General features: G+C 39.3%; 5 protein-coding genes across 7 annotated transcripts; 4 read left to right on the forward strand and 1 right to left on the reverse strand.

The window, feature by feature from the left end:
- The first annotated feature begins 2773 nt into the window (after positions 1–2773).
- pacsin3 (protein kinase C and casein kinase substrate in neurons 3) lies at positions 2774–27419 on the forward strand. Of its 3 annotated transcripts, none has more exons than XM_088295323.1 (11): positions 2774–3206; positions 6566–6647; positions 12663–12763; positions 13145–13301; positions 14078–14313; positions 14400–14555; positions 15468–15643; positions 17498–17618; positions 21666–21808; positions 24240–24412; positions 26075–27419. In XM_088295323.1, the coding sequence occupies exons 3-11, from the start codon at positions 12710–12712 to the stop codon at positions 26188–26190; spliced, it is 1332 nt and encodes a 443-aa protein (XP_088151449.1). In that variant the 5' UTR covers positions 2774–3206; positions 6566–6647; positions 12663–12709; the 3' UTR covers positions 26191–27419. The 3 variants fall into 3 exon arrangements, with proteins under 3 accessions (XP_088151449.1, XP_088151450.1, XP_088151448.1); XM_088295324.1 differs by having other exon boundaries at positions 6592–6647; XM_088295322.1 differs by lacking the exon at positions 6566–6647.
- A 3422-nt stretch (positions 27420–30841) lies between these two features.
- LOC148336790 (Golgi apparatus protein 1-like) lies at positions 30842–46873 on the reverse strand. Its single transcript, XM_088295321.1, has 26 exons — positions 46508–46873; positions 42728–42757; positions 40850–40936; positions 40494–40709; positions 40182–40385; positions 39253–39324; positions 38984–39170; positions 38314–38531; positions 37773–37894; positions 37553–37654; positions 37119–37272; positions 36342–36479; positions 35217–35303; positions 35064–35126; positions 34785–34898; positions 34347–34435; positions 34051–34168; positions 33877–33969; positions 33663–33800; positions 33215–33338; positions 32997–33139; positions 32806–32907; positions 32625–32732; positions 32371–32491; positions 32174–32280; positions 30842–31289 (listed from the first exon to the last, which is right to left on the reverse strand). The coding sequence occupies exons 1-26, from the start codon at positions 46847–46849 to the stop codon at positions 31122–31124; spliced, it is 3447 nt and encodes a 1148-aa protein (XP_088151447.1). The 5' UTR covers positions 46850–46873; the 3' UTR covers positions 30842–31121.
- A 4267-nt stretch (positions 46874–51140) lies between these two features.
- On the forward strand, positions 51141–53469 carry LOC148336791 (troponin I, fast skeletal muscle-like). Its single transcript, XM_088295772.1, has 6 exons — positions 51141–51206; positions 51287–51323; positions 51906–52034; positions 52799–52888; positions 52998–53174; positions 53325–53469. The coding sequence occupies exons 1-6, from the start codon at positions 51199–51201 to the stop codon at positions 53409–53411; spliced, it is 528 nt and encodes a 175-aa protein (XP_088151898.1). The 5' UTR covers positions 51141–51198; the 3' UTR covers positions 53412–53469.
- Positions 53470–55323: 1854 nt separating this feature from the next.
- On the forward strand, positions 55324–64276 carry aph1b (aph-1B gamma-secretase subunit). The gene is made up of 6 exons (XM_088297166.1): positions 55324–55620; positions 57857–58027; positions 59695–59768; positions 60079–60201; positions 61754–61881; positions 62469–64276. The coding sequence occupies exons 1-6, from the start codon at positions 55508–55510 to the stop codon at positions 62634–62636; spliced, it is 777 nt and encodes a 258-aa protein (XP_088153292.1). The 5' UTR covers positions 55324–55507; the 3' UTR covers positions 62637–64276.
- Positions 64277–68075: 3799 nt separating this feature from the next.
- otog (otogelin) lies at positions 68076–120584 on the forward strand. The gene is made up of 56 exons (XM_088297016.1): positions 68076–68494; positions 68643–68700; positions 69070–69124; positions 70946–71702; positions 72460–72558; positions 72830–72987; positions 73955–74076; positions 74295–74503; positions 74782–74912; positions 76042–76148; positions 76329–76438; positions 76683–76808; positions 76879–76987; positions 77127–77173; positions 77615–77760; positions 78874–79006; positions 79285–79462; positions 81051–81175; positions 81407–81619; positions 81897–82062; positions 83962–84036; positions 84283–84326; positions 84603–84768; positions 88243–88350; positions 88821–88959; positions 89824–89958; positions 90499–90645; positions 94685–94804; positions 94915–95031; positions 95600–95756; positions 95875–95901; positions 96319–96489; positions 96943–97221; positions 98543–98660; positions 99143–99222; positions 99456–101932; positions 102140–102317; positions 102455–102606; positions 102684–102773; positions 102886–103078; positions 104202–104422; positions 104621–104759; positions 106297–106485; positions 106558–106767; positions 106859–106957; positions 109015–109119; positions 109241–109342; positions 110158–110256; positions 110393–110433; positions 111426–111501; positions 111753–111937; positions 113289–113393; positions 113469–113588; positions 113885–113930; positions 118478–118557; positions 119381–120584. Exons 1-56 carry the CDS (start codon positions 68419–68421, stop codon positions 119579–119581), a joined length of 10116 nt encoding a protein of 3371 aa, XP_088153142.1. The 5' UTR covers positions 68076–68418; the 3' UTR covers positions 119582–120584.
- Positions 120585–130805: the final 10221 nt, after the last annotated feature.

Here is a 130805-nt window from a genome sequence, read left to right on the forward strand (position 1 = left end):
CATCACAAAATCCAACTGTTTCTTAGCCATCTTAGCAGGTGGCCATTTGACTTTATTTTGTTTTTTGATATCACTATTGGTGTACCCATTATCTAGTAAAGACTGCCAGTCTGAGCTAAATCCTTTTGTTCTGTAGATATGTGCTTTGTTCCATATGTGGCATAAGTAGCTGGTTCTGTGCACAAATATTTTGCTTTCTACAGCAATGTGTGCTCTTTTTGCATTTTAAGAATCCTATTCTTGATATCATTCCACTCTACACCGCAAGACCACATCCTCAGTTTAGCCGCGTATCTCAGCATTTCTCTAAGGGCCAATTTAAGATATACAGGGCTCCAGACCAACTTATTTTACCAGGAGCACTGACTGTGGCCCTTAATCCTAAATTTTGGTTGTGCATTAGACAATTTAGGGGTGAATATTGTAAGTCTACTTTCAAAATAAATATGTACTCAACTCATTTTCATTATACTGCTGAGCAATTGACTGAAGTGTGGAGCAGAAGTTTAACTTAATTAAAGTCATGATTTATTTATTCAGGAAATGTATTGGTCGCGCAGGTCCAAGAAAGTATGAAAACATTTTAGGTGCAGTCTCAGATATTAAATAAGACCATTAAGAGGCACCCTGGAGTTTGTTTTGTCATCTGTAACTCTATATCTTACTTGTGGTTACTGTCGAATTGATTTATGAATTTTATTGTGTATGTTAAACTAGAGGGCGTCACTGTGGATGACTTGGTTGCCATGATGGCTTCACAGTTCCAGTTCTGGGTTCGATTCCTGCTGCGGCGTTCCTGTGAGGAGTTTGCATATTCTCCGCCTGCGTGCGTGGGTTTCCTCCGGGTTTCCTCCCACATTTCCAAAAAAATGCATGGCAGGTTGATTGGACACTGAATTGCCCATATGAGTGTGAGCATGGATAATTGTTTGTCTGTGTGTGCCCTGTGATTGTCTGGCTACCAGTTCAGGGTGTACTCCCCAAAGATAGCTGGGATAGGCTCCAGCACACCCACGGCCCTTGTAAGGATAAGCGGCTGGATGGATGTTAAACTAGAAAAAAAGCAAAGGAACACAAAGTGCATTTGATCATTTACCATCATTCATCGCTTGAAAAATATAGGCATGTGGTCGCAAGCCTTTGGAGTTTCATGGATATTTGCATAAACTGCGGTCACATGTCATCATCCACACCGCTTGTCCAGTGGAGAGACACAAAGGGTACACAAAGACACCGTCACTGAGTGGCAACTGATCCCGCGCTACCTGCACACAAGTCAGGCGAGTGCACCACTATACCATCAGTGGCATAAACTGGTCATACTGTATAAATATATCCAATCTTCAGATACAGTAGGCCACAAGACAAACTGCATGCTTAAACTATTATCACATAAACAATTATACTTTTGCTTTTTTGATTGAGCACACCATGGAAACATTCATGCCGTGGAAAAAGTGGCTGTATGTGTAGCCCAAGGCTAATCACTTCTCTGAGAGCAAATCAGTCAGAAGTACTACTTCCTTAAGTCCAATCAACGTGAAGGTGGAGCTTCACTGCCCTTTTAAAAACAGTACACACACGTTTTGTGTTTGCTAACCTCAACAAGCATTGACTGATGAGAACCATGGCTTGCACATAAGATTTCACATGACCTGTAATTATGGCGTTTTAAAGTGCATGAAGCTGGACAGGGTTACGATCATGTAAAGAATCCCAGTGCTTACTGAAAACTAACAGAATATTTCTGGCACATGCTAACGTATGTTAACTAATCTACTATAAACAAAACATTAAACAAAAAATTATGTCAGTGCAGGATCCCACAAAGAACTCAAAAAACTTTGGTTTGATATTCACAAAATAGCACCTAAAATGTTTGACAGCGCTACAGGCAAACTGATGATGGTGATGGTGATGCAAATATATGATGACCAAAAAGTACAAAATAAAATTCAATAAAAATGTTTGCTGCACTTGGCCTCAACCCAATGTAGACGTTGTGGTTTGACCTCAAGAGTGTGATTTACAACAGCCGGTCCAAAAATACTGCAGAACTGAAAACAGTTCTGTAAAAATGAATAGTCCAAAATTCCTCCTGACAGTTGTGTAGGTCTCCTCGGCAATTATAGGACACATATACACATGCCTTTTACACCTGCACTGTGATGTTTCCATTCAGGTTATTATCAGTAAAACCATGGGAATACATAAGAGTTTGTGTCATGTTAGGTAAAGAAAACTGTCTTTGTCTATTGCCATCACTTAAACAGACATTAGATCAGATTTTATAAACCCTGCAGCAATTCAGGAAACTCACATGGTTTTCAAACTTTTTTTACAACTACATGCTTTTGTACCGACGCCGCAAAAGCCTGTCAGTATTATTTGTGCATCAATGTTGAATGTGAGATTGGATTTAATTCAAACTGAGATGGATTGTTAAATGCCACCCAAAACGGGGTGTGCAGCACAACTTTAATGAACTTCATTTTGCTACGTAACATTTTCTGCAGTTGCATCTTGAAATCAATAGGTGGCTGTAAAGCTACGTAAAATGCATAGACATGTAAATCAACTGAACTAACTGAAAGTATTGTGGAGGAATAAAGTATCTATCTATCTGACCATACGCCCATCCATATCTATTATTTTATGAATGCAAACTAAACACGAAGTAAAGTATTAGGTGACGTGCGTTCGGGGTGAAGTTTCTTTTTTCCCGACGGTATTTGAAGGTAGCACAGTGGCGCGAAGTCAGCGAAGGGTTAACTTGTAATAGGATGAATGGATATTGTGGCGTGCAGCATCTGATTACGGACGCCAGTCAGGATCGTGGAAGGAGGACGCTTCGCTATCTAGTCGCTCAAAACCAATTCTATAAACTTTTAGCGATACGCACAGCTCACGCGTTTCGGTGAAAACGCCATTGGGTGTATCAACCGAAGAGAAGACACCGAGCCTGGGAATATCTTTAAGTCGCGCATTGAAGTGGTAAACATGGCCGAATGTGGACCTGTGGAGTAAAACTCGAGACGATGTCTCACTTGATGAATGTTTACAAGTGAAGACACCACAAGGTTGGACAACGATCGACGTTGGGACATCTGACTTTTGAAGCGTCCACTTAAATTAGGAGGGGAGCAACTGCTCGGTCCCAGGTGGATTTTCCTTCTGGTTTGTTCCTCTAGCTCGGAGGGAAGCAGGTAAGCGACTTCACCTGTTGACTGAGCGCAACACTAACAAATTAAACGTGTTTGGAATCAAACCCTCTGAATCAAATGCTGACATATGGTCCTTGATGACGCGTCTTCGACAAAGACTCCTGTGATCTAGTTATGTAGTCATTGGTCATTATTTCTCTTTGGAATTAATAATAGGTACCATTAGAACAGATTGAAGTCGACAGACGATAGATTTAACGTGTGCGTTCATGTTAAATTCTTACTTTTTGTAACAAAACTAACATTAAATAAGATAACAAGCATGATAATCATGCAGGTAGCATATTTAATCGATCACGAGCTGCCCTGGCATATTAACATATTAAGTTGCTGCAGTGCAGTGTGACTTTTTCATTTATTTTTTTTCACATTTTGACTTTAGCCCTAACAACCTGTTGGAAAAGTACAAGTGGGACCCCACTCCAGGTATCACTGAAAAACGGCTTTTGTTTTGTTTGTTGTTGCTTCCGTATGGCTAAGATAGTAAGCATCTTATCCCAAGCACTTTATTGTAAGAACGTTATTGTGCAGTGTATCAACGTGGCTAGTGGCAGCATCACCTCCTCCTTCTCCTTGCTAGCAATTGTTGCAGAAAGTCCTGTGGAAATGGAGCCAACTTGATGCAAATCATCTTTTCATATGTTTGGCTACTATACATAGTGTTGATGCAGAATTACAGGGCTACTTGTTTGATTTCAGGTTTTAAACGTATTTCCAATACTTACAACAAAAGGTTACAAAGAACATTGCGGCGAGATGTCAATGACATACAGTGGTAGTCGAAGTAACTGCTGGTGAAGTGGGTGTGGCACAAAGAAACCTGGACCCGTGTGTGTATAATGGTGTTTATTAACTACATGACCTCTAAAACTCTGCCCAGAAAAGTCATCAGTCAGTGTCATAGGTTTGGAGTCCTCAAAACATGTACTAGATAGCCAGTGATATCAAGAAGAATGCAAAGATTGCTAGACATGTCAGACAAATGTGCAAGGACACAAGCTCCTATTAAATTTCAACAGATTTCACCAGCTTGGCCTTTTTTTGAGCCAGTGGTCTGTCTGATTGGAATCCATGTGGGGGAGATTGGGAAGCCCTGACAAGCCTTAATATAAAAGTTGGATCTGTACGAGAGGGTTAGGTAAAATCCTCTTCCAGCTTCAAGCCAGTGGAATTTTGTGGAAACCTAAAACATGTCACTGCTTGATGTTTATTCCCGCCCAGTTAGTTAAGCCTCTGATTGGCTCAGTTAGTCGGCATGTCAAGCATGATATCTTCCCAAATAAGTCCCACTTACGCAGTGCATAAAAAGAACCCAAAAAAAAAGCAACAAGAAGTGTTTGCCAATGTTGTACACAGAAGTGCTAAGTGCTTTCTTGGGTGAACAGCAGGACAATCAGATTCTGGGTTAATCTTTGGCAGTGTTGCATGCGACATGTAGCGGATTATGCCAAGCCACCCTCAGCCAGCGTCCTTCTGACTGGATGGCGCGGAGGCGGTCCTGGCCCAATCAATGTAGTGTTGATGGGATGAAATGTGCTGGGAGAACATCTGTATTTGTGGGAACGAGGCTGAGCTTTCCTTTTCTGTGACTCTGCTGCTGCATTTGCCACTCTCTGCTGGCGCTTACTTTCTATATTCAGCTGTGATACCGAACTGTGACATGCTTTTTTTTTTGTGTGTCAGACAGTTACTGGGCCTCAGCCTGATATCAGTGCAAACAACTACATGACTCTGTAATATTGACTTTTTTTCTCTGGGTTAAAATCGATTGCAACCACATACCAAACACAATTCGGCACAAAATCAATTAAAACCGTCTATCAAACACAATTAGTCACAAAACTCTAAAATAATGTTGCATCATAATTTTGTGCCTTTTGTTGGCTGTGACCTAGCTACATATGATCCCTAGTTCTCTTTGTATAAGTACTACTACTACTACTACAATCTGCTGGATTATGAGGGTCTCTCCTATTTATAGCCTTCCTTGTGCCTGAATGATTAAAAAAAATGGATTTAGGTCAGGGCTCAGGCTGGGTCTATAATTTGAAAGCATTTATCTTGTGCGACAATCCCTATGTTGATTTTGATGCTGCTCAGTAAAGTACAAAACGGCTATGGCCGCTGAGGATTTTTTTAGGCTGATCCCATCCATCTATCCATTAGATGGGGTGGCTGATCCCAATTTTTGGGAATTTCTTATTTTTTTACAGATTACTCGGCTGATTAAAATAATATAAATTGCATAAAATGACATTTGTTTCCCCCAATGTATTTCAACGGGTGTCAATTGTATGCAGATTTTGCTAAAAATCATCGATGCATTACATATAGCTGCCTGTGATTATACACCTGGCCAGCAGGTGGTTTCATGTGCACTTGAAACTTGAAGAAATGAAACTTTTTCTCGAAGGCTATGGTAAAGACTTATGTGTAATTATAATTATTAATAAGACCAGCGTTACTTTTGTACAACTGCTGTAAATTGTCCAAAGAGTACAACAATCGTCAAACATCGGCCATTTGGCCTATTATTTTGGACGATGTTTAAAGGGCCATAATTACAAAGACCTCAAATTTCACCAGCAATCACCTCAAATTTCACTAGGTGTCTTTAGACTGACATGCATCCCCTTGTTTGTACCTTTGCAAGTCTTTTATTCTTCGAAAGACCTTTCTGTTGTTCTGTCTCGTGATCGTTCACTAATTTGTCAAACAGCTGCTGTGCAGCACCAACTACTGGCGAGGAAGACTTATTCAATGTCAGATTTATTTATTTTTTTTACCTTAAGTATTGGTGTCTGGTATCGGCATCCTTCATGAGGACCCAATACCTTGAGGAAACCGATGCCTGGTGTCTTACTCGCCCATCCCTAATTATTACAATACATTTTAAAATAACAATAAAGACAACCCCTGAGATTAGGTTAGTGTCTGAGACATCTACTAAATGATGTGAAACATTTTTTCTTTTTTACATGATTAAACTGCAATGAAAGTATACAGTAAATTACCATTTGAGAATGCTTGTTGTGGTCCATTTACAAGGCCTTGCCAAAGCAGGTTATTTAGCAGCTTTGACCTCCTTCCTACCAGGGCTAGGGCGTGCGTCCCTTGCTCTTTCATTAGCCTCGGCCAACGAGAGCTGTGTGTGTGGCATTTCACTGTGACTCCCAAAATGTGCCACCTTCTAACCTCTTCCGAGCTTTATGATGGGCTGCAGCAGCCTTGGGCGTAACAATTGTCATTCTGCCAAGGCATCCTTCTAACTGCATGCTGCTACTCTGCTGTTAAACCATTTTTCATCTTCCTCTCTGCTGTGTCATCTTTTGCCTGTGCAGGCTTTATTTTCTCCTCTGTCTCCCAGGCCTGAGGAGACATCCCTTGGGACATCTGTCCATCTCTCTTTTCATCTCTGGTAAGGTAAGTTCTGCCACCTCACTGACCTAATGCTGCTCTAATTTTGTTCTTTTCATCCTGATCTTGTTGCCTGCTTTGCTATTTGCATCTTTTCATTTTTTTAAAATGGGAATTATTTTGAATTGAGTGTGATGGCAGACATTGTGGCTGGTGTTTGTGAACACTTATGGCCGAATGTTGTCCAGTCAGATCAAAAGAAAGGTTGATGTTGATACCGCGTTGATGAGTGTGCTACCTTTCTTCATTCAGATACCGCTTAAGTTTTATCAGATTGCATTGAGCCACATGGTTTGCAGGTGGTTAGCTTTACTTAGCACTGGACTCCTTGGGTCACTAAACGGTGCAAACTGGTAGAGGTTCTTCAAGTAATTCTTCACATTTTTTTTTTTCTTATTCCCCAATTCATTTTTGCTCAATGGTCAACTGATCCGTTGTAATTACAGTCAAATTACAGAATGATACTTTTTCCTGTACTTGCTGTTCCAAGCTAAGCTTGGCTTGAAGTCATTGAGCTAACACAGACAGTTGAATTAAATGCTTGACCCGAAAACCTCTCATTTTGCAAAATACTGTTTAAAAATATTTTTGGGGCTCGTACATGTCGAAACTAGTGTAGTGTTAGTGGAGAATCCCGTAGTGTCCTCATATACAATTTGGGGTTTAAGCTATATATAGTCAATAAGCACGACATAAAACATGACTATATATTTTTCCAAGATCATCTTGAAAGCTACTTTCTCTCAAGTTTCTCACAGTAATTTGTAAACACTTTTCTGTCTTGTAAAATGTAATTTGGGTAAGATGATATTGAAACCATTGGTGAACAAAACTTGTTCTTGAGCTCTGGTGCAGAGATAGATGTGGGCAGACTTAAAGCAACTGAAGCAAAAAAAAAAAAGTCTCAAAGTGCTTCTGTTTATAGAATTTTGGAAGACTCCAGCCCATAATGGGCACGTTAGAAACCGTTCTTAATGTTGCTGGAATGCAGAAAGAAAGCTTACAAAATATGCCAGTAGAGCCATGCTCGTACATGCGCTGTGTTGAAGTATATAGTAAAGGAGTAGAATAATCAGATTAATGACAGCGAGGTTACCACTGGGGGCTTATAAGGTCTGGACTGGCCTCTCTCGTCATCCCTCCCTCCCTCCTGACCCACTTTAGTGTAAACCAACAGTCATAGTCTACTTTTCTTTTTTTTTGGAGCAGCAGCAGAAGCAGCAATGGGAAAACAGTTTGGATTGTGTTTTGAATTATATAATTTCCGTCAATTCTGAGCCACAATGTTGGTATTAACAGGGTTCGAAGTTAACTTTAAAAAGTGCTTGCCCATAGGGCAAGTGCCACTAAAATTTGCCTTGCCTGAGTGGCCGAATTACTTGCCCAACTTGGGCAAGTGACAATTTAAATTAGATTAAATTACCTTGCCCTGAGTGACTTTTTGTATGACAAAGTGTCTAATTACAAATTGCATGAATTTTTTGTTCGGACAGTTCCTGCCTAGAAAGAATTAAAAATACGTTACAATCATAAGGGTTGCTTTTATAAAAATGTATCATGTATTAACACATTAATTAGGTGTCTGCTGACCCAGGATTATGTTATTCCTTCATGAGTTCTATGTTGCAGGCATTAAGAAACAGTCAATGAAGCATATGTCCGTAAGGAGCTGGCAGCTGGCAGGTAGAACTGGTCCTGTGAAAGCTAGACTAAGAATAAAATGTTTATGGTTGTAAAATGTGTGTCACAAATGTAAATAAACATATAATCTGATAAGCATAAATTAATCTCGTTTTCATCATCAACCATGAAACCCTACTCACAACAGCATGTATCATCCTGTGCAGTTATTGAAAATGTTAATTGTAGTTTTAATAATTAACAAATCTGCATGTTAAATTGGGAAAATGATATTACAGCAATCCAGATGATCAATTTTAAATCCAGGAGAGCGTATTAATTGAGTAATCACATGAGTAAATTATGAGTGTGGGAAATTTGTGTATTCCTTTAAGACCAGTGCCTGTGGTGCTGCCTCCATAAGTTTCATAGCATAAACAGAACACAGTCCCTGACACTATGCCAGGTCACATCATGGAGCTAATGAATTAACAGCCAATAATCAAATATTACTCCCTTCCTTACTCACAACTGAATTGTCTACTTAAAAATATTCGAGCTATTTTAGTCATGTCAGAGGAATCCGAAATGTTCGGATTTGAACAAACTCGTCGCCACTTGTAAACATGCGCAGAAGGTAAGAAAACTTCCGGCTGTCAATTTTCGGCCGAAATATCGTAGGTTTTTGTTGTGTTTTTCAAATTTCAAATGAGGATGCAACTACAGCGAGTTCCAATACTGCGGGATTTATTGACGTTCACTTTAACTCGACATTTACTGAACTAACTGATCCCTGTAGCGCCCGCCCATTGCCCCCGATAAGGCCAATGGACCATACCACAACATAAGGGGGTGTCTGGGTTAAACCATCACCATACAGTGCATACAAACAGATCACGCCACAGTTTTCGTCGAAATTAAAGATATTTGGCTGCTTCAAAAAATGCTTGCCCGGTCGGGTAAGTTGCCCATAATTTTACCTTGCCCGTGGCCAAATTTCACTTGCCCAGGGCATTCGGGAAGCGGTTAACCGCGAACCCTGATTAATAAAACTATTACTAGTGATGAAACTTGAGAAAGCTTAAAAATAGTCAAAAGCTGGCAAAGTTTTGTTTGATACAATGCAGACCTTTTTAATTTATTTTTTTTTCACTGGCATTTAAGTGTCAGTCAATATAAAGGAAAGTGTTTGCACCATGCTATGCAAAAGTGCACCTAATATTTAGGACTAATTATGCCTGTGAATATTCTAATATATGAAAACGTGCTATTTCACCAGGGTAAAGTTGAACGTAACTTTCTATATGCGCATTCATGGGTGGGACAGGAGCTGCAACATCTCTTCCTAGTTCTGCCGTTTCCAATTAGAGGCAAGCAGGAAAGTTCAGAGGCACAGGCATCCGAACTGCCAGCGAAAAGTGGGCGTCATCCTCTGGTGTGGTCATGCTTGCAAACGGCTGCTTACGGAGTGTGCAGTAAAATCATCTTTCCTTGAGGGTAAACCCTGAAACTATCTTGTCTCCACACTGTTTTAATTGAAGTCCATGGTTGGGGACCAGCGTTCAAGTATGCATGAATATATTCCTGTTAATTTTTACAACTTAAAAAAAGGACACATGCTGATAGAGTAGAAAGTAAATCATCATTCCAACTTAATATCGCGAGTTATCGATTGATCGTCTTCATCCGGACAGTTCATTATAGATGTACCTGTGAGGTTATTTACACATTCCGTAGTGTCACTTGCACGTTTGTCCACCTCCAGTTGGAGGACTTGAACCTATTTTCAGAAAGCCACACCCTGACGTTGACATATGCTTTTATAGGAACCTGTCACTGCTGGTTCAACCTTCCTTAACCAGGGCAACAAAATATTTCAACACAAAACGTTTAAAATTGTGTGGACACACGTGTTGTCCTGTCGGACGCACATGCCGCAATTAGCAGCCCTCAGTAAAGTCAGGTTTCTCATCAACACGCATGTTCTAGCATGCTGCTGGCAGATTCCTCTGCTGTTCACATGCCTTCCATTCACCTGTGTGACACACACACACACACACACCTAACCCTACACACGCGCGCCTCCCCCCTCCCCACACATCATCTTTCAGTGCCTGTGTAAATTAGCTGTTGAAACAGGATTCGCTTGCATCTGAGAGGGAAAACGTGTCTCTTCAAATCTTTGGAACGTTACTCATCTACACACTAGCTTACAAAGGGAGTTACAGTTTCAGCTTGTATTTAAAAATTAATATTTTATATAGGCCAAGCTTTATTTCCTCTTTCTTTTTAACATTAGGGCAGTACAAATTTCATAATCCGCTTGAAATATTTGGAGAACAGAAGTCTTGTGTTATTTATTTATTTATTTTGCTTTATTTTGCAGTTCCCATTTTACAGGCTTTGTAGGCTTTTAAATGTGTACTCTAACAAAATAATATTAGTATAGTAACTTGGTTAAAACAAGAGATAAACGTTTTTTTTCAGGGCTGATACAATGTCAATTTATTAATATTTGATAATTTATAAAAAACTGATATTTGGAGCTAATGTTCATTTTCAGTAAAACGGGAAATATTAACATAAAAATTTTTAAGTGTACAAACTCCAACTTTTGATATGTCCTTCATACATTTTGTTGAACAACTTTTCAGATTTGCAAAATGTTATTTTATTTATATTAGACAACAGACAAACAAAAAGTTCAGGGAGCTCCAAGGTCATCTGCATGTCTTAAAAAGTGAAATAACAACTTAAATTCTAAATACCTCCCTTAATTTTCTACAGTTAATAGTTTTTCATTTTCTAAAATAACTTAAAGGTAAACTTTCTCTTACGTTTATTTTGATTTCAAACAAAAACAACAGGTGCAGAGTATTCCCGGGGTCAGCATGCGTTATTAAATTAACTGCAAATTTAAATAAATAGTTCCCTTAAGTTAGCATAGTTTTAAATTATTCACTTATCGGCTGTCAGATTTTTAAAAAAGGCTGATGCGAGTGATGAGAATAATTAGCGCTTAGTTTAAACCAAACCAAACTTAATGAAATGTATTTTGCAGTTGGTTTGATTATGCTTTCTATCTATGGTCTTTGTTGTATTCTTTTGGATTGAATCGTGACACAAAAAGAAAACCAACCAAAAAATGCCAGATATTATATGTTTTCTCAAAAATATATTTAAGGTATTTAAGGCTTTACTGCATGTTTCTCAATGTCAACCCTTAACATCCGTTCAAACTACATGCATTACTTATGCAAGCGGTAGACTGTGTACAGCTCATCCAGCTGCGTTATATTTTCTAATAAATACTGCACATGAACCGAAATTCCATTTATCCACAAAGCCCAAGCGAGATAATAAATTCGAGGCTCGGGGAGCCTTGAGCAATGGTTGTTTTCATCTCAGTTTGTTGTGTCTGCTGCAGGAAGTTGTCTAGCCTTGAAAGACGGTTCTGTCCAATGACCAAGCAGCAGGAAGTTGATGTATAGAGAAGTCAGGTCATGATGAACTCTGGGCGCAGTTCACCATGCCAGTGCTTCACATCTAAAACATGTTTTTGAATTGTTAACTCACAACCTGGTTTGAAATCATTTCATGGTTTACCGATGGTCACATAGATGTTTCTGTGTTGCTATCATTACAAATCTCAGATTGAGTTGAGGTTTTACTGCATTAAATGAATTTGCTTGTACCAGTACAAATATGTGGGGCTCATCTCTACGATTACCCCGGTCAGCAGAAAATTTTAATCAGATGTCTTTTTCTGTCCTTAAATGAAATTTCAACGCTGATTAAAACTTCTCTTTTTATGCAGCACATCAAGTTTTTGAGATATTTTCATTTGTTTTGTTTTTAAGTTTGATTTATAAAAGCTTGCACAATATGCAATTTTGCCATGCATTGTAATTTATAGCTGACGTTTTGGAAAATAAATTCACCTTTATCTAAAGCTAACCCTTAATTGATAAATATTACTAAATATATTAACTGTCATTATTTATTATTCTCACCAAACATGATGTGATTGAGAAAAAAATTAGAGGACATTGAAATCAACCCAAAAAAATAATTTTTAAAGGTTTTTGCATCTCTGATTAGAAACCTTTCTTGTTTTGTTAGTGAGTGACTTTGTATTTAATTTGTATTAATTAGTATTTTTGTTGGGGCACATTCAACTTGCTCAACGCATATCTTGTCTCAGCTCTCATGCATCAAGTCAATGTAAATTTATTATTTTTGAAAAACTTATCAATCGGTCTGGATTCGAGAAATGCATTTTAAACGTACAAATCCGCTAATATTCGAGAATATTCTCCACTTATCAAAATATTTTACTTTATTTCATTCTTTTTTGTATTATGTGTCAATCTAAATGATATCTTAATCTATTTGTCACAGTTTGTTCTCCAGCTGCCATCATTCTGTGCTGTGGGGCTGACTGCAAAATGTCTTCCAATGGAGACCTCAGTGACCTCGGTAGCTGCGATAGCTTCTGGGAGGTACGCTAACTACAAGACACAAGATTTGCTTTTCCAACAAAAGCCCATGAGCCAGTTGTACCAGTGCGTACGTCTCGACTCATTGTGGTCTCTGCACAGTTCACCACTGTGGATGTTTAAATAGATGTGGTGATAGCAAAGGCCAAAACACATGATGCATTTTTAGACTTTACATTGTAGAACTTTCATTTGGAACAGTTTTAAAAGGCGTACCATGCATGTAAATGACACATTTACAGCTAAGCTGCATTAAAGTTCCACCCACCAAAACTCAGAGTAATAATGTCTGTGAGGACCATGACCTGAATCGATCAGTCAACAATAATTTGGAGTGTCATTTTATCGTGTGCTTAATATGATTTGCTTTTTGTCCCCATAAAGCCGGGAAACTACAAGAGGACGGTGAGGCGGGTAGACGACGGCCATCGACTGTGTAATGAGTTGGTCAGCTGTTTCCAGGAGCGGGCTAAAATCGAGAAGAGCTATGCCGTTCAGCTCAGTGATTGGGCCAAGAGGTGGAGAGGTGTGGTCGAGAAAGGTTAGTTGGATCAGACCGGGCGCATCCGGATGCACTGTTAAGGCCACAAGAACCATCCAAATACATTTTAGGAGCTTCAGAACTAATGGTAAAGCTTTTAGTTGTCATGTGATTAAACAAATCTTCCCTAGAAAATATCTGAGTTGCTGACAAGCTCTGATCATCTTTGTCATTATTATTAATGATTACCGATATGCTTTTTTCAGGGCCGATACTGATACAGATTATTAGTGGTCGTGGAGGCCGATAACCGATATTTGAAGCCCATGTTCATTTGTTGAAAAAAAAAAAGAGTTAAAATTGTCAAAATTTTGAAAACAAAAATCCAAAACTTGACTTAGTTTAAATGCCTTTAAGCACATATTTGTTAAACAACTTGGGTGTTTTACAACTTATTAAAGCTTTTTTGGATGTTAGAAAATAGACAACTTGGTTTTAAAAGTCAAACAAAAAGTGCACGGAGGTCTCAGAAGGGAGAGGGAGATGGGGAAGGGGAGGGGCAGGGAGGGGGGGGGAGAGGGCTGATGCCGATAATCTGCTGAATGCCAAATATCCGCTCCGATAATCGGTCTATCACTAATTATTATAGCCATGAATGGTGTTTCATACAAATATTGAACATTGGGAGGTTAAAATTGGCATACAATGAAACCGACTTTGCTGAATACATTGTGGCATTCTAAATTACCACTCTACTTATACTTATTGTTTTTCATTGATTGTTTTATATTTGTGGCCTAGAAGTTGTTTTAATAAAACTTTACTTATCAACTCAGGGCCTCAGTATGGTACACTGGAGAAGGCGTGGCACGGGTTTATGCAAGCAGCCGATCAGCTCAGTGAGCTCCATCAGGAGCTCCGTGACCGGCTAGCAGCAGAAGACGGCGAGAAGGTACGAAATTGGCAGAAAGAAGCCTTCCACAAGCAGATGATGGGAGGTTTCAGGGAGACAAAGGAGGCTGACGATGGATTCCGCAAAGCTCAGAAACCCTGGGTGCGCAAATTAAAAGAGGTTTGCTCCAATTTTTATACCCTTCTCAGGATGACTTTTTACATCCTACTCGAAAGGCAGTAATGTGCATTTGTTTTTGTGTCTAGTTGGATTCAAGTAAGAAGAGCTACCATCAGGCCAGGAAGGAGGAGTGGTCAGCCGTTAACAGGGAAACGCATGCTAAGGCCGACCCATCCAAGTCTCAAGAGGAAGTCCGCAAATATTCTGCCCGTGTTGAACGCTGCAATCAAGAGGCTGAAAAAGTATGGCGCTTACATTTACCCCCCACACACACTTGAGTTGATTATCTGGACCTCAACCTTCAGCTACTGTATGTCTTACTGTGTGTCTTTTTTTTTTCTGTTGGCTATTTGAATGGATGACATCTGCATCCCAACTCACATGCACACATATGTGTGTCGCCCTCGCTTCAATCTGTCAGGGAGTCGACGTGTGTTTCGTGGCTTTAAAACCTGACCAGACTTGTTTCCTGTGTTTTCTACTCTGCAATGGCAGAAAGCTGCAGGTCATGAAGAGGGAAATGATCAGCCAAACAGAGGGAAGTCCTCTGACAAATTCTAGATCAGTCAGTTCGCAGAATGTGAGCCAGCCGAGAAGTTTTTAAAAAGGAACCTGCATGATGATTCCACGAAGAGTGAGATAACATCAACATGGTGGAAAATAGTCTATATTTAATACTCTTCATAGTCAGAGTGCAGGATAACAATCCGTGTCTAGTATGACATCATTAAACTGGTGTTGTACTTAGAATTCCTGCAACAGCTCCTTGCTGATATATTATTTAAATAATACTAAACAAAAGCTGCGCTAAATTAATAGTATTAGGAATTGCCAAATTATTTGACAGTTTTTGTAATGGTACACCCGTATGAAAGCTCTTTAACTGATATTGTGTTTTAATGCATTTGTTATCTTACTAAATAACATCACACACACATTTTTGCCTGATTAAGATATTTATAGTAAATTTACTTGCCTTCATGAACCGCCGCTAAAAATTAACTTTTTTCTTTGAAAGTTCTGAATTCCGGACAGAGAAACCCAGTGAGCCAGCTCACTACTTTGGATATAAATGAGTAATTTCAGTTTGAAATTCTACATTCCTATTGGGAGTGGTGGTCGAGAACTCGCCGCAGTAATGTCGTGTTTTTCAGGCTAAAGAGCGTTATGAAAAGGCCTTGGAGGAGCTGAACCGCTGTAACCCCCGCTACATGGAGGACATGGAGCAAGTGTTTGACCTCACTCAGGAAGCTGAGCGCAAGAGGCTGGGCTTCTTTAAAGAGGTTCTGCTGGATATCCACACACACCTCGACCTGTCCAGCAGAGAAGGGTAGGGCACAGACACATAAAAGGAAGTAAGATGGGAAAAAAATATACGGTGTGTACTCTACGGTGGATGTAATTCTTGATCCTTGGGGGACTTCGACAAAAGCATGCCACATTCATTCATTTTGAAAAACATTGCAGAATACGTGTCAGTCCCTCGTTAGCATACTCCTGGATTTAGGTCTAGGCTCTGGCTGGGCTGCTCCAAGATGTTTATCTTTTCCTGAAACCATTGCTTGTTGATTCTTAACATATGCTTTGAGTTGCTGTCGAGTTTAAATATAAAATTCTTCTTTTTTTTTTTTTGCACCAAAAACAATCCTGAAATTATGTCCAGAAACTTCATAGTTGGTCTCATCAATTTAATGTGAATTTGAGAGATTGATGGCAAATGTTGATTGTTTTCAATTCCTGAAGGTTTTTTTTTTCCCTTGCAATTTGTCCTCTTCTGGCCTTACTTATTGTTTTTTGTGTCATCTGTTTTCAAGGACATTCAGTCCTTTTCAACCATTTAATTTTTATTCTGATCACAGCCACAATATATGAAGGTGCGGTGCGACGGTCCGTTCTCCTGCCATGCTTGGGTTTTGTTTAGTTTGTTTCTATAGTGTACACATTTATCTCATGCCCTGAATTTAAAGTACATTTATTTATGATTCATCACTCAAATTAAAGGAATGCAGGTATGCATGTCCTGTGTGTGTATGTGCCAAGTTTGTGTACACTGAAGTTAATGGAAAACTTTTGCTGTTGTCCATTAACTATTGGTCTCACATTCTGCTTGAACAGTCCACCTTTACTGTAACAACCCTGGTTTGCAATACCCAATGAGTTCTGAACACCAAATGCATTCTTTTAATTGAGTCCTTATTAGGGAGATTCTACGGCAGATGTGGTCAAACAATTAGCAGTTTGCTTTTCATGTTTGGGTCAAATCAAAGTTAATTTGATGGCTGTGGAGAGCTTTGACTGTGCCTTTTGAGATCACTGGGGGGCAAACAGACTAACGACTCTTTGTATGATCAAAAGTTATCCACCAGCACTTGCAATTCCATTGCTTACCCCGTCGTTTGGTGCTGCTGAGGCTCTTCCAAATGTTCCACGCTGAAAAGCATCAACTAGAACTAGCATACAACCCTCTTGAGCGATCTCCACCAACTCTTGCCAACAGCTTGCACAATCTTTTAGTGAACTTGCTATTCGGAATCTTAGCAAATCAGATTTTAAGTGCTATGATCTGGACAAGAGTAGCAAACTACAAGTGTGAACACATCCTAAGAAGTATGACAAATTAACAGGCTTCCACCCTTGCATTGTATATTGGGTGCTGTCGCATTTGCAAAAATGTGCCATTGTGCTGGCATGAAAAATCAACACCACACGTTAGGCCTTGCAAATCAGCGGTGTACATGGAAAATATCTTCAGCCTTTTCAACTTAAGCCGCTGCAGCAGCATGTTCCCTAAGAGGTTTGACCCTGCTGCCTGTTGCCTCATGTGACCAAGAAGAAGTCATTTGTAAGGTTCAGATGTAGCTCCGACTTGTTGCCGCAAGATTTCTCGTGGGCATTGCAGTGGCTTTGTTTCCTCAATGCCAAGTTTGCATCCAAAACTTTGCAACTAAACTAAACCTGTGGGAGCTGCACATTGCAAATGTTAGCATTCCCGTTTTTATAGAGACACCACACCAAAACTTTTTTTTTTTCCCAATTAATGCGCCACTAGCTCTGTACTAATCAAACATGCTATCTTATTTAGTGGTTGTGATGTAAAATCTCTTTCAGTTGAATGGAAAAGGAAGGCTAATGAAATAGTGTCATCACTGCAAGTCATCCATTAACCTCTCACCGTCTCTGGCAGGTTCCGAGAGCTGTACCGAGACTTGGGGCAGACCATTCGAGCAGCTAATGAGACGGAAGATCTGCGATGGTGGAGAAACACCCACGGGCCAGGCATGAGCATGAACTGGCCGCAGTATGAGGTGGGGATGCACAAAATGCTCCGCTTGAATAGGAAACGTGAACAATTTTAATATTCAGTTAATGAAATTTTCAAATTTAGGAACTGGATAAGATCATGTATTGTCAAAACACTTATTCGTCTTTAACCTTGCCGTTTGTACTTGCCAGTCAATAGTACTCTGTGGTGTGTGTTCACTCGAGACAAACTGAATACTAAATAGGGTTTTTGTCAAAGCCCTGTTGTGTTACCGAGTCCTGAGTGGGTGAGTGGAATGTTGCCACACACACAGACTAACACAAACGCAAACAGCTCTCCTCAAAAGTTTCAGTGGAAAGCTCCTGCAATTGCTGCTGTGAATTTGGACTGGTCTTGTAATGGCACAAAGATTTACATAACCTTTAAAAAAATATTTTGTAAGATAAAAGGCAAAGGAAAATTGCAGGCTTGTCCAGTTAAGGATTCAATTGACGGCATTCAATCTATGACGATAAAGCCTCTTGTCCTATTTTTTCCCATCATGCCAGAAGAACTTAACAAATCATATAATATAACATTAAGCCTCCATCAGATGTGCTAATGTAAACTGAATTGATTGTGCTTTCATATAAAGCCTCTTCTTATGATTCGAGGTGGCACATGAATACCATTCAGTTGAAGAAAAACGTTGCCTTATCGTTGTTATGCAGTTGTAATAAACTCATGCTCCCTAAGCAGCATGAGTGAGCAATTGCTCACTGCTCTCACCTTCTCAGCGTGCACCACGCACACACATTACATTTATGCACTCGTAGCTTCATCAGTTTAATCCACCCAAAGGATACCACACCATGGCCACTTAACTTACAGTTTCAGTTCTGGAGCCGAGGGCGCACACTCAGTTGTTCAACTTTTAGTTTGAGGCTTACATTGACACACATGCACTCACACTCACCACTGGCGAGATGTTGCAGGTGGCACACACACCAACTGCTCCATTCAGGAAGTCCAAACATGGCCGTAGTTTATGAGCCCTTTAAAGTTACGCTCTTTTTCATGTTTCAGAGGTGAGGTGACTCAAATTTTTGCTGTATTGTTAGATGACACGTTTTCCATGATGAGTGGACAATGTGGGACCATAGTTTGCGATTTAATTATGCTTAAAATGACCTGTGTGCTAATTTTATTTATGTCACAAACCTCTGTTCAATGCAATGTCCTATTTTGATATAAAGGTGGTTTGAATTCTTTTGTAACATACCCGTCCGTTTCCGGTCACTTATTACGATCTCCGGTTTTGGACAGGCCTGATAGATATTAGGCCGCCGTGTGAACGTCTGATATTGCTTACCGTGGTCCAAGGGATGCTCAGATACATGGAAATAGTTGTTGCAACTGTTTTTATTTTAAGTGAAGATCAAATTACTGTAGCACAAACGAGCTCAAAAGGCAAATCGATGATTGCATTTAAGTTAGGTGAGGTGCGGCTGCAGGATTTCCGACCTACAGTTTCATCCCGAAAGTCGCCACACCAGTTCACTTTTTCCGCATTTGTTTGCTTCATCCCAAAATGGAATACATTCATTGTTTCCCTCAAGATATTACACATGACACCCCATGTCATCATGGGGTGTCATGTGTAAAATTAAGTATACATAGCCTTTGCCATGAAGCTCAAAATTGAGCTCAGGTGCATCATGGTTCCATTGAGCATCCTTGAGAGTTTCATAAAGCTTAATTGGAGTCCACCAGTGGGAAATTCAGTTCATTGGATATGATTTGAAAAGGCACACACCTGACTGGATAAATTCCCACAGGTGATAGTGCGCATCAGAGCATAAACAAAGCATGAAGTGGGGATGTTTATCAGAGATTGGAACTGGGGGACTCATCAGGATTTAGGCAAAGATGAATGCAGCAATGTAAAGACATTGCGGATGAAAACCTGCTTCAGAGTGCTCCGGTCCTCAGACACTGAAGGTTCACTTTCCAATAAGTAAACGACACTTAAAGTGTATGGAACATGGAAAAAAAAAGTTACCCCAAAAACTTTGAGGAGTATAGCAACAAATAATCTGTGAATGTCCTTTAGTGGCACAGCTAAAGCCCACTTGAATCAGATCGAACATCTTTGGAAGGATCCGAAAAAGGCTGCGCACCAACTCTCCCAATTGAACCTGATGGAACTTGAGAGGTGCTGCAAAGAGGAATGAGCAACACTGCCCGGAGATAAGGTGCACCATGGCGTCATATGCAAAAAAAAAAATAAATAAAAAAAATCAGGCTGGAATTACTGCGAAAGGTGCAGCAAAAAAGTATTGCAAAAAGGATGTTAATACTTCTGCGTAAGTGATGAATTATTGTTTCTTTCATTCTTGATTGAATTGGAAAAAAAAAAGAAAAAGGTCACGTTATTATGGGATGTTTATTCCATTTTGGGATGAGGCTATAGCATAAAATGTGGAAAAAGTGAAACGCTGTGAATTCTTGGCACCAGGGGCATAGCTATGTGGTGGCCACCATCCTGGCTAATCCTACACCTTGGTGATCTGTGAGCAGTATTCTTGGACTCCTATTTCTACTCTGCCATTTATTTATATTAACTTTATAGTTAAATAATAAATATACAATTGATCTGATTGCAAATTGTAAAAAATAATCTGTCTTGTAATGAATGTGTAAGTATTAGTCAATTTTCATCACAATCAATACTTTGACACCATAGCAAGCAGCCAACATAGCTGAGAAATTGTTCATCATACCATGCACAGTCATGGTTTTATTTATTTTTGCGTCATTGAGTTTTTTAGGTATGATTTGAATGAATGAGCCATTAATCACAGTATGCAAAATGCCTTTGGGCGTCAATAACAATGAGATAGAAGTTGACTGAGCTTATGAGGTACAGCAAAGCAATGAAAGAAACAAACATTGTCTTGTAAATTTGCTTTTTACTTAAATTTGTTCTTATGAGTTTGTTGGGCATGGTTGAGGATATTTATCAATTTGACTTCATGAAACCCTGAACGTGGATGTGATGATAAAGAATGCCACACGCATGCACGGCCATTCCTCACTAAGGTATTGTCACTTAGGCCACCCACTGAAAGATTTTGGACTCAGGACCTCTTTAGGCTGTAGCATGTCCCATTTGTATTTCTGTATTTTTCTGTACTTCAAGTATACAACATATAACGTGCAAACTCTTTATTTTTCAGTTTATTTTGCTGTTCCACCTAGTGACATTTTTTGGGGGGGGCAAAATAAATAGTGGGGTTGCTTTGTATTGTAGGCTACATCCCAGGAAAAGTTGATCATTCTCATAATGTATGAAGTGTTTTTTATTTTATTTACCGTCAACCAGCAATGTTGAAAATATTTATTTATTTAATCAGATAAAACTTGACAACTGAATTAAAATTCTAATTGACAACAATGTGCAGCTGCTAAAATTGCTCAGATATTAGTTTTCCCAAATGTTCAGAGCAGTAGCATTTTTTCCCCCAAAGGCTGATTTGGAAAAATTGGCATAAACCTGCCGTGACGACTGGCTGCTTGAATGACAAATTAGTATTTGACTACATGCCTCAGGATATCAAGCTGAGCCGGAACAAGTCAAACACACTATAAGGAAATGGAAAAAAACAGCAATGCTTGGGTCTTGTGCTTGTGAGAGAATTGCATTCTTACGGTGGCAACCCGAATTTGTATTTTTTTTTTAGTTGTAACACACCATCGGCTATCTCTAATCTACCCAAATGCAGTATTAAAGTCATAATGATTAATTATGCAAAGCATTTGTTTGAAAAAAGAATTGCCCCGTCTGATAATGCGACAGCGGTGCTAACCTTCAGCTTTTGTTTTACAGAGGTTTATGTCTATATTTTGATGAAAATCCTATAATAGGGTACATTTGAACAGCATCAAACCACATACAGACTCGCTAAATGGCGAGCAAACCTATGAAAATATTTAGCAAAACGGACTTGGATTTGGAAAAGAGAAAATCACAAATAGTCCAGGTTTCTTAAATGTGATTTATTTTTATGTTAATTGTAGAAATGACTTAGTTCCATGTGTGCACACACAGGAATGGACTCCAGAAACAAATCGGACCATCAGCAGGAAGGAGCGAGGTATACACTCTGACGACAGCGTAGTTACCCTCACCAACATCGTCTCCTCGGGGGGAAATGACATCCCACCTAGTCCCATCACCCAGAATGCAATCAGGTACCAGACAGTCTTCATCTTCAGTATTGAAAATGTTGGTTGGGGCAATGACCTTCAAAATAAAATGGGTAGTACACACCACTGTGTTCGCATAGAAAGGCGCTTGTTCGATTCAAGCAGTGTCCCAATTTGGGTCTTCGAGTCATTCGAGGACCTCAATTAAAACAAAACTAAATAAAATAGTTGAGGCATTTTTTCTGCCTCGGGTATTCTCTTATTTTCGTGTCCACTGCTGTTGTGTTTTTCAAACTTCAAATGAGGATGCAACTACAGCGAGTTCCAATACTGCAGGATTTATTGACGTTCACTTTAACTCGACAGTCACTGAACTAACTGATCCCCGTAGCGCCCGCCCATTGCCCCGGATAAGGCCAATGGACCATACCACAACATAAGGGGGTGTCTGGGTTAAACCATCACCATACAGTGCATACAAACAGATCACACCACAACTGCCAAGAAAAGTCAAGCTGACAAAATCAACAATTGCTTGTGGTATGCGTGACAGTCACCAATGCAGTAAGAAGGGCAACTTCAAAATAAAACTAACCTGACCAAATTTTATATGGATATAAATGCCTAGGAATGCTTTTATTTTGAAATTGTTCCAGAGAACATGTCACGGTGTAACGGCTGGACATGCCTAGAACACTTAACCAGGAGGCGTCCTGGAGGCATCCTAATCAGATGCCCGAGTCAGCTCCTCTGGCTCCTCTCAACGAGGAGAAGCAGCGGCTCCGCTCTGAGTCCCTCTCGGGTGACCGAGCTTTTGACCCTATCTCTAAGGGAGAGCCCGGACACCCTGCGAACGAAACTCATTTCGGCCACTTGTATCCGGGATCTCGTTTTTTCGGTCACGACACACAGCTCATCACCATAGGAGAGGGTAGGAACCTCAATCGACCGGTAAATTGAGAGCTTCGCCGATGCGGAGTCCGCATCACAGCAGATGTTGCACCGATACGCCTGGCGATCTCACGCTACATCCTCCCCTCACTCGTGAACATGACCCAACTCCTCCACTTGCCGCAGGATTTAATCCGCAATTTATTGAGGACCATGGTCTTAGATTTGGAGGTAGTGATTTTCATCCCAACCTCTTCACACTCGACTGCAAAACTGGTGCAATGACTGACTGTGAATGATTGAGTTTTATATTTAATTCATAAATGAAACATTTAACTAATTACACTTTTATCTTATTATTTAATGGTGCATTTATGTATCTGATTTATTTATCTCCATATTTAATGAATGAATGAAACAATTAGCTGCAATTTTAATTAAACAGTTGATGGTGTATTTATTTATTTAATGTTGGCACTTTCAGTCCTCCATACTAATGGACGCCCGGTACGCTTGGAGTTGAATAAATATATTTGTACAAATGGTATCTAAAGGCAGGAAACAGCTCGGTTTTGAGGCACAGAATAGAATGCAATTCTGTTTTCACCTCATACGCAACGGAATTGTTAATATTGGTCCTTCCCCGAACAAGTTAACATTGTCTGTTTAACTCTCTTGTCAGTTGAAAAATGTGTGAGTGCTTGTGTAAGAGAGGACATTATTAGCCTCTGCTCACCCTCCCCTTTGAGTTTGTCCTCCAGCAAAAATATTTGACTTGAAACAAGTCAAACATGGCACATCCTTCCCTCGGCTGAAGACAGGTCTGGTGCCACGTAAAAAAGGGGTTCAGCACCAGACAGACACTTGTGCCATTGTGTTCCTTTGATGCTTTGCAGCTTCCTAGATTTGGATGGAAATAAGCAGCTTGTGGATTCCTGGGAGCCTTCATTACTCGGCTACGACACAAATGCTATTCTGATGTTTGTCTGCTGCTGTTTGTTATTTCATTCCAAGTGATCTTATCAGCGGTGAAAGTAAATATTGCATGGAAATTACTTTATCGTTACCAAGTAAAAACATGATTAAACACAAACGTATTTTGAAACTTGTTAAGCCACACTTAATAGACTAGAATAGAATAGAGCTCACTTTTAAACACATTGCAATTGTATTTGAACAAATTGCAAACATAAAATGTAAAGGAAAGTTCTTTTAATACTGTATGCAACGGCTGTGTGCAGTCGTGTCTTTCAGCGGAGGGGGCCTGCAGGGTTGCACGTGACGGCGAGTCTGCACGTGAGTGTCTGGGTGTGAACAGTGGCCCGAAGGACACAAATATCCCAAATTTTCCAAACCAGTTTGAAATGTGGACTCGTCAGACCATAGCACACTTTTCCACTTTGTGGCACTCCATCTCGGACTCAGAGCTCAGTCTCAAAGAAGCTGATGCTTTGTGGTGTTACTGGGAAATATTGAGAATATATATATATATATATATAATTGTATTTATTTATTTTACACAACATCCCAGCTTCAGGGCTTTGTATTAGTTTGTCATCACTGTCAATTTTTTCTGCTCATTCAGGGTTGTAAAAGACGATTCTTCCGACTGGTCAGACGAGGAGAACCCAAAGAAGTTGGCTTTGAACGGTGTTGGAGAAGCCGGTGACAAAGTGGAGCAGCAGGTAGAGGGTGTGCGAGTCCGAGCACTCTATGATTACTCGGGCCAGGAGGCTGACGAACTCAGCTTCAAAGCAGGTATTAACCCTCACTAATGCTTCAAGACGCGAGGCATCACAGAAGTCGCTCAGTTGGTTGCTTCCAACAAATTGTAAGACAAGCAATAAAGGACTAACATTTTAAGTCCTTCCTGGGTTCCACAGTCAAATACACCTGATCGATGCCTGACCACAATATGGAGTTGGCAACGGCAAACAAAAACAACTCAACTCTTCCTTTGATTGACCACGTTAAAATAGCAAGCTCTCCTTTCTAAATATGTGTCATTGAACGTCTCAAATAGTAATTTCACCTTAAAGTAAGCCGGAAACAGGTTTTTATTTCCTTCTGTGATGCCTCATCTGTGCACCTTTCACACACACTCATGTCAGACCTGAACTTTCCACATGAGTACTGTTGGTGAAACGTGTGTGACGCTATGGGACTCAAAGTGCTGTAAAAAGTTAGTTGCTGCCAAGTGGTTGGTAGTTTTCGTCTGCTGTGACGAAAACTGGATCATGTGTGTACATCTTGACAGGACGATGTGACCCTTTTTCTTTCCTGTGGGAATCCATATAACATGACATAATAACAACTCTTCCTAACGCTATGCAGACTTACGTTGAAGTGTAAAACATTGACATACGTTATACCTGGTTGAATATCAGGAATGCATGTCATGTACAGTTGTTCTGTTATTTGACAGAATCATGCGATGTGACTTGCTGCTCCATCATATTGGTTTGGTAAGGTTAACTTGACGTAAAACATTGTATTATTATTTTTAATACATATGGTGTATTTTGATCTAGTTTTTAATATACGCCCTGGTTCAAATTGACAGCGAGGGGGTAGCGTTCTGCTCTCTGGCTCAAGCCGTTTTTTTTTTTTTTTTGTGAAATATTTTTTTTGCTTTAATTATATACAACTAGAAAATATAACACATGTGTGTCGTGTTCTCTCTAAAAAGCAAAAATAATCATTTCTTTAAACAACCATTTTTTTTTGTTTTTTGCAACGTTTCAAGTAATGTTTTTTTCATGTGCTCCCTTTGTTTATACATTTTTCTTTTTCAAAACATAGTTTAATTTAACATGTCTGAGCCAGGTAAATTTGTCCTGCTACTGCGGATTGTGTTTGCTTTGGGTTAACACTTTGGGTTTGACTACATGACGTTTCCCGAATCTTCACTTTTACTGGTCTGCTCAAATTTATTCAGTTATCACTTTCAGCCTTTACTCCACCTGACCAGTAACAATCTTTTTCATTTGGCTAGCATGGTGAGTCATTGATAATTAAATTTTGTACAGTACACTGTTGCACACAAACACTATGAAACTACATGTCAGGAAAATTTATTTTAAATAAAAAAGTGATTTTCCGTGTAATCACTTAAAAACATTTTTATCAAAGGGCACCTGTGCAGGTTTGTCTCATTCTCTGCTAAATGGTGGAAGACAAGGCTGATGCGTATACCGTTTATTAAAAGAGCTTGAACGCTTCTCCAGAAAGTACATTCACTGTGAACAGCAGACACACATTACGCCGCAATATTAAAAAAAAGAAAAAAGTTTTGGTTAAGCCCGTCAGGACAAGCGGTAGGTTTCAAATGAGAGCGTTTTTGTACCTCGGTGTGAATGAGAATCAGTACATGGAAACAAACAGAGCTTGTAAAGTGAATGTTTGTATCTGTCTTTGCAGGTGACGAGCTGCTGAAGTTGGGCGAGGAAGATGAGCAGGGCTGGTGTAAAGGACAGCTGAGCAGTGGCCAGGTGGGCCTCTATCCCGCCAACTATGTCCAGCTGGACGCTTCCTGATGACCCGCCCTCACTGTTCACATGGCCAATGGTACAACTCCACTCGAGATGCCAGGACCAATCCTAAAACTAAAAGTGCTGTCATTGCGGCGCGTTTGGACTATTTCGAATTAACGTTGAAACTCTTCAGTGAGTTATTTTTCTTCTTTATTTTTCTGTTGAGCACAAAACGTGGAACGAATCACAGAGATTTCAAACCAGTTTGGTTCCTATCTGTGAAGCTCGGATTTACACGTCATCACGAGTTTTCGGTTTACATCTGCATTTCATTAAAGACGAAATCCCTCGTATAGAGGGAGCATCCACTTAACTTCATCATATGTTTATATATTGTCAAAATATATAGCCAGACATGTAGAAAACAATTGAGTGGGAAGCTACATGTTAGCTCGAATGCCATGACGTTGCAAAAAGCTAGCCAGGTTCTATGCTAAAATAAGCTAAGCTAACCTGTTGCAACATATGAGTGGCACCCCTTGATGAAATGCCACAAGAACTTTACAATCATAAGTTTCAACTCTAGAATTTAAAGAGATATTATAAACAGTTATATTTAAAAGTAAGCTATGTTTCAAACCAAAAGAGTATTTTAGTTGAACTTTATGAGTTATTCAATAGCTTCCTTTGCTGTGCTCAAGGCCTCCTGTCATTCCAGCAGAGATCTAAAAACATGAATTTGTTCCCAGTAGCAGTTTACGGAGGATGTTTGTGACATGAATTCAGTGAATCTGACTGGCACCCTCTCGTCCCCTCTTTAGCTTCACGTTTAATTCATCTGCAGCGTGTTTGTTGATTGTAACACTGCATTCACTTTACCTTCTGTCAGCTGCGAGTGACATTAGCTGGTTTGGGTTCTGAATGTGAGGCTGTTGTTATTTCTTTTTTTTTTTTTTTAATCAATTCTGGTTTCCTTGAATTTACTTATATTGGGGAATAGTCTTCATTTGATCTCTGCTGATTTTAAGTGTCAGTTTGGTGCGCAAGTAGCCGCGCAGATGACACAAAGCACGCTTCTTAATAAATGCTTCAATTCAAGACTTTGGCTTTAGGCCTTTTGCAAGTTTGACGTTTGTTTTAATTTCATTGCATTGACCAAATAACTACAACCTTACTAAAAACACTTTAAAGTGTCTGCTCTGCACTCTTTCTGGTGTCCTTTCCTCCCTTAATGTGTTAACTGTACAACGCATCAAGTTGTGAAAAGCAACAATAAAAATCTTTCTACACTATTTCCACTGGTGTTTGTAACTCAGGTTAGATTTTGTTCATAGATAAGTGCATCTCAATATTTTATTTTAAAACCACAATATTCGCCTCACCCCTCCCAAAAAAATCAACTCTCACAGTGTTGATCAAAATTGAGCATTGTGTTTTCTTAAAGAAAAAAAAAGCATACTGAAGCAAAGTTAGGAAAATGTGCAGACATTTTTATGAAACTGACTTATCTGTACAGCAAAATCAAATCTCACAATAATTGCTCCATCTTTATATTACTTGGTGTGATCTGAAAACAACATACACCTTGTATATTTGCATTCAAACATTTTTTTTAAGTATATGTCTTTATCTTGCAAACATACGGGGAAAATCACACGTTGATCCAAATTATCTGAAAAACTCAAATTTAAGCACGAGCAGTGAGAGTCCAGCTAATTTGAGTTCCTTCTTTTGTCCTTCAATTTGTCTTTATTTTCAACTTGAGTCTAAAATTTGTTCTGGATTGTTTTTTAAAAAAATATCCAGGGGGGGGCATACCCAGCAAAGTTTGGGTGTTGAACTCTTTCTCCAGGAAAAAAGTTGTCACCGCTTGTTGCTCTTTGTGCAACATTGGCAGAAAAACAAAACACTGCTCGATAAAATGGGAATATACAAATATTGCCATGTCTAAAAATGGTGCAGTTACATCACATCAAATACTCTTTTTTTCAAATGGAAATAATTGAATGAGAATAATTGACTCCATTGTGTCACTTAATTTCCCCATTATGGGACTAATAAAGGACATCTTTATCTTCTCTTCAAGATAACTTTTACTCAGGTTGTTCAAATGGGAATTGAACAAGATCATTGCTCTACGTGTTCTAAAGCGAGGTGGACAGATGCAGTCGGGCCTTATTTGAGCCTAATTTGCCTAGTCTTAATAAAGCCATCTTATTACTGGAAAAAAAAATGCTCAAACAGCATTTTTGGCAAACCTTGAGCATTTATTCGATATCTCTGAATGCTTCAGTGGTGCCTTGAGACGTGAGTGACCTGAATTTATACATTTCTCGAGATTGGAGCGTTTGGCCTGTTGTTCAACTAAACATAAATCAAAGAGAATGACACTGCACATTTTAAACAACCACATAACTTGCTTAATGCTAGCACCCTAGAAAGGTTAGCAAATATACCATCAATTTTGTGGTGTTAAAACCCTAGGAGCAAAATAATGTAATATTCAAAGGCATATATGCTTTATCCTGCAAAGAATGGCTACTAAGACGGCGGCTTACTGAGGACTCTATCTCTTCTGTATGTCTAAATTATCCCGCCTCCAGATGGCCATGGTGCACACTACAAAGAGCAGCACCTTCATTAAATTGAAGCAGAAAATGTGGCAAAACTTTATTTCTATTCAATTTAATTATGACATCACTAAATGTTATTACATTATAGGGTTATTTTTCTTAAACCAAAATCCAAGACATTTGTTTTTTTGGGGGGGGGGCGCTGCAACAGATTCTTGGCATTTCGATCAATCAGATGATTCGAGTTCACATATTATTTGAGTTGTGGTCATCGAAACAAATTAATCTCATATCTCAAGGCACCAATGTGTTTGTCTTTATTCGTGAAACAAGTTATCGCAGTGGTAGAATATTGAATATTTATTTGATACTCTACTAGTGCTCCAAATTACACTGGGAATTAAAACTTTAGCGGGATATTGAAATAAAATGCTGAAACAATTTTCCATGATAGTAACTGACTGTTGTTAAAGCAGAAGAGATTCCCCGTTGTGGGTTCCAATTCATTTCCAGGACTTTTTTGTCTCCTTCAGTATGAGTCAACTTATCACGACATAAACTAATAAACTCCACCCCCAAGCTTTGGAGAAGTGGTATTTTCAAAAATTGTAACTTGTAATTTTTAACCAGGTTGATTAAATGTTACCAAATACCACACCAAATTAGCTAAAAAAATGAAAGTCTCTCTCACAGCTGCAAATCAATTCTTATTGTCTTAACTCTTACACTCCTTCTTTGCAGGCCACATGTTGTCTCTTTCTCTAGGTCCAACACATTTGGCTTTTTTTTGTGTTATTTAGGCTCAGATTTACTTGCTTAATATCACACTCAATTTTTGTCACCGTCCCTCCCTCAGTTCTTTTTTTAAGCACCACTTGTGAGGTTGTGAGAGGCTTTAAACATTAACCGCTCACCCTTCCCGTCTTCAGTTGGATAAATGAATATTGAATAATGTTATTGTTGCGTTATCGCAATTGTTTAAAAAAAAGAGGATAATATATGACATAACATGTATCATTGGTGCCTGATTGTAGCTACATCCTTCATAAAGCCGTTCAAAAGTATGACTTGTTCGTAATCGTCACAACACTAAAATAAAATCTCACTTGGAAGTTGGCATCAAAATGACTTTCAATGATAAGTAAATCAAGATGATGGAATACAGCTGATTGCCTAACAAGCTGTTATTGATGGGTTGAAGCGAGGCACAGCCAGAACCAGGTTGACTAGTTCAGGGGCGGTAACATGAACTAAAAACTAGTTGAACTTTTCATGACAAGTCAGAGTCTGTGTTTCAATAGAACTGAATTCCGAAACAAGTTTTTGTCCCTCACATATTTTCTGTTTCCGCTGTCGGTAAATGGAGTAAGTTTGAAATACTAAAGGAAATGTGGCCTAGTAAGACTACCCGTTGTACGTTGCTATCGCAAAGCGGTTGTCATGGTCGCTGCGGCTCTACTGAAACCAAAGATGTACGGTATTTTTCATCATGCACAGCCAAAAGTGACGGCACGCCAACTACAGCTCTCTTTCAAACAGCAGTGCAGACAGAGAGAGGGAGAAAAACTTCACACTATGAAACAAGGCTCAATACCCCTGAACAATTTTGGCTTCCAGTCTTGTGATCACATATTAAAGACAGTTGATATTAAATACAGTAACCCCTACCTGCATTGCTGTCATGTAGACTATACGGCATTGTTTGGCTTCACAAATGCAAATCTCATCAAAAACAATCAACAATACAAAAAAAGGCATTGAAATAAAACCAAATATTAATTGGCATGATCACGGTGAGCAGTTTGACTGTGTGAGTGTTAGCCTCACGCGGCGAACCAAAGCAGATCCTGTACACGAGGAAAGAGGACGGGACTCGTCATCCGAAATTGCTTCAAAGCAACAGCAAAACGCCTGAAAGTTTGCCTCAACATCTCAAGCTGCTGTTTAACGTCTCTTCAAAAGAAAAGAGGCGCTGCATGCTCCAGTCTTCTTTTGACCAAAAACTAGGGGAAAGGGGTCCTAACCTCGGTGGTCCTCAGTCACGCCACTAGCAGTCCTCTTTTTCATTTCATGTCCAAGTCCCACCCCAAAAAATGTGTGTGTAGATGTGTGTGTATGCATATGTGCGTGGGCGTGTACGGGTGTGTGTGTGTGTGTGTGTGTGTATATATATCTATATATGGAAAGGTGGGGGAGAAGGGGGCGCTTGAGGATTGGACAGAGGAGCGCCACTGAAAAAAAAAATGCTTTGATTTGGTGAGATAATCTCTGCTCTGTTGGGCAATATTACAGTGAAGCTTCAAAAAGAGGATGGCCACATGTGAGCACTGATGTTGGCACTGGGCATGTTAGCTGGTGACAGACTGAGGAGGAAGAGGACAAGGACAAAGGTGTGAAGCAGGTGACGGAGCTCTCGGGCTTCTACCGGTCCTTCAGTTCCCTCGTCACACGCTTGGTGATTCGACCGCACAGCAGCCCCAACAGGAAGAGGACACACAGGCTCAGTGCGATCATGAGCAGGATGTAGTTCTTCGAGGGCGAGGTCATCACCTGCACGGCCAGATCTGATAAGCCCTCTGCTGGTGCCACCTACAAGACACATAAAAGCAGCAGTTCGAGTTACTCTCACTGTATAACCAGGTGTGCACATAAAAATGTTGGTATGCTCCTCAAATGAGGACCAGAGGTTGTTATTCGGTGCTCATTTTTCCCCCCGACCCACTGACCTCATGGATTAATTTAAAGACTTGTGGCACATCTGGGCAAGGTTTGTCCTTAATATGTTTAGATATGTCAATTAAATATAATTGTAACTTTTTTTTTTTACTGTTGAACTCTGTGCTCTCAAAAGAGGTTGAAAAAAATAAAGTAGACGTATTATTTCAGCTTGTGTTACATTTGCCAACTGCATAGCCAGTAGCCGGTTAGCATACGTCGTGTTGACAGCAGCTTGGTCCGCCTCCCCGATGGACCTACGCTGATGGACAGAATCTTGACGGAAGCACGCTCCTTCTGCTTGTTAGTACAACTGCCACCAGCACAACAAGTTCCCAAGCTGTTGTTCAATTCAATGATTATTGCACTTTTCAAATAAGCCGTTCCATAAAACGAAACCTACTGTAACAAATAACAAAATTCTCACCGGGAGTCTCGCACATCATGGTTTCCCCGAAAAAGCTCTCAGGAATAAGGTGAATAAGTGCATCTTATGTCTGAGTTTTCTTTGTTTTTTTTTAAATAGGCCCATTCATTGATAATGCCTAATAATAATACATTATTTTTAAAGTTTTTCAGCCCTATTTGACTTACTTTCCTATCCTACTGCTGAAACGGTCTTAATCAAGCTGCAAACTGGCTGGCGATCAACTCAGGGTGTGCCCCGCCTATTGCCCAAAGCCAGTTGGGATAGGCTGAGGCTGAAGTTATGCGATTAAAATGAGAGATGAAAAAATAGAGATGCTTGTCGTGGTTACCTTAGCCGCGTAGCTCCACATGTCGATGCGGTCCTGAAGTCTTTTCTTACACTCAGGCTGCAGCCGAACTCGCTTGTCCTGCAATGCCTCCATCAAACATGACATCTCTGCATGGTGAGAAGGACAAGAACACCACAGGTCCTTATCGCATACAGTTTTTAATGTTTCAGGTAAAACGATTGTGTGAAAGCACCCACGTCTTCCCCTTCCAGGCGTGATGGCAGCACAGTGATGTTTGAGGTCCAAGGCACAAGCTGTGTGAAGGACCGGGTCCACAAAGATGTCTGCTTTACTCTCCTTCAGCATGTTCAAAACCTCCTGCATGCAAGCACAACAAATGATAATCAAGTAGACCCGTAAATACCTTGCGAGTATGTAAATGAACATTTTTTTGGAGTGAGATGCCTATCAAATATTGCGATCCTTTTTTTTCAGCAAAACAGAAATGTACCTTTTTACAGGTCTCCTGTTTGATTTTGAGCAGGTTGACTTTCAGACACTCTTCCACCTGACCAGTCTGCTCCTGAGCAGCTGCCTCCTCTGCACACAGCCGGGAAATCTGGGGAAGGCAGCGAAATTTCAAAAAAGGAAACGTCTGAATGAGAAAGTCCAGGTTTTAATGACCAGTGTACCTCATCCGAGCAGTGCATCTGCAGCTGTGGGTCCAGCCTGTAGTCCAGCGCTGACTCCTGGAGAATAACTCGGATCTGGTCTTCGCAGTCAGGGGACAATCTCTAAACCAAAGCAGTACATGACCGGTGACAATAGCAAAGTCTGGCTTGGCTTTATATCGGGACCAGAGCTGTTTGATTATTGGACTGACCTGATCGGCGTATTTGAGCTTGAGGCAGGCGATCACCTGACCCTCCAGCTCGTTGTCTTCGCTCGCCTTGTTCAGGATGGTTTGGCAGAATTTGGGGATGTCAGCTCTGCAAGCTTTCCTTAACACTGGGTTCAACCTGTAGTCTGGAGGAGGGCGTTAATTCAGATTTGAGCTCGCTTCTTCAAAAGCTGCACTCAACACACGTGTGTGTTATTTACCCGTGTTCTGCGTGATCTGTCTCTTGGTGATCATCTGTTTACACTTTGGATCCATCAGCTCGCTGTTCTTGTTCTGTTTCAGACACTGGAGAACATTTCTGGCATCGGCTTCAGTGCAGAATCTCTGCAGAAGAGTTTGTAATATTCAGTGAGTAGAAGTAAAAAAAAACATGAAATAAAAAAAAATTCTCAAGTGGAAATTTCAGATAAGCACTTTATGTGAATTTATTCTGTATGCAGGGAATTGTTTTTCTTCTTTTTTTAAAGTTATTAAAACAAGTCACATATATGTTTACATTTCAGTAAAAAATATTTTTTTCCCTTTTACCAAGTTTGGAGTTTTTTCGTTTTACTCCAGTAAAAGGGGGTTGTGTCCTACTTTTATTGAGAATTGTGTCCATGTCCCGATATTTATGGAACTCACTGTATTTGTTGTGCTTCTACTCGCCTTGATCATTTGCTTACACACTCTCATAAGCTGGTAGTCAAGTTCTGGGTCAGTCATCTCGGCCTCCTGCAGCTTGAAGATCCGCTGGTGGCAGCGCTGACTGAGCTGCTTCTTCTGCTCCTTCAGACACTCAATCATCTGAGGAGGAAGGTGAAGAGCGAGTTGTTGGAAAGGGTTGAAGAATTTGTTGGTGATCTAACGTTTCTAATCTTACCTGAGCATTGCCAAAGGCCACGTTAGGACACAGACGACTGATGTCGGATTTGCAAGGATCATACAGCTCTGGTTCCAACCTTATATCCTCCGACTAGAAGAAGAGTTGTACATTTTAGCTGAAATGCGTATTTGGTTTAACAAGCAGAACTTATTTCATCCGAAACATATTAACCATTTCGAGCTCCTCCACACGCAGCTGTTTACGACATTTCAGGGAGACGCGCTGCTCTCTGGCCTCCTGCAGTGTGTCGTTCCTCACAGTGGTGCTGAGGCAGATGACTACATCCACTCTGAACGCCAGACAGAGGATCATTCATGATTTGCAATCAGATAAGATAAAACAATCCTATTTTGAGGGAATTTTCCAGATAAGCTATGATTAGTCAATTAAAGTGAGATAAAATGTGAAAATTAGACAGAGAGAGAGCAAGTAAGGCAGAAATGCAATGCAAATATTATTGTACATACTTCTTTTTGATGTTCGGACACAAGCGAAGTACATCTTCCTTACAAGCCATCTTGAATTTGTAAGAGAAGCGGAAATCTTTCATTTGAATCTATACAGGAAGACAAGAAGACTTTGAGTTTGTGAATCAGTGGTAACTTTCTCACTCAGTAAATGTAATTTATATAGTGCCAAATTTCAATTGCTTATTTCAGGGCACTTTTCTAACCGTGAGCTAAACCTGTGGTATATCCTTATCAATTTCCAAGTGGAAAATTGCCAATGAGTTGCCACAGTGAAAAAAATCCCCCTGTGTAAAAGGAACCAACCCCAAAAAATACTATTTTAAAAACCTTGTTTAATCCAACCCCCCAAAAACCAAAAGAAGTAACCCTTTTTACCCTCGCTGAGGTGAAAGCCGTTTACCATACATTTTACTTTGCAGGTTGTAAGAAACTAACCAGCTGGAAGTGCGTGACGCCAACTGAACACTTTTCATTCATCTCCTTTTGGTGTTTGTTCTGAACCAAACATTCCATAAGGTCACCGGTGTCAATTTGGTTGTCAGCCAAGTCCTAAGAACAAACACACACACACACACAGTCTAAGGTGTATTGCCTTCTCCTTTTCTATTTAAAAGTTCAGAGACTACCAGGTCAGCCCAAGTTTTACAAGACCTAACAGACTTTGTCATACATCTTAAGTCATGTGCAGGTTGTTAGTGGTAGAAATGTGCTCACATGGCAGTGGGCCTGGATCATGGGCTCGCAAGCTCTGATTAATAGTGCATCTATTTGGATATCCTGCGTGAGACAAAAATATGAAAAGGAAACAATTTCAGGGTTAAATTTATTCTCTCCACATACTACTACTTAAGCGATGGCATTGCTGACCTCTGATTCCAACTCGGTCAGGTTGCCTACGACATCCCTGCAGGCAGACACCAGGTCTTCCAAATGTTCCTGCAGACACTCAAGCTCCTGAGAAGCAACACAAACACACACACAAACGTTTAAAAATGACCAGATTATTCCCCTTTTTGAGGGTCACAGCATACTCAAAAAGACGCACAGGTTTAACCTGGTGGAAATATTTTCACTGTATGTCTGGCAACCCAAAAATAGCTCAGTAGTGCTGCCTGGAATTTTGTAAAAACATTTCCACAACACCAGTTTCATCAATTGAATTTGAATTTATAACAACAGGACACACAAAAAAAAAAGCCTCAAAGAATTTGAACAAGACTTTGACCATTTTGGTTTGAAGCCGCCATGGACAAATTCCAGGGCTCATACTTTGACCAAAACCTGTTAGAAAATTTATAGTTTTCAAGAAATGTATTGAAACCCAACATAACGTCAGCACTCACTCGTCAAGGCAAAATTTGCTGTCAACATTGGTGTTGTTGTACGGATGTACATTGCGAAAATCCATCCTTGAATTTAATCTTCTTTCTTAGATTCGCTGACAATTTTCAGCCAAAAATATAAACAAACGAGCTTATACGGGCCAAAATTCTAGGTGTGCACTAAGTGAGCTCCTTAAAATTTAAAATCTCATTTACCCTAAAAAAAACTAATTTTAAATGGTGTTAATTAAATATTATTCATGAGAAAAGCAGTTGGAAGTAGAATAAACCAAGTTATTTCGTAGATTTTAGAGTTGTTTGAAGTCCAAATTGCTTTTTTTTTTTCTTTAGAACATTCCAAAAGAATAGCAACTCAATTCCTTGTCAAATTAATCAAGAGAGAGATAATCAGGGTTACCATGGGAAATTATCCAATTCCATGTATATTGTCTGAAAATTATATAACATATATAACATGTAATATTTTGTGCAGTATAAAATATCAGCCATGGCTTGAAGAAAGGTTGGGAACCACTGATCAATAGCATGCAACTCAAAGGGGAAAGGGAAAAGAACAAACCAAATAAACCCCGCAAAGTAGGCTTACAGAATTAAAAAAGCCTACATAAAACCTGCATCATCATCAGCTTTAAACAGTCACTTGTCTGACCTGTCCAGTGTCGGTCTTCTCGCTGCACCACTTGCCAAGGTCCGTCATGCAGCGCTTCTGCAGCTCAGGGTCTAGTTTCACGTCGAGCGCCCTCTGGTGGAGAATTCGCTGAACCTCCACTTTACAGTCTCGCGATAACTGCACAACACACAAACGAGCACCATCATGACTATCCAAAAGATAATGGTACAAAAATATACACTCTCATTATAATGTGGAGCAAGCAGCCTCAAAATTATGACCATAATAAAAATCTTTTTAAAATAAAACCATTCTGTGTCAATCCAAAATGAGAACTATTACTTTTTGCAAATTAAGACATCATATTTTACACAGTGCTTATTGAATTTATTATTAGTAGTACTGGATTGAATATCATTATACTGAAAAAGTGGTCATAATGTTTTGGCTGGGTGGTGTTTATTAAACATAATGCCAACATGCTATCATCTCAACATTTTTTTAGTTGTAGTTTTTCTATCAAATCAAATCAAAGATTAAGTCCTGAAAACAGTACCACAGATAATATTGTCCATACAAATTAAAATGTCATTCCAACCCTTCCACAATCATTAGTCCCCTCCATTTCCTTAATCATTTGCATCTTTCACCAGAATATTGATTGACATAACTAGATGAATACTTACCTGATTGTCAGGGTTTACCTATTAAATTCAAAAACATGTAACAATTTTGTTTTTTTAATCGCAGGAACAAATTGGAATTCCTCCAATACAATGTCATATTCAGATTAGAGTTTCTGCTGTCACATCATACCCGACGGCCCTGCTCCTCAGTGCGGTAGGCATGGCGGTACAGGCAGGAGAAGACAGCGCCTGGCGGCATCAACTCACTGGTCTCATTCCAGCCATGCGTGTGACAAAGTCGAGCGGCATCGCCTTGGCATTTCTTGTACAATAGAGGGTCCAATCTGGGAAATGAAATAAGAGGACAGCATTTCATTTTTGTCACTAAACGTATCTTTGCAATGTGGTATGTAAACAGACTATGCATTTAAAAAAAACAATGTAAAAAAATGTAAAACTTTTACAGTCCAAAGAACAACAATGTTCAGCTATAAAAAGATTGTACGCAGGGAGTTACTAATTCCACTTGACAAATAAAAATAGAGCGAGGAGAGGGACACGCATCAGATATTGGGGAAATTGGCTTGTTGAGAAATCCTTCATCCTTTCAGTAAGCACACTCACTTCCAGTCCCTTGATATAAAATACTGGAGCTCCAACAGTCGATGCTCACAGTCCTCCACCATCTTTTCTGTGTACAGATGCTCCATCAGACAAGACAAGATCCTACACACACACACACACACGTACGCACGCGCAATGAGGGTTTACTCTCTGAAAGGAAGGTTCTTATTCATCTGATCTTTCACATATTTTGTGTGTGTGAATGTGTGTGTGTCCTCACATTGGGTCTCCATTGCGGATATGTTTGCAGGCCGTCTGGATGACGGACTCACAGGCCTCATTGAGTGCTCGGTCGATCCTGTAGTCAGCGCCAGGGTCGGCTGACTGGATCAGTGTCTGAAGCTGCAGTGGATGGATGGTAAATGGGAGAATAAAAAAGCAACAACTGGAAAAGAAAACGCTGCAGAATACAAGATGTGTGTTTTTTTTTTTTTACATCTACTGGAGCCAGAGCCAGAAAGCCGAGTGCAAATCTCAAATCTGTGGTCGTTTCGTATAATCTCTACAATTGTTTGCTGTTAACCTTTGCACCTTGGCACATTACAAGTTACTAACAAGCATTCCAAACTCAGAAGAGTTTGCTTTCAGAACCCTCCAAATCTCATTTGGTGTGCATACTAAAAAATCACAGTGTCATAATTTGACAGCAAAGCTGCTTTCTTTCTTAAAAAACAAAACAAAACAAAAAAAAAAACGTAAATGTGTAAGTAACCATTCCAATCATTGTTTCTGTATTCCCTTGCGTTACCGCCGTTACTTACAGCGGTTTGGCAAACACCGTCGACAGAAGCGCTACGGTCACCACGGCCGATCCTCATCAGGCAATGCAGAGTGCGGCCTTTGCGGTGAAGTCCGGAGCAGTGAGTCTCAATCTCAGCCCGGCAGTGCAGCACAATCTCGGGACTGAGAGAGAAGTCCTCCATCAGCATCCGCCGATAGTCCAGCATTTCACCCTGACACTCGCCGGTGACCGTGCGACCTACAGAGTACACAAAACAATATAGAAAAAAAAATTATTAAAAAAAAACAAACTGAGGAATGGATGATGATGACTTCATGATCATAACCTTGTACATCAAGATAACATGTCATTTCATGAACAACACTTTTCAGCAAGGATTCAGCAAATTGGTGGAAATATCTGCCTCTTTTGGTGCTAATACTGGGTCATGTTGCAGAGCATCAGTATATTAATAGGGACAGCATGTCCTGTCCAACATCATACAGAACTGGGACAGTCGGATGGAAATGTTAAATGGGCTGCACATGTATAAAGCTTTTGAAGCAAGTTAATGTTTTGAATACATTGCCACTGAAATTTATGTCAACCATGCAGTTATACAAATGTCATCAATCAGTGTTATTTTTTATTAGAGGGATGCAAGATCATTGATGATATTTGAAGACGAGGAAGCTAAGTTAAGAAGTCACCTCGGTGCACAGCGGCCTCTAGACACAGGAGCAGGTAGGAGAGACGGGCCTCGCGGGCACGCGGCATGTTGGTATCGAGGCTGCACCGATGTTTCCTCAGGTCAAGCTTACAGGCTTTAGCCAGAGAGTAACTGACCCTGAAGTCCTGAGAGATCAGTTTTTGCCGCGTTGTCAGTGCATCTCGGCACTATAAGGAAAGAGAAAGACCACATTTTGCTAAAACACAACCAAGTGAGCAAGTAGTGAACCAACAAACAAGCATCAAACACCTTTTCTGACATGGCCTCTTCGAACTTGTGGTTGAACAGGCACTTGTAGACTTTTCCCTCTCCTGCCTGTGTCTAGAATAAAGAGAATGAAAATGAGATCTGTTTTTCCTTAACAGAACAATACTTTTGAGGACATATTTAATTGAATGAAGAAGTTTAGCATATCATAAAATGCATTCAGTGTACAGTGTTTCCCCCTTCCTTCCATTTTCTACATCGCTTGTTCTCATTCGGGTCGCAGATGAGCCGCTGATTTTTCTGACTGGCTGGGGCAACAAAAATAAAACAAGCATTCACATTCTCCTAACCTAACCTAAAGAGCATGATGCCTGATTCAAACTGAGAACATTTGAACTGTGAGACAAAGCTAGGCACTTCTTATATCCAACCATCCATTATCCGCACGACATTTCATTGAAGAAAAAAAAAAAGCAACAATTTTACAGCAAAGTTTTGAATCTTTGCATTCTAAAAAATGCTTACAAATTAAAAAAATAACTAATAAAAAAATAAAAATACAATACAATTTTATTTATATAGCGCTTTTCATAACAGCTATAGCTGTAACAAAGCGCTTAACCTTTGAGTTTGGCCATTTTCATAAATATTTATATTGGAGGGCAGCAGTTTCGTCAGCTGCCTCGTGCATATTTTGTGGCATGTCATTTGACATAGGGTTCTATCTTTGATGCAAATCAATGACCCGTGAATATCTGAATACGACTGGTGGAAATTTATGGAAATTCAAGGTTCTGAAAAAAGCAAGTACCATTGTGGCATTTGACCTCAGTTACTAGCTATTTCTTCTTCTATTTCCATGTGAAGTTAGCAATTAGTGACTGACGTGGCAGGATATATGGATGGAAACTTTTAATACGCATGATAATTATATGAATAATTCAAAAAAGAGAAAAAAAGCGCATCCTTACATTCTGGCAGAATCTCTCGCGGTCGTCTCGACAGGAAAAGTAAAGGTGTCGATCAAGGTGAAAATCATCTGATGACAGTTCTGCAACGCGCAGGATAGCCTTCTGACATTCCTCTTTGATTGGACGAACTTGGTCTTGCTGCTCTGCCTCCCTAACAAGTGCCTTTTCCAGACAAGCGATGACTTCCCCTTGGCTGTGGATGTCCTGATGTGCAAAGGCAACAGCAACAAATACAAGAATCAAATCTAAAATCAAAGGCGCCACAGCTACATTGTAAACATTAATGAGGCATTCACTTTCATAAAACGTTACCTTGTGTCCGATGCTGATGCTCCCGCAGCGTAGATTGTTGATGTCTTCTTTACATTTGTCCATGAAGCCACAGATTAGCCGGTAGTCACTGAAGATAATACTGGTCATCTTGGTGATGTACTGATTGCATTGATACTCGCTGATGTTTCCACGGTGATCGACCAGACAAGATACGAGGTAGCCTCTCCCACGTTCCTCCTCGTTACACTCCTTAAGCTATGGTTATATAAGGAGATGAAAAAAAATGAAAGCGACTTCTGTGCATGGAAGTAAGGCGAGTGAACCACGACGCTAACAGTGACTGCCATAACCAATGTCTTTGCAGGTATAGTATATAACCTCAGCTGATTACAAACCTCAGAGATTGTGCTCTTGCAAACTTCTATGGCCACCGACTCAAACTTTGGATCTGTGGTCAGATTCAATTTGTAGTTCCACAGGAGCTGATGAAGAGAGTTATTCAGTGTGAGACATTCAGCGCTTGGTATTCATTTATTGTTCATATTTACCATATTTTACAGGCCATTTACCGTAACATTGGGTGCAGTATCGATGAACGGGTCTATTTTAAATTGAAAAACAAAAAACAAAACAAACAAACAAACGTACATAAGGCTCATGAAGCGCATTTTTTTTCGGGAAGCATTGTATGCTAAATAGTTTACTCTAATTGTACCAGATATTTATTCAATAAATTTAACGCTATTATGTTAGGTTCAGACCGGTCGAAAACTTCGGGTAGCGCCATGTGTCTCACTTGCTATTGTTCGCTCAGAGCAGAGGAAGGGATCATCCGACAGACAAAAAAAAAATGTTTGAACATTGCTAGTCAATCTGTTAACAAGTGGTTGTGTTATTACTTTGGCTATGGCTAAAGGTTATCAATTATTATTATTTTTTTTAAATGAAGGATTTTAGTCCGCCTTAAGGTTTGAAAAATAGGGTATTATGCTTCCATTACGGGGAGTTACTTAAAGCAATTTGCTGTGAACGAGCGAGAAATTTCAACAATCTAAGTACAATAACGCACAGTGACGATCGCGTGTATTGATGAGCGAAAACCTTTGGCTCTCGTCCAAATGAGAAAAATGTGAAAGGTTTGTTTGTTTGTAGCCACACTCTGAGTCAATCTAAGTCTTAAAAACAGATTACTGATGAAGGCCGTATCCCACTGAGCAACGAAGGGTTGCCGAGTTTCGTCATGGTTTGTTCGAGGTCGCAAACGGGTGCAAAGACATTCGTCAACAGTTTTAATGACCATACACAGTTTTTCTGTTCACCATGATAATTGGAAGATTTTGTGCCGAAAACAAAAACTGCATACTGTTGACAAACGATTGGCGAAAGTTTTTCTGACCATTAGTGAACTTGAACCTTGAACGAACCCTGACGTAAAATTGACATTCATGACATTCGCAAACACTTGCAAATCTTTGCTGCTCAAGGAGGGGTACAATCCATTCATTCGCTCCAACTGTCTACGCAGCTGCCGTAGCGATCATTAAAGATCAGGATTATTCTACAAAAGTGCATTTATTTCAAGAAACACTTTTATTCACCACTGAACTAAGCGTCAAATAAAGCATTTTAAGGTTGTGGGTACAGAGTTTGTCTTTATCGGAAATATGTCTGAGAACTGCAGTCAATCAAGATTTAAAACTGTCTGTCAATAAGTTGATTATAATTCACTGCCGTCTGAACCCAGTAATACTGAAAAGTGCTTATTTCCAGAGAATGTTTCTGGGGATTACAGAGCGCCTTTAGTGAGACGAGACCAAGGAAAAAGCATCGATACACTACATATTTAAATTCATGAAAAATGCTGTACTGCATATAGTAAAGGAAGTTACTTAACAAACCAAGGCCATGTTTATGGAAAATGTTTTCCTGAGCAACACAAGAAAGGCTGTTTTTGTGTGTCTTTGAGAGACACATTCTAATTGCACCAACCACTTTCTACTTGTGCAATAAATGTCCAAATTGTTGCCTAACCGTGGTGTGTCACTGAAGTCTGGAGGTTTGTTTTGCACACAGACCAGCGTTTGGATTTAATTGCTCCTAGAGAAGAGCTGCCATGTGGAAACTGTGGTGAGCAATGCACTTTTCACCGCAGGTAATTTATTTCGGAAAAAAAAAAGGATTATCCAAAGTTGACAAAAAAAAACCACTAAGACAACAATACAGACACAATGTACCTTGTACAAGGTAAGAATAAATTGTGTTCATGTACTTACATGGTTGCAATCAGGAGCCATTTCAGTTTCCTGCAGACACACAAAAGCAGATCATTGTATAAACCATTTGTATGACAAAAAAACACTTTAGTGGCAGTGATACACATTTAAATGCACATTTTCAATAGAAATATTGTATTTGGTGCAGCAAGTTGGCAATGTATCAAATACAAAAACTTCTTCAAGATGTAATTTATGCAACCTGTGTTTTGTAAATTATGTGCCCATTCAGAACAGAATGCAATGTATGCAAATGGTGTCTGCCACGCATAAATCATAATACTGCTCATTGGTCAACAGCAAATTTTTATCAGATACTATGTGCTCCTAAATGTAATTTCAACGCTTATTTCAAAAGTTTAAAAAAATATTCTAGCATATCTGTTATTAATAAGATTTTCACATTATTGTTTTTAAGTTTGACCTGTAAAAGCTCACACAAAATGGATTTTACCATACTTTGTAATTTATATTAAAAACTGCTCAGAAAAGAATCCTTCTGTTACTGAAACCCTTAATTCATTAATGTAACTAAATATATAACTAAATTTAAAAAATATATTATTATTGTTATTATTATGAAAACGTGATGTGCTTGAGTAAAAAAACAGGGCATAATCGGAATCAGCACCAAAAAAATACTAAGAAAGGTTTACTTGCATTGCTGATTAAAAAAAGACGTGTGAAAATTTGTTTGACGAGCGTAATCTTCTATTGTGATTGGTGTGGCAATGCTAATCCTAAAGCAGAAAGTGATGGGATTGACCGCAAACAGGAAGTCTCTGCGGGCTATGGAAAGATTCCTCCTTGCTAATCAGTGGTGCCACTTTTCTGACATAAGAATTGAGGCCTCAAAGCACCATAAATCAATCTTAAATGCTTTAACGCGACCTCTTGCTGCTTTGCAGGTTTTTTTGTGTGAGTGTGTATCTTCCTCTCCAGAGAGGAGGCAAATTTATAAGAGCCACTTTCCTCTTCTGGAGGCCACAGCTGTTACAAAACCTGAAGCAATGCAATTATCTCAGAATAGGGGCCTGAGGAGGAGCAGGACTGAGAGTGTGCTGTGTGTGTGTGTGTGTGTGTGTGTTGGACCGTCAGCATAGTGGTGAACAGCATTGTGCTGATGTACCAGAGACACAAATACACATTAGGTTAATCAACACACATGCATTCTTTCAGCATAAACAATACATATTTATGTTTTTTTTTAATCTTATGCTACACAAATGAGGTTGCTTATTGTGTGTCGCAAATCTAGTCTGGTCCACTGATATTGCAATACTTACACAATTCTCAACTTTTTGACTGTAAACACAATGAGTCTGAAATTAAACAAGAAACAGGTTCCCTTGCATTTATTGCTATTGTTACTGCTGACGAAAGCAACAAGATGAATTCTGAAATGTTTCAGGCAATATTATCACATTCAGCCTAATGCTGTAGAACGTTGATTGGCACTTCACAGTGCATATGGCGAATGACCCAAAGCATACCACAAAAGCAACCAAAGAGTTTTAAGGAAAAGAAGTGGAATGTTATGCAAGGGCCAAGTCAATCATATGGCCTGAATCCGATTGAACATGCATTTCACTTGTGAAGACAAAAAGGAAGGGGAAAAATGTCACACTATGCATTCCAGATTTCATAGTTGTAATTGACTGCAAAGCATTTGTAATCAATTACTAGAAGATTGATTTAAGATTGTTAATTTGTTCCATTATGGTCCCATAATCGTCGATGTCTCGTGAAAAACCAGAATGTTCAATTTTGTATTTTTTTTATTTTCACATTAATGGGATGTCTGTAATACGGAGACTCCATTAACATAAGAAATTAAAGGGGGAAAAAATTATATATATATATATATATATATATATATGCTATTAAAGCATCAACTCGGGATTCTTTTTTTTTTTTAAATCCATGCGATTAAATATTTTAACTAACACAGAACTCAGAAACCAAAACAATTTGCATATCTTGCAAAGCCAAATTCAAATATTGTTCTATATTAGCTGTACATCTTTAGCCCATCATCTTAATCACCCTGCTTAAATTATGACTGGGCCTTGAAAATCAACACTGTTGGAGTGTGGTGCTTATAACTAAATGTACTGTATACGTTTTGAGAATTGTTTCTAAAAAAAAAAACTTCCTGCAACGATGACTCCATTGAGATCGTATTCAAGGATTAAAGAAAGCTATCAGGACAGACTTTGATTTAAAATACATTTCATATTTGGTGATTTTACATTAATTATAAGATATTATTCCAGTAAATACTTGTTAAAAGCTACACAAAAATAGTAGTAGAAAAAATTTGATTAATCGAAATTAATAATTAATTATGTTTTAATTAATTATTAATTATGTGGACATAAGTGCTTTTCACAGGACAGTGACAATATATAAATGGTTGCACTTCTTACACCATTAATCTGATTGGAATGCAAAACCTCTCAAATTAAAGCTCAATGTCGGCGTTTAAAGACCCATCTTTCCCATTTTATTTCAAATCCAGTGTAGTGGTAAGAGCCAAAAGGATGAGACTTGTATCGATGTCCCAATATTTATGGAGCTGAATGTATAGTATAGTATAAGAGAATGCAACTACTTATTGTGCCATAAAATATTGTAAATATTTTGGAAAAATGTGTTTTAGCTATAAACAGTAATTTGTTCAGTATACACATTTGTACATGAAAAGAGGAAAACGATGCTATGGCTGTCTAAACTGGTTCCCGTCTCAATAAAAATATCCCTATGTGATGTTTATTTAATTTTATGTCACATTATCTAAATTGCATTGTATTGTATCATATAATTTCTGACAACACAGCCTGACAATGAATAAGTTGAGCTCCTTCAACAAATATAGTTCTTAATACTTTTTAAAATAAAATTTAAAAAAAACAACACAAGGAACTTTTGTCATGTCTGACTGCAATGTTTTGTTAATGATTGGCTAAAGTGTCTGCTGAGCTCATCCTTATGCTCAGTGGTAAACACTCTTGCCACAGCCAGTTTGAAAAAGTAACTTACGTAAAAGAGCTCTCAAACAAATTGCCACAATGAGGATTCATCTTTGTCAATGAATGTGTCAAAGAACACATCTGTCGCAAGTTCTCATCAATGTTATTAACAAGCTTCTGCCTTTGAGAGTAATCATATGAGATCATGTGAGATTACAGGGCGACATGACCTCCTTTTCTGTACTACCTGATAGGAGCCCACCCGAAGTTGACATACAAAATAAAATGTAACACCATCCACCCATTTTCGATACTGTATGATACTCTTCAGGTTCATGGGGTGAGCTTTAAGGAACGGCAAAAAAGACAACATGCAACTCCACTCATAAATGTGAGTTGGATGTGCAAACCACTCGGTTTTCGACCCGCCTATGTTGTAAAAGCAACAAATGAAAATTCACTTGGGTGTGTGTATCTGTGATTTACTTTTGCATTACCAACCAGTGTGCCGCAAAGATGAGCAGTGGCCCAAAATATATTTAGTATATTTTGAAAGCTAACTTGGGGGGGGGGGCAGTATGAGCCTGTGTAACAACCTCAAAATGCAGTATGGCACGGTCTTAAATAAATGGATTTGCATGTCGAATTTATTAGTGTACTTGAAGAAAATACACGTGAACCTACACGACGCCGTCCATCAGTCTACGAATGCATCTTCACCTCCACGTCCACCTCAATGCTGTGAAGCTGACAGCTGTGGCTCGAAATCACCGCGACACGGCCAGCATCATCAGCACCCAAAACTTACCTCTCGGCGGTCCTGTAGACACTCCAGCACTGACAGGTTATTGGCCCAGGTGTGTTTGGGACAGAGCCGGGTCAGGTCCTCTCTGCAGGCCTCCTCCTCGGACAGCTTCCAACCGGTCGCCCTTCGAGGCTGCGAGGCCCCGGCGGCGGCGGCGGCGGCGGCGGCGGCGACGGCGGCAGGTGCATCCTTGGCTTGTGACTCAGCGGCTCTGAGGACGACCTGGTTGTTCGCTGGTTCGGCAGGGCCGCTGGCGGCCTTGAGGCCCAAGACGGAACCGAAGCCACCGAGGCACACGCATGATGACAGCAGTAGCAGCAGCGGAGAGCGACTGTACGTCGCCATCTTCACACCACCGTAAAGCTCGGACTGCGAGAAGAACGACATTGCACTACTTCCGGTCAGTAAATTCACAATAAAAGAGTTGTGACGCAAAGAACAAATGTCGGTTTAACTATAATAAAGGCCTTACCATTTATTATAGAGAAATTCTTCGTCAGATCCACTTTTGATTACAACACATAATATACGGGAATTTTCATCCAATAATCTCATCCAATAATAGTGCAGCTGGGCCAGGGGTCATGATGGAGTACCCCAGGACCTGTTCTAAAGATAGAGAGCGCCAGTGAAGGGCAATTCTGATTTCCCAGGAATGCTGTAAGGGTTATCATTTTTGAGAAATCATTAACATGATCAGTTTATTCACATCAATGAATTGAATAAAATATTAGTACATAATAACATTCCGTTATTAAATGTAATTTAAAGATAATGATAAAGATATCCTTCATGAGTCCCACAATGGGGAAATTTTCTGTGTTACAGCAGCAAAGATACTGATGCGGCGGCGTTAATGTATTACATTAGCAGCAGACCTTCAGAAAAAACAAACCTGTGCGAATATACACAGTATATATGCATATACACAAATCCTCATGTATATACTCACTTACATGGGGGATTTTTGTACTATTTCAAAAATGTGTATTAAATGGACAGCCCTTCACATTAATCATACGCCTACCCAAGTGTGGTCGATGCTTTTGATGCTGAGGCCAGTTAAATATTTGTCGTAAATGGTTGACCACATGTAGGTTTTTGTTAACTGGAAATTTGCAAGGGTCCACCTTGCTTGAATGGCTCTTTATCTGAACCAAAATACTGTTAAAAAAATCAACATCTTAATTAGAAGGTGAAAAGTTATTAGCAACAGTTCCAATCACCCTAGCCTCTAATGTTTGTTTTTTAATGGAAAAAAGAAAAACTAAGCAACCCTTACATTTTTATTTATAAATTTAATCTCTAAAAAAATGGAAAAAGAAAAAGCAAGTATTTGAAGCAATCAGGCGAGCATCTTGGCGAGAGCCAAGAAAATTAGTGAGAGGCTAATAAAACGAGATATTACAAGCTGTCATTACAAAAAAATACTCTAATAAACTTTACACAAGAGGTTAGTAACAATTTCAAATTGGAACCACTCCTCAGCCCATAACATTCTAAAGTCAATAAGAAGAAAGCTGTCTTCATACCTGCATTATCTTCTCGTGTTTTCTCTTCTTTTCCTCAAATATTGTGCTCCTGATGGCTTTACCCTTTTCCTCCATGTTTACAGATAGTAGAAGTTGAATCTACCCACAATTCCCCATAGCTCAGCATTATTCTAAGTGAAGACATTTTTTTAAATTTGGGTGCAGATTTGAGCAAGAAACAAAAAGCAGACATGCACAGATGATTTGCTTAAGTGGGTCACGTAAATTGTTGTTGCGAGACATCTGGGCCCTTGGCCTTCATTTTGACACCTTAGTCTGTTTGTTTGTTTATAGAACATATAAACATGTAACATTATTATTCTAGTGGAAGGTAAACAATATATATCCAACCATGCATTTTCTAAGCCGCTTCTCCTCACTAGGGTTGCAGGGGGTGGTGGAGCCTATCCCAGCTTTCTCCGGGCAGTAGGCGGGTTACACCCTGAACTGGTTGCCAACTAATCGCGGGGCACATGTAGACGAACAACCATCCTCGCTCACTCTCATTCCTCGGGGCAATTTAGAGTGTCCAATCCACCTGCCATGCATGTTTTTTTGGAATGTGGGAGGAAACCAGACTACCCGGAGGAAACCCACGCAGGCACAGGGAGAACATGTAAAACTCCACACAGGAAGAACGGTGCTGGATTCGAGCCCTGCACCTCTGCACTGTGAGGTGGACATACTCGTGCCACCAGACACTCAATCTAATACATCCCAAAAATTCCATTTCTGCAACCGGATTCATTTATTATTTTTGTACAGCGTGAGTCGCACCATTTCAAATCTGTTCTAAAACTGTTTCATTCACAAATGAACACCTCTTACAGAACACACCTTAATTTATTCTTGTTTTGAATTTTTTTGTTGACACCTGTACCATAATTTTGCTACGGCATTTGGTTTGTCTAGTGCCAAAAACTATGAACTGTCAGCAGTACATTGAATTTGTTTCCAGTGTGGATTAGACCCCGCTATGGCTGCCCTTTGTCACCTATTCTGTTCATTACATTTATGGACAGAATTTCTCGGCTCAGCCAAAGTCTTGCGGGGGTCTGGTTTGGTGACCTCATTATTGGAGCTTTACTTTTTGCAGATGAGCTGCAATCTACGACTCACACTGGAGCGGGTCACGGCTGAGTGTGAAGCATTTGGGATGAAAATCAGCACCTCTAAATCTGAGAACAAGGTCCTTAATCAGAAAAGGGTGGGGTGCACTCTCAGGTTGATCTGCCCCAAGTGGAGGAGTTCCATGTTGGGGTCTTGGTCACGAATGAATGAAGATTGGAACGATAGCTCGCTAGCCGGCTTGGTGTAGCATCTGCAAAATGCAGACTCAGTATCGGTCTGTCGCGGTGAAGATGGCAGATGTGGCAGGGTGTGCTAATAAATAAATAAATAAATAAATAAATATTAGGCAGATGTGACATGGGGTGCTACTAAATAAATAAATAAATGAATAAATAAACAAATAAATAAAATTAGGCATTGTACAGTAAATACACACACACACTGACCTTCAACCACAACATTATGACAACTTGCACAATATAATAATGTACAAAACAAAACAAATTTGAAATATTCTCATTATTTACAAAGTAATTTTGGTTTTTATTGACACTGTCAGAGGTATTGCTGAACAATATGTCCTTGTGAGAAAAAGCGGTTTGAATAATGTCTGGATATGTGTATGTGTGTGTAATCATCGTGCTTATAGTATGCGGTGGCTCTGGATTATGTCAATTTCCTTTTTACTTAGTTTTATTGACTGAGACTTGTTTTTTTTCTTTAGTATCGTGTAACAAACTACAGTAATTATAGACAAATATAGTTCTCACTTTACACTGAACTCGAGGTGTATTTGTATTTTTGTGTGGGCAAAATTTAACGCCTGTCTACGACGGTGTTGGAGCAGCTGATTGGGAACCAGGGAGCACAATAAATCCTCCTAAATTTAGACCTGACAGCTGCCAGGAGACTTTTTTCGGCTCTTCATCAGGCATACCAATCCGTGCTCCTTTCGGAGTTAGTTACAACTTGCATTTCAAAGATGTATCATGCTGTTGAGATCCTTCATTCATTGAAGAAAAGCCCAATTAGGGCCCCTTAGACAACCTACACAATAAATTTTGTATAAATGAATTGCAAAGTTACATAACAGCGAAGCTTGTCATTTGTGATTTTGCTTCACAGTCAAGATGTTCTGTCTAAATTGCCTAAAGTGTGTTTTTTCCCACTTTATGAGCTCTCTGACTGACTGATGGCTGGCCTTGGGTGTATGGCGCCTTACTCTTAAAGCTTTAGCGACCATCCGCTGGTCCTCAAAACAAGTCATGGCAAACTACATTGCATTCCTATTCCGTCATCTCAACCAGGACCTTTTGCACACAAAACTGCAGTGTCAACAAGACAAGCTCTCTGGGAGGATCTTTTAGCACACAGAACTGGAGACATAGTGTTTTGCCACATTATTAGTTTCAAAGCACAATTCTTAAAGTCATAATATAGGTTTATGTTTGGTGTACATTTCTTCTGTTTTCTTCTCCGGTCTTCTTTTATGGTGTTTGCAGGATCTCCCAAAGCATGCGTTTTCTCTAGGTACTCCAGCTTCCTCCTACATTCTTAAAACACACATGTTAGGTAAGAGTCAGTCCAGCCCAGAGTTCCCAAAATGATCCTCAAAGATCCTATGAATTATAACTCAAATATTTTTTTATGCTTGAAACTCAGTGCATCTGCTCCACATATTTGAACTAACTTTCACGTCTTGATTTCTCTTACGGAAAAATCCTAAAATTATATAACCTGTAATATTTGCATATTCGGAGGGTGGACGGACCTTTCTTGATGGATATGCACCTGCTGTGCAACTTCAACATGTGCCTTAATCTATTGATATGTTTACAGCATTTTTGTGAACCATACAAAACATTATTGAGGTAATGTCTCACTGTCAGCTTCCAGAAGAGAAGTCCTGGAACATTTGTTGCTCAGCTGCCACTGTCAGCTCTTACATCCCACATTCTACCCACAGCTTCTGAAGACAACTGGTCGCGTGTGAACACACACACACACACACACACACTATAAAGAGATGAGTATTCACATTCATCTCACATCTTCCCTGCAGGCCACAGAGGAATCAGCCGTGGTGTAAAGATGGCAGAGTAAGTGCTCACCTAAACTCTCTCACATGTAACTTGTTCATCCACAAAACTCACAGAATGTCATAATTTTCTCTCTGAAGGAAAAAGATGACACTAAGCCGAAGGAATTACCTCAAGGTAAAGAACGAAGGTGGTCATGAATCGCTGTGATTGGAGAGCTGTATTGTCTTATTTGTTTAGGGTTGTCAATTTGATTACATGAACTGTTAAAATTAACATAGAGGTGGTGCTGAAAAATTACTGCTGAACAAAATGTTCGTTTTCCAGACTCAGCATGTCCAAAATCATGCAACCACATACAGACTTCAGATTTCTGCAGATAATTGGAATTTAGTGATTCGTCAGCCTTTTTACAATCGACTCAGCTTTGAAGATTAGGCTACGTTATCTTTTAAATGTGATTTATTCCTAATTATACTGATTATATGGAATTACTTCGCAATTTGGTGCTTTGACAAGGTAAACATGGAAAAATATATCAGCCACGTTTGTTCACAACAGTCACAATTATGCAAAATTAGCATTCAGATTGCTGATAAAAAAATTTCACTTGTCATTTTTACGCTGCAATATTTTTTTTAACCTCAGCAAGGCATTGCATAAGCATTTATTTAAATTAATCTGATTCAAATGCACAATTCTGTATAAAAATATAAAAATCTCTGTAGTGCTGAACTATCTGCTCCCCCTCCTCCTCAGAGCTTGCTGTTACAGATTGGTCAAACAATGTTGGATGAGGCGGCTGAACAGGCCCAAGAGGAGAAGACCAGATATATGGAGGACAACTGTCCTGCTCTCTCTCTCCCTAGCTGCATGCATGAGTTGCAGGTAAACGTCACATTATGACCATCAGCTATCAAAATTAGGAACATGCAAAAGCATCTATCCAATGTGAACTAAAACACCTCTTGAGGTTCACCTTTCTGGCGAAATGAGAATAAGAAGTGGCCCATGTTTTAATTCCCTGATATGAATTGCCATTGTGATGACATCTGACCAGACTTGGACCAGAAACTCACATGAGCTCAGTAAATGCAACAAAAAAAAAAGTCAATTTTTTCTTGTCTCAATTTCTGGTCCAAGTTCAGTTCACTTTGGTCCATTTTTCAACAACAAGCTCAATTTATGTATTTTATTTTTTCAGTTAAATCACATTAGCTTCCCATCTTTTCATTTTTTGTCTTTTCCTAGAAGTGAACAAACACATCCACATAGTGCCTCTGTGAGTCATGCCACAATTTGTGAATGGATTGTGGATGCATGAGCGAATGTGTCTGCTTGCACTATTGTTCGAGCTTTCGCAAAAGCCAGCATTATTTCTTCAACGAGACTCTGACAATGACGAGTCGGAACGTAGCGTGTTAAATAGTTCAATAAAATACAACAGAACCCTGTTTTCCTCCCATTGCCTTTTAAAAACATAGGCCAGCATGTATACTACCGTATGTATGAGTTAAATGCAGAAATAGCACCTGGAACTGATGCCTGTAACGGTTCGTCTTATTGTAATGAAAATACAGCATTGTACTCTCAGCAAATACATGCAACCCTTTCTTTTCAAATTCATCATTGTCTGTTTTACACATTGCCAGGAGATGTGTCGGAAACTTCATAAGCAGATTGATCTGGTAGATGATGAAAGGTACGACATGGATATGAAAGTGAAGAAGTCTGAAAAGGAGGTAAATACGCATCTTTTTGTTCTACATCAATAATTACATGGAAAATATTGCAGTTAAATTGACATCTAAAAGGGATATTTTTATTTTTTTAAAAATCGTTCCATATCAGATCAACGACCTGAAGTCAATGGTTCAGGATCTTAATGGAAAGTTTAAGAAGCCGGCCCTGAAAAAGGTACGGATGTCAGCTGATGCCATGTTAGCAGCCCTTCTGGGGTCCAAACACAAAGTGTCCATGGACCTGAGGGCCAACCTGAAGCAGGTTAAGAAGGAGGTGAAGGACGAGGTTGGTCAATTACACACAAGCACCTCATAGCAAATTGTTTTATATGTTTGCAGTTTTTTGCTGATCGAATTCTTCTAGCTCACTAAAACTGTAATATTTTAGAAGACATAAGCCCGGGCACAACTGAGCGATTGCATATGTCACACTCAGGAGAAACACACCAGTGACTGGAGAAAGAATGTTGAGGACAAAGCCGGGATGGACGGCAGGAAGAAAATGTTTGAGACAGAGGCATGACTCCAGTGTGCTCTTTTGGGCAGCAGCCTGATTTATTTTTTTTTATTTTATTTTTTTTAGTAAGAGACCATTACAGTAATTGTTCCTACTGGTAATACAAGCATGAACAAGTTTTTCTGTTGTCAATCAATCAACAATAATTTGACAAAGTAATTAAAAAAAAAGTGTTGTATTTCAGAGGGATCTAAATTTTTACAAATGCTGCTCAATTGAAGAATTTGGACTTAAGATCAACTTATTCAAAAGTAGGATATTTTCTTGCCTTGGAGATTTTAATTAAACAGAATGGCTACCCCTCCTCCTTTCTTATACATTTTGGTTTCACTCACGAAGTTTGGAGGGGTTGACTTGATAATAACTGCTACACTGTTAACTTGTCCTTACCAAGTTTGAGTTAATAACACAAAATCAAGCTTGGTAATAAAACCCTTGATTAAAAAGGATTGCCCTGCCAAAAACCTAAAACATTTAAACATAGAAAATACACGCTAATATTATTGTAATGATAAAAAAAAAATAAAATAAAATTGAGCTTGTTATTGAAAAACTGATCATTCTGGCTGAATGATCCCTTTTAATGAAATGATTTGTGGCAGTAGTTAACCTGTAATTAATAATCCATCCATTATCTGAACTGCTTCTCCTCACGAGGGTCGTGGGCATGCTGGAACCTATCCTAGCCGTCTCCGGGCAGTAGGCGGGGGACATCCTGAACTGGTTGCTTTAAAGCTTAGAGCACCTGGTATTCCCAGGCGGTCTCTCATCCAAGTATTCACCAGGCCCAAACCTGCTTTGCTTCCAAGTACGAACGAGATCGGGCTCGCTCAGGGTAGTATGGCTGTAAGTTTTTATGTTATTATATTATATTATATTATATTATATTAATTATATTATATTATATTATATTATATTATATTATATTATATTATATTATATTATATTATATTATATTATATTATATTATATTATATTATATTATATTATATTATATTATATTATATTATATTATATTATATTATATTATATTATATTATATCATATCATATTATATTATATTATATTATATTATATTATATTATATCATATTATATTATATTATATTATATTGTATGGCGGCACAGTGGCCCGACTGGTGAGCACGATGGCCTCACAGTGAGAGACAGCAGCGGTCGTGTGTTCGATCCCGGCTCCGGCCTGAATGTGTGGAGTTTGCATGTTCTCCCCGTGCCTGCGTGGGTTCCCTCCGGGTACTCCGGTTTCCTCCCACATTCCAAAAACATGCATGGCAGGTCGATTGAACACTCTAAAATTGCCCCTTGGTATGAGCGTGAGCGCGGAGGGTTGTTCGTCTATGTGTGCCCTGCAATTGGCTGGCAACCAGTTCAGGGGTGTCCTCGCCTACTGCCTGAAGAAAGCTGGGATAGGCTCCACCACCCCCTGCAACCCTAGTGAGGTACAGATAATGGATGGATATTATATTATATTATATTATATTATATTATATTATATTATATTATATTATATTATATTATATTATATTATATTATATTATATTATATTATATTATATTATATTATATTATATTATATTATATTATATTATATTATATTATATTATATTATATTATATTATATTATATTATATTGTATTATATTATTTTTTATTATATTATATTATATTAACGTAGGTGATTTATGTAATGTAATATAAAATAGGAGAGGAGAGACGATATTGCTGTACTGTTTGTTAATTGACTCAATAAAGTTAAAAGAAAAACAAATAATGAGCCTGGGAGGGGAAAAAGGAGTCATTCAAACCGTTGCAGAGGCAAATAAACATTTAGAGAACAATAATCTCTGTGGGAGGTTTGTCAATAAAGTTTTCCGAAGTGACGTAGTGTTTCCGGAGCTCATGTGACATCACGAGAGTCGCCCGAAACTGGTGGAAGTAGAGTAGAGGGAGTTCTTGCTTACTGCCAACAAGAACTGAATAGGCTGCTGTTTGTTTTTGAAAGTGTCCGATAAATTGCGTAGGAGTCTCGACTAAGCGCTCGGGGTCCCCCGGCATTCTACACATTGACCAAGAATCCCCCAAAAATGACGGCGGCGGTGTTCTTTGGTTGCACCTTCATTGCCTTCGGCCCTGCAATCGCGCTGTTCCTGTTTACCATCGCCCGGGAGCCTCTGAGGGTCATCTTTCTCATAGCCGGGTGAGTCGGAATGCTTCCCCGTGGGATATTGAGCGTATCTCTGTCACTGGGGGACGACAACGTTTATTTGATCATGTTCAGATCGATAAACGCGAGTCGTTGAGCGGCAAGCATGCTAGCCCAATTCGCTATTAGCTTTCTGTTTAGATTCACAAACAGCTTCCATTCCGTTACCTAGTGTTCATGTATCGAAGTCATTATCATCATTGTGTGAATGAAGTGACGTACAAAAAACAATGGCATAAAATAAAACATTACTGAGAACACACATTTTGGTGTTCAATATGTATATCATCAACTTTTGAGCTTAAAAAAAAAAAGAACCGAAAAACCGATGAAGAAGAAATAACTTTTTTTTGGGGGGGGGTGAAAGCATTTGGCACTGATTTTGTGGAATGGTCCACATAATAACACTGATTTTGTGGAATGGTCCACATAATAACACTCATTATCCGAACTGCTTCTCCTCACGAGGGTCGTGGGCATGCTGGAGTCTATCCCAGCCGTCTCCGGGCAGTAGGCGGGGTACACCCTGAACTGGTTGCCAGCCAATCGCTGGGCACACATAGACGAACAACCATCCACGCTCACAAACACACCCTAGGGGCAATTCAGGGTGTCTAATCAACCTACCATGCATGTTTTTTGAAATGTGGGACAAAACCGGAGTACCCGGAGGAAACCCACGCAGCCACGGGGAAAACATGCACACAGGAAGGCCGGAGCCGGAATGGAACCTTGCACCTTTGAACTGTGAGGTCATCGTGCTAACCAGTCGGCGACCGTGCCCACACGCATTGGTTAGGAAATGTGCTGCAGTCTCACTCCAAGACAGGGGGGTGTCGCTACAGCTGATACTGGCTAGGCCGCAACGGATGTAGTTTTGTCGGCATCTTCTGGTCTTTTATTTTGCGAAACAAGGAACAAAACGACAACAAACGCAGTTTACAAGCATTTGAAAATTGCAGAATTGGGACGTCATCGACTTGTGCCACAATGTTAGAAATAAATAGGTATTTGCCAGATGTCGTGATTTTCCCTCTATTCTGTTCAAGTCAGCAATGAATTGTGGGTAATGGGCTTTGGCTGAGTTTTCATCGATGCATATTCAACATAAGTGCGGAATAAGGGCGCAAAGGAGGCGGTTCGACAGCCCTTCGCCGATTTGGGACACCATAAAAACTCGCATCCTCAATGGGAACGTGTTGTAGAAGGGCAAAAGGGCACAAGTGTGTGTATTGGTATTGGACCTTAATCAATGTTGTCTGTTTTTTTTAAACATGGCCGTATTGTGAAACCTTCTCGGGAACCCTGATTACGTCATCTCAGCATGTGAAAAAACGGACCAATCGAGAGAGGCTGCGCCCTGCAATCTTAACAATACAATACAACTTTATATATTTAGCGCATTTCACAACAGTTGAAGCTGTAACAAAGTGCTTTGCGCAGCCACAATTTCTGACGCGTGCACGGCATGTGTTGCAGACATGTTGTGCAGCAGAACGCGTCACGTGATGCTATGCCACAGTTGTCGCCCGCGCCTCCGCGGGAGTATAAAACATCTTTAACTTCAACTCTTACCCATTCGACTCTTGCTGTGTGTGGGACGTCACATTTTTTCCTTGCGTCAACAAAAAATACTGTATATGCCTGCCTCGTTTCTGTGAGTCTTTTGAGCTGATGTGTGGAGCAAATTTACTGGTCGCACTTGGGCCAAAGAATGAAAAAAAATAAATACCCATCCTATCTCCTATTTTAAGTGCAAAATGTGACCATTTTGGGGCGATCTGGAGCCCTGTAGCATTGGTTTGCATGTCTGCCTCACAGACAGTTATTTAGACCAAATCTAGCATTCATCTTAATCCGCAAGTAGAGCAAAGTTATCAACAACAGTGTGCCTCATTGACCAAACACAAAATGCAGCATGGTAAATTGACAAAAGCATGCATGTTAGGTTAATTGTTAAAAGGTGCTCTACAAATGACTGGCAACCTGACCAGTCCAGGCCGTATTCCGCCTCTCACCCAATATCAACTTGAGTAGGCTCCAGTTAGTTTCTCTGAACTGAACTTCTGTGTGCATTCACTTTCAAAGCTGATTTTTCTTTCCACAAACGTTAAATTAAATAGTTCAGGAATATCTGAAAACACACAAAATTATCACTCCAGGATGTAAGTGCCATCGTGTTTTTGCATTCCTTCTTATAACTTGTCTTGTGGCTTTTTTTTTCTTCCAGAGCGTTTTTCTGGCTAGTTTCTCTCCTGCTGTCCTCTCTGGTTTGGTTCATCTCCGTTCAGATAAGTAATAAGGACAGTGCAGTTCAGCAGAAAGGCCTCCTCATCTTTGGCGTGGTGCTGTCTGTTCTGCTGCAGGAGACCTTTCGATTCGCTTACTACAAGCTGCTCAAGTAAGCTACATCCCACACAGTTTGGATGGTTTTACACAATGCTGCAACATTACAAATAGTAAAAACGGGAAAGCCAGGTCAATGATGTGTCATCACATATGTCCTTAAAATTGCACCTTGCATTAAAATTAACCAGGAGGATTACAGGCGCGCTGATTTGTTGAATACAAGGCACAAGGATGGGAACGCGAAATATTAATCTAACTTTACAATGTTTCTATTTTTACCAATTAAGACCTTGAAATGGGCTGGAGGAGGTACCCTTTAATAAGTGTCTCTCCTGAGCTAGGTTGGTGTTGGAGAACGACTTTACCATCCTTTCTGTCGATTGTGGGATGCACAGCTGTGGCGAAAAGTTTTGAGAATGACACAAGTATGGGTTTCACAAAGTGTGCTGCTTCAGTGTTTTTTAGATTTTATTTTGTCAGATTTTACCATGATTAACACAATATTGTGTTTTGTACATGATAACAGCATTTCCAAAGAAATAAGTTTTTGGTCATATGTTCCTATTGGCTCAGCAGCACAAAGTATCATGGTCTATGTCGTTCACAATGCTGTGTTCGGCTGAAGCGGGCAAAAAGTAATGTTTTTTGACAGAGATGTTGAAAGAAATGTTCTGGTGTTACTGATTAATGGGAACATAATTTTGTTCATGTAAACAATAATCAGACCAGGTTTTCTCTAACAATAGAGGCCAAAACATGCTTGATTTAAATTAAACGTTATTAATAAACTACCCACCAGAGGGTGCTGGAACTGCACAAGTGTTCGATATGGCATCGCAGCCATCTCGCCAAGATGTAACAAAAGCACGAATCACTGTTTCTAAGTGCTCTGGAGAAAGGAAGGGCCTCATCTTAACCAGCTGCCTAAAATTAAAGAAACTGGATCTATCAACAGCATCGATTTGCTGGTACTAATAAAATCACTGTCTCATTATAACCCAAGCTTGAGACTGTTGGCTTCAGATAAGATGCGAGGGGGCCCAGGTCAGTAGGGTAGAATGTCGAAGGGCCACTGTGACCAAACAGCGTAACTTCTGTTTGGCTATCGTTGAAATTGTTAAGAAATAATGTGATATCCAGGCTTAGATTTCCTCGAGACAGAACAAAAGTGGTCTTAAGGAGAAATTGTCTTTTTTGCTCAGCATTACATCGGGAGAGGGAACAAATCTGTGTTGGTCCCTCCATATACTCAGGAATGATATGCATATAATTTTTTTTCTTCTTTGTGTTGCATTTCAAAAATAGCTGCGTGTATAAAAAAAATCTGGTAAATTGTTCTGGAAGTGCATTTCTATAGGTTGGCAGCTCTGAAGCAATCTTTTATTTTGGAGAGCTGGAACGCTTTCTCTTCTGGTATAGCGCTTGTTTGTTGCTGCTTCGGCTAGTAGTATATATTATGTATCACTGTTAAAAAAAACTCAATTGGGATTTTAAAACAGTTATTGGTAATATAAGTATCATTCAGTGGGAATTAACCCTCTCTTGAAAGCTATTGGAACACTTTTGTTGATCTGCTGTTCCACCATTTTACTTTCCCTCTTTTCTAGTAATGGATCATTTTCACATCACATATCATCTTTCAGCAAGTGATGCACATATTGTCTATCAATGTCTATTGTTCACAATGGTGTTGTCTGACATGTGTATTTGTGTCTGCAGGAAAGCAAATGAAGGGCTCCTCACTCTCAGTCAGGAGGAAACTATGCCCATCTCCATACGACAACTGGCCTATGGTACACTCCTAAAAATAATAAGCTAACAAGTCTTTTGAGTGGTGTTGAACTTAATTCATTTTGTTCACCAGAAAGATTTAAGATATACCGTGTATACTTTTTTTTAAACTGACTTTCCAATCCATTCATTTAACCATTTGAACATTGCTAACACTATTTGGTTTTAAATTAAACACTGAAGTCGTTATTTATTTATTCAGTTTTAGAAATTCTGTTTTTGATTATCATTAGCCCAATACAAACTAATTCACCATGTCTGCATTGCTGTTCCCGTCATATTGATGCTCCTCTTGCTTGTGATCTGTTTCAGTGTCTGGCCTTGGTTTTGGATTCATGAGTGGTGCATTTTCTGTGGTGAACATTCTGGCTGACTCTGTTGGGCCGGGAACTATCGGGATCCATGGAGACTCGCAGCACTACTTTTTGTCTTCAGGTACTCCTTTATTCTCATAACTTTGACTTCGGGCCCTGACGTTTCCTGTGCCAAATGTCCCTCAGCCCATTCAGAAATTATGATTTATGTTGGCCTCTAATGTTTGTATTTAATAACTAAATCCAATCCACTTACAGTTTAAAAACTTAGAACATTAAACTTTCTCAACAAGAGAAGAGTACGCTTCATTCCTTAGATAAAACAAACTTAATTCAGGGCCATTCCTTTAGAGAGCCATTTGAACTTACTGTGATAGAGCAGCTGGACATGATCTGCCAACAGCAGACCGGGATTTCTGACATTGTGGAGTTGCAAAGAGAAAAATTGCCGCGAGCGAGTGCGCCATTGTCGCTCCCTTCCACAGCCGGTGTGGCCGCTCGGCAGCGAGACAGCTCTGCCTCGGAGCTAAACTACCTGGACTTGTAACCTTCCAAACCTTTGTATGACCGCAAGGACTCACCCTTGTAGTTCTCCCCATGTGCCGTAGTGATGGTTACCATGATATCTGACCTGTCCAGCTGGCATGTCATCTCATTATGTCCTTTTCATCAAAGTGAGATGTGAACTCACTTGGACGGAATGTTGATTTCGCTCATTATTTTATCACTGCCCGGCATTGTAAATCATTCACCTGCCGCTATTACTATCCTGCAAGTGGAAACAAATGCACACGGGAATCAGTCACGTCACGTCAGGATATCAATTTGTGGCGCGTAGGATGCAAACCTTTTTGAAAGAAGTACAAATTTCTCGCTTATATTGTCACTATGGTGACAATTTAAGGAACATTTATAATAAAATGTAGTATTTATGCATTAATTGCCAACAGCCAGGGGTGGCAAGTGGGGTTCAAGGCATTTTTGGTAATGGTGGCAGCTGCCTTTGCCACCCTGTTAAACTGTCTATACATGCGGATACCACAAGATGGTGGCAAAGTGCAACTTTTGTTGAACTCACTTGAATATAGTTCCTTAACACCAAGATTGTGCAAGATGCTGTCAAAGCAAATATTTTATCCCTTTGGCCTCAATACAAAACAAAACATGAAAAGGCGTTTTTTTTCGTTTTTTTTTAAGCATAACTGAATAGGTTTCAAAGCGTCATCTTGCAAATGGTGAGGATTATTACTTTTCCAGTGAAATTATACTGAAAAAAAATGTTGTTTTTGAGAGACAACAACACAACTTGACCAGGTGTGACTATTCCGGCGCTATATCCCGCTTTTTCTTCCAGTCATGTCTTTGTCCTTCTTCGATATCACCAGTTTTTCACCTCAACATAGTACCTCTATATCCTGCAGATCTGGTCACATTTTGAGCATGTCATGCCTATGACAAGCTGCTTTAAAACAAAGCTGACTTTTCTTCAGCCACATCTTGTGATTTAAATCATGGGACTATTTGCAAAATACCAAAAAAAAAATCTCTCCATTCTCGTGTTTTATGGCAGACTGGGGCGAAGTTTATAATAGTGATGATGTGGAAAAGTGAAATGCACGGTACATCCATGTTCACTCGACTGAAACATGTCCTTCTCTCGTTTCCCTTCCTAGCATTCATGACAATGGCCATTATCCTTCTCCATATGTTCTGGGGTGTGGTCTTCTTTGACGCCTGTGAGAAGCAGCAATGGTGGGCGGTTGCTGCCGTTGTCGTCAGCCACCTGGTCGTTTCCTGTTTGGTGAGTGATGTGCAAAGTGAAAGGGGGGTTGCGGTCTCATGTTGGAAAGATGCTAGCTTGCCTACACCATGGTTGTGTTGCTAACGGGCAGGTTTGCATAATGAAAAACACCAAACATATCTGACAAGTGACGCAGGCAAAAAATAACTTATGTTGATGCACACGCCCTCAAACTCCACACATAGCAGAGGAATAGCAGAGCCCGGATTCGAACCCCTGGGCTCCTTTTGTTAATGGCAGCCTGAGAGATTTTGGAAAAACGACAACCGAATGTGAAAACCTTAAAACACAGCATTTTTGAAGCAATAAAAGCTAACTAACCTCTAAAAACTAATTGAAACTAACTGAATTTGAATAAGTCAAAGTAAATTAACTTACTATAATGAAAAATACCCAACAATTATAACCCTGGTGTAGATACCATACTGCCTCATAATGTCACCCTAACATTTAATGTATTAAATTAGGTATCATTTTTCAAACAGTACTCGTTGAGTATGCAGTTGTAATAAATGAAGTGGCACTTTACCGTGTACCACTGCCTTTAGTTGATCTCTCTCGCTCTCGCTCTCTCTCTCCTTTCACAGACCTTCCAGAACCCGCAGTATGTCGCCAGCCTGGTTCCCACCTACATCATCTTGTTCCTAATGGGCATGTGGGCCTTTTACTCTGCTGGCGGGTCCCTGAGGAACCTCAAACTTTGCTTAACCTGCAAAGACAAAGATTTCCTGCTTGCCAACCACCGGCCCAGATAACGCAACACTCCAGGGAGCTCGCAGGAGTCTCCGTCCCAAAATAACACAACCACATGCACTGAACACCACGAAAGAGTGCTTGTTCTCTGTTCATCTGCATTTTGAATTTGAATTCAACCGTTTTTTTTTTTTTTTTTTTTTTTTTTTAAATGACCTGTAAAATCAGTGACTGCTTTGCAGAGGAAAGATAACATTTCGCGAGGGAATCACATCCAGTTTAGGTAAAGCTCAGTTTATGGGAGTTCATTAATGAAATGGAGTTGTGCTCACAAATATGAATTCCTGAGCTGAACAGTGCCCATGAGTTTAATTTGCTGCAATGTTACAGGAATTTTCAATGTTGAGTCACGGCTCAGACAAAATATAGTTGTATACAGTGTTCCCTTGCTACTTCGCGTTTTGTTTATTGCGGATTCATTCTATCGTAGGTTTTCATTTGTGATCATAACCTCATGTATTACAGTTTCGCCTTGCTACTATGGCACGTTTTCATACTATTTTGCTAAGACGGTCAGATCACTCGTTTTGGTCCACTCCGAAGCAACGAACTGCACTTTTGAACAATGTTCTGTTTTGAAACTCATAATCTTATTCAAATGTGCCGTTCAGTTAGTCTGAGTCGAGCCCGGGACAAGTGGTTAGTAAACAGCTGTGTTCAGAAATTGTGAGCGGAGCCACCGACAGCCCGTCCAGGACGATGAAACATCGGCAAATAACAATGCTAACGTTTTTTTAACTTGACTAGAATCCCATGTTGCATTTTATCCCAGGGTACAATCCTGGTAGAGGAATGCACCACTTAACTCATTCACTGCCATTGACGGATATTGACGTCAAAAAGGACTTTCATTTGACGTGGGCTGACAGTGAATGAGTTAAAGTCCTTGTTGATGTTGTTGTGCAAAGCAAAAGTAAGTTGCTGTTGGCATTGCTTCTTCTTCATGGTCTTAAAAGAAGAACGAAGAAGACTGCAATGATGTAGCACCAGCACTATCACGCTAACCCGCTAGAAGTCAGGGAACACTCTATTGCCCGATGTTGAAGATTGCCATTATAGAAATGGGTCATGTTTTTCAAAGGATCAATTTTGAACAGTGACTTAAAAAAACATGTAGTGGACATCATTGCCTCTGAGTAAATGCTTGACAACATAGAGCAGTGTACGATATGAGATGGGCGGTGGTGTTCGTTTTTTTTTTCCCCATTCAAACAGTTTTTTTTACGTCATGTTATTTTAGTTAAAAGATTTGACAGCTAGCTCCACAGACTCTTTGTGATCAAGAACAAATTGAGCAATGAAAGCATTTTTTTTTTTGTTTCTTTTTTTGCCTTTAATGATTTAGTTGCTCTTGTGGGCGGTTATAGTGTTGTCTCATATTTTAGGAATTTAGCATAGGTATGCAGCATTCCTTTATTTTCTGCAGCCTAGGTGAGTACCGCTGCTCATTTTCAGTATCAGGTGTTTAGTTCAGTGTGCCAATCTTCCTTATCTTTTTTTAATTAAGTTAAAAAGTACAAAACTCAGTCTGGTTGTTTCGCAATTAAATAAATGTTATAGAACAGTAAGATGCAAGAGAGAAGCATCACACTTGCTTGCATTGCAATTCTGTCAAATAAATTTGTTGTGTTCTGTTTTGAAATGTTGCATGTTGTTATTGACACACTCGGGCGTAGCCAGGATTTTTCAGTGGGGTGGCACCACCCTAGTGAGATGTGGCCTTGCGTGCATCTGTTACTCTTTATGATACACTATTACTTCTCTGCCATGTTGTTAGCTTGCTTTGGTAGGAAAAATAATGATTTTGATAGATGTTTTCTGCATGAATTGAATGTTCTGTCACTTTTTTACTTAAATGTGATTTTAGAGTTTTCACTCATCAATTGTACATTTATTCTTTAAATAAGCAGTTAATATTTAAAAAAAAAAAAGAAAAACTTGTAGCAAAAGTAACAAGGGGTCTAAGAATACAGAATCTATTTGGAAATGACGTCGTGTGAGGGCGGCCATGGCCGCTCCTGGCCATTTTGTAGCTCCGCCCCTGGACTTACTTCGTGTTTACATTTTTTTTATAGGGAAAACGAGTGCTTTACTGTAACTTCATTTTAACTCGCTTTGTGAACCCGTGTAAAAATATATATTTTTTTATGTATTTCATGTCACAGATTTTTGAAGCATTCTTAGTAGTCTCGGGGTCACCCAGAATGAGGAAAAAAGTTTTTTAAAAAAATGAAAACACTGCAAACAATCCTGAATATTTCGAGGACGACAACAAAGTGAAGTACTTCACGGGATTTCCTCGCTTCATTACTTTAATGGCTTTGTTTAACCGGATTGCTGGAGTGATGATAGAAAACAAGAACTCTTGCTTGAATACATTTCAAAAGCTCATTATGACATTGTTTCGATCGACTTAATCTTAATATGCCCATTACAGATCTTGCGTACAGATTTGGTTTGTGTCGATCAACAGTGACAAGACATTCATTTGACACCCTGAACGTGATCTAGCATTAAAGTCTCTTTATTTGTTGGCCATCTCGTGAAGAGCTGCAGCACACTATCTATGCCTTTGGGGTACATTTGGCAAATTTCCGCAAGACAGTAACATGCATCGTAGATTGCTTTGAGATATTTATTTACAGACCATCTATTATATAATAATATAAAAAAAAACACTTGCTTGGTTGAGCAACAAACTCCACAATACTGCCAAATACTGTTGAAAAAAAGGACCTGTTCACCGATAGACTTAATTCACCATTTAATGACGACGCCAGAATATGAACATATATTAAATTAATATTTATTTTCCGTATATTATTACATTAATTTGGTTATTTGACATTCTTTGGTGAAACACAGGATTTGTAGTAACGGTTACGCTATGCCATTATTTATTATTTAAATTAAGGAAATTTTGAAGAAAGTTTGCTGCAGGTATTGTGATGAACCAGAACAGCAAACATTTTTGTGTAATCAGTCATCTTTTTTGTTTAAATTTGCTGGGACTGTTCTGGTGGAGTCGGGTGGGGAAATGCGAGACATTATTACATTGTCATGTCATTATCCACCCCGCTTATCCTGTAGAGGGTCGCGGGAGGGTGCTGGAGCCTATCCCAGCTGACTACGGGCGAAAGGCGCACTACACCTTGAACTGGTCGCCAGCCAGTCACAGGGCAGACATCAACACCGTCCCCAAGTGGGAACCGATCCCACGCTGCCCGCACTCAAATCAGGCGGATGTACCACTACACCATCGGCGACTCTATTATTACATTGGATTAAGCTAATTAATGCAGTGTGGTTTCCGTATTTAGCGATCACAGAAAGTTGACCTTCTGCGCATGCGCTCTCACATCGCGCTTGGGTCACACATCGTTAAATCAATTTAATTTAACAAATGCTTTGGTCACTAGCGTGAATCAACTGAACCATTACCATCTCTTCACTCGTTTATTGTATTGCACTTAATCCATCCATCCATCCAGGCGTGCTGGAGCCTCTCCGAGCTGTCTTCGGGCAGTAGGCAGGGTACACCCTGGACTGGTTACCAGCCAATTGTAAGGCTCACAAAGACGAACAACCATCCACACTCACAATCACACCTCGGGGCAATTCAAAGTGTCCAATCAACCTGCCTTGCATGTCTAAAAAAAGAAAACCTATGCGGGCACAGGGAGAACATGCAAACTCCACACAGGAAGGCCGGAGCTGGAATCAAACCCTGCACCTGTACTTTGAGGCCATCGTGCTAACCAGTTGGCCGCTATACTACATTTTTCATGCATGGACAATGCAGCTCAAGGTGCACTGTGCAGCTAATCATGGCTACCGAACCACTGGGCTGCGGACTGTAGAAGAGACTGGAAAAAAAATTAAAAAGGATACTCGTAGCATTGCTGTAATTTCGGACAAATAGTAATGAGGCAGTTGTTATAGTTTATACCCGATTGCCACATTATTTACATTTCATGATCTGCCTCTTTAACAGACTCTTAATGGCTGTTTGGGTTTTGCACTCCCAATAGCTCAGGCTACATGAGCAAACAGTATGTATATCCGATGGAATGTTGAGATTTAGGGACTGGACTCCTATCTCATATCTACAATCGCTGTTCATTAACCAGTTACCCACAGAGTCCCGAATCCATTCGAATAGTATTTGTACTTTGGCAGAAAAATATGTCGCGGATGATCCAATTTGATCTTAATACAATACAATACAATACAAATTTATTTATACAGTACATTTCCCAACAGCTTGAGCTGTAATAGGACATGAAATGCATTTTTATGGTTCTTTAACTGCATCATGTTGTCCGAAGTGCTTTGCCAAGCCTCAAATCACAACTAAGCATCAACCACAAGTTTAAGATAGTTACTTAGGATTGGATTCCCCACGTACACTGTCGAAGGGCAGATGGTGTTCTTCCAACCATTTGTTCATCTATCCATTTTCTGATGTGCTTCTCCTTTTTTTGTGTATGTATGTATAGGGAGAAAAGGCAAGACAGCTTTGTGTACTGTATTTAATGCTCATTTCATACACAATGGTTTTGGTCTTTCACTTGTGTAGCACTTTTTTTCCACCTATTACTCAAGGCCATTCACACTGATTTCATATTCACCTGGCCCAGCATCAGGAGCAACTGGGGCTTGTTGTGAAATGCGCTACATAAATTGTTGTACTGTATTGTATTCTGTATCTTGCTCAAAGACACCGACATGGTAAAAAAAATTGCATTTAATTCGCGTTTGCTTTTGTTTTAGTGGAAAAGAATGACAATCCATCCATCCTTAAATATGGAAAGATGGGACGGAGAAAGGTGCTGGATTTGTTCAACAGAAGGCAGAAGAGCAAACGCCAAAGAATGAAGCAGGCAAGGAATTCAGCATCATCAGCTGTCGAAGCAGTTGAATTTCCTCCTTCAGAAGAAGACATCAACCCTCCTGCTGCAGCTGAGATTCTTACTGAAGAATCTGCAGAGGATTCGTCCTCATTTAAGTCAGAATTTCAAGCCCTCATGAATGAAAACATTTTGTTGAGAGCAAAACTACATGGAATTGGACTAAATGAAACAAGTCTAAAAAACGATGATAAAAAGGTTAATGTTCTAAGAAAGAAAGAAAGAAAATTAAATGTCACTCATATCACTTGTTGACTGTAACTAAACCAGAATCATTACTAGAGTCAATCTTTGTAGTTTATATTTCTTGATTTTATCCAAACAACTCAAAAAACAAATTAACAAACCACTTAAAAGTAGGCAAGTGAATTCATCTGAACAACACAGGACCGGTAAATGCACAACTGACACCTGCTTTCAGCGGTGCAGTGCAAAGAATTATTAATGTTGTGGTTGTCACAAATGAGAAAATAGTTGTAGGGTCAAAATAATAACAAAATGTGAGCGTGACTGGTCTCTATTGTGTCCAGCTCACTCACGACCGTGATGAGAACACGCGCTATTGCAAATGGTTAGAATTATTAATCAAAATCATTATTATTACTTTTGACATTGTTATAAGCGTTGACATCATTTACTTAACCTCTCCACAGAGTAATGTTTGCACAATCCCACTGGTTTGGCCCCACCCACCAACTCTCCCATCTATGCATATTTTATGCTAATGAGCAGGTGCACCAGCTCTTCAGGTGCACGCCAAGCGTCTCGAGGATGAGCCGGATGGAGCAGAGCAGGCAGCAGCGGGAGTCCAGCCGGGGGGTTTTCACCAGGTGATGCTGTCGAAACCTGACTGACTGAGGATCTGCAAACACGAATGGATCCCCACTTAGGACTTAGCTGGAAAAGGCTTTTGTACTTTTTATTTTTATATTTTATCTTAATTTATCAAGGTGAGTCATGTTGGTAAAACGGTGCTAGAACTTTAATGTGCTGTCACTACTCCAATTTCATGTATGAATGGCAAAATGATGAGCTTGTTTGAATTTACATCTTGTATTAGTAAACATAATAACGGTCATGACTCTACCTTGATTTCAGTGCAACTGTCAAGAAATGATGTGGATGTGGACAATTCAAACTCAGATGAATTATATAAGTAAGTTGCTAAATATTTAATCAACATTCTGCAATGTCATTTGCATTATTTTTGGTAAAAACAAGAATATTCAACTACTTGCCTAAATTGTTATACTCACTGCAATTCAACAGCACTCTTTAAAATTAAATTGCTAATTTAATTCTTCCTTTTCCAAAGAAAATACAATATTTTTTTTGATTTTTTTTTTTATATTTGCAGAGGGAAATTGGCACAATTTTACATGGTGTTTTGGGAGATATTTTTAAACAGGCCGATGTCGATTATTCCCTTGGTTGACAGTTTGGTTTTCTGGTAGTTTGGCTGATGGGGGCTCATGAGGGAAAGCAGTAGCAGGAACAGACCTTTCCTTGTTCTTTCTCCGAACAGCACCAGCACCAGGATAAAGCAGCAGAAATGGGACACCACTTCCCAGGGAAGGCAGGTAGGCTACAACATTCACCATCCTTGCTGACGGGGTTGCTGGGACCAGAGAGACCGGCCTAAAAAAAAATCTTGACTACACACACCAAAACATGAACCCGAGAGAACTTTAACAACTTTCCTGTCAGGCTCACCTCTCATAATGTATTGCTGATTTTTATTTATTTAGTTGTTTCTTGCAGATGTTTCATTTATTTTTTTATTTTTATTTTTTTACACAACTAGGCCTTGAAGAACTTACTATTAAAGAAAAATGTCTTCACTCTTCTTTCATATACAGTACTTTATCCGATTAAAAAAAATACATAGAGTAGACTCCATCAGCTTGGTTTTGTAAATAAACATGAGGAAAACACTTTTGTTTAAGAAATCCTGGAGTTCAGTTATTACACAAAGAATTCACTCCAAAAAGTCTTCTTATTTATACGTTAAGGTGCACTGAAAACTGCACAGAAAACATATTTTCATAATAAAAGCAACAACCCAAATATTTATTTTGTGAAAAGATATGTGAGAAATTCCCAGTAGGAACATACAGAAACTCTTCGACTGTCTCACAATCATCTATCAGCCCCAATGTGGTTGTTTCTTTTGTCCAACTCTCCTTTAGCTCAGAAAGGCGTGAGAATTGGGTCCAAACTACACAAGCTATAAAAAAGGAACAAAACGACGAGGTCACAGACGCGCAAAGCAGATCTATCTCATGTTTGATCAACAAAACCCTTTGTCATTTTGCGCCACATTGATTGTCCAATCTTTATCATCTGGGTCAGCTGCACTGTGGCCAGTTTTGTTAAATTCTCAGTTTCTCTTGCTGACCTTTGATGAATAATGAATTATATAAAGGACCCCTACGCCCCCAATACCTCCCTTTGCCATCTGCTTTGTTCCTGCTGTTTGAGATGAAAGCCTTGTCTTGAGATCTCAGGTATCCAAGGAACTTCAAGTCGAGAAGCATCTTTTGTTTTGCCTGCCGAAAGAACTATTTTAAGTTCATTTTATGTAACTTTTTTTTTATTGAAATTAGCGACAACTTGTTCAATTGTTTTCAGTAAAACATATTCACATTAAATGTAGGTCATAAATTGTATTCTCTGGTCAACTCTGTCTTTGGTGGCAAACTTTGGCACACACTAATCTCGCATCTACGAAGATTCACTCGCAGGCACTCAAGGCATTACAAAACAGCAGAAACGGTGTTATAACCCCTGAAATCCAAAGCTCCCAATAATTGCAAAATCATTGAATCAAGAAAGTGGAAAACCAAAAGTGTGCAGTGATAAATGCCAAGTATGGGGAGGTAACACTTTTTAGGAGCTAAGCCACTTTTAGCAAAAGTCCTATACCAGTGACCTAGTAAATGGGATTCAAGAGTGCACGAAAGAAACATTCTCAAATTGGAAGTAATACTTCATGAAATGTGGTCTAATAAGGCGCTGAAAGTTGAAGGGAGTGGAACTTGATTTTGGAGTGAGGCCGGTCTGCTTCCGCAGCACTGCCAAGCAGCAACCCCTCAAATTGCTCCGCGGTGTCTTATCACTTTGACACCTGGTCCAAAAGACACCTTATTAAGCAGAAGTTTTGCTGATGTTCCACATACAAATGGCTTTGGTCTGTCATAACATTCTCCTTGTCTTTGCAATGATATTTTTATTTTCTTGCAAATTGTTAGCTTCCTGTGTGAATACAAGTGTTTTTATGAAATCCCTCTAGCTTGTGTTATCAATTCCTCCAAGGATCAAGGTTAGATTTTTTTTTTTAGGTTGACTTGTTATGTCTGTTAAACAAAAGGCCAATCGAGTGTCAATTTGCTTTCTTTTAGGAATTTCAATCAACCAATGGGCCATTAGTTCACAACACATCATCCTCTATGGAATCTCCGGTCAGTCAAAACAACACGACCACCACCTCCAATGACTTGTCGAAGACACTGCTCATCCCGCAAAGACTGGATCTAAACTTTACCAAATTTTCAACAATTGTACCAGCCGGTATATTACCATCAAGAACAGAACAATCCAAGCACCTGCAAGGGACCACAGCATTTCTCAGCCAATCACCAAATCGAACAACAGCATCCAGCATGGATACAACAACCAAAGCAAAATCCTTAACCACCTCAGCAATCTCAAAGCCATCCCCAACGCAGACACTCCTCAGCAGCCAATCACCAACCACTGTCGCCTCAGCCAGCCTATCAGACAGCACTAAAACATCATCACATGTAACACTCACCAGAAACTCCTCAGTTACCTCATCAACTCAAGCAATGATACAAACAAGTCAGTCATCCTCCAGCCAATCAACAGCAAGGCAGTTCCCAGCTAACCAATCAACGTCTTCTCTAATTAGTCACCAAACAGCTAACCAGTCCAGAAATGGCTCACTGACATCAGACACAGTGACCGTCTACCCCAACCCACTATCGTTAAATCCATCATCTTCTGACAAAACTCTGATGAGCTCAGTAAAATTATCAACTAACCCAAAAGGAAACCTCTCGCATGATGAACGTCCAATTAATGCTTCAGTTTTCACCAGAAAGGCAAAAGAAGCCCTGAGGTTTCATTTGATTTCAGGTACATTTGCACTTACATAAATGCAAGAATGAATGCTTGTAGTCGGTGTTAACTTGAGCTTTTCAGTGCGGTGTTTGCTATTGTGAGTTTTCCTAAAACCGTCTAATGATGAGTTCACTAAGACTCTAAATTGTGTAGTGTAAACTTTTGCATGTGTGTGGCTATAAACAGCGAAAGTTATTTCTCTTTTGTAGCCCCATTTGGCGAACAGAAGGAAAACACCCTTTGTCTGACTAATGAACCCCTCCGTTGTATGTGATGTGGCTGAGTGGACGCACATGCTCTGAGCCCAACGAGCAGATGGCCTAACAGGCCAAGTGAGGAGCCATTGTTTGGTCATTTGTTCAGTGACTGGCAATTTAATAAGACTAATTAATAATGCATCACTTTAAATGGCGATTATCTTGACAATCTCAAAATGTCCCTGCTCCAAAGTGCAGATGGGGTCTTTCGAATTTGACAATTTTGAAGCTTGGCTATGCACGTTGGAGGAGTAGGCAGCACCGTAAAATTGTGCTTCACACGTTTGAATCTCGGCTCAAGTCTTTCTGTGTGATATGTTTGCCTGTTCACCCTGTGCCGGGTACTACAGCTTCCTCCCCCATCCGAAAACATCCCAACTGCGACAAGGACGGGGCATTAATAAAAGCATTGCTACTATGTATTTCAAAAACATGCATTTATGGAATGGCTATCACTCTGGTCATCATGTTCCGAAGTAACAGTGTACTCAAATGACATTTTTGTCTTTTTGTAGAGTCATGTTCCTTTCGATGCCTGAATGGTGGTTGGTGCACTCAGTCCAAGTCATGTGACTGCAGCCTATTTCAGGCCACGGGACACAGATGTCAGACAGGTAAAGAACCGAAAGGTTCTCATATGTTGGGCCAAGGGCATCACTTGGGTTTTATGGACAGGGGACCCCATACCTCCAGGAGATGCAATCTAATAATTATTTAGTTGTACCGTTGTGGCAGTCAATAAAATTCAAGACAGAAGCATTACCTTAAATAGGCCTGCTGATGATCTGGACACGGACACATTATTTGATCACTCTTTAGCCTAAACTTGCTAATTCAGTCTTGATTTGATTACGGTATTTCTAACTTCCTGTTTCATGTGCTCAGTTCCAAATTCTGGCTTTGAGAGGGAGATGACATGCAGGACCTGGGGCCAATACAACTTTGAGACCTTTGACGGCCTCTACTACTACTACCCTGGTCGATGCACGTATACACTACTGAAAGACTGTGAGGAAACCACTCAGGCCAGCATCATTGTCCAGGTGAGTTGTGAACATGAGCACTGTGCTCTTATTCAATGTTTCTAAATTTTAATATTGATAACTAAAGCAGTGACAAATTCCCACCTCTGGTATTATGTCGACTTGTCAGGCAAAGAAACAAATTAAAATAAATTATAAAAAAAAAAAAAAACACTTCACCATTACACTGAATCTAATTATTTTAATTAGTTGAAGCCCTGCATTTTTGCTTATTTTGAATTAACTGGTTTCATCTTTGAGTAATGAGAAACAATGACACCCACCAGATGTATGATACTTCTCACCTCTGTAATTTTAGTCGTCTCCATTACATAACAAAATCATGCTATGTTGGAAATGGAAGCAAGGGTTTCAGTGTCCTTTTGGGCTGTTTTAAAGGCTTTATTGCCTTATTTGTGACCCTGTCGTCACATACTTAGTCACGATGAACCCATATTTCAAGTAGGACTGCTGATATTGTCTAGAAAATGTACTGGTAGCTTTCTTTTTCTTGGAAGTTCCGGGCTCTTCTTCCATCAAATAATTTAACCTTTTGCTCGTTTCCAAAAACCTTCCCAAATAATTTTCGACAAAGAAATTTTTTTTTCCACTAATTTTTGCTTGTTTGAGTCGTTCTTTTTTACAATTTTGCCACTTAACTGAAACGAGCGGTTTGACACCCTGCATTAGTGTCCGACCAATAACAGGTTACATTTAATTTAATTTAACAGTAGTATTTCTTCATTTGCCCATTTTGAACTTGCATTACAATTTAGGTATGTCTTTCATGAGAATTTTGGTTGATTTTGAATTTTACTATGTCCTCTTTAAAATGCTGACAACTACCATAATCACATCATAATGAATCTGTAGCTGAAGACAAACAAGTATCAACAATCCAAAAGTAAATAGAATGTGATCATTCTACAATGGTATGTGTTTCAAACCAGACACGTTTTTATGACGCAAATCATCCTTTTGTTTGCAGGTGCACAATGACGCAGGCTGTGGCTCCGAGCCTTACAGCTGCCAGCGCTCAGTCAGCATCTTCCTTCCACGGGAGGGTGAGATCCGGTTGCACGCCACTTACGTGACATTTAAAGGACAAAGGTTAGGAGTGGAAGGAGTTAGGACTTCTTTGATATAAATGATTCCAAATATGTTTGGAAGTGATTACAGCCGCAATTCACGTGTTTGGATTTAATTTCCTTGGTGTTCTTTGAAAAGGGACACCCTTATTTTTTAAGACTGTATGTTCCAAAAAGAATGTGCCAGTCTATGTATTTTAATTCATTGTTCTATTTTATGATTAAAAAAAAAAAATCCAGTTTACAGCTTCCACATCACATCCATGACTTGCATCTAGAGCAGATCTCCCAGTACGTGTTAGTGACACAGACGCAAGGCTTCACCTTGGCCTGGGAGGGACACAGTGGCTCGGTCTACATTAAACTCAGCACAGAACTTGTGGGCAGAACCTGTGGCCTGTGTGGGAACTTCAATGCAGATATGCAGGATGACCTCAGGGCCAGCTATGGTAAGATCACCTTATCAGTGAGCAGGCAAAGTGATTTCATTCTTTGTAGATCATATGAAGGTTACATTTGGATTTAAGTTGATTAGTAAACAAAAGAGTATTATTTTTTTTTAATAAAATGTCTTAAAAAAGCAAAAAAGACATTTTAAGACGTTTTTGAATTAGTTAATAGATTGTAATACAATGTAACACTTAAAATTCTATCCGCCACACATGAGCCTTTGCCTAGCTTGAAAATGATGACAAGCAAATTTGTGCAACTTTTGCATCGCTTGCAGGTGCCCTTACTCATGAAATAGAAATGTTTGGAAACAGCTGGGCGGACACAGCGCCACACCAGGCCCCGTGTCCCATGGTGCCTTCTGGTTTCCCCTCACCTTGTTCAGCAGTCGATGTGAATGTCTTGCTGGTAAGAGTCTCTGACACAGACTTATTCATCCCCCCCCCCACCCCAAAAAAAAACATATATATATATATATATATATACATATATATATATATATATATATATATATATATATAACTCAGGTGATTCATCCCCAAAATTTTAACTCAGTTAAATATTTTAACTCAGTAAACTCAGTTTGGTTTACTTCAAAAATGATTTGCATACTTTGCAAATATTGTGCCATATTAGCCTTGCAAACCAACACTGCTGGAGTGTGGAGCTTGGGGGCAGTTTTGAGAAATGTTTCTGAGAAAAATGCCTGCAAAGATGTCTCCATTTAGATTGTGATCAAAAATCAAAGAACGCGATTAGAACAGTCTTTGAATCAAATATACTTCATATTTTGGTGATTTTGCGTCAATTCCAAGATATTATTCAAGTAAATATGTGTTACATGCTTTGCAAAAAATAGTAGTTGAAAACTGTGATTAATCCCAGTAATCATGGAATTTCTTTGTGATTAATTAGTTAAAAAATAATCACTTGACAGCACTCTTACATATACATATATATATATATATATATATATATATATATATATATATATATATATATGTGTATGTATGTGTGTGTGTGTGCGTGTGTGTATATATTTGTTGAAAAACATTACATGTTTATATTGTGCTCCCCCAACAATTGTGAAATGCATTTAACTGTTACCCACTGTGGTAAATGCAAATTAAAATGCATTTGTTGAAACCGAAAAATCGTCACATCAGATTCTTTACACTGACTGTGAAGTTGCCTTGATAAAGGGCAAACTGTGACTGATAATGTGTATATTGGTGTGGGAATTTACCAACCACATTGTCTGTCTCAAAATCCTTAAGCGATTTTTTTTTCTGTGTAACTTTTATTTTCATTTTGTTAGCATTATGTAGTAATTGTCTTTTATGGAGTCATTGTCAATTAGAAGATCAATTGTTTTGTTTGAGCTTTTTTGTAAGCTGATTCTTTGTTTGGACTCCTCTTGTAGTACCACAGCATTGTAAATATTTGGAGGAGACACAGCATATTGTGTCAGCCATAACCATCCATTTCTAGTTTTGAGATTGTTGCTCTTAATTTGTTTATTTGTTCTTTCCATCAGAAAGTGGAAGAAATGTGTTTAATGCTTCTGGATCCTCCATTCGAAAGCTGCCATGACTTTGTCAGCCCTTTGCCCTACATGGCAAGTTGTTTCAACGACATCTGCCTGTAAGAAAAAACTAAATCAAATCAGCATGTTATGATAAGTTGTACTTGTCATTTTCAGGTTTGCTCAAATTCTCTTAAATGTGATATCTAATTAAATGTGTTCATGGCATTGTGTGGACCAGGCAACAATATACTCAAGACCAATTAAAAGTTTAGCCAACTGTTTACCCTCTGTTGAAGATCGGGTCCGACCGATGATGCAGTATGTCAAGTGTTTACCGAGTACTCCCGAGCCTGCGCTCATGCTGATCATCCTCTGAATGATTGGAGGGACCATATTCCTCAATGTGGTATGTTTCCCATTTTTCGGTGAGTCCGGCATTATGATGGATGCCAAAGATGGCCTCCTGCTGCTAAAATTCCCCAAAATGTACTATTACTCGAAAGATGCTAAAAAGTTACTTTTAAATACGTTTCCATTACACACTTAAGACCTTGGAAACGCTCAGAAATCAGATTTGTGCATACTCACTCTATGATTTATCTTTGATTCTTTAGTGTCATCTTCTTTATGATTTGTTTTATTTCCCCCAGTGAAGGAGTGTCCTGAAGGTCTGCAGTACCTGGAATGTATCAGCTGCTGCCCATCATCCTGCAGGCAGGAGCAAACATGCATCGATAGCAGGCTGGCCTGCCTGGATGGATGTTATTGTCCCAATGGTGATGAGATATTCATTCTATTTTTAACTGTTGAAGAAGTGACACTAATAGTAGATTGTCTTATGCTCAGGATTGATATTTGTGGATGGCAGTTGTGTGATGCCTTCCGACTGTCCTTGTGAGTACCATGGCGTCTTCTACCCATCTGGACGAATCATAAAAGAGGAATGCAACAACTGGTGAGGCACATTATGACATTTTTTTTTCATTTCTACAGTCACTTTAGCGGCTCTGTCTGCTTGCCTTGAATGAAAAATAGGCAGACCGATGTGGGACTTTTGCAATTCAAATGATCAATGTCTTTACTTTGTGTGTCAGCACATGTGTAGCTGGATTGTGGAACTGCACCGAATACAACTGCCCAGGTTGGTCTCTGCCCTCTCGTGATGGCTACATTTTTATAAAAACTTATCTGCTCAGGTCTCACAAGACAATGATTAGTAGCAGTTAGTGAATTGAACTCTTCTTATTTTGAGGACTAAATGGTGGTGCCTGTTAAACTACATGCAGAGGAGAACTGCATGTGAGCTTTCTGATATGTTTGTTGGCAAATGAAACAAAATATGTTTAGATCCCTTATGTTTTGTATTTGCTTTAAGTCTGGTACATTAGGATTTGAAGCACCACATTTTATGCCATCTCATATATACCGTAGCTCTTATTTTCCTACAGTTCTTTGCTGATTACCCAATTTAAAACAAGTGAGCCGAATGAATGAGAATATGCACATAAAGTAACAAATGCTATCCAAACATTTTAAATTGTGCCACCATCCTAATTTAGAAATTGTTCCCCTTGCCCGACAGGCGAATGCTCTGTGACGGGCGATATGTATTTCCAGTCATTTGATGGGCGTGTCTACACCTTTCCAGCAACCTGTCAGTATGTCCTTGCCAAGAGTCGCAACTCAGGAAAGTTCACAGTCACCATCCAGAATGCCCCTTGTGGTCCCGTGAGTCAACTGCATTTGTTTATTTGATTTCAATATGGTTGTACAAGACAAAGAATCTGTTTCCTCATTTTTTTCTTGCCTTTGCCAGCAACCCGTCAACTCAAGCCTTTGCAATCCGATTCTGCTAACTTCACTTGGGGGCTTTTGTAATTTGTCCATTAACTAGATCCTATCTTAAATTGTCAGTGATCCGTTCCAGTTTGAGCGATAGAGGCCAGGATGAAAAGTCACATTCAACACTAAGTACATGAACATGAAAAGAGTGACAGCCCAAATCTAAGCCCTCTTTTGCTATCATTTAATACCTCGACAGCCATCTGAACCAGACTATTTGATCTGAATGGACGTTGAAGAGGGCAGTGAGGGAAGCACTGGCATGGTGATGGTGTTTTAGACACAGAGACGGAGAATGACGGGAAAAGTAGAGGCGAGACCTGGGTGCAAAAAAGTCAGTCAGAATTTGGGCCCCTTCACTCCTTAAAGACGCCACTTACAAAACCAGATGACGATGATGATTTTAATAATAACATGTTTTGCCTTTGAAGTGACCCTGACAATGATATTAATTGTACATCACTCTTATTCTGTAATGAAAAATGATAAAAGCCAATTTAATGATGGATACATTGCATTACAGTCTAGTGGTTAGCGCATCCAACTCACTGTCATGAGTTTGGGGTTTCGAATCCGGGCTCCAGGCTTTCTTTGTAGAGGTTGCATGTTCTCCCAGTGCTTGTGTGGGTTCTTTGAATTCCTTCTGCATTCCAAAAACATGCATCGTAGGTTGATTGGAGTCTCTAAATGGTCCATAGGTTTGAATGTTGCTCTGAAAATGCTGTCTTGTGTAACCACCTCTGTTATCACTTAAACGTTTGCTCTTCAGTCATTCAATGCTAATGTTTGAATTGAAGTGTTGATGTATCCTATGAAGCCGGAGAAAAGTGTTTGGTTTTTGTATTTACCCAGACTTTCCTAAACGGAATGAAACCTGCTCGTACACTTTATATCACATTGCATGTGCACATTACAGAAATAACAGCTTGTCAGCATAATGGCTGCAATTTGCAAAAATGTATTTTGGAGCTTCGTCATGTCTTCTTGTTTTGATCGCAGAATCTAGATGGGTCTTGCATCCAATCTGTCAATTTAGTTATTGATGAGGATCCTGGAATGGAGATTACGCTGAGCCACATTGGTGAGGTCTTCATTGCCGGACAGTACCGCATCTCCCTGCCCTACTCTGACGGTAAGCCTTCTTTAATCCCCTTCCTAGACTTCAAGCAGCTATCCTGAATGTGTTTTGTACCATGTATATGCGGACACTCATCTTCAAATGTGCAGTAGCACTGTTCAATAAGTAGCAATAAAGTTCAATTAACTCATTCGCTACCATTGACGGATATAGACGTACTTTCATTTTACCTGGGCTGGCAGTGAATGAGTTAAAAAAAAATAAACAAAAAAAACAATATAAATATTGTTTTATTGCATGTTATTAATATCGTCACCCTTGATTTATTGCAGACAACTTCCATATTCAGGAGCTCTCATCTATGTTCCTCCAAGTGAAAACGACCTTTGGCCTACGCCTGCAGTACAGCTGGAAGGAGTTTCGACTGTACCTGCAGGTCAAAGCACAATGGAAGGATGACACAGTGGGACTTTGTGGAACCTTCAACGGCAACATTCAAGATGACTTCTTGTAAGTGTGTGCATTTCTGGTCACTAAACTCATGAAGCTAAGAAAAAGAATGGTGATGCAAAAAAAAAGGCAAGTTTTGCATTTTATTTTCACATAATGATTTTTATATTAACTATATTTTATTGTTGTTGTTGTTGAGGTCAGATATGTGTAGAGATAACTTGATCCACAATGCGGCATCCATTGTTATGCTGCCCACTGCAGCCACCATTCAGTTCCTGAGATTATGATGCACTTTGCCATGACATTTTATATCATAATTATTGTGCAGCTCTCAACGTGAACTTCTTTCTCACACTTTTTGTAATGCACACGGTTCAGCTCACACAAGTGGCCAACTGGACACAGCTCCTCAACAAGGAATTTACTGTTAGAGGGCCACTGTACCGTGTCGTAATGGGCAGCCGTAAAGGGCGCATGTTGTTCAACAGCTGTAAAAGGATATACATCTGAGTCTGGGACCAGAGGGGCTATATACAATATTACAAGAAAGAAAGTGGAATTCACCCACTTTCTAAAAGTAGACACTCATTGTGTCCTGCCTTTGATGTTTCAGTTAACTTGTGCAATGTGTGCTTGTCTTTGTGAATGACATCAGTAGTATTGTATGGTTACACGCAGACAAACATGTAGCACAGATGCTAGTGTTCAGAGAAAAAACAAAAGCTCTGTGAGCCACATATTATGTGGAACAACAATTCAACGGTTTTACTTCAAACATTTAAATATCATCAGAGAACTCTCTATTTGTTGTCAGTCATATGGAAAGCGCTTTGTTACAGCTCTAGCTGTTGTGAAATGCACTATATAAATAATGTTGTATTGTATTGTATTGGGGTGGCACGGTGACGACTAGTTAGCACGATGGCCTCACACTGCAGAGGTCGTGGGTTCGAATCCGGCTCTGGCCTTACTGTGTGGAGTTTGCATGTTCTTTTCCCGTGCCTGCGTGTATTTTCTCAGAGTACTCCGATTTCCTCCCACATTCCAAAAATATGCATTGCAGGTTGGTTGGACACTCTAATTGGCCATGGGTGTGAGTGTGAGCGTGGTTGGGTGTGCCCTGTGATTGGTTGGCAACCGGTTCAGATTGTACCCCGCCTACTGCCCGAAGATAGCTGGGATAGCGTCCAGCACCTCCCGCGACCCTTGTGAGGAGAAGCAGTACAGATAATGGATGGATGAATTGTATTGTGTTTCAGAAAGTGAAACTTGTGTTATATACGATCATTTACATTCCATGGTTCCATCAATTAATTCTAGTGCCCCAGTGCTGGCAACACCCATAAAGCCCTTGAGCATGACATTCCCTATGTCTACTTCAGCAAACTGTTGTTTTTGTGGGTTTACTTTTGCAATAACTTCAGAAGAGGCTTTCTTCTTGGATGACAACCATTCGAACCAATTTGAAGCAGGTTCCAGTGTATGGTCTGAGCACTAAAATCACCCTTGATTAACCAATGACCAAGGCATAAGATGTTTGTCACCCAAAATATGCTCAATTAAATAATCATCATCACTCTTATTTATGCTTTTAGTCCTCTGCTTCTGACCTAGGATATTCATGAAATCTTTTTTCCCCCTTCAGTTCTCCTGCTGGTATGATAGAAAGCACTCCTTTGCTGTTTGGAAATGCTTGGAAGGTTTCGTCAGCATGTACACTCAGCTTGACCCCTCCTCAGCTTGACCCGTGCGACGCACACCAACAAGCCGGTCAGTTGTTTCTTTTCTTTATATTGTCTATATCGTACCTGTACCTCTCTGTTTTTAACCTTGTCTTAATTGTTTTAATTCATCAAAACCAAATAATAATAATTATTATTTTGACAAATATTGCTTCAGCACAGAAAGTCCTTATAGTAAGTGTCATGTGTCATTTGGTTTGTCAGATGCAGTCAGTCTTTTCTCACAATCTCACCTCCTTTCTTCTTTGTCTTTGTTCAGTGGCCTATGCATCCGAGATGTGTGAGATTCTGAACCGGGATCTGTTCTCCTCCTGCCACGAATACCTCAGTCCAGTGTCATTTCACCAACAGTGCCGCTCAGATACCTGCAAATGTGGAACAGCTTGCTTTTGCTCTGCTCTGGCTCACTATGCTCGTCACTGCCGCAGATTTTCCATCATCATTAACTTCAGATCACACATACATGACTGTGGTGCGTATCGGATACATTTATTTTTTGTCATGCAAAGACAACGTCCTCAGTTTACTCTTGGCACATCCTATTTAGAGGCACTGTATTGTGCGTTGAGAGAATCCATATGACGGGCATTTGATTAGGATGCCTCACTGGTGAGGTGTTACGAGTTGGTGATGTGACTGATTAGCTGCTCACAATGATTGTGAGCAAATTATAATTTGCAAATAATATAAAAATCTCAGACTGTCAAATTCAAACTTTCCATTGATGTTGTCTGCCTCTCTGCCTGCAGCGGTCACCTGCCCCACCAACATGCAGTATGGTGTGTGTGTGTCGTCCTGCCAACGCCGCTGCTCCGCCCTCTCTTCTTCGCAGCACTGTGGGGAGGAGTGTGAAGAAGGCTGCGTCTGCCCGCTTGGATTATTCTATGACCAGCGAACGCACACCTGCGTGCAAAGGTCAGGCTGGCTGGGGCGCATGGGTCAGAAATCACGACAAACTAACTTATGTGATGGACATGTGTCCTTTCACATATTCTCATCATAAATATGATACAATATTGTTTATTACAAACGGCAGGTGGGAAATCCTTGCCATTCGAAACTGTTGGAAAAAGGACTTTTTGAGAGCTTTGCCATGGGAGACATACAGCTTACTTGCGCTTAACTGTCCCACGATTTTACATCCCTATGCAGAATTACTTACTATGTGATAGAGTTACTTCAAGGAAGTGACCGTGAAACCCCCTTTTCAGTCCCACTTAGGCTCGGAACAACACAGATATCTGATAACCAGTGAGAGAGCACTTGTAAGACAGAGGCCAATGTGTGGACCATATGTCACAAAGCTTTGCCATTTACCATAGAAGAGACCAACTTTAATGGTATCGTACTTTGTAAATTTGTCAAACTGAAATAGTTTATGAAAGCAAAAATGATCAGGCAAGCAACTGGTAAAATGTCAGAAAGATCGCCCTAACTCTAGTATTTGTTTACATTGTCAAATATAAATGTATTTACCCCCCCCCCCCCCAGCCATCCTGCATGGATTAATGTTAATATACAGTTGTATATTCACATTGTTCATCGTTACAGATGGACGAACTTGCATACATTTCTTCTTTTTGTCTGTGATTTTTATATACTGTATGGTCTATGCCAAGAAAGGCAAGGACCATGTCTTAGGGGTGGGCAAACTTTTTGATTGGCGGACCACAATGGGTTCTGGAATTTGACAGAGGGGCCGGACCAGGAGCAGATGGATGGAGTGTTTTGGTAACCTCACCTCATCGGAGAAAGAAAATAAATTTAATTTTAAATGAAAGTGAACAAAAGCATTACAACAATATATATGTCTTTGAAAAACCACAGTATTTAGAAAATAAAACATTAACAAGGTTTATTCATTTAATTTTTTTCAAATTTGGCATGCTGGATTAAAACGTTGTGGCCCCCAGGCCGTAGTTTGCCCTCACCTGTCTTAGAGCGTAGTTTGCACAACATGCATGTTTGTCTTGCAGCAGACAAGTTTCACTTATATGTGAATGTGGTGATTTATTCCTGCAGTCCTTATACCCATAAATAAACAAAACAAAGTTAATACTTTGTGTTTAATATAGAAAGTTGCAACCTGTCAAAGAGAGGTTGTAATTCACCTTGTGAAGTGAGGCACGGCAAAGACAAGTAAAAAACATATAGCCAGGCACTTGACACTGATTTGTAATTTAATATATTCCCTCTCACTCATCAAGTCCTCAGATCTATACCCAGAGCAGTTTGGCTAAGATAACGTGCTGTCTATTGTGACCTTGTGTACCCTGGTATGGCATATTGTTTGTACGCTACGTTTGCGACGTTTATCAAGTCGACAATAACGTTAGAGCCTGACCACCCAGTGAGGTAGACGGGGTTGCCCTGGCAAAACCAGTTTACCCCCTCCTGATCATCCCCAAGGCCACCCTAGAGGCCAGGTGCAGCCCACCATGAGCGCCCCCCAAGCCACGGGAACACACTGACCCCAGGGTGGACGGGCCCTGGGTGGGAATGGAGAATGAAGTGGGGGTGAAAAGCGAGGTACAGACCGACCAGAGCAGCCCAGGCAGCTGCAGTCTAACGGAGCTCAGAGCAACAATCACCCCGACTAGACGACAGGCCCTTCCTAGCCTTCTTATAATGTATGCAAAATTAAATATATTTGAGGGATACTCTTTCAAGTGTCTGGCTTAAATGTTGCAATAAGCGATTTGGCAAGAGTTACTTTCCTGCAGTTTTGAAGGAAGACCTTCACTGTAATCGTTAGTCACATTTCCATTCATGGACTCAGTTGTGGTTTGTGTCTGTTTTCTGGCGATATTGTAGGAGTGAGTGTCCCTGCACATTCCTCGGTGCTGATTATGAACCAGGAGACGTGATCATGACATCAGCAGGTGTTCAGTAAGCTCTTCCTCTCCATCTCTGCTCCTCTTTCATATTTAAAATGGAACTACAGCCTACAGAACTCACACAGTTCCGACACTTGCTTTTTGAGTATTTCAAACTATATTACAACTGAATTATAATGACCAAAGGAGAAACACATATGGAAACATCAGTGCACAGCAGTTTTCCAGTGGACTATTTGTTTGCAAATCAGATATGCAATAGATCATCATCATGGCTTTTCTGTCACTGTCCTTCTAGGTTGTGTCTGGATGGTAAATTTGTGTCACAAACAACAGACGGTGGTAAGTATAAGTACAAGTCCAACCAAACTGTGCCTTTACAAAAAACGAAAGTTTCTTATGGGAGATTTTAACTATTCTTAAGAGGGTTTATATTTAAAAATATGTTTTGGCTATATATTATAATTTGCAACACTTTAGAAATGCGCTTTTAAGTATTTTTTTAGATATCATAAATGCAAAGTGTACGTGACGTTTTTGTATTGTGTGTATTATTTACTCTATTTCCAGAATGATTCCCCTTCTTTACCTTATCTGTGATTTATGCTGTTCTTGCAGGCAGCTTATGCCCTGAAAGTCAGTTCTATCACAACTGCTCTGATGGAGAGAATGGCCGTCTTCCAGGACGAGGTGTGGCTTGTGAGCGCACTTGTGAATCTTACCTCCTCAATCTGACCTGTTCAGCGCATGAGCCATGCGTCAGTGGATGTACCTGCCCTTCAGGGTGAGTAGGCCATGTCCGTTGATTATCACACGTTCACTGGAATTCAAAATTCACAATCCTTGTGCATTCTGAGAAAATGGAATTGATTTGATTGGTTTTGAATGTGGACACGGAAGATAAGGAGGCTTGAGGCTAATGTATCATTATTGCTGCTTGCTATTGCTGCAGACTACCATGTTCTTGTATTATTGAATTATATCGTAGCCATCCAATAAGGACCTCCACTTTGAGCACAGTTATTTGAACCCTTTAATCCAGACTGGCTACATGCCCGAAAAGAGGGTTAAGTAGTTTTGCTCTGTGAGACCAAGCAAAAAGTCATCATGATAACAGTGCTCACTGGCGGGGTTAAAGAAATGTATCCAAGTTAATGACCCCTTTGCACAGATTACAGGGATGACTGGAACAGACTGTTTTGTGCAAGGTTGAGGAATTCTTACCCCCCAAAAAACTAATGTTTGCCAAATTAGCTGACCTTTGGAAGCATTTGGAAACTGTAGCTAAAATTGACAGATTTTAGGGAAAAAAAACAAACAATTTATCTACAGTATATTAAGGCAAAAATGTAACCTTTGGCTACAGCGCCGTAAAAATGTAATTCTAATAAAAATCGCCCCCTCGAAGTGAAGACCTTTATAGAGTATTAATGACAGATTGCCCATAAACCAGTAGGTCATTTATCCAAAACTCCGGTTTCTGGAGAGCCATATCCTGCCTGTTTTAGACCTCTCCCTACTCCAAACACACCTGATTCAAAATATTTAGAGCAGGGTGAGATCCAGAACGGGCAGGCTATGGCTCTCCTGGAACTGGAGTTCCCGACCCCTGATCTAAAATAATCACTGAAGTTACAGTATGGTCTTTCACCTTCAATCGTTTGCGGATGCTTGTGATCAAATTTCTCAATGCCAAACTTCCCCTTTTCATCAGCATGAGGCCATGAGGCGCAACAGCGTTATTGTTAACGTCATTACATCGAGAAAAGGTTAGCCAGGTACACAAACGGCTCCTGGTCTTCAGAATTCTGTGTCATTTAACAGTGTGAGTCATTAAACTCAGTGAACCAAGATGACCTTTCAAATGTCAAAAACTTGGATGCCATCATTTTATGTAACTGATAGTATGCAAATGACTGTCATTGTGAATGTGATCACAAAATGTTTATTTACCACATCGCGATGAATAAATACTGTAGTGACAAACCTGCAATGTTGTCTCTCTTACGCAATATGTAAGCATTTTCTTTCATAAATGTTGGAAATTGCACATAAAACAGCATTATTAATATTTTTCCACGATAATGTATTTATTAATATATAGTAGTACTTACTCTTAAAACTTTAATTCTAATAGATGCTGCAATCTAGACTACTATAATTGCTCTGATAATTTTATTTGTTACATCTTTTGCTTGCTTCAGAGGACTCAGTTGCTTCTGCCCGTCAATGAAATAAAACCTTTGACAGTAGGGTTGGGTTTAAAAATGCAATTTATCGATTTTCCTTTTCATAGTCTGATGTGGATTAGATCTTTTACCCATAAATTCATGTGACTTCTCGCATAACACGAGAGTTTATCACCAGACGAAAGTAGCATAATCAAATCAACATGGTGGAAGCGTTGAAATCAGTGCCAACAAGCTTGACCGCAGATGTCTGGAAGTTTTGGAGTTTTAAAAAACATTATTTAATTATTATTTGTTGTTTTGATCAGGTCCTGTTGTCAATAAAACATACACGATTAAAAATCAATCAAAGTTAATTGGAAATGGTGAATCGATTGGGAATAAAATGGATTTTGGAAATCTGAATTGATTGCCGGCCTTATTTGGCAGTGATGTCTTCTACACACACATTAAATTGAAATAAAAAAAGGAATACTCTTAATTACGCTAAATGCAAAATGTTTAAGTATGTCACTACAGCTTTAGGCGATCTTCAAATTCAAATTTCATTTCAACACAGTTTCATCAGTTCGTTTGCACATGTGGCCCGTTAGACGTTTTAATCCGGCCCGCCGAATTTAAAAAAAATTAAATGAATAAACCTTGTTAATGTTTTATTTTCTAAATACTGCGGTTTTCAAAGACATATATTTTGTTGTAATGCTTTTGTTCATTTTAATTGAAAATTAAATGTATTTTTTCCTTGAATGAGGTGAGGTTACCAAAACACTCCATCCATCTGCTCCTGGTCCGGCCCCTCTGTCAAATTTTAGAACCCATTGTGGCCCATCAGTCAAAAAGTTTGCCCACCCCTGCTCTAGACAAACCAATGTCTATTTGACTCAACTGTAAATCGCACAAATAAATTATCTTCTGTTACATTGGCCTTATACACAATATGTACACAAATTTGGTGGTACAGTCACAAATGTTGGCAACTTTGATGTGAGTAATTGATACAACAACTTGGCTGCTGGATAAAGGAAACTGTTAACACCGTTTTATCTGGGGCGTAACTCTACTCAGTCTGCATCGGGGGGTTTTCAGGAGGGGTCATTCAGTTTGTCACTACATTGTCTGCCACCTCACTAGAGGATATAACTCAGCCGTTGATATTACAAGATGCTTATCAGCTTCGCATTGCAGAGCAAGGAGTAAATGGAGGAGGGGACCAGACAAAAAAAACTGTCTCTCCCTTCCATGTGTGAGAATCGGAATTGTCCAGATTTCTCATGTAGGTAGCGAATCTAACCACTTTTTATTCATTGGTGCTCACTCATGCAACTTGGCGGCCCTCTTCTTTTCTGGCATCGTTTCTCTGGATGTGAGACTGCTTTGGTTCTTCCTGTGACTGACAAAGAGTTTATTTGTTTTCTTTGTAAGTAGATTTACTGCATAAACGTGTGTCCTCCTTGTCTTTAGAAGGCATGCAAGCTGAGACCAGAAATGTTCTTAAAAGTTAGTACGTTGTGCAGTTGAAACAAAGATGAGTGCCTTCCCTTGACAGAAATCATCCAGGCACAGAACTGGCAGTTGCTCCAAATAAGCAAGATAATTTTGGGAATTAAATTAAAATCATCAAATCAATTCCTCATCAGACTTGAATTGTTTTGTATCTTGCAATTTAAAATGGAATTTTAAAATAATTTAACGATCATTTTTGAAAATGAAACAATTGTGCATATGCCACATTAGCAGGTTAAGAAAATATCTACTTTATCTGATTTGCTGTCGTCGGAACTATTTCGCATTCAGATCAGTCTTGCATGACATTTTCACTTTAAAGTAATTTTCTATTCAGTCTGTCACACCTACCGTTCTGGCCACAGTTATCGGTACTACTAAAAGTGCTCCAACAAATACATTTGGAAAGGTTGAACTGATGTCGAATAACGGGAGGGATTGGACATGCACTCATTCACTCCTTGACTGTTGTTGTTTATCACCCCCTCATCGCATATTAGAAATAAATCGATCGACTCCAAAGAACAAACTCACGGTCACGATGTGTGCCAAATGCTTTTCACCAGCTTGTTGAAACATGGCGACGAGTGCTTTGAGCCTGAGGCCTGCCCGTGTCTATGGAAAGGAAAAGAGTATTACCCTGGTGACAAAGTGTCTTCCCCCTGCCACCAGTGGTATGTCTACACAGTTTGTTTATGGCTACTCTGTATCATCTTAAAAATCATTTCTTCACCCATTGTGCACATAATTCAATCATCAGTATAGTTTTAGTTGACTGAAAATAACTTAGGAAGTGAGCTAATCAGAGCAGTGCAAGTGCCCACCTGATATCATAATTATATTATCAGGGAGACTAAAAGGTTTGAAAACAAAGTGGGTTCTTGTATGACTTTGATTCTTTCTGCTGTTCATCAGTGGTGAAAGGAAACCCTCTCCCAGTGATCTCACTCTTTCTGCCCGTTTGTAATCCCGGTTGAACATGATGATGACAGGCCTAACAGTGCCACGAATAGTGATTCAGCCATTTGATTATTCACTCCCTTTATTCAGCTGTAGAGAGTTTACAAAAGCAGTGGCCAAGAGATGTGAACAAACTGTCTTTGTCGAGCTGTGACAAGAAAGTGAAACTTTGCTGTCTTTGTAGTGTTTGCCAGCATGGGACGTTCCAGTGTGTGTTTCGTCCGTGTCCGTCCATGTGCACCACTTACGGAGATCGTCATTACAGAACATTTGATGGCCTGCTCTTTGACTACATTGGTGCTTGTCAGGTTTATCTCGTAAAGGTACTAAAAATGATCTTTTTCAGGATTATGGCTTTGTATACGTTATACAATTGTGTTGTAAATAATAAAATTGCCATTTCTTTAGTTATCGCAATAATATCGATATCAACATATCAACAGCCATAATCGCATTTGGGATGTTTTTCCATTATCGTGTTGCTGTAGTGTTGACCATATACTGCACTGCATTTCCCAGCTGTCTTCATCAGTGTGTGTTATTAAAATCCTCAGCGTTACATATTAACATTAACAAGCTCTGCTGGGAATCTCAGACATCAGCCAAGGCTGAAACCCTTTATCAGGTACAAAGTAATTATACGAACGACTTTAATTGCGGTAATGACATCACTCTGTCATGTAGGGTCAAGAAACAAAATCTGAATCAGTTTTTAAAATTAACTTAAGTAAATATTAGAAACAGACCTGTATTTGAATTATGTCCAAATATACAATTTTGAGTCATCCATTTACAAGTTTTTTGGGGGATCAATGTGTCTTTGCAAAATGTGATGGCGACGTTCTTTGAAGAATACAAACCCAGGATGAAAATTACGTAAAGTAGAAAGCAATTTACACACTTTATGGCAGAGTAAAAAACGACTACGCTAGATTGATAATCCAGGTGGCCCCGATTTACGATGAAGCGATGTGGTGCAAATCTGTACAGAAATGGGAATGTGGCCCAATATTTCATGAACCTATGGTAACATCCAGTCCTCTATTGTAAAACCAGTGAAATGGCTGTCAATGACTTTATTTCACAGACAGTATTCTTGTGTGAATGTGAATGGTGTATATTTCAAACATCATCCATTTTGATATTGATAGCGTTTGTCTTTACTGTGTTTTCTTTTTCCCGCACAGAGTAGTGCCGATGTGATTCTCAGTGTGACAGCAGAGAACATTGACTGTTTTGACAATGGCATAATCTGCAGGAAATCGCTCTTCATCAACATCGGAACATCCTTCTTAGCGTTTGATGATGACACTGGTCAGCCTGTAAGTCACGTATTTGAGTATTTGAAGTCCTCTATAGGGCAATGAACCACCTTTTGATGACTTGAGCAAGTGTTAATAAACCCAGCACTTCTCATTGTAATAAAAGTAGAACAATGTAATTTTCACACAACCTCGTTCTCCAAAGTTTATTTTGTGCCATCAAAAGACCATCCTGCATTTTTCACATGAAAAGTGAAATCTTACTCAGTAGTCTTATTTCATTGTATTGGCTGGAATTGTAGTAGTTATGAGCTTATTGTATTTATCACTACTATAGAAAATATTAATATCATCTTCAAAAAGAATAAATTTTAGTGATTGGGAGACATAAAGATGGAATTGAAATGCCAATTAAAATGTGGCACCAGCATGGACCCCTGGGGAATCCACGAAAAATAGATGTTTTATTTTTTCTTTCTTTTTTGTTTTTTTTTTAATGTCGACTGTCCTATTTTGACATATTGCAGCCTATACCTTAGCCACTCTCCAGCAACACCCCAAATTCCTCATTTTTCAAGTGTTTTTCTATATGTATTATAGAACCCATCCAGTGTTATAGGAAGGAAACAGAAGATGGTCATCTGGCCTGCCGGCTACTTCACTGTGATTCATTTCCCAGAGGAGGACGTCACAATCCTATGGGACCGTAAAACCACCATCCACATCCAGGTTGGACCTCATTGGCAGGTAAGTGCACACTCCACAGCAGAACACTTATTAGTCGGTTTGCGCTTTCAAGGGAAAAAGGGGTGAATCAAGGTTTCAATGCAGAAAATGTGTTTGACTAGTGTTGGATTTGGCATCATATTGTCGATATAAATGTCTATTTTCATGAGTTTCATGAGTTTATTTATGGCATTTGGATATAATTACTTTTTGATTCGCATCTGGTGGATGTCATGCTGCTACTTTTCCGTATGCCAATTTTTAGATCACAGTGTGCAATTAACCAAGTCAAGTCAAGTCAAGTCAATTTTATTTGTATAGCCCTTAATCACAGACAGTCTCAAAGGGCTTTACATAACCACAATCGACATCCCCGATCTTAACCCCCAGGAGGGCAAGGAAAAACTCAAAAAAACTCATTAGGGGAAAAGTGAGAAACCTTGAGAAGGGACCACAGATGGGGGAATCCCCCTTTCAGGATGACCAGGCTGCAATGGATGCCAACTGGGCAACATTTGACACATACAATGATGCTATGCAATAATAGATGAGATAATGTGAGAGTCAATTGAATGAAGTGCTGCAGGAAGATGACTTCAGTGGAGTGGGTCCTCATCCAGGGCCGTAATATCCATGGCAGCATATCCGCGGATGAGCCTTCGATCTTGTACCGGTCAGTTGGTGTAAATTCAGAACAGCCACTTCCAAGTGAATCACCATCAACCAATTTCCCAATTCGGAGAATTGGGAACAGAAAAGAAAGAACAGAAATAGTAAACAGGCCAACAAGTAGTTCAACAAAGTGCTGAAATATAAGGAAATCAGAAGAGGCGCTGCATGAAGACGACTTCGGCAGAGCAGGTCCCTCCCCGGTTCGTCAGTGCCGCAATCTTCAAAGCATGTGCCCAACACCTAATTCCCAAGCAGGGGAAGAGGGGGCAGAAAAGAGAAGAAGCGGCAGTAAACAGGCCAACAAATAATTAAATTAGATGCTAAAGTATATAAATAAATTGATCAAATGTTGCGCTGCAGGAAGACGACATCACTGGAACAGGTGCATGCCCAGTTGGTCAATGCCTTAAACTTCCTAGTGGGTCACCGTCACCTAATCCCCCAGCCGGGGGAAAAGGGGGCAGAAAAGAAAACAAAAGAAAAAAAAGCGGCAGTAAACAGGCCAACAAATATTTCAGCTAAATGCACAAGAGTATAAATGCGTCTTTAATAGTGTTTTGAACATTTCTACTGAGGTGGCGCCTCTAATATCTGAGGGAAGTGCATTCCAAAGCATTGGTGCCCGAATAGAGAACGCTCTAGAACCTGCGGACTTCTTTTTGGCTCACGGGATCACTAAAAGACCAGCATTTTGTGAGCGAAGGTTTCGGGACGGAACATATGGTACCACGAGGTCAACGAGATAGGAAGGTGCTAAGCCGTGCAATATTTTAAAAGTAAGTAGCAGAACTTTAAAATCACATCTCAAGTGGACCGGAAGCCAATGCAAATTGGCTAATATCGGGGTAATATGATCAAACTTTCTTGTCTTAGTTAAGAGTCTAGCTGCTGCATTTTGAACTAACTGCAGACTTTTAATACTCGACATGGGGAGACCCGAGAGCAAAGCGTTACAATAGTCGAGGCGAGACGTAACAAACGCCTGGATTAAGATTTCCGCGTCACACGTTGATAGAATTGGGCGAATTTTAGCAATGTTACGCAGATGAAAAAACGCAGTTCGAGTAATATTTTTTATGTGCATTTGAAATGACATAGTTGCGTCAAATATAACACCGAGATTTCTTGTTGAATCCTTTTGGGTAATATTACATTTATCGATACTCAGAGTGGTGTCTTTGAAAAGGTACCGATGACGCGCCGGTCCAATGATGAGCATCTCGGTTTTATCTGAGTTAAGACGCAAAAAATTGAAAGACATCCATTGTTTAATTTCGGCAAGGCATGCCTCTAATTTATAGCAGTCGCGCGGATTCGTTATATCCAACGGCATGTATAACTGCGTATCATCAGCATAACAGTGAAAACTAATGTTATATTTCCGTATAATATCACCAAGCGGTAGCATGTAGATGCTAAACAATAGAGGTCCAAGTACCGATCCCTGCGGAACTCCACATGTGATCTTACAAAGATCCGAAGTCGTATTGCCATGAATTACACGGTGCGTCCTCTCCGACAGATACAAATTAAACCAAGAAAGCGCTGAACCTGAAATGCCAACACACGTTTCAAGGCGTTTTAATAATATGTTATGATCAACGGTATCAAAAGCGGCACTAAGATCGAGTAAGAGTAATATTGATGAGGTGTCGGCGTCCATAGCTATGAGAAGATCATTAGTAACTTTAGCAAGGGCCGTCTCAGTAGAGTGGTCGGCTCTAAAACCCGATTGGAAAGGTTCAAATTGATTATTAGCAGTCATATATTCATTAAGTTGTTGCGCTCCGACTTTTTCAAGAATTTTTGCAATAAACGGAAGATTTGAAACCGGCCTATAGTTGTTGAGACTCTCTGGGTCAAGGTTTGGTTGCTTAAGTAACGGTTGGATAACGGCGGTCCTCAAAAGCTGCTGGTACTATACCCGTGGTAAGCGATAGATTAATTATATTTAAAACAGACGGTCCTAGGGTCGTAAACAGTTCTTTAATTAGTTTGCCAGGAAGCGGATCGAGCACACAAGTTGTCGGTTTTGCCGCACTGACCTATTTTGTTTGGCTTTCAAGAGATATTTTTTTAAATTGACATAAGGTTATCGGACAGCTATCAGCCCTAATGTCCCTATTAACACCATTTATCGCGGAATTCGACGGAATTTTAAGAACAGTGTCTTTAATCTCATCACGAATACACTCAATCTTCTGAGTAAAGAATTGCATAAAATCGTGAGCTGAATAGGAAGAGCTATCCGAGGTTGGTTGCTGTTGCGTTTGCATTGCTACGGTATCAAGTAAATATTTAGGGTTGTTTTTATGTAAGACAATTAATCTAGAATAATAATTAGTTTTGGCTAGATCAAGCGCTTCTTTGTATATTAGTAAACTATCGCACCATGATTATTTCATGAGTGATGCTAATGTTTGCAATTGCTTTGTTTGTTGCACTAGAAGCAACAATATGTAGGTTTTTTTGTTTTGTTTTAATAGTTGAAAATAACAGCTTAAAATCTTGGCTGGGAGTATGACAAGAAAGAATCTGTCTTTGCCATTTCACTCCAGTTTACTTATAGTACTTTAGTGGCCTAATATCTTGTTGGACCAGCATAATGTTAACATACTTGTTCGTGCCAGAAATCAATTTGAATTTAATATGAGGTAAAAAAAGAATCTTCTTTGGAGGCTTGTTAAAAAAAATACTAACTTCAGTCAACACAGTGAACTGGGCATAAAATTCATGCAGTTATTGAGGAGTGTCCAAGGTTTTTTGATTGAGGGCCACATATAGAAAAATTAAAAGATGCAAGGGATACTTTAATTTTCTTTGACTTTCATTTATTAAACACGATTTTATATTGTTTATATTTTCTGATTAAATGTGATATTTGTTTATTACAAATTGAATGGTGTGGCCAACAGACCTTATTTCCACCAGACGAGAGCCACGCCTACACGTAGGATATCCCGTCTCCATATCCAGAATCAAAACGAGACCAGCCTTTAGTAAACTAATGCAGTTACTTGAAGATCATTAAAGCGATATCCTCATAAATCGGACTTTAGCACAAAGCAGAAAGTGAAAGAAACTATTATTCCTCCAAAATCGAATTGTCTTTATTCACTGCAGTACTTTGAAGAGTAAATGTGTTATTTTAGTGGTAAACAATTTCTTGTTGCATATTAACAAAAGCTCTACATTTTAAAAACCCTCCCTTTTCACTCTGCTTACCTCACATTTTTTAAATTTGACCAGCTGTGTTAAATGTCATTTTTAGAATATACCCCGAATACTCCACGGTCCATAGTTTTGGCACTCCTTATTTAGACAATGACGAAAAAGCTCTGCAGTCCAAACAAATGTTAATTCTTGTCAGTGTTGATGATGTGTTTAGGGCAAGCTGAGTGGTCTGTGTGGAAACTTTGACATGAAGACAGTGAACGAGATGCGCACACCCGACAACATCGACACAACAACTCCACAAGAGTTTGGAAATAGTTGGACCGCAGCTGAGGTGAGTCACAGTCATATTGTCATTGTGGTGCATTAGACTACCTTATGAGGACAGTTTGAGACGACATTTCTCACTATCGTGCTCATCAGTTTTAACTAATTTGTGTTCAGTGTTTGAATGGTCCAGATATGAGACACCCATGCACTCTGACTCCACTCAGAGAGCCATTTGCCAAGCAGCAGTGTGCTGTCCTGCTCACTGAGGTCTTCCAGGCCTGCCACCCAGTGGTACGTAGTGGTGCAACATGAACTTGCATTGTATTCCATTACATTGAACCTTGCTGTTATAAACGTCCGGGAATAGCTGACGGCCCAAACAAGTTTGTAATTGCCTATAGATGACAAAACACTACTCGTCTAAATGAAACTCATCAAATCACTTCAACAGGGGGGCTTTTACCAAAATGCCACAAGATGGGGCAAAGGACTACCTTTGTCTAATTGAAGCTCCTCAATTCACTTCAACATAGTTCTTTGGCACCAACTTGCCACAAGATGGCACCAAAGTAATAATCTCACAAATAGTAAACATTTGAGTTTTTTGTGAACAACAGTGTGCACCCCTCAAAAAAAAAAATCTGTGAATATTGGCGGATTCTCAATTGCAAACATGAGGGGTTGAATCATATACCCCGGCTTGGTCTCCAGTCAGTCACCGGGCCCATTTCATCTAAGCACCCATTCACACTGTAATTCATACGTAAGGCTATGGACCATCATTGGGGAATAAATAGTTTGTTGTTTTTTTAAGCACCTCCTTTGATGAGACTACTTGATGTGTTTCCTTTGTACTCAGGTGGATGTCACCTGGTTCTACTCAAACTGCCTGGCAGACACATGTGGCTGCAATCTGGGAGCGGACTGTGAATGTTTTTGCACGAGTGTGGCTGCGTATGCCCATCGTTGCTGTCACCAGGGTATTCCTGTCGATTGGCGCTCCCCCTCTCTGTGCCGTAAGTTGAAATCTAATATATTAATGTTACAAATATTTATCAAGAAGAAGGTAGAAATTAGATGTATTCAAATGTTTTTTTTGTCTTATATTTACGACTGTATCTCTACTCTCTGCAGCACACGATTGTGAATTCTACAACAAAGGTAGAACAGCCTCTTTGTTGATATTGCTACTAATATACGGTGCCAGTTTTTTCATTATTTTAAAATTTCCCAAGCAGTATATTAGTACTTAACTCATCAACATTCTGTAGAAATAATGTTTTCTAATTTTTATTCTTCCAAGTCGGCACCCTTTGTCCATAGAACAGATTCACATCGTATTTTCGTAGTCAACTTTATGATGTCCAAGGTTTTTCCAAATTTTAGACTGGTACCGTAGTCCATGCTTATTTAATGATTAATTGATTGATTGATTAATTGATTGATTAATTGACATTTGTGTGTCCAATAAGAGAAAGATGATTTAATCTCTTTTTATCTCTTCAAAATGGTTAATTACAAAATGAAGCAAATTTCTTTTCAACAATATATAATAACACAGCTTCATCATATGTGCAGTCCTTGGTAAAGGCCCTTTTAGGTTGCTCCCCTTCAGAGAGCGAACTTCGGTGCTTGTGGCCAGCAGGTCCAGCGGCTCAGTGTTTGTGACGCGAGGAAACCTCAGTGACACCACCAGCATCTTTTCACACTTTATGATGACACCAGGCCTGAGCAGAGCCCGACCACATGGTGGGTTTTTCTTATTGGCTCTACAGGGTTCTATTTTACGACTGGTCATTAATAGTCAGGATCCACAGTTCTTTGCAAGAACTTACTCTTGGGATCATTTCTCAATTTTTCCTACAAGCATGTTTTGGCCTTTGCGACCTGTTGTGTGATCGTTTCTTTGTGGATTTAGCCCATTCGCGCTGTGCTTTGATTGTGATCTCACCTGCTTGCTCCCACAGTCCAAAGACATTAATGTTCAACGGTGATTCGAAATGTGATTGTGAATTGCTGAAAAGATTTCTAGTTAATGGATGAATGATCTCTAGGTGAAAACCTTTGCACTTGAAGCAAAGAAAAAATAGAAAAATGTACAGTATATAGCGGGAGACTACGTCAGGCAATATTCTGTTTTGCTTTCACAAAAGGCTCCAGAAACTGATGCTGTGACATTTTTCTATTTTTGTCTTCCGCCAGACACATCACGGATATCCTTTGAAGCAGCACACAGACCAAACTACTTTTTGTATGTAAGCCCCAGTGGCCAGGTGAAGCTGGTCAAGTGGGAGCAAAATGAGGCTTTTTGGGATCGAGCCACCTTTGTGCTCCACCGGGACACCTGGGTCTCAGGGTATGACTCCCTGGAGTCCCACGCTAAGCCTGGATTCTTCTTACATGCCACCCTCCCTCGCCTCCACCTGCTCAAGTATCGTCACACTGACAGCTTCCGCAAGGCCACTCTTTTCAAACTCACAGGTATTACACACTGACTCGCTGCAGTACTTCAAATTAAGTTGAATAACACCGGAACTGACGGAACAATGTGAGGCAATGAAAGTATGACGTAACGGAAGTGCCATTCAAAATTTACATTTCTTTTCGTAAACCTAGCAGGCCTATCTGTCATGTTATGTATAAGATGACAGAAATGAAGGTCAAGCTGTTTCCGCAGTTGTTGTACGATAGGCTGCATGATATATTATTTCCCTTACAGGCTTTTTCAGGCTTCTCTCAGCTGTCCGTGAGGTCTTGACACAGAGTTCAAATGGTGTCAGTGCTCCTCCTCTTTGGGGTCAAAAGTCAACACTTGTGGCTATATTGTTATTGCAGCTAAAACCAGAGCAGCATTTGTCTCCTTGTAAAGGACCAAGTCTTGAGTTTTAATGCATAAAGAAATGAGACAGCATTACAGCTGTTTTTTACGTTAGTTATGCTTGTCGATTTGATACGTCTATATTTTTCAAGATTTTTGTTTTAGATTCCATATCCATTTAGATATTAGCATTGTGATTTTCTGAGATATTTTGTGTTTCTGTTACCAAAGGTTGTCTTTAAACTACCGGAATTCTGTTCCTGAACTTGTCAGATGAGATAGTAAAATCAGACATTGCCCATTGCCTAGTCCCCAGTTTACAGTGGTTTTAGGAATGTTTTGGAAAATAGGTGATCCTGGTTAGTGAAATTAGTGCAAGGGCCTGGAATTTCAAATGTCACTCAAACTGATTGCGTCGGTTGTTGGTTTGTGTGTTTATTGTGATTTTGCTAACATGAGGATCTTTCATTAAGCGCTCAAATCACATTTCCTAAGTTGCTTGTTCACTCTAACAGATTGCACGTGCCGTTAGCAGCAGGTGTAACTAACCCTAAACATTTAACATTCAACACTTTAGGCAATCAACGAATTTTCCTAGGATGCCTGAGTCCATTGCATCCATAGAGCCACTTCATTAGGGAATTGCATGTTGTTCGTGTGGAGATGGTTTTGCCTATGAAACATCCTGACAAATCTTATCCCGTATTTAAAAGACAGGTTTACGCGTCAGCTAACACCCATGGTTTTCACTATGGAACATTCGAGAGTGCAACATTGAGTTTGAAGTGATCAAATTGGAAGCGTTAGTTTACCAAGAGGAAATAAATCTTTCACGCTAATAATTCCTGCCACAAAGCACAAAGGGAACTGAGCGGTCATTCAATTTTAGGAGATCAGATTCTACATCTGTTTGTGTGCCCAGTCAGGTTTATGCCTGAGTTAACATGCTCAAACTTTCCGTAAATGTTTTGTAATTTTCATGAGGCTCTGGCCCAGATGCCCTGCCTCATCCACAGTGCCAGTGGAGATACGACTCCTGCAGCAGCCCCTGTTTCAAAACCTGCAGCGACCCATCAGCAGAAACCTGCGTGGCCATCCCACAGTGAGATTTGAATTTTTTTGTTCACAGTAACAGTCATTGTCAAGAAGAATATTTTCGTTACTTAAGACTGCTTGTGGGTTGAATTTTCAGCATGTCTGCTCTACACTTCTAATGTTCATTGTTGTCTTTTCGTGCATGTGTGGGTTTTCTCCAGGTACTGTCCCCACATTTGAAAAACATTCATGTTTCATTGAAACTTGAAATTGTCAATAGGTGTAAATGTGTTTGTATATCATCGATTAGCGGCTCACCCCGAGGAAGATACAATATGTGGAAAAGAAAATGGATGGATGTACGAAGAATTTTCTGAACACATTCCATGCATTACAGCATGATCATTGTGCACCATGTTGATTCCTCATGCCGGGACTGAGCTCACTTAGTCCATCATCATCACAATTATTGTAGAAAATGCCGCCATAGAGAATTAATTTTGGACTGTTTTTCCGGAAGATAATGTTTTGCTGTATTAATCTTTACAGAGTGGAGGGCTGCTTTCCTGTCTGCCCCCCACAAATGGTATTGGATGAAGTTACTCGTCGTTGTGTCTACGTTGAAGACTGTGAGTAGAAACTAGTAGTTGATGTCACTGGTGTGTTTCTTCGGTACAAATATTTGTTATTTTTCGGTAGTTGAAGCCATTGCTAAATTAAGTAGTCTTACAGTACATTTTCACCATGTAATTTATAAACAGCACTCTGAAATCAACGGGAACTATCTCTAATATATCTTAGTGTGACAACAGTATATCAGTCTCTGTTCTCTTACATGCTGTTTCATGGTTTTTGGGTTTAGGTATTAAAGCCCCAGTTATTTTGCCCATTATTCCAATCAGTTCCATGCCAAGCTCTGGGACGATATCCTCCACCACAGCGACTGCTTCACTCAAGACAACCATTGTCCCAACTGCGCCTCCTCCGCTTACTCCTATCACCAAATTCACCAGCACCGTTTCTGCTGTGAGCGCAACATCCGCTTCTACAACACCACCTATTTCTGATGAGTCAACTAGACCAAGAATCCCCTCACCTGCTGCACTTCCTGAACCTTCCAAAACACCAGCCCCTCTTTCACCGCTGCTCCCCACTATAAGTCCTGAGGTGGATGTATCTCTGTCAACTCTAAAAGTGACCAAAGCCCACACCAGTGCTGACGGCGCCACCATTAGCCCCTTCGGATCCAGCACCATCAGGTTGAGCAGTACTCCCTTTACAATCACCTCTTTATTCTGGCTAACATCCTCCACCAGGCCCACTGACTCCCTCCGGCCTCGCTTAACCCCAAAATCCCCACCTACCACAGCAGCAACTACAAGTTCTGCTGAAGGGCCAACATCCATTTCTACGCTCGCTGCCGAGGAGTCCACAAAGACGACAGATTCATTTGTGGTATTCCCATTTGGAACCACTTCTCATACTCCGTCAGCTTCAGAGAGTTCAATAGTGACTGAACGGACCACCATACCCAGATCTACTGCCACTACATACACAGAATCTAGGAGCACAAAGTCTTTGACTCTGGGGAGAACTCCCCCAAAGTCCCCAGTTGCACCTATTTCCCCTGGTTTACTAAGCACAGCCTCAACCACTTCCTCACTGTTTACCCCATTGCCTGTCAAAACAACAACCTTGTCCAGAGCAACAGCCACTTCAGCAATAACCACAGACTCAGTCACTCCTGTTGAACCCTTTAAAACCAGAACAACAACACAGTTCAGTGGTCCAAAGACGATGGCTCCTCCCGTTTCTAAGCTTACCACTGATGAGGTACTTTTAACCACCCCAGTTGCTCCTGAGATACCAACATCATTGCCAGTCCGCGTCGCTCTGACTTCTCCTGTGCCTGGTCCTACCTCGGCTGCTTCAGAGCGGCAAGCAACATCAAAGACAACAACCATACTTGAATCTACTGTATCCAAAATAACTACTGCCACCCTCTCAGTGACTGCTCAACCATCCCCTAAGCTTACAGCTACAATTTCTGGGTCTATTTCCACTCAGTCTACTACTACAAGACCTCCAAAGATAACTGTAGCCACCACCGTGGCCACAAGTCCAATTTTATCATCAAAAGCAACTGTTCCCAAGGAAACTGTTCTTCCTCCACTACCACCAAGCTCCACCACAGAGTCCTCACCACCATGGCGTCCTCCCCATCTCTTCACCTCTTCCAGCCCGTTGTACAGTCGTACAACAAAGCCAACACCACACCTCACATCTCAAACTGTTCCACATATGATCAGTTTGACTAAGACAACTGACATACCTCGACTACCAGAATCAATGCCAGTCATCACTTCTGCTACACTGGCTACAGGCACAACCACAACTGCTAAGACTACATCTCACAGGATGTCTACTTCTGAATTTACGACCAAGACACAAGTTACAGCAGTGCGTCCCCCTAAACCTGTTCCTGATACTTCTCTCACCACAGGAACTACACGACCTGCCACTGTAACCACCACCCTCAGACCTGATACAGTACAACCACTCACAGTGACAACACACTCAATAGGCGGAGTGGAATTTACAAGAGACACAACCACGCCAATCGTATCTGTCTCTCTACCTGATGCAATTTCTTCAACATCAAGAAAAACAACTTTCCCTGATATAGTCACCGCACAACGTGTGTCAACTGTAAAATCTACATCTGCTGCAACAACTACAACTGCAGTCACAGACAAGACCTCTATCAGGCAGACACAGAGAGTTCCAGTGACAAAAACAGTTAGACCTAAAATCACAACGATCGAGAGTCCAGTCACAGCCAGGGTAACTACGGAAACAAGACCGCTGGCAGCAACCAGCTCACCAAGTGTCACACCACTTCCCGGCAAAACAACTGCATTTGAAGTTCCATCTCCAACCACACCCACATCAGAAGAAGCATTGACCACAGTGACCACACCAACAGCAACAACTCCCGCAGCCACAACCACACTGCCCACCTCAGTGGCCCCACTACCCATGCCTGAGCCAACCATGCCAATCGTCGGCCTGACAACCATAGAATCTGAGGCGGCATCAGTCTCTTCCCAGTCAGTGACATCTCCACCAAGAGATATAACCATCCAAACTCAGAAACCTGCCATTCTTACTCCTGGTATAACTTCTATCCCTGAAACCAGAACGATCCAAACAACTGTGCTGGATACAATGAATCATACCAGTTCTGGTGTAACGACACCTTTTGTGTCAGTGGATAAAACCAAGCCTACATCAGATAGCACAACATCCATGGCTGTATCATTAACAAGGATGTGCACGGTGGGTTCAATTTACATCATCCACATTTTTTGACCATTTCACTATAATTTTATGGTACTACATCATTATAACAGATCTAATTGCCCAAAACAACCATTGAAAAGAAAGCGAATATTTTAAAAACAAAAGCACTACATTATTTATTCAGCGGTTGCAAAAACTGCTCAAGCTTTTAATGTTTCTACTCTTTTTATGATTTTAAATCAGCTTCCATATGCAGAAATAGTTGATGAGTGCACCAAGTTCATCTGTGTCAACAACCAGCTCGTCTTGTTCAATAAGTCCCAAAGCTGCGCCTTCTCCTCTGAGCCGATGAACTGTGGTCTGCTTGGCTTTGCTGTATTGATCAATGGTGACAAATGTTGCCCCCAGTGGGACTGTCCATGTAAGAGAAACACTAAAATGATTAATTTATATTTAATCCAGTGTTAAGTAAGCATTAGGTCATTGTAACTTAATTTTAGATTCAAATTTACAGCTCAAAGCGAACATTATGTCACTATTTCATTGTTTCTATTCCAGGTCGCTGCTCTGTGTTTCCAGACTTGAATGTGATCACTTTTGATGGAAACAGTGTTGCCATCTACAAAGCAGCCTGGTTTATTGTGACTCAGTTACCCAATGAGACAGTCAGTGTTCTGGTACAGGAGTGTCCTGCTGGATCCGATTCAACAGTAAGCCACTGTCAAACGTTTACTGTTTTACAGTTTCATATAAATCACTTTTTAAAACGTGAACATGCTTTTAAAAGCTTCAGTGGAATTTTACGAACCTGTGTCTGGTGTCACTCAACATCACCCACAATTCCAACCAAATCATCATCGACAGGCTGCAGAGGAGGGTAGGTCAAAACATGCTCTTTGCTTTGTATGCAGTGACTCACACACGAGGGCAGTAAAGCTCCAGTGTGAATTCACTCATTAACACAAGTAAATTGCAAACTTTTCCCGCAGCTCTATGTCAACTCACGGTATGCCAGGCCTCGTTTTAAAAAGTTTGGCTTTGAGGTCTACGATACGGGCAACATGTACCTGATCCGAAGCCCGATTGGTCTCAAGCTGCAGTGGTATCACAGCACTGGAATGATGGTGATCGACAGTGACGGTGCCAGCCCCGGCAAGAAGCTGCCCACTATGGGCCTTTGTGGTATGAACTGTCTTGAATAGTCAACTCTGCAGTCTATCCAACATGGTATTCCATTTTGCATCAACGCATATAGTCCATACAATGCTGAACTTAAAGTTGAAAGCTAGGAATTCCAATAAAATTTTGGTTTTTTTCTTTATCGATTGTTATCACAATCAAAGACAAACAAAAAAGTGATGAATCTCATTTCTTCCCTGGGAACAAAAGTTGTTAAAAGATGAAAGAATGTTTTAATGTTGAAACGTCCTTTTTTTTTTCCTCTAAATTTTGAGCTCTGAATTATGAAAGTAAAGAGAGAAATAGGATGACACTAAAATCCAAGATACAGCTGTTTTTGTGTCATTTATAAAAACTAACACTTTCCCCTTTTAAGTGTTAAGGAATTATAATTAGGCTGATATATCAGTGCAAATTAACAACTCAACTCACTGTGAAATGGGCATATTTAACTATTAAAAGTTTAAATATCGTAGGGGTAAATGACTCCAGTGTCTGATCAGATTCGTAATTGACCATTACCCTGTGTCCTGAAGAAACAAACAACCAGTGTTGGGCAAGTTACTTCCAAAATGTAATATTAAATATTACTTGTTACTTGCACGTGAAAGTAACACGTTTCTTTGCAATATTACTGCCTTTGAAGACTAATGCGTTAATCAAGTGTAAATTACTTTTAAATAACTTTTTTTTTGCAAATCCGACATTAATTATTTAACAATTATTTAAACACTTTAAAAAGAAAATGCAACATTTTCTGAGACACGTTAACTGCTTAAGGTAACGTATAATCAGAATATCCAACTAGATAGTGTGGGGCTTTAATATAAAATGTTTTGACTCTATGTTGGGGGATCGCTTACTTTGATCAATATTTGTATCAATAAGATTTATTTTTCATATAAATATTGGAAATTATATTAACCGCAACACTGCAAACTACTAATTATACCCCAGCGTCGCTCTCAACAAGGTAATTTATTATTTATTTGTAATTATCACAACTCGTCATTACCAGTCATTAAAATGCATAACTTTGGCAGTGAAACACGGATTATATAATATGTCAAAATGTAGTTGCTGCATTGACACATGCACTCTATTTATTCCGCTCCTTCCCTTTTAGGTTTCTGTGATGGGGACCCAAGTAATGACCTGACTCTGGCTAATGGCACCACTGTGGAGAGGAGCGAGGATCCCTCGCTCTTCATCGACAGCTGGCAGGTTCCCAACACCATCAGCTATGTCAGTCACAGTCGGCGCAGAGAGTTCAATTGCTCCACCAGTGACTGCTCCCGGTGTCTGGTCATGCTGCAGAAACCGGCCTTCTTCCCATGCCACGCCTTTGTAGGTTTACACTTGTCAAGTCATTTCAAGCGTTGTTGTGGTTTTGGAGGTTGTTGAAGGACAGTAACTTATTGGTGTATGAACAATCAGTTTTATGTGGAGAGTAAAAAAGACTTGACTTGCCTTTGTCTTCTTGTCTGGTCATTAACCGCAAGTCCACAACCAAAGATGAATGAAATTATGTATTTATTTTTCTAGGTATCGCCAAGTACTTTTTGTGAGGTTTGGGTCCAAGATGTGGAGTATGTGAACAACCAGTGTGTGGCACTGGCTGCCTATGTAGCCTCTTGCCACAAATTCAACGTCTGTATAGAGTGGAGGAGAACAGATTATTGTCGTAAGATTGAATCGCCAAACACATTCACCTTCACACATTTTTTATTTAATTTTTTTTGTGTTTTTCTGACCATATTTGGGATTTCCAAATGATTTTGTGCCAGCAAAAAGATAACAAACATATTCACTGATTATAATAGTCTTAGAAAGTAAATCTAAATAAAAAATTCACCTTTCAGAATGGGGTGGTAAAATGAAATAATATAAGATAAAAATAATAATAATCCTCATGAAGATAGCAATAATAAAGCGTTTTTCTAGACGCTCAAAAACGCTTCACAATGGATACAATTTTCATGCACTCACTGATAAACACTCTTGTGATGCTAAACTACCTTCTGTAGCCCAGCGCTTCTCAATTAGTAAGAAGAAAACAATTTGCGCCCACACCCCACCAACCACTCTGCGCCACAACTATAAATAATAGCATTTTCGTTTAAAAAAAAAAAAAAAAAAAAAAAAAAACCTACACCGTAGAGTTAATACTCGCTGTGCCCAATGGGCACTGCCAACTACTGGAGTGTATGTGCAATTACACTTTATTGTAGTGCGTCGGGAAAAAAACATGTTGACCAGGGTCACACGCGTCCCCTCAGCACTGCACCGTGCCTCCCAGGGGGGGCCGCCCCACTATTTAAGAAGCACAGCTGTAGCCACAGCTGCCCAGGGACAGGCTGATGGAAATGTGGCGACTAGATATCTACAATAATACGTTGTATGCGCCCCAACAAGTCCAAATAATGGCATTCTAGCATTAATACTGCGTTTGTTGAATTTGAGTTAAGAAGTAAAATTCACCCATTATTATTCACTATCCCCAAAGATAGATAAAATATTTTGCTGCTTAATTCATATTCCTCCAACACGTTATTAATCAGAATATTAAGCTTAGACTCCTGGGGCCGCATAGAACATCCATCCATCCATCCATCTTCTGTACCGCTTCTCCTCACGAGGGTCGCGGGGGGTGCTGGAGCCTATCCCAGCTATCTTCGGACAGTAGGCGGGGGACACCCTGAACTGGTTGCCAGCCAATCGCAGGACACACAGAGACGAGCAACCATCCGCGCTCACACTCATACCTAGGGGCAATTTAGAGTGTTCAATCAACCTGCCATGCATGTTTTTGGAATGTGGGAGGAAACCGGAGTACCCGGAAGAAACCCACGCAAGCACGGGGAGAACATGCAAACTCCTCACAGGATGGCCGGAGCCGGGATTGCATAGAACATATTGTTGTAAATAAAATGTTTTGGTTGACTTCTCCTTTAAAATATTGTGATATAATTATGAACCCACGCTGCCTGTTTGTTGTAGTCGCATTTACTGAATGAGGGGTCTTCAAAAAAGTAGATCAAAGTGGCTTTAAAAACTTCTCAAAAAGTATGTCTACCTTAACCTGTTAAATCCCTGCATAAGGATAGTTTGTGCATTTGCTATGGAATTCACTTGCTACTGGTACACATTTCTCTTTTTTTTCTAGATAGACTGTCCGGTTCATTTACTTTGTGTAACAGTTCTCATCTCTCTTCCTGTAGCTTTCATTTGCCCTGAAACTCTGCGCTATCGAGCCTGTCTACCCGCCTGCACGTCTCAGTCATGTCCCAACCAGGATTTTGACTTAGACCCAGACCACTGCTCAGGCCTGACCGAGGGTTGTGCCTGCCCTGAAGGAACGCTACTCCATCGGCCATACACTTCCCTCTGTATACCGGCCAGCAAGTGTGGTAATAATATCAGTCTGTATGGAAAAAATGGCATGCAAGCATTTGAATGAAGCAATTGTGATGTTTGTGTAGCCTGCACCGACAATTCTGGGGTTCCACGTGCACACGGTGAGGTGTGGAAGGCCTCGAAGGACTCTTGTTGCATGTATCGCTGCGACAAGGACACAGTCATCCCTGTGGAGTACAACTGTTCCACCACAATGACGCCTGTGTGCCAGCGAGCAGGGGAGGTGGTTGTCAACCTGGCAGATGACACCAGTTGCTGCCCCCGTAAAGTTTGTGGTAAGGACGCAGGGGAGACTTGAGTGTCTACCTCCAGTGCAGTATGGACATCATCAAGTTATTAAAAAGTGGATGTCATTTGACTTTGCAGTGTGCAATCATTGTGACCTACTGCCTCCCGACTGTAAATATGGGGAGAAGCTGGTGTCATACTATCGAAAGGATTCGTGCTGCCCAGACTATGTATGCGGTGAGTAAAAAGTGACAGCCTCTTGACCAAAGATTGGCCTGGGCAATTAATCCATTTTATCGTTAATTTGAATTCATAAACAGTGTCTGTAGTTCAAACTAAACCTCGTGGCTGCAAACAGAGATAAGCTAGTTTAGTAAAACAGAGTCAGAAAAAATATTTATTTGTCATTCATTTTCAAGTTGACTTGCTACAAGTTAATGCTAAAACAAAACCCAAAAACTACAACAACAACAAAAAAGACAACAGTTTCAATGCAAATCCTCGAAGACAAAAAACAAAGAAAAGCAAGGCTTTGGCTTTGAATCATTCCATTTATTTTTTTCTGGAAGTAAAGGGGTGGGGGGATAAATGAGAAATCAAATTTTTGTGAAAAAGCGCTGGTGAGAACATTTGTTCGGAACTAATTTTATAATATGAGCATTTTTTATCCATCCATTCTCTTCCGCATATCTGAGGTCGGGTCGCATGAGCAGCAGCTTAAACAGGGAAGCCCAGACTTTCCTCTCCCAGCCATATCGTCCAGTTCCTCCTGGTGAGATCCTGAGGCATTCCCAAGCCAGCTGGGAGACGTATCCTGGGTCATCCTCGGGGCCGCCTCCCAGTGGGACATGTCCAAGCTACCTCCTCTAGTACTCTCCCGTTTTCCGACTGAGTACCATGGACTCAGATTTGGAGGTGGTGATTTTCATCCCAACCACTTTACACTCAGCTGCAAACCACTCCAGTGAGAGTTGCGGACCATGGCTTGAAGAAGCCAACAGTACCACATCATTTGTAAAAAGGAGAGTTGCATTACTGAGACCACCTCACTGGACATCCTCAACATCTCGGCTACACCTAGAAATTCAATTCGTAACATGCACAGAAGTCCAGAAACAGAACACCACCCGGGTTCTGATGAGGGGGGCCTCTCAATCCCACTCCTCCAGGTCTCGCTGTCATTGCCCACGTGAGCATTGAAGTCACCCAGCAAGAGGATGGAGTCCCCCAGAAGGAGCACTCTACGGCACTCCTTTCATGGACTCCAAAAAGGATGGGTACTCTGAACTGCTGTTTGGTGAAAAAGCGCAAGCATTCAGGACCCGCCCCACCAGCTGCAGGTGGAGGGAGGCTGCCCTCTCATCCACCGGGGTCAACCCCAATGTACAGACGCTAAGTTGGGAGGCAATAAGTATGCCCACACCTGTTCTGCGTCTCTGGCAGGGGGCAACTACTAGCCTTTACTGAGCCAAGACACCAATTTTACACGGGTAACATCTCACCGTCCTTCAGTAAACAAACTTAAATAATAAGTTAATAGTTTACCCCTCAAAAGACAATTCACTTATATCTGCATTGAGCAAGTAATATGACAACTAATTCTGTGAACTATCACAACTACTTATCAGGGTCCTTTTTTTATCCTCAACTCCACAATATGAACGTTTTTCATTGTCTTGCCTCAAAACAGCAGCAGAAACTATTTGCTGTGCTCCACGTTTCTAGTGTTGCTTTTCAAAATTTATATTGTCCGAACAAGTGAACATGCTTATTCATTCTTCTTTTACTTAATTTGCTGTATGTGACTCATATTGAATGGTCAGGAATCAATGCTATAAGTTGCATGCTTGTCGACCATGAAAGAACATTTTTAATCCCACCTTAATAAATGAGACAAAACTTGGATTCATCAACAGTTTAAACATAATAATTCCAAAATTCCACGTCTCCTTTATCTAGACCAGGAGTGAGCAAACTATGGTCCGGGGGCCACACGTGGCCCGTTAAACGTTTTAATCCGGCCCGCCAAACTTGAAAATAATTAAATGAATAAACCTTGCTAATGTTTTATTTTCTAAATACTGTGGTTTTTCAAAGACATATATATTGTTGTTCTATTTCATTTAAAATTAAATGTATTTTTTTTCTCCGATGAGGTGAGGTTACCAAAACACTCCATCCATCTGCTCCTGGTCTGGCCCCTCTGTCAAATTTTAGAACCCATTGTGGCCCGCCAATCAAAAAGTTTGCCCACTCCTGATCCAGACATTTAATAAATTGCACATTGGTTACAGAGTGTGATCCCACGAGTTGCGAGGAAGAGATTCCTATCTGTAGAAGTGACCAGTCCTTAATTGCAACCAGAATTGATGATAGCTGCTGCCTGACTCATATTTGCAGTAAGTATCAAACATTTCCAAACAATTATTTTAGAAACTAGTGTAGCAGCTGTAAGGTTTTCTATTGTAATCATTTGAGTGTGGCACAGTGTGATTAATTAAATGTGTGTGTTTCCTGTAGTCTGTTCATCTTGTGTGGACACGCCTCCACTGTGTCAGGATGGGGAGGTTTTGACTGTGGACCAGAACACCACGGAACGCTGCTGCCCCAACTACCAATGTGGTCAGCTCACACAAACACAAACAAATATTTACCAAATCCAAACCACAGTCTTTTCACTTTCAGTTTTTACCCCTTAACTTTTGAGACGAACCGCACAAATTTTCAAATATTGAACATTTACACATATGGATAGTTTATGATCATTTAGATGTACAACAACTATACTATTTGGAATTTGCTTTGTAAAGTGTGCAAATTACCTAATTTCTCCAACAAGCGTTGATCAAGTAAAACTGAAAGTCAAACAATCTATAGTCCATGTTTGTCCATCTAAGTGCCAGTGACTATCCTCTAAGTTTGGCTGGACACATGAGCAGAGGTTATAAGCCACCACAGGAAGTAAATATAATAACTGCATTAGTTAACTGAGTTAATATTGTAACTTTGATGTACATGTGATGTGTTTTCACAAAATTAGGGTTATGGCTTCAGAAATGAAAATTGAGATATTCATGTATTCTAATTCTCCACTTAATTCCAGTTAAAATTATGTCATACATAATAAATGACAATTGACAAAGTTGTATCAAATTCAGTATTGCAGATTGAAATCCCTCATTTTGAGGAAAATACCTTTACAATTTTGGCACATACATTTTTCTAAAGGTCCATAGCAACCAGTACCTTAGGCAAACGATATTGACCTCAAACTTTCAGGAAGTGTTGAAAGACCACTTTGAAGTAAATTCCCATAGCAAGTCAATACATCAGCTGAGATTTTAACCTTATAAAACGAATAATGTAAAAAGGATAATGCAATAATCATAATGTGTGTGTGTGTGCGTGGGGGTGGGGGTGTGTGTGTTTGAGTATAGTATGTGAGCCCTCCAGGTGTCCTCAGCTCAGCTGTCCTTTTGGGATGTCACTGGTGTCAGTGTCCAGTTCAGAGCACTGCTGTGCCAACCACACATGCGGTACAACATGAAAGATATGAAATATATTGTAATGTTTTATATATACTATGATGTGTAGCATTCACAAATATTTCTCTTAAATTGCTTGAAATCGACTCCGTAGAGATGTACTTACAAACCCATTTTCTGTTTTCAGTGTGTTCCTGTGACAAGATTACTCCTCACAAATGTGAACCGGTATGTTCAAGTTCTTAAATTCTGCATTTTTTTTTTTTTTTTGCTATCAGCTGCATGTGCGTTGTTTAAATATTGCCTTTGATTATATTTCATCAGCGTTCTCCATGCTTTTTTGTGGTAGGAACCAGTTTTATGTAAAGAGCTTTTTTTTTTTTTTTTTTCGACAAACTTAATAAGCAGTTCAGAAAATGGATGTCTGGATGGGTAAAAACATGAAACCAAAATGAATTAATTATGCATTATTAAGCTGATCACATCTTGTATTTTGCTTTTCTTACACCAAAGGCTTGTCTTTGCCTTGCCGATTGCGTCGCCTTTATATGCGGAAGCAATTTTGATGGCTTTAATGCCTCATTTGGACCTTGTGGCTACATATTACGACTACACACCTCAAAAAATGGAATTGGATTTCAGGGATGAGACAGGAGGTGTGAAAACCACACGAAACTACTACATATGCACCTGTAGCATTAAAACCATATCTTAAATAGGACTGCTTATATTGTCTTTCAGTACTTTCTTTTTCTTGAAGTCACACAACACAATGCAACTTCATTTGTAGAACTCATTTCACAACACCTGCAGCTTGAACAAAGCGCTTAACATAGATACATAAAATTGTAATAATTCAATAACAAAGTCTTCTTCTCACATTATTTCATCTGTTTCCCATTTCAAATAAGATGTACCATCACATTTTCTTTTTTTCTCAGCGTTAACTTGAGTAAAAAAATTTGGACAGGCACAGCCAGATCCATCTGATTCTCAAAACAAAAAATCTTTCGGACTCCAATGATAAATTATGAATAATAAAATCAAAATAATATCATGTTTTTTTTTGTGCAGCCCAGTACCAAATGGTGTGCGGTCTGTCTGCCTGCTGGTTAGGGGCCCATGTTTGTGCAGCATATCAGAATAAAATAAAATTTGTTATTTTTTGTAGGTTTCCATCGTTTATTAAATATCACTGAGCTTTTGATTGTGTTGTGCAGGGAGAAGCTCCTCAGCTGGAGCAGGCCTTCCTGTCTGATCCACAGAATCAATGCGCCTGCAAAAGATACAAGTGTGGTGGGTATTGTTGGTTCAAATTGGCTCAAAATTATTCAAATACCCTGCGGATTTCGGGATTTTCCCAAACGGCCAGTCCCACAAAATTGATTTATTATTTGACCCCAAAGAACTGTTTTACATGAAGCTATATAGCAAACCTGGTTGGAGTTTCTTTGGCTTGAATAATTTGGTCTCAAACTGATGAACAGTTTGACTCTTCTCCCCATCACACTTTGATTTCAACCCTGCAACTGTGGATGTGTGTGCAGTGCGAGAGGCGGTGTGTGTGTACCAAGGGTTGGCACTGGGGGTGCTGCGGCCCGGTCAGACGCTGGTGGAACATCGCGACGATGGCTTATGCTACTCCCAACAGTGCAGCCGCGTCGTGGACATGTCAAGTGGTTTTCACATACTGCGAACGAGCACCATCAACTGCTCTGCACTCTGCCAACAAGTAAGACATGAACTGGGAAACTTTTTTGATCCAGGATTTGGGTTTTAAAAAAATACTCAAGTCTCACTTGGAAGTCAAATTACTAAACTTTTGAAACCTGAGTTTTTTTCCAGGCTCTCATTTTCTCAAAGTCTCAAGATTCACTTTGAAAGATTACCATTCCTTGCAACGTGTGACCTTATATTATATTATATTATATTATGCTATACTATACTATACTATACTATACTATACTATACTATACTATATTATATTATATTATATTATATTATATTATATTATATTATATTATATTATATTATATTATATTATATTATATTATATTTTATATTATTATATTATTATATTATTATATTATTATATTTTATATTATATTATATTATATTATATTATATTATATTATATTATATTATGGCGGCACGGTGGACGAATGGTTAGCTCGATGGCCTCACAGTGAGAGACAGCAATCGGGCGTGGGTTCGATCCCGGCTCCGGCCATCCTGTGTGGAGTTTGCATGTTCTCCCCGTGCTTGCGTGGGTTTCCTCCGGGTACTCCGGTTTCCTCCCACATTCCAAAAACATGCATGGCAGGCCGATTGAACACTCTAAATTGCACCTAGGTATGAGTGTGAGCGTGGATGGTTGTTCGTCTCTGTGTGCCCTGCGATTGGCTGGCAACCAGTTTAGGGTGTCCCCCGCCTACTGCCCGAAGATAGCTGGGATAGGCTCCAGCACCCCCCGCGACCCTAGTGAGGAGAAGCGGTATAGATAATGGATGGATGGATATATTATATTATATTATATTATATTATATTATATTATATTATGTTATATTATATTATATCATATTATATTATATTATATTATATTATATTATATTATATTATATTATATTATGTTATATTAGATTATATTATGTTATGTTATGTTATATTATATTATATTATATTATATTATGTTATGTTATATTATATTATATTGTATTATATTATGTTATATTATATTATATTATATTATATTATATTATATTATATTATATTAGATTATATTATGTTATGTTATATTATATTATATTATGTTCTATTATATTATATTATATTATATTATATTATATTATATTATATTATATTATATTATATTATATTATTTTATATTATATTATATTATATTATATTATGTTATATTATATTATATTATATAATATTATATTATGTTATGTTATATTATGTTATGTTATGTTATGTTATATTATATTATATTATATTATATTATATTACATTATATTAACAGTTACCTTACTCCTTGTGACCCGTTGGTTTTAATTGCAATTTAATTTCTGTGTGTGTTGAAGAATCAAATCTATATCCCTTCAAAAGACCAGTCAACATGCTGTGGAGTTTGTAAGAATATATCCTGCCTTTACACTCATGACAATGGGTCAACGATTCTGTATAAGGTGGGCATTTGAAGTGTCAATACAATCAATACATAAATTATAATATAGGTTAATAGTTGTTATTAATGTTTTCAGCCAGGGAAATCATGGGTGTCCAACTGCTTGAAATTTGAATGCACAGATACTCTATCTGGCCCGACACTGATCTCGTACCCTTTCAGCTGTCCCCCCTTCAATGAAACAGAGTGTATGAAGGTCAGCGTTGAAACACACACACAAACACGCGTTACATAAACAGTTGCTTGTGTCCATTTGATATAGAGTAAAAAATTATTCCCATACTTGTCATTACTGGCATCATTATTATTCAGCTGGGATAGTCTCTTTCTCATTCACTCATGACCCCAATGAGAATAAGTCGGATGGATTGAATTTTATTGTTAGCATCACCTTTTACAAGCAACAATCAGTTCCGCCCTTTGAAATGACCCAAAACATCAACTGTGTTATTGTAGTGGTGATTCATGACTTTTGCTCTGTTTTATACGCAGATTGGAGGAACTATCGTAAGTTACATGGACGGATGTTGCAAGACATGTGAGTTTGTGATGTGAGCATTGCACAGCTGTAATGTAGTTAGTGTAGAGCTGTAGGCTGCAGCTGACAATCGCCTACCACGCAGCATGCCTCCAACACATAATATTGTCCTGTGCCATTTAAATTCCCCGCCACAAAGTCAAAGGCTGCTGTTTTAAAAGTAACCATCACTGAAAAGCACCTGAAAATATGTATTGTAAGTGACTTAGTAGTTTATGTGCTGCAGCTTATTCATGTACAAATCCCACCAGGTACTGGATTCCCTCTCTTCCCTTTCCCTGTTAGCTCCCTGACTCCCACAGTAAACACAAACTGTGAAAGAGGTACCAAAACCACGAGGATTACCAGTGCTATTGTTGATATTCAACGATGTACTCCCTCCCTCCATGATGTTACTGATATAACACACCGAACGTTTGATTCCAAACTCCGGGCCCCAAGCAGGACAGTCCTCTCAACTGTTATCTCGTTTCAGAATTTTAATGTCGTACAAATTGCATGCAATGCAAAAAAACAAACAAAAAACAGAACAATATTTCATATACAGTCAACCCCTGTTCATGACAAGGAGTGTTTTTTGCAGACAATTCCACAATAGGTAAAAAAATCCACCTTTTTGGAGAGACCAATAAAAATGATCTCCTAGGTGCGCTTTAAACTCATTAAAAAGCACTTATAATTATTGAAACATAATTTTCTGAAATAAAAGATCCCAGTTGAAGTTTACTATAATACTGACAAATTTAAAACAACAAAATGTTCAACCAAACTATACAATTAGCACTGCCAATATTATATTTTGGACATTTATCTACGCTCATCTTTTGTTAAGTGTGAGGAGGCAACCGGCAGCCAGGTATGAATGTTTAGACCCTTAAATTAGCAGCACTGCTCAGGGCAGCAATTAGCTTTTGGTCGCTAAATGGACAACGTTACACAACACCTCATCGACGAAGCCTGGAGGTGGTCTTTTTTTAACATTTCGCGTCACGGAGCAACGTGCTTTTAGCCGGGGCCGCTTCATGAGTGTCAATGACGGATAGTGAGCTTCACGACCACACTGGTTGTGTGCAGATATGGATGGATATAATAAAAATTCAGAGCACAATGGTTTTGGCAAGGAGGACGTGAAAACGTATCATTATCAGATGAGTGGTGACATCAGCCTGGAGCGGCCTTGGAGAAAAATGTCCTCACCGTGATCAGCAAAGAAGCAGTGTGTGCATCTTCCCAGCCTACATATATGTAGCTCTGCTGGTGCATCTGCTCACCTCCATATTTTCTCATCCTCATATAAATCAGCCACGGAGAGGTTAATCCTTTTGATATGTTGAAGTGGTCATAGGTAGGGATGTCCACATGAATTTTGGTGCCAATTGATCACCGATTTTGGACGTTATAAGCAATGAAAGAATGATTTCCAATGGCGAGTTTGTAATCGGTCCCTTTCGTGACTCCCAATGAGACATGGAGAGAGCGAAGGGAGGCGTGGCTATATTCCTCATTAAAAGTAGGCGGTTTTCATGTTTTCACTTATTTCCCAATTTCTCCGAAATGAATACAGATAAAAAAGAAAATCATAGCTAATTTAAGTTTTCTGATCAAAAACTATATAAACTGAGCTTGTTAGTGAAAAATGGGCCATCACGGCTGTATAATTTCTTTAAAATAACAAATTATGATTATTGAGTAATGGTTATGTTGTGTAATTGAAAGGTTTACAGATTCTCTAAAATCCTGTAATAAAATATAGTGTGATAACAGCGTCCCGTCTCGAATCTCGTTGCACACTTGAGTACAATGACAATAAAGGGATTTCTATTCTATTCTATTCTAATGTACTTGACAAATGGTTGAAATTTTGGAAATTCAGACAAATTGTGCTGTAATCGACTTTCAATTCGTTGGTAGCTCTGTCTAATTTTGTCTCTAGAAAATCCGCTAGCCTAACGGAAATATATAATAAAAACGGAACATTCATCCCTCCGTATATTTTGCATTTTATCTAAAATCGGTGATCGACTGTAATGTCATAATTTGTGCGTCTATTAATGACGTCAGTGATCGGATTTGCAAAATACGACATAACTGCAAACACAAGCTCTTCCACTCCGGGGTTGCTGTGTCTGTCTATAGCTTATATGTCCGCCCCACCGCAAATCTATTTTTAACCTCGCTGAGTATCCCGTGACTGGAAAGGCTTCTGCCGCCGAGCCCTCGACTATCCAATCAAAAAGTAATAGCATTTGTCTAGTTTTTTTTGTTTGACTGGTAAAAAGTCTGAAATATTTTCAAAACACATGAAAACTAATTCCTTAAAAGTCTTTGATGCAGCGGTGGCGCAAACAATGAACCGGGGGTTTATTGTATTTGTCATGAACGTATACATTCCAGCTAAGGCTGTTCCAACAACTAAACTATTAACTTCTACCTTACAGTATGATTATTGATTTCTCATGGAATATTTGGTTTATTGCTCAAAATGAGGTGGAGTTCCTTTAAAGAACTGAAAAAGAGGTTACACGTGAGAGGACTGCAACATGTACAGGACATATGTGTGTCCTACCTTTCCTGTCCACAAAACGTCACTCGGTCCACATTTAGCACTGTCCGGGCAGTGCATTGTTGATTGCCAACAATGTGCTGTTGGTAGAGACCCAGTAGTTGGTCTTAGATATCTGCATGTCCGCCATAGTAAATAGTGTTGTGGTGGTTTGGTGTTTTTCTCTAAGTAGGTGCTGCAGAAGGTTGCAATGCTGCTGCAATCTTTCACCAGTTTTTTGGGAAACTAAACATACTATGTGACTCATTGTGCTGCCCAAGTTCAACATGGGTCCTCGAGTCTGGTTCTCTCTCGCTTACATTCTCTGTCGCTCACAGACTTTATATACAGATCGACTTGCCCTAGCTAATCTTTTCAACAAAAGCACACTTATTAAACTTGTAATTAAAATCATAGAAGATATTTTATTACATAAATCAACAGCCATGTTTCATTCCTGCATCAAGGATTTTAATTTTAAATTGTTCTTTAGGGTACAATAGAATATTAAAAAAAATAAGCCTCTATTATGCTGCTGCTGGGAAATTCCAGTTTGGTACTAGGATTATTTTAATTTGGAATTATTAATTTGAATTAATTTGCATTTATAATTATTATTTTTATGTTGTTATGGGTTTTGTTTTTTAAATTGAGTTAGTTTTAATTAGTTTTCTGGGTTTCTATGTTATTTCCCCCCCAAAAAAACACTTACTCATTTTAAAATACCAACTTTGCATCAAAAGTGATTTATTTCAAGTTGTCATGAAAAATACATTTGATGTCAACTGTATCAAAAGTGACATAATTTACGGAATTGACACTTGATGACATCTGTGACAGGTGTCATGAACATGATTACGACAGCCTTATGACAGTCTAATGAACCCTGATTCAAATTAGGTGTTACCAATACATTCAAATAAGGTGTTTAAATAATAATATGATGTGATACAGCATAACACCACATTTAAAAGTGCACATTGCCAGCCAAATGTTAGACAGAGCAAACTGATGTATGTCATAAACACAAACAGTTATGCTTTTAATTCAAATAATGACATCATAAAGTAATTACAACTGTAAAAGACCACCACAGGTGGATGACTTTATGACTGTCCCCCCCACGTAACACAAACCCTTACTGTGCCTAACTCTTGACAAAGGAGTTCACAGAGATGATGCCTCCTAATGCGTGTAGCTATATTCAAAACTGATCTTTATGGTTGAAATATTCAACACAAAATTGAAGTATCTTGCCATTAACTGCCATTGGCAATTAGATATGCCTACACAGCCAAATACAAGAGCTGCATAAAGACAAGATTATAAAAATAAAAATAATAATGTGAAAAAAACTGCTAGAGATATTTATTGAATGTTATTACCGTACAAATACTTGATTTAGTTTTTAAAAAGTACAGTCATAACTACAGCCTCTTAATAGATTGACCCGTCAGCAGGTCCAAGCACATTCAGTACATTCATCACTCCGAGATAAATGTGTCTCTGGCATCATCACTGAAGCACTTTAAACTGCTGTGACGGCGGCTGGAACAAAGCAAGCCTGTCTCTCTTTCAAGGGTAGGCGACAGAATTAAATAGATTGACGGTGTGATTAGTCTTCTATCCATCACTGGCACGTGATAGCTGCAGTATGTTTTCTGCTGTGGTTTGTGTTTAAAGTGGAAAGGCTAATCTAAAATGATACAACTAACATCCTCAAGGTCATCGGGGTCCAGGACTAACACCTCAATAGCCATATAATTCTCTATTCAAATCACCCTGAAAAAAGTGTCCTGGGCAAGCATTTCACGGATGTTAAATCCACTGTTTATTTTTTTAATTCATTTCCTCGTCTAATTTGTGAAATCCTGCAGCTTTTGTTTGACTTTTGCATGACTTTTGCGCACCTTCCGCATGCTGTTTGCTATGTTCCAGGCGTGGTTGCTGTTTATGTTGCGTGTGTTCCAATTTGGTTTGGTTTGATCTCCCTATGTGTGAACAGGCAAAGAAGATGGTAAGTCGTGTCAGAAAGTGACGGTGAGGATGACTATCAGGAAGAATGACTGTCGCAGTAACAGACCGGTGTGTTTCACTCACTCACTCACTCACTCACTCACTCACTCACAATTTTTTATTTTTCGTGATCAGTCCACTGTAATAAAATATTATTGCTACAATTATTATTATATATTATTTAGTAATAATACCATTAAATAATAATAATAATAATAATAATAAAAACAATAAACCAACCAATCATCCACAGACCCATATGAACATATGAACTAAAAATAAAATATCTGAATACCGTTATTTTAAATGTGACATTTACAAAGCTGCATATTATTAGTTGACTGTAAATGGAGTAATTATCAGTATGGTGATTTATGTCTGTTATTGTAGTTTTTACAGGGAGATTCTGCAAACCACATCGACCAAAAAATAACAGCAAAGTTAAACAAATATATGATTCTTGTTTCAAGGGGAAGTCAACCCAAAAATTGTCTTTTCAATGTTCAATGTAGGCTCACGAGTCAAAACACGGCATTCTGTTTAATGTTGCATTTGTGGAATATGAGTCATGCAGTAAAATCCACCCGTATTTAGTCATCACAGGGGACGGTCAGTTTGTTATTTTCTGTCGAGTGATAATGACATCACATTTGCTAATCATGGCTCATTGTCGGAAAACAGGTGAGCCGTGTTTGCAAGCATAAGCAGCAGTTTACAATCAGTAAAAGCGATTTATTTTCAAAAACAAAGTAACACACTATATTGACATGTATAAATAAATCAATTATTGCTTTTATACCCTAAGTTGTATTTTCATGTCAAAGTTACTTCACATTTTTAACTGTATCATCTGTACCAAACCCCGTCTTTCGTGGTTGCTTTTGTCCTGTAGGTCAACATCGTGTCATGTGACGGGAAGTGTCCATCTGCCAGCATCTATAACTACAACATCAACACGTACGCTCGTTTTTGCAAATGTTGTCGGGAGATGGGGCTGCAGCGGCGCTCTGTGCAGCTCTACTGCAGCGGCAACTCCACCTGGGTCAGCTACAGCATTCAAGAACCCACCGATTGCTCCTGCCAGTGGTCCTAGAGCACATACGGCAGTGAACTCCCTATCTACAGAACCGAAGCAGATTGTGTCAAACAATCTGCTGGCTGTTAATATTCTGCGCAAAAAAGTTGTTGCATCTCTGGCAGGGAAGTGATCAGTGCAGAAGCATCGAGCTGGCAGCTGCAAACACATAGCGCACTGTGACATTTGAACTCTGACCTCTCAAGGCTTGAGAGAGACAGATTTACATTGCAGGGATAGAAATAGTCACAAAAAAGAATAGTTAAAGAGGATAACCAAAAATAAGAATGAACTGTGTTTTTTTATTTTGCTACTGGAAGGTTATTAGCATTGTGTGGATGGCATCAGGAATGAAAAAATGTCTTTATCCACCCCATCCTTTTACTAAAAATATTTTTAGGCTTGTATTCCCTCTATGCAGTGTTCCTTTACATTACTTGGTTTCAACTATGTTTAAAATGATTAATTTACAGGACCTCATTATGAAATTAAAATTTGAGTTTCAAAGTCTCTGATGCGACAGCCAGTAAAGAGTACCCTAAATGACAGGGGAAATTATAAAAAAAAAAAAAAAGGCCTTGTTTTTTTTGGACGAATGTTGTTAAAAGTGCCCCACTTCTGTGTTTACAATTATTTATAAATAGATAAATAGTGTAGATGTAGACAATAATATCCACAAAGTGTGTATGCATTTTGAAGACATTTTAGAAAAATGCTGTGTGATCCATCGTTTGAATTTGTCCTCCAAGTGTTTGTAAATATATTTTGAATGATATAAATCATCAAATCTCACATACATAAAAAAATGTATATTTTGGTATGGAAGTTATTCTTTACTATATCCAATACTATATTAAACTAATGATAGAGACTTAACTGATTTGTGTGTGGAGGAATTTATTTATTGAGGACTGTCTAAGTATAATTTTATTCTCAAGCCACCAAGACAAATATAAAGAGTAAATTAAAACACATTTTCATTGAACTTGATTGTAAATCAAGGCTGGGAAAAACAAAGAATTTTTAGGGCTTTCCATTTCAACTGGGTTGCTAAATTGCTGTTCAAGCACGAAAAGCATGAATAATTGTGCTGAAAAGTTTTGTTTGGTACAAACTTGAGTTTATAATAAATTTTTCCTTTGTAAATCTTATTTGTTTTTCTTTGTGTATGCCGTTAGAGGATATTGTGCAGTCAGTTAAATATTGTTGGCAAGCGAGGCTTTACTTACCAGTTTACATTTCTATGAAACATTTTATTGATTCTTTCGACAATTTTATCGATATGTGGGCCCGTTTCCCGTCATTTGTCATTCACTAGCAAAACGGGCATCTATCAGTGACAGATTGACAAACATATCGTCATTACTGATGGATTGCCCACCTATGATTCCAATACAGTTGAAATTTAAGAAAGCGAACATTCTTTACTAGTAATTTTATGGTTTTATTATTACATCTGCAGTACATGATTGAATTTTGGCATTTTTCACATAATGCCACAGGGTATTGACTTGTGCATACGCAAGTTAAAGAAAAAATGCCGGTTCGTTCGATGTCAAAAATGTTTGCAAAGGGTTCATTAGGTGTTCACCAACAGTTTTAGTGATTTTTCTTGTCACAATGAAAGTTTGAACACGTAAAAAAGTACAGCCAATGAACCCTGACGTGAACGTGCATTTTTGAACTGTCGCGCACAGTCGGAAATGATCGCCCCCTGAATGGGAAAGGGGATTAAGTATCCATCCACACATCCATTCATTCTCTTCAGAGTTCAGGTCGTGGGGGCAACAACTTGACTTGCCTCCCCCCAGCCACATCAGCTGGCTCCTCTTGGGGGATCCCGAGGTGTTCCCAAGACAGCTCTGGGAGACATCATTTATATATATATATATATATATATATAAATATATATATATATATATATATATATATATATATATATATATATAATATTTAACATTTTTTGGGGTTTATTTTTTAAAGCATTTTTGCTTTGGCAAGGGTCAACCACACAGCAAATATAAATAAATAAAAGTAAATATAAGTTGTTTAAACAGATCTATTGCTCCATCTCCTTATCGAAGTGCTGATCAAGCATTGCTTCTTTCAAACTCACTGATCACCAATTGACCAGGAAAACTATGATCACATATTTACAGAAAAGCCATTGCAACTGTATCATAATTTTCTATCGATATATATAGAAATCGCCTTCATCATATTGAATTGTACCGATTAAAAAAGAGATATATCATCTGTGTTGAATTGTTATGCACGGTATCGGTCAATCAGCATATCGGTGCACCCCTTCTCTATTCCTGTTTTTTGATATATACTTAAAATGTGACAAGAAATCTTCATTTCAGGCCTCACAGTGCGGTACGTTTTCCATTGTGTTTGTTCTAAGAGGTAACATTGTGTTCTAACCGGAGGGTCTCGTGGCAGGAGGCTTGATAATCCTCTCGCGACAGCTGCACTCCTGAAATCCCCCTGAATCACCACCACAGCACATCCTACCTCTATTTATGGTATTTGTCGTTGTTGTGCAGTTATCACCCAGCAATGGTGCAGACTAAAAGGTAAACAAATGAATTAATTGATCATAATAATTTTAATTATTATTATTTGGGTAATACAGCTGAATAGAAAGGGCCAAAAAGGGGCCCAGCAACTATTTTTGAAAGTTTGAAAATGCAAGACTGACAAATGTCTTCTACAATTGCCAATAAATTATCACAGACAATGTTTTGGGGATGTCCACGTCAGGAAGCGTTGTTGTCGTTATTCAGTAAATCAATATTCCATCCAATTTATGTAGCCCTTGTGCTCATTAGGATTTCGAGAACTGGGAGCCAATCCCATCTGACTCTGTCAGCAGCCAATTACAAGGCACATATAGACATCCACTCATTCTCACTCATTCACGCCTTTGGACAATTTCGAGCCTTTAATTATTGTGGGAGGTGGCCCACACAGGAGGGTTTGAGCCACGGCACATGTCAACGGTGAGACAGATGTCCTCTCACCACTATAACAACATGCTGCCATTTGAATTATGACATAGTGTGGATATGAAAATTCTACACAACCTTTTTTAAATGATATAAAAATAAGATCAAGATATATAATTTCTGAACTATTTCAAACCATCATTAACGTAACCTATAAACGGTTCAACTCCAATGAATAAAAAAAATCTGTATTTTTGGAGTGTCAAAGTAGTAATAAACTTTGATACATGAAGGATTTCTTAATCACGATTAGATATCTTTCTGTCCTGACATTGGGGCAGGACAATTAACCAGAATTTAAACTTGATTTTGATTTCGGTAACTCACAATTTTAAAATCTTATAAATGACGAGAAACGATTAATGCTGCAAATGCTGGGGTGTGTTCCCAACATTCACAAGTTCCCAATGTTGTGAAAATCCCCTGAAAGCACCATATAAAAATTCCTTGCGGCGCAAGCATATGATGTATGAATCGCTGCATGTTACATGATTCTGAGCACCCTTGCATCATTGTCCCTCTGTCCTTATACTTGAAAAAAATAATCATCCTCCGCCCACATCCGTATTCATCCTTATAAAGAACTTCCAACCATGCATTTCTGTCAGCTCCAGCTGAAAAAAAAACACATTGGTGCTGTGGGAAAGAAACTAAAGGCAGAGGTTTCATATTTCACATAAGATTGTTTAAAGCTCATTCGATGGCTAATTTCCTATTCTCATCCTCTTATTGAGAATTCCGTACTACAAAACGCACCTGATTAAAAGCCACAATAGATCAATTCAGCCATAAAAACGGATTTGTTCATAAATTAGCCGCTTGGGAACAAATAGCCATGTGTCTCCACATTATAAAATGTTTTAATGGGTAACATCTATTCTAAACACCAGGAGACGCTTTTTACCTGCCAAACAATGCCGAACACAGCTATAGTTATAGAATGCTTAGACCCGGTGTCGCCTGGTCAAAAGTCTAGTCTCCATTCTGTCACCAAATTGTCAAGTACGCAGAGGGTATACAAAAGTAACTGCCCTCGGTCCGCTGAAACGTAGAGTAAACAAATAAAATTGTTGCTTTATGTTATTTATATAGAATTTCTGTTTAAAATCCCCCTGGCTCTTTTTGTCTTTTCTATATTATGTACGTATTAATAACTGTTTGGTTTGTTGATGTTGATAAAGTTAAAAAAATAAAAAACAAAAACAAATATTTATCATCTCATCAATATTTGCACAACAGTACTGAGTTTTTTTATCAATTTAGCTTTGTTAAGGGATATTTGATTGACAATCTAACATTAATATACAAAGAACATGTAAATTAGTACAAAATGTATAAAAAGAAAATGGTGGGGGGGGGCGCGAATTGTTTTCTTCTTAGTAGTGGGGGCGTGACAGGAAATAATTGAGAACCACTGCTTTAGGGCATGGGTGCCCAAGTCTGGTCCTCGAGAGACCGTGTCCAGCCTGTTTTACATGTGATGTGTCCCTCCGCCAACACACCTGATTTTAATCATCAGCTCATCAGCAAGCTTTGCAGAATCCTGATAATGATTATGATCATTTCAATCAGGTGTGTTGGAACATGCAAAACAGGCTGGATAGGAGCGCTCAAGGACCAGATTGGGGCACCCCTGCTTGAGGGCATTGCTGTGGATGGTATTAAATAAATGGTAAATAACAATACTACTACTTGTAGTAATAGTATTACTAAAAGAAGCAAAAGTTGCAGTCGTAATCTTCGAAGTAACAATGAGTGCACTTAAAGTCATACACACTTTGTTTGACTAACTGCTGCTTCATAATTTTGAAATGATATCATACATGGTGAAATTATATATTAAAAAAACAATTATCCATATTTTCAGAATTTCTCAAACGTTAATAATTACAATGTTGCCCCTTCTTCTAAGCTTCGTCAATTTGTACTGGAATTCCATTTTGAGAATTTAGGAGGCAAAATCTCAACGCCTACAATAATATTTAACGCAATGTCTCTTGAAGCACAAATGTGACAAGTTTGTGAAACACAGAATTTGAGTTACTGCCATGTGGCCACAAATGTACGGGTCCACGAATACGTGACTCAACCAATTCTCAAATGAATATGAATGTTTTTATATTGTCCCATTTGAAATCTTATATGTATCCAAGTACAATGCTCATTCAACTGCTTGTCGTTTTGAGTTGAAGTTTCAACTTCCTGTGCAGATGACAAGCTCATAAAACCTCTCAGTGTTGTCACCAGACCACGCACGTCTTTGCACTTTTTCACATCAGTCTTTGAACAGCAGGACTGAGCTGTCCTGATTTACTCCGATGAGAAAGAGGAGTGAAAAACTGCTGATGATAAGGCCAGGCCGCGGCCACGAGAGAGAGCGATGGACATTTGTCCCTACAACAGGAAATAACCCGATGGCTTTCTCACAGCAGGAGCAAATAGAGAGAGCAGGTTGAATTGATTTAACCTTCGACCCCCTCAGAGGACAGAGCTCCGTGATCTCTTCTCAAGACCAAATCACAGGAAACAGTCTCAGGGGGCTGATTACTAATATTATAAAGCTGGTTTAAGAGAAACACATTTATTTTGTATATTCTCTCTTTGTGGAGGTTTTCATCAGAAATATGCATTCCTGCCACCTGACTAAGTCCTCAAAGTCCCTTGTTTCCCTTTGCCTATGGCTGTTTGTTTCAACTAACTTATTTTGTAAACAGAAACTTGTAAAATCAGGCGCGCCTTGGCCACGCCCACCAAAATCCGCACGTTTAATAATCGGCGTTATGATGGATTATTAGGGTGTTCAGAGGATGCTTGTTGTCGTCTCTGCAAAGCTGATGCCAGGGTCCCTTTAAATATAGACAACCGTCATATTTGACTTATTTTTTTGAGAGAGTTCACTTCTCACCATGCTTGCATATGCTTTTCTCACACATCCCCAAAACATGCTCAAGCTAGTTGTATATTTTTACATTTTCCATAGGTATGAATGTGAGTTTGAATGCTTGCTTGTTTGTCTCTACTGCGTCGTGAACAGGCGAGGGTGGGCTCCAGGTCACATGTACCTTAATGATCAGACTCTGACTCAGAATCAGAAGTCCCTTTATTGTCATTATAGACTGTGTACAATGAGATTTGATGGATGGATATTATGAAACGCTGCTGATATCTGAACTTCAATAAATTCTAAGTCCAGCAAAATGTGTGAGCTGACGATTTTCAAATCCTTATTAGCCAAGGTGTGAAAGACAAATGCAACATTACATACATTTTAAAGTTTGGGTTATTTTTAATTTTATTTTTTAAGTGCAACCGTATAACTTTACATATTTTGGTGCATTCTGTTTTTGCAGTTTACATATACCCGCAATTATAAATCACTGATTGTGGTTTTTCAAAGACATATATCTTGTTGTAATGCTTTTGTTCACTTTCATTTAAAATTAAATGTATTTTTTTTCTCCGTTGATGTTAGGATACCAAAATACTCCATCCATCTGTTCCTGCTCCGGCCCCTCTGTCATATTTTAGAACCCATTGTGGCCCGCCAATCAAAAAGCTTGCCCACCCCTGGGTTAGAGCAACATTAATTTTTTTTTCAATGTGTCTGTCATTTTTAAGAAAGACAGTATACATCTTGAGAGACTTCCTACAAGACCAATGACAACATCTAAAGATGCTGATTCACCTTTGCAATGGGAAAAATGAGTTCGCAGACCTCAGCTGTACTAAAAAGAAAGATGTTAAAACCATTTGCTCACTTCTGTTTCCCGGAAGTCGAACCACATCCTACCATGGATGTCGCACAATTACGACACTCACTTAGTCACTGTGTGCCCAGAGGTCAAGCTCCTCACTTACACAACAGGAAGTGATAATTCTCTGTCACAACCGTGACGTTGTTCCACCTGTCAAGAGAGAAGTTGTACACCTGTCTAGCTCCACCTCGGCATTGGACACATGTCTCAGCAGCTGCTTGCTCGACAATGATCTTTAAAAAATAAAATACGAATCTCAAATTTCGGAACTAAAATCTTTACATAACAAAAACATTAAAAACAAGAAAACAACACACACCAGATATACGGAATATTGAATATTTGCTTGTTAGCTTGCTCGGACCGACCAACCAGAGGAAGGAAACATGGCGTTCATGAGGCCAGCTATAGGTGGCGAATTTGAAATCTGATTGGTTAAAGAAATACAGCAGTTTCTTTGTTAATAAAAGTTTCAATTATATCTGCCCTGTTAGATTAGGTCCGCACAGCAAGTCATAAAAGCTGAAATCTGATTGGACAAAAAAAATAAATAAATAAAATACTGTCACAACTTCACTATTGATTTGAGACATGTTGATTGAGTTGTGTGTGATAAGACTGTTGTGATAAGCCTAATTTTAATAGCCATCAACTTAATCTTATTTTTCCTTTTTTAATTTTCTTTTTTGCCAATTCTCTTAATCCACTCATTTGAAACAAGTTCAAGTGAATCGCCACCATTGGCTTTTTTTAAATGCTAAGGAACAAAAGTTATACTGTAAGCCATACATGTCTTACAATTACTTGAAAGTAATTACGTGAAAGTAAGTGTAATTCATTTAAATCATGGAAATATGGATCTTTTGAAAACATTATCGATGTGCAGCGAGAAAAACTGGAAATGATAGAAAACCAAATTGAATCATTGCCCTATGAATCATAATCAAATAGAATTTTGACATGGCATGAGATTCACACATGTACATTTAAAAGATGTCAGATTTTTCTTGACTGTAAATACACCCCGCTCTTGGGATAGTTAGAACATTCTAGACGCACTTACACTACATCAATCTAGTCACGGATTTTTGAAATTCATGAGAGGTGAATTTATTAAGTATTGTTTTTTTCCTTCCTATACTTAACCAGGTAAAAAAATCCATTGATTTAAAAATCTCTGTTCCAAGAGTGACCTAGGAACAGGGGCAGCAAAGGCATACTTACAACAAGAAAACAAAACATTTGAGAGTAAAATATTGCGCAGAAAATTCTCAGAATTAATTGTATGCTGAATTTTATGCTGAATATTTTACTCTCAATTTTTACACTGTTTACTAGGACCAAATAAAATCTTTTTAGAGTAAAAATACCCTACAAAATATACTCTGTACACCATAAGAACACACAATACAATATTATACAAAATCCTAATCATACACCAATACAAAATAATTCATCAACAAATTTACCAATTTTAAAAAACAGTCATATTATCCAATAGCATTAGCTTCATGTTCCTTTACAATAGATTTGAATTTTCCCAGGGTAATAAATTCAGTTTTTCTCATTAAATATTCCATGAAAAAGGGAGCAGCATATTTTAACGTTGTTTTACCCAGCTCTGTCATTTGGAGGATTTTGCACATTTGGATTGGAAATTTATTGTGTACTTTCAATTTAAAATGATTTTTTTCCCCTCAGTTTTATTGTCTTGAATCATGTCCATCCTGAGGTATTGTAGCTGAGTGTTTCTAAGACTACTAAAAGGAATACAAGCTCAATGGATGACAAGCAGGCACACCCCTTAAAAGCAAACCAAGACCAAGATTCTATCCATCTGGATTGGACATCCGTATGTGTGCCTTCCTGCAAGTCCCCTTACAGAGTTTTCATGGTTTCCTCATTTAGGCTTTGATGGTCAGGTTGCTGACATGAGGGTGAGAAGAAGATTTAAGGTTTGTTTGCTTTCATTTGAGTGTTTGACAAACAAAACAGTGCAATGATTTATGACAAGAGTATGACTGGCAAACATTTTTTTGTTTAATGAGATTGACAAGCTTCATTGATTGATACTTGATTTTTGGATGACATTTCTAGATGTGCCAAAATCATTCTTAAATTGACTCAGAAAAGAAAAAGATATTGTATTTTCTCTTGTCATCTTTCTGATAAACCAATCAGGGGACGGACAAATTCTAACGTTGTTGTGTCCCCTTCTGAGGCAAATATGAAGTCTCAGTGGTTAAAGAAACAGTCCCATATAGTTTGAAATATATTGGCCAGCACTACTTGTTGTGAAGACCCTTGCGAGATTAGATTAAAATGTCCGCACACTAAAATCTGACCAAAACCACCAACATTTGACTTACTGGAAGCAACGTAGCCAAGAGAAACCCTAGGAAAGAACATACAGTACTTATCACATAACTATTAGGTCAGTGCATTTGATAGTGTTTCGGAAACTTTTCAGAAAATTATACAGAAATGGTTGCTGTTTAACTAAATGTAAATCCAACAATATTTTAGGACGTGTTTCATTCCCACTGGTTCTGTGTGTTTTGCAGTAACAATCAAAATGCATTAAAAAAAAATCCCCATATAGCACAATTAGTAAATTTTAATATCATTCTTACTTACATACAATAATATGTTTGGATATGTGATGTTACAATAATCACATTGAATTGGTGGTCGGTCTAAACTAATCTTGAACATTTTGTTTTGAAAATGTGTAATATGGACTGCAACGTTTCATAAGAAATCGAGTCAATAATGTGCAATTTATAATTCCTGTCTGCACCTGTTTGTTGGCACACCTAACCACTAATACAGTGGTGGGCAAACTACAGCCCGGGGGCCACATGCGGCCCGTTAAACGTTTCAATCCGGCCCGCCGAACTTGAAATAAAGTAAATGAATAAACCTCGTTAATGTTTTATTTTCTAAATACTCTGGTTTTTCAAAGACATATATTTTGTTGTAATGCTTTTGTTCACTTTCATTTAAAACTAAATGCCTTTTTTTTTTTTTTCACCGATGCGGTCAGGTGACCAAAACACTACATCCGTCTGTTCCTGGTCCGGCCCCTCGGTCAAATTTTAAAACCCATTGTGGCCCACCAATCAAAAAGTTTGCCCTCCCCTGCACTAATCGTATTCTAACAAAGCTTTGCTACCACCCTGCATGGAAAAGCAATCTGCACGGAAACTCCTGCACAGGCACTGCCAGCTCACAACAATGCAACATGCTTGGAGTGTAAATGAGTGTAAGGGAGTATTGTTCTCAGGCAACACATTCATCCATGCATGATCAGCATGCGGAGGAGTGGTGAAATACACATTTAACAACAAGAGTGAAAAAAGAGAAGAAACTTGAAAAGAGCAGTAAAGGATCACAAGTTGATGAGTGAATCACTGAGACATTGTCACCGTTACAGTAATAAATGTTGGGAAATTCTAAATGAAGGCTCTATAATACCGTGAAGACGTTCTAATCAGGCCTCCCAATTCAAATGTGGATAAAATTCCATCGTATAATTTGACTGTCTTCAATGTAACTGCAACGTCAACTGACTGTGGAATTGAGCATCAGGTAAGATTTACTGCACCTATCTAATAGCCCAATTCTAATTTGCTTCTTATACAGTGGTACCTTGAGATACAATTTTAATTCGCCCCAGAACAATCGTTGTATGTCAAAAAAATTGTATGTCAAAACAGAATTTCCCATATTAATACATGTAATATGAATTAATGCGTTCCAGCGCTATAAAAACCACCCCAGAAATCAGTTGAATAACATTTAATATAAACAATTTGTATAAAAATAAGCGAGTAAAAACACACATAATTATAAAAAAATCACAAGATAATGTGAATAAAATCAATAGAAAAGTAAATTTTATTTACCTCAGTGACGGTGAGCAGGAGGAGGAGGACGAATCAGAATCAGAAATCAGAAATTGTTTCTACTTGCGTAACCCAAAAACATTTAAACACTTATTTCTACATATGTACAGTATACAAAATCTAAACTTATTCTAATCTTTTTTTTTGGCAGCTTTTTAATTTTTTTTTTCTTACTTAATCATCACCTAATCATCATCACTTTCATGTCTGGCCTTTTTGGCCTCACTTTCATCAATTTCACAACTCTCACATCTGACCCTTTTGGCCTCACTAACTTTCACAAAGTATCGATCAAGAGAGGTCTGTTTCTGCCTCCTTTTCAGAATGTTTCGGAAGAATGTGAGACACCTTTCATCAAATAAAACACTCGCTCTGCCTGTAGACAATTTATCAGGGTGTCTTTTTTCCACAAAATCAGACACTTCCTGCCACTTGCCTAAGATATCACAAATTTCACGTGAAGATAGTTCCTCCTCCTGCTCAACATCCTCCTCACTGTTGAGTTCTTGCATTATCTCCTCGTGGGAAATCTTGTGCAACTCCTTCAACTCCTCCGTCGTAAGTTCTT

Source organism: Idiotropiscis lumnitzeri, chromosome 5 (assembly GCF_059441095.1).
Source record: "Idiotropiscis lumnitzeri isolate Australia: NSW breed Sydney's pygmy pipehorse chromosome 5, RoL_Ilum_1.0, whole genome shotgun sequence".
Classification (NCBI taxonomy): domain Eukaryota; kingdom Metazoa; phylum Chordata; class Actinopteri; order Syngnathiformes; family Syngnathidae; genus Idiotropiscis; species Idiotropiscis lumnitzeri.

Excerpts from the sequence above, each read along its gene's own strand:
- aph1b (XM_088297166.1), top strand. The coding sequence starts at position 55,508 with ATGACGGCGGCGGTGTTCTTTGGTTGCACCTTCATTGCCTTCGGCCCT. Across the intron at positions 58,028-59,694 it reads GCTTACTACAAGCTGCTCAA|GAAAGCAAATGAAGGGCTCC; the intron begins GTAAGCTACATC and ends TTGTGTCTGCAG. Across the intron at positions 59,769-60,078 it reads CATACGACAACTGGCCTATG|TGTCTGGCCTTGGTTTTGGA; the intron begins GTACACTCCTAA and ends GATCTGTTTCAG.
- otog (XM_088297016.1), top strand. The coding sequence starts at position 68,419 with ATGGATCCCCACTTAGGACTTAGCTGGAAAAGGCTTTTGTACTTTTTA. Across the intron at positions 72,559-72,829 it reads GGGACACAGATGTCAGACAG|TTCCAAATTCTGGCTTTGAG; the intron begins GTAAAGAACCGA and ends TCATGTGCTCAG. Across the intron at positions 113,589-113,884 it reads ATGAAACAGAGTGTATGAAG|ATTGGAGGAACTATCGTAAG; the intron begins GTCAGCGTTGAA and ends TTTTATACGCAG.
- LOC148336791 (XM_088295772.1), top strand. Across the intron at positions 51,324-51,905 it reads GCCGAAGGAATTACCTCAAG|AGCTTGCTGTTACAGATTGG; the intron begins GTAAAGAACGAA and ends CCTCCTCCTCAG. Across the intron at positions 53,175-53,324 it reads AGAAGGAGGTGAAGGACGAG|GAGAAACACACCAGTGACTG; the intron begins GTTGGTCAATTA and ends TGTCACACTCAG.
- LOC148336790 (XM_088295321.1), bottom strand. The coding sequence starts at position 46,849 with ATGGCGACGTACAGTCGCTCTCCGCTGCTGCTACTGCTGTCATCATGC. Across the intron at positions 42,758-46,507 it reads GTCTACAGGACCGCCGAGAG|GAAACTGAAATGGCTCCTGA; the intron begins GTAAGTTTTGGG and ends GTGTGTCTGCAG. Across the intron at positions 38,532-38,983 it reads AGAGGCCGCTGTGCACCGAG|GTCGCACGGTCACCGGCGAG; the intron begins GTGACTTCTTAA and ends TGTACTCTGTAG.
- pacsin3 (XM_088295323.1), top strand. The coding sequence starts at position 12,710 with ATGTCTTCCAATGGAGACCTCAGTGACCTCGGTAGCTGCGATAGCTTC. Across the intron at positions 14,314-14,399 it reads GGGTGCGCAAATTAAAAGAG|TTGGATTCAAGTAAGAAGAG; the intron begins GTTTGCTCCAAT and ends TTTTGTGTCTAG. Across the intron at positions 24,413-26,074 it reads CGAACTCAGCTTCAAAGCAG|GTGACGAGCTGCTGAAGTTG; the intron begins GTATTAACCCTC and ends CTGTCTTTGCAG.